This window comes from Phocoena sinus, chromosome 5 (assembly GCF_008692025.1).
Source record: "Phocoena sinus isolate mPhoSin1 chromosome 5, mPhoSin1.pri, whole genome shotgun sequence".
Taxonomy (NCBI): Eukaryota; Metazoa; Chordata; class Mammalia; order Artiodactyla; family Phocoenidae; genus Phocoena; species Phocoena sinus.
In genome coordinates this window covers 13,728,819-13,872,997 of record NC_045767.1, presented here as the reverse complement: position 1 = coordinate 13,872,997, position 144,179 = coordinate 13,728,819, and positions in this window count along the sequence as shown.

Genomic DNA, 144,179 nt, shown 5'->3' with positions numbered 1-144,179 from the left:
TTATTTGGTGCTGAGGTGACAGGGGACTTGCCTTTTGGGTCATGGAGCTGGAAATTGCCAATTACTAGCTGTTGGTGGCTCCTTTCTCTGCCATGTGGAGAAAGTCAACGTGAGAAGAATGAGGCCAACACATAAAAGTAGCCAAGAAGAAGTGAGTGGTATAATAGTCAGCATTCTTGGTTGTGAACATCAGAATCAATTCCAGATAGTCCAGCTAAATTAAACAAAAATGAATTTATTAAAAAATATTAGGTAGCTTGAGGAATTTCCAGGATTACTGGAAAACAGGCTTGATATTTCATTGCCATGTTCTTTGCAACCAGGAACAGTAGAGCTGAGAACAATGCCTAACTTCATTGAAAAATTATTCTAGCAGAAGCAACATTCCTACTACCTACTGCTACTTAACATGCCCCCAACCCTGAAACTGATACCAAAATCTGTGCCATTGATACCCCAGGAGAATAAGACAACTTGACCACTGATATTGTCAGAAAATCAATAATTTTCCCAGTGCAAGGCCAGCACTGCAAGTCTTGTATGGTTGTATCTGGCAAAGCATAGATCATATGATTTTGCTCTAGCTGCAAAGGAGTCTGGTAAATGTAATTTTTTATATTCTACTTTTGGAAGGCAGGATTCACAATGTGGAAAACTATAAAAATATAAGAATGGTTTTGGGCAGCAAGAAGTGATATATTTCCAACATAGGTTTGTGTCATGGAGAGGAGGACCTGTTGACCTCATGTGAATCCTTGGATCCAGCTGCGCCTAAGCCTACTCCTTGGACCTTCCTGTTTTATGAGAAGATGAGTTTCCTTCCTTTAGTTGAGATAGTTAGAGCTTTTTGGTCAATTCTATTTAGTGTTCTTATAAGTATGACTTCTTTTTCCTCTGATTCAAGCTCCATTATTACAATATCTTCTCAATTGGTGTTTTACTCTAGGCCTGCCCTCCATCCCTTCTGTTCATTTTCTTCTCTGGAGTTGGATAATCTTTTATCAGTGTAAGTCTATTTGTATCACTCTTCTGGTTAGAACTCTTACTGGCTTTCCATTACTTTAGTATAACAACCATAGTCCTAGCACAGTGTACAGCTCTCTATAATCTAGGCCCTGCCTACTTTAGTTTACCTTTTTGCTGCTTTCTCTGGTCAAGTCTTGGTAGACTTCATTTCACTCTCTAAACATATCACCTTTCCTTTTCACTTTTATCTGTGCCTTCAGACAGACTGTTTCTTGTCCTCCTTACTGAGGACTTAAGCCCAGGATACAGCCTCTCAGATAGCCCTGAGGGACTGTTCCAAAGAGGTAAGAAATGAACCAGGATATATAGGAGTTTTTGCAGAACAAACAAAAAACCAGGCAGTTGAACATCAAAAGATTACTGCTAATTAAAGAAAAACCAGATATCTCTAGTTAATTAATTTAGTGCTTTTCTATGTATGGGAAGATGCAAGAGTCTGGGCTTATTGAAACTATTCCTTTGATATGCACCTTAACTATCTCAGGCCAGTATCCTGTTTATCTCAGTCCTGAGTTCCCCTCAGGGTGCACCCTTGGGGGTGGTTGCAGTGGCTGAAGGCTTGATGGCTGCCACATCCTTTGTTTACTGCAATGGCAGGCAACATTCTTTGTCCACAAGTCCTTGACCTGCTTCTCGCTAGGGTTCTTGAGAGGATCAAATGATATGCTCTGTAGGGGGTCTTCTAGTGCAAAGGATCATTCAGCTACCTTTTGCATGTGTCACAGTGCTGGGCTCTTCCCTGAGGTGATGTCTTTGCTGCCCAAGGCAGGAGTGACTTAAACTCACCTCCCTCATCATGCCTCTTCTCCATTGTCAGAACTATCCCACCTGATGTATCTCAGCTGCTGCCATTCTTTCTCCTTCCCCGGAGGCACTGGAGCTACATTGTGCTTTAAAAGGATGGACCATAAAGCCTTTGTTAAGTTGCCCATATATCCTTTATGTCTGTACTTATCAGACTGTAAGCCCCTAGAGGAGCAGAGCCAAGTTGTTAACTCACATTCACGGTTCTAAATTCAGTGCAGTGAGCAGATCGGGTTTATCCTCATGACGATGATGAAGAGAAGCTGGAAGATTTTTCTTCCATTATATCGAATGCAATACTGAATTTTATAGGCTCCCTCTTAGAATTTTCTGGATGGTCTCCTTTTTTTCACTTGTATACCTTATTCCCCTGAAGTGAAATGCAGGATAAAGAGATAAATGGTCTGAAAACAAATGTACTGTAATACATTCACTTTGGCTACAAAAATAAAGCAACCCAAACCTAGTTTTTCTTGCAGTTTTAAAATCCAGATGGTAGTAAAATTTGACATTTCAATTCTGTTTGTGAAATTCATTTTGTTTTTAAATTGGGAAGAACCATAGAGCTAAAAATTGTCTGAAGTACTAGGAAGTCCTGGTGAGACCTCTTTAAGAGTGTTATTAATAAGGACTTGGTATTTTAAAGTGAATTTAGAGGCACTGTAGATAGAGACTGCAAATAACTGTAATGGATATGAATAAGGACCCTGATATTGAGAAGTAATGTGCTACCCCATACCTAATATGAAAAAAGTAGAGGACTGGCTTGGACAATGAAAGGAAAAGAGAAAGCTGGACAAAAATAGAGACTGTTTGGCAGCCAAATGTAGTTAATATTTTTAGAGTTCTAATGGTCTCATTACAAAAGGTAAGTTATCATTCTCAACAAGTCCTCATAAAGTTCTGAAATTTAGATCATGTAAGGTCTTTTTATAAATAAATATCTATACTATAAGAATACAGTTGAATCAATTAAACTCAAGATTTAGGGACCCAGAGTCCAGAGCATTCAAAACCAGGAAAATAAAAGGCTCCCTTAGAGAATACTCTATTGGCAAAAGGCTTATTTCTGACTGGGTCTGATCTAAATGTATTCCTGGAAGAAATCATAGAAACCAGTTAGCATCTGTATGTAATAAGCAGTGTGTCAGTTAAGTTTCTTTTGGTTGAAAGTGAAGAAAGCTTAACCTAAAAGATTTTAATCCAAAAGGAAATTTATTGGTTTTTATAATTGGCAAGTACAGTGGGGTGATTAACTGTTGCTTGACACAGATGCTCCAGAAATATCTCCAGGGCTGCGTCTTACCTCAACTTCTCTCTCTTCCACATATAGGCCTCATTCTTAGACAGAATCATCTGCTGGAGAGGAGAAGACCTATCATTCTCAACAGATGATCAAAGGCCCTGGGTCTGGTTCTCAATGCCTGAAGTAGGTCATGTGCTCATCCTTGAATCACTCACTTTGCATGAGAGAATTAAATCTGCTGATTAACTAAGTTCAGTCATGCCTTTAGATTTAAGAGTGGGGACAAGTCATTTAAACTACATGGCCTGAAATTGGTGGGAAGGCAGTTCTTTTAAGGAGATTCATGATGAATATAGGGGCCAACACAACAGATATCAGCTATAAGTAATATTTATTTAAGGTACTTGAAGTTTTAATGGAATATTTCCCAATATTGACTGTTTACTGTGTGCTGGGACATGCAAAGATAAATAAGAAAGGTCTTCTGCTTCAGATTTCTTATGGGGAAACCTGGTAAAGCATCTAATTCTTAAAACTGAGGCAGCTATGAGCGCTTTATGTTTCCTGGATCTCATATATTTAGTTACAAGAGTCTGGGTACCTAGCTGCTTTTATTATTGTAGAAAGATATATTAATGAGCTACTTTCTCCTCACTTTTCTCCAGGGAAACACACATTCTCTGGAGATGGAGAGAACAAATTTTTTCATATTCTCTCTTCTCCCTTTTACTAACCACATTCTATGTATAGACTAAACGGAGAAGGAGTTATTTCTGGCATTGGGCTGAAGGAAATTCCTCTGTGTGTGTGTTGCTGCTGTATACATAAACTGTATATTTTTGTGTGCAATGACAGTTATAGTTTCCTCCACTGGCTCTGGTTCAAGTTCTTTTCTCTCTGATGATTTCTTCTCTGTTTTCTTCCATGTCTCTTCTCCTCTTCCATAAATGCATAATGCATATGCGTGTGTGTTCATGTGTGTATACACAGTTGATATTGAAAATATTTAACAAATGATATGGCATATTCATCTACTAGTTAGAGTGGATGCCACCTATAAACAACCAGTACAATTGTAGTGGGACATAAAGGCTGTAAAGAGGCAGAAACCATGTCTTAGATGAGGAAGCAGAGATTCAGAGGTACAAAGAATAGGGTGAGGGAACCAATCAAGATTGAGAGAAGAGCAGAACTAGGTTGTTAGTGAGACTGAGAGGGAAGTGAAGAGAGTACTCAGTATCAGAGCTATCCCTAAGTTCGGGGGCTTTCCTTCCCCCGAGGGCTCTCTATACCATGGTTTCTCTGAGATTCCTGTTTCCCTTATTGCTCCATTGATTCTTCCACTAAACCACCCTCCTCCCTTTAAAATCTACCTTGAGGGACTCTGTTAGTATTATAGAAACTAAGGCTAGCTAACTAAAATGAATGGGATCATACTATATATAGTATTTTGTAAGTTGCTATAACAACTTTGTTTTTCTCTTATCAGTAACAGACATCTTTCATGTCAATAGATAATAGAACAATGCCATTGCTTTTGTGGCATGTGGTATTTGTGTTAGACACCTCCAGCTCTCATATCTCACATCCTCTCAGCCCCAGTTTTACTTCAGCCATTGCACAGGTGTTACCTTACACATACCTCCTTTACCTGCACCGTGTGTTTCTGTTTCTGCCCTGAGCTTCCCATACCCCATGGGGGAAATCTGCAGGGACCTATTTAGCAGTTGAGCATGGGCAGACTTGAAGTGTGAGGATGTTAATCCTCATAGGAAAAGCTTCACCAATGGGGGATGAGAACTGGTGGATAAATGTTCCCTGAGAATCAGGAACCTGATCTCGTAGAACGGCACAATCTATGTGATACCTTAGAGGCCTCCAGTTAGATCAAGCTCCAGTTTCCTGTATTTTCTGGTTTGATAATACACCTTTATTGGGTTTTCCTTCTTCCTTGTTCAGTTCCTCCTGGTCCCTCACATCCTTTCTTTGGGTTCACTTCTCAAAATAAACTACCTGAATGCAAATCCTTTTGGCCCCTGCTTCTGGCCAGAATTCAGTCTGAGACAGTTTTGCTTTGCCTAGATTCATTCTTATTTATTATTTCCTTAATAATGGACACTTAGATTATTTCCTTTTCTTCATTGTTATAAACAATATTGTGAGGAACATTCTTATCAATACATCTTTACATACTTGATGCTTATTTTCTTAGGAAAAAAATACTATAAGTGAAATTGTTGAATCTATTACTGATCAACAGACACATATATTTTAAAGGCTTTTGATACACACTGGAGCAAAAACATTTGTATTTAACAGTTTCATATGTTTGTCAAAAACAATTAGCCACTAACCTGAGGATATAATCTATCTACAAAAATTCACCTAAATGGCTGATTAGATGTTGAAGGCTGGCTGCCTTCCATAACTATAAGCTAGCAGCTCAATTGTGACTAAGGTGGAGAGCCTTGCTTCACTTGGTCCAAATAAAATTTACTGCTAAGTTCTCTGGGCTTAGCTTTACCCATCACATTTTGGGTCTTTTTAACACTCTGAAGTAAGAAGTGACAAGAGATTAAAAAGATTAAAATTTAATCAAGAGGCTCACTTTTAGTTATTATAAGATGACTATGCCAGTGATATTGCCGCTCAAGAAAGTTTACAAAGACACAAAGACCTTTAATCTCTAATGCTTAAGCTTTTAAGTTTACTACAGGAAAATTTTCCTTGAGAGAAAAATACGGACACCAACAATTTAGATATCTCTGTGTCAGTATCACTGAAAAAAGTCACAAGTAGCCCTAGGTCTTTCTTTCTTGAAGATGCTCTCAGAGTTGACTCAAGGTAAACCTCCTAAATTCTATGTCCTTGGTGAAGGTGTCTCTCACCTTCTGCTTTACAGCAGTGAAAATAAAGTAGAAGTTATCAAGTAAGCAAAGAAAATTGTGTAAGTTTTGATAGCATATCATATTAAATGCATTCTTATGATTATGTTACCTTGATTGCTTACATAGAAATCTTTATATTTTACAGTGCACATGGAGGTGACTTATAGTTGACAATAGACAGTGATTGTGGGTTCCACGAAGGAGTGCTCAGTAGGTTCTTGGTTAGAAGTATAGCTATTTCCATAGAAAAGAAAATCCTACTGATATTGTTTTGATTTACAGCACTTCTTCCACTATCTTGACTTGCAATAAAAATTTTGGGTATTAACTTCTTAGTTAAGAGTGAAAATATTTGTAATGACATTTTTCTATGGGAACATTAGAATCTATTTACTTTATGTTGATTTAAAATAACTTTTCCATTAACTTAACCCACATAAATGAAAGAATTGCTTGTCTCACAAATCTTTTCTCTCTTTGTATAAATTTATAGGACATGTGGTAAAATATATTAGTACACTTTAAAATTGCTTCTGAAAAGTACTCCTGTTGATTAAATTTGGACAGAAGAGGTGGAGCCAGAACTTAGAGGCTGATGGTTGGGAGTTTGAGGTAGGCTGTGTGGAGCCATTTGAAGCTTTTGAGAATTGAACTAATCAGAATAAATAAGGATTTTCAAAACTATAATCTAGTCAGGATGTACTTTTTTTTTTTTTTTTTTTTTTTGCGGTACACGGGCCTCTCACTGTTGTGACCTCTCCCGTTGCGGAGCACAGGCTCCGGATGCGCAGGCTCAGCAGCCATGGCTCACGGGCCCAGCCGCTCCACGGCATGTGGGATCTTCCCGGACCGGGAAACGAACCCGTGTCCCCTGCATCGGCAGGCGGACTCTCAACCACTGTGCCACCAGGGAAGCCCAGGATGTCCATTTTACATTGAAAGAAAATTGGGAGATCAGTTCAAAAACTGGTTCAGATGATGAAAACCTGGGCTCAATGTGCTGGCTCTAGAAACAAACATAAAGGGGATAAAGGAATAAAAGAGACATCTGAAAGGATGCAGCATACTGAATAACAGAGGGGCTGAGGAAAAAATGGTCAGAAGGACCATGACTTTGTGTTTGAGTGACTAAGGGCAAGGACTTTGGCTTTTCCACCACTATATATTCAGTGTCTAAATCAGTGCTTGGCATAGAGTAGATAAATATTTGCTAAGAGAGTGAAGGGCATTTATATCATCAAAAATGAGATGAAATTACCCATATGACCTTCTCAAATTAATTCCTCACTTGATATTTGTGAATCACCCACCTGGGACTCAGGGCAAATATTTACCAACCATATAATGTGAGCTTTTTCTCTTACCAGCAGACCTGATTTGTCAGATTTGTTTTGTAGCATGTACATCATGTTAGCTTTCCATCTTCCTCTAGGAGTGAATTTTAGTCTCTCCAAGGAATGATGCTTGTATGGCTCTTCCTTCATCTTTGGAGCAACAGAATGATTTGCTGGTAGACCTGGCTGCTTATTTACTTCCTCTATAAAGTCATGAAAAGAAATATGTTGCATTAGTATTTGCTTGCTTTGCATGGTGTATGGGAACTGGAAGGAAAGGATTGACTTGCATGGAGGAAGCCTAAGAGGCCAGAGTTTATGACCACAAAATCCCTCATTAAACAAGGATTATGGAATGGAAGGATGGTCTAGAAAGGTAAAGTCCCTGTCCTCAAGAAACTCAGGTAGAGGAGACCAAAATAGTATGGAGGAAAGAATCTAAACTGTAAATAAAGAAGTCTCAAGTGACAAGGGTCTCAAAGACCCTTTCTTGGGTCTTATTTTCTTCATATGTTAAAAAAGAGAGTCTTGGGTTAGGTACTGTAAGATATTTTCCTGCCCTAAAGTCTACTATTCTTTTTCTGACCTTTGGTGCATTGATGAAAATATAATTTATTTTTCACCAAGGCTTCTGTTCAGCTTCCTTCTGAATACTTACCCGGTGTTCCATGTTCCTTTAGCACTTTTTAAAGCCCTTACCAACATTCTGACTGTGTCTCTTAGCTTTTTATCATGGCAGCAGCTCCTCCTCATTTTGTTAAGACTTAATTACTTAGCCTATTTAAGTCAGACAACACAGCTGTTGTGTTTGGAACAGCTAGTTTGATAAGGTTGTAAAAGGCACCCAGAAATTTATTAGGAGCTGCCTCAGACACAAACCAGCTTGTCTGCCCTTAGCTAGTGTTTATAACCTACATATTTTTTTTTTTTTTTTTTTTTTTTTTTTTTGTGCGTTACGCGGGCCTCTCACTGTTGTGGCCTCTCCCGTTGCGGAGGACAGGCTCCGGACGCGCAGGCCCAGCGGCCATGGCTCGCGGGCCCAGCCGCTCCGCGGCACGTGGGATCTTCCCAGACCGGGGCACGAACCCGCGTCCCCTGCATCGGCAGGCGGACTCTCAACCACTGCGCCACCAGGGAAGCCCTATAACCTACATATTTACATTCCCACTGCATTTTGTCCTGAGCTACAATATTCCACTTAGGACTTGGTGGCTGTGATTGGCCATTTCAACTCTAGTCCATCTCTTGGAAGCAACTTTTTTACCTAATGCCACATGGACCCTGTCCTATCATACACATTAAAGAGTAAGCAGGTGTCTTGTTAGGTGGCATCTCCTACTTGCTGTAAGAGAAGGTCTGAGCTCTTTCTCATATTCTTGATTAAACAGATTTATTACCAGATCATTGTCTATTCTGTTTTTAAAAGGCTACTACATCATTTTTCCTCTCTGAGAAAACTCCTAACTAATTATGTATAGTATTGTTGACCTCAGATTTCTACGTATTTATTAAATTTGCAAGGTAGAGCTTAACAAGGATGGCAAAGATTTACACTGACAGTGTCGTACAGTCATCCCTCAGTGTCTGTGGGGAATTGATTCCAGGACACCCACAGATACCAAAATCTATGGATATTCAAGTCACTTATGTAAAATGGTGTAGTATTTGCATATAACTTAAACATATCCTCCTGTATATTTTAAATAATCTCTGGATTACTTATAACACCTAATACAATGTAAATGCTGTGTAAATAGTTGCTGGTACATGGAAACTCAAGTTTTGCTTTTTAGAACTTTCTGGAAATTTTTTGGACTATTTTTGATATATAGTTGGTTGAGTCCACAGATGCTGAACCAGTGGATATGGAGTGCCAACTGTACTGGTTATATATTATAGGTGAAGTTTGAACAGAGATGCAGGGTTTAAGTAGAACTTTCAACATTTGCCTACAAATGCAATGGTGTTGACTCTCTTAAAACAGGCATTTTTTAAAGAAATGAGTATAGCATATAAATGCTTAAAGGTACGAAGTACCCAAAGGGATGTATTACGCCTTTTTCTTTGGTTGTTGTTTTGGGTCCTTGGATCACTGTCTGGAATTAGCAGCTATCTCATCTGAGCATTTATAGAGTTCCAGTGGGGACTCTTGCTAATGAACCCTTCATTCACTTAAGGGACTAACTAAGACTTTCAATTTCAGAGCTTGTTTCTTAGGGGAACTCATTTACCCCTTGATAAATTTCACATAGGGAAGTGGAAACTTGGACAGTACTTATATTCCCACACATGGCATGAGCTTTTTAAATATCTAGACAAAAATAAGTCTTATTAAGACTGAATTAATTAAAGAATGCCTGCTTGGGTAACTTTATAGTCTAATAGATCCCACACAGTCCAGTTGTCTGTGATTGGGGTAGATTTCTTTACTGTCTAGTCTCATTCAAATTCACAAGCTGCTGAGGGCTCCCCTTTCATCCACTGCTCCTCTGGGTGTCATGCACTTATGAGTTTCCTAGGATGCCCCTTAAGAGGCAGTTCATATGGAATTCAGCATGGGCATGAATGGGTGTCCACCTGTTAGATGCTTCAAGGATGATGTGTAGGCCTTTTTCAATAATGTACTTTCACTCTAAAGCTCCTCAGTGTGGCTGATATACGGCTTTCATTAGAATGATATTAGTTAGTTGATGAGTATTGGCTCAACTTCCATGTGGTTCCCTGGTATTAGTTACCATGTGGTTCTTCCAGGTCCATTCCAGTTGTTTACAAAAAAAGTCACCCCCACCACTATTTTCCTCTGAATCCCAGCCCAAGGGATCCTGGAAGAAACAGAGATTAACTTGGGAGAGGCCAAGAGGATCATCTGCCATTCTCTAGTCTCTTTCCAATTTATTATTATGACAGGAACTCCTGCTCCCTTCATTATTGCTATAACTGTCCTAATTCCCTGTAAGGCAATGTGAGTGCCTGAGGTTGGTGAAGATAGGGTCCAAGAAAGTGCAGAAAAATAAAGCCATAAAGGTTAATATTTTAAGACACTACTTCACTACATATCTCAATATAGCATGCCTAGAAGAATTCCTTACCTTGAGGTTTTATGAAGATGCTGAAAGTAATTAATTGTTGGTGCAACTGAACCTAGATTGCTGAAAGACAATTGTAGAGGCTCTCTAGGTGTTCTGACATCCCTGAGAAGCTGGTGAGAACACAAGTTGTGTGACTTAGAGAAGAGTTTAGGTCAGGATCCTGTTCTTGCTCCATTAGCCTAGAGAATTCTCTTCTAGACTCTGAGTCTTTTATTACTGATTCCAGTCTGTACCTTCGCTCAAAGTCCAGTCTTTAGCACTGAGCCTTTATCAACTGGTTTCTATGGGATATTTTGCCTCTCTCTGTAGCGTCCTCTTAGAACTGGCAATGGATGTGCAACACCACAGTTCTCTTTCTAGTGGACTTGGTGTCTGTATTGGTGTCTGTATTGGTGTCTTGTCTTGGTGTCTGTATTGGTGTCTGTGTCTACCTTAACAGATGAATTCTTTTTGAGGGATCAGATCTTTTTGTCCTATTGTGTTGATGAGAGAAAAGTTTTAGAGCCTGTTTTTGGTAGCAGTCTCTCCTTTCTTGTAGTCCCCCGTGTGGGTGGTGCCATAAGACATTTTGAGTAACAACTTAAAAAATCTCCTGGACAACGATGGCTTGGCACGTTAGTGTTTTATCACTTCATTCCCAGTCTCTCATTACATTTACTTTGCAAAGTTTGGCCTCAGTTGGGGCTGAGAAGTTAGTTTTCTTGGCTGCTTCTTGATATTTTCACTTTAGATATTATTTCCTAGTATAAAAGATGAGCTTAGCTTTCACTCTTCTCCCCTGCACCTGTGATATATTTGCATATTTCCCATTCCCCCTTCCTTCTAATATAGATATATAGTTGTTTTAGTAGGATCAATATCCAATAGTTATGTGATAATGATTATGTAAAAGTTATTCCCATTTATCCGAGTCATGATAACATTTAATTCTCTACACAACTTTTTGGATTTTTTGGAATTAATAATTTCCTTGTTTACAAATTCATTGAATTTTTTCTGTGCTTATATTAGGGGTCAGTAAACTATAGCTCATGGACCAAATCCAACCTACTACCTGTTTTTATAAAAATTTTACTGAAATACAATCATGCCTATATGTTTACATGTTGTTTATGTCTGCTTTTACCCTACAACAGCAGAATTAAGTAGTGTAACAGAGACTGTATGACCTGGAAAGCCTAAAATATTTACTATCTGGCCCTTTATAGGAAAAGTTTGCCTGCATTCAGTTTATATAATTTAGCCTCAAACTCTGCAAATTTTCAGAGTATCTCCTCTAAATATATCCAGAAACATCAGGTATTCTATTAACTTCACTTCTTGGGGCAGTCTATTCTGGATCTGATTTGGTTTCTGATCTTTCAACCTGGACTGGTTACCCCTGGCCTGGTATGCAGGTGTTTAATCTGGTGTTACCCATTATCACCCATCTGGGGATACCCTTTGCTCTCTTCTGTGTCAGATCCTTTGTTAAAGAAGAGTCTTAAAAAATGTAAAATGTGACATAAAAAACAAAATGTGTGTGTGGGAGTAAGTAAAACTCTAGAGCTTTAGAATTTTAAATTGTTATCAACTTAAACTAGACTGTTATAAATAAGTTGTTATATGTAAGTCTCATGATAACCACCAAGCAAAACTTACAGTAGATGCACAAAAGATAATGAGAAGGAAATCTAAGCATGTCACTAAAGAAAGTCATCAAACCACAAAGAAAGAAAGGAAGAGAAGAAGAAAAGAACAGAGGAACTACAAACAGCCAGAAAACAATGAACAAAATGGCAATAAGTACATACCTTGCAACAATTACTTTAAATGTAAATGGAAAAGACACAGAATGGCTGAATGGATAAAAAACAAGACCCATCTATTATATATGCTGCCTACAAGAGACTCACTTCAGATGTAAGAACATACACAGACTGAAAGTGAAGAAATGGAAAAAAATATTCCATGCAAATGGAAACCAAAAGAAAGCTGGTGTAGCTATACTTATATCAGAAAAAAACAGACTTTGACACAAAGACCGTAATAAGAGACAAAGAAGGGCATTACCTATTGATAAAGGGTCAATGCACCAAGAAGATACAACATTTGTAAATATTTATGCACCCAACATAGAAGCACGTAAATATATAAAGCAAATGTTAACAGACCTGAAGGGAGAAATAACAATACAATAATAGTAGGGAGCTGTAAAACCCCACTTATATTAATGGATAGATCATCCTGACAGAAAATCAATAAGGAACCCTCAGCTTTAAATGACACATTAGACCAGATAGACTTACCAGATATATATAGGACATTCCACCCAAAAGCAACAGAATATACATTCTTCTCAAGTGCACAGGGAATATTCTCTAGGCTAAAGCATATTAGGTTGGCCAAAAAGTACATTTGGGTTTGTCCATAACATCAGGCAAACCCAAACAAACTTTTTGACCAACCCAATATATTAGGCCACAAAACAATTCTTTTTTAAAATTAATTAATTAATTTTTTGCTGTGTTGGGGCTTTGTTGCTGTGTGTGGGCTTTTCTCTAGTTTTCTCTTTTTCTCTAGGTAGGGGCCACTCTTCCTTGTGGTGCGTGGGCTTCTCATTGCAGTGGCTTCTCTTGTTGCAGAGCACAGGTTCTAGGAGCATGGGCTTCAGTAGTTGCAGCATTCTTCTCTTGTTGTGGAGCACGCGCTCTAGGTGCATGGGCTTCAGTAGTTGAAGCACGCGGGCTCAATAGTTGTGGCTTGCGGCTCTAGAGCGCAGGCTCAGTAGCTGTGGCACATGGGCTTAGTCACTCTGCAGCATGTCGGATCTTCCTGGACCAGTGCTCGAGCCCATGTCCCCTGCATTGGCAGGCGGAATCTTAACCACTGCACCACCAGGGAAGCCCCCACAAAACAATTCTTAACAAATTGAAGATTTTAAGCATATCAAGTCTTTTCCAACCACAATGGTATGAAATGAGAAATCAATTATAAGAATAAATCTGGAGGGCCCCCCTGGTGGCGCAGTGGTTGAGAGTCCACCTGCTGGTGCAGGGGACACGGGTTCGTGCCCCGGTCCGGGAAGATCCCACATGCCGCGGAGCGGCTGGGCCCGTGAGCCATGGCCGCTGAGCCTGCGCGTCCAGAGCCTGTGCTCTGCAATGGGAAGGGCCACAACAGTGAGAGGCCTGCGTACCGCAAAAAATTAGTTAAAAAAAAAAAAAAAAAAAAAAGAATAAATCTGGAAAATTCACAAATATGTGGATATTAAACAACATGCTCCTGAACAACCAGTGAATCAACAAAGAAATCAAAAGCAAAATAAAATATATTTTGATACAGAGCAGAAGCAAGAACTACAATCGTGCAGCCTGTGGAATGAAAACCACGTTCACAGAAAGATAGAAAAGATGAAAAGGCAGATGGCTAGGTACCCGATGAAGGAACAAGATAAAACCCCAGAAAAACAACTAAATGAAGTGGAGATAGGTAACCTTCCAGAAAAACAATTCAGAATAATGATAGTGAAGATGATCCAGAACCTCGGGTAAAAAAATGGACGGAATGATTGAGATGATGCAAGAAATGTTTAACAAAGACCTAGAAGAATTAAAGAACAAATAAACAGAGATGAACAATACAATAACTGAAATGATTCCTTCTACACTAGAAGGAATCAATAGCAGAATAACTGAGGCAGAAGAACGGAGAAGTGACCTGGAAGACAGAATGGTGGAATTCACTGCTGCAGAACAGAATAAAGAAAAAAGAATGAAAAGAAATGAAGACAGCCTAAGAGACCTCTGGGACAACATTAAATGCAACAACATTCGCATTATAGGGGTCCCAGAAGGAGAAGAGAGAGAGAAAGGACCTGAGAAAATATTTGAAGAGATTATAGTAGAAAACTTCCCTAACGTGGGAAAGGAAGTACCCACCCAAGTCCAGGAAGCACAGAGAGTCCCATACAGGATAAACCCAAGGAGAAACATGCCAATACACATAGTAATCAAATTGGCAAAAATTAATGACAAAGAAAAAATTATTGAAAGCAGCAAGGGTAAAATGACAAATAACATACAAGGGAACTCCCATAAGGTTAACAGCTGATTTCTCAGCAGAAACTCTACAAGCCAGAAGGGAGTGGCATGATATACTTAAAGTGATGAAAGGGAATAACTTACAACCAAGGTTACTCTACCTGGCAAGGATCTCATTCAGATTTGATGGAGAAATCAAAAGCTTTACAGACAAGCAAAAGCTAAGAGAATTCAGCACCACCAAACCAGCTCTACAACAAATGCTAAAGGAACTTCTCTAAGTGGGAAACACAAGAGAAGAAAAGGACCTACAAAAACAAACCCAAAACAATTAAGAAAATGGTAATAGTAACATTCATATCGATAATTACCTTAAACGGGAATGGATTAAATGCTCCAACCAAAAGACACAGGCTGCTGAATGGATACAAAAACAAGACCCATCTATATGCTGTCTACAAGAGACCCACTTCAGACCGAGGGACACATACAGGCTGAAAGTGAGGGGATAGAAAAAGATATTCCATGCAAATGGAAATCAAAGGAAAGCTGGAGTAGCAAGACTCATATCAGATAAAATAGACTTTAAAATAAAGAATGTTACAAGAGACAAGGAAGGACACTACATAATGATCAAGGGATCAATCCAAGTAGAAGATGTAACAATTATAAATATATATGCACCCAATATAGGAGCACCTCAATACATAAGGCAACTGCTAACAGCTATAAAAGAAGAAATCCACAGTAAAACAATAATAGTAGGGGACTTTAACACCTCACTTACACCAATGGACAGATCATCCAGACAGAAAATTAATAAGGAAACACAAGCTTTATATGACACAATAGACCAGATAGATTTAATTGATATTTTTAGGGCATTCCATCCGATTACAGCAGATTACACTTTCTTCTCAAGTGCACATAGAATATTCTCCAGGATAGATCACATCTTGGGTCACAAATCAACCCTTGGTAAATTTAAGTAAGAAGAACAAATGAAGCCCAAAATTAGTAGAAGCAAGGAAATAGCAAAGATCAGAGCAGAAATAAATGAAATAGAGACTAAAATGACAATAGGAAAGATCACTGAAACCAAGAACTGGTTCTATGAAAAGTTAACAAAAGTTTAAGAAAATTGAAATCATATCAAGCATCTTTTCCGACCACAATACTATGAGGTTAGAAATAAATTACAGGGGGAAAAAAACCTGTAAAAAACAGAAACACATGGAGGCTAAACAATATGTTACTAAATAACCAAGAGATCACTGAAAAAATTAAAGAGGAGACCAAAAAGTACCTAGAGACAAATGAAAATGAAAACATGACGATCCAAAACCTATGGGATACAGCAAAAGCAGTTCTAAGAGGGAAGTTTATAACAATACAATCCTACCTCAAGAAACAAGAAAAATCTCAAATAAACAATCTAACCTTACACCTAAAGGAACTACAGAAAGAAGAACAAACAAAACCCAAAGTTAGCAGAAGGAAAGAAATCACAAAGATCAGAGCAGAAATAAATGAAATAGAAACAAAGAAAACAATAACAAAGATCGATAAATCTAAGACCTGGTTCCTTGAGAAGATAAAATTGATAAACCTTTAGTCAGACTCATTAATAAAAAGAGGGAGAGGACTCAAATCAATAAAATTAGAAATGAAAAAGGAGAAGTTACAACAGACATCGAAGAAATACAAAGCATCCTAAGAGACTATTACAAGTAACACTATGCAAATAAAATGGACAACCTGGAAGAAATGGTCAAATTCTTAGAAAGGTATAACCTTCCAAGACTGAACCAGGAAGAAATAAAACATATGAACAGACCAACCACAAGTAATGAAATTAAAACTGTGATTAAAAATCTTCCAACAAACAAAAGTCCAGGACCAGATGGTTTCACAGGTGAATTCTATCAAACATTTAGAGAAGTTAAACAAAATTAACAAACATTTAGCTAGACTCATCAAGAAAAAAAGAGAGAGGAGTCAAATAAATAAAATCAGAAATGAAAGAAAAGTTACAACTGGTACCACAGAAATAAAATGATCATAAAAGATTACTGTGAACAATTATATGCCAATAAATTGGACAACCTAGAAAAAATGGATAAGTTCCTAGAAACATACAACCTTCCAAGAGTGAGTCATAAAGAAATAGAAAATATGAACAGACCAGTTACTAGTAAGGAGGTTGAATCTGTAATTTAAAAACTCCCTACAAACAAAAGTCTAGGACCAGGTGACTTCACTAGTGAAACTTATCAAATATTCAAAGAAGAATTAATACCAATCCTTCTCAAATGCTTTCAAAGCATAGAAGAGGAGGGAACACTTCCAAACACATTTTACAAAGCCAGCATTACCCTGATACCAAGACCACACAAGGATACCACAAGAAAATAAAATTACAGGCCATTATTCCTGATGAACCTAGATGCAAAAATCTTCAACAAAATATTAGCAAACCAAATTCAACAGTATATTAAAAGGATCATACACCATGATCAAGTGGGAGTTATTCCAGGTATGCAAGGATGGTTCAACACCGGCAAATCAATGAATGGATAACCACATTAAGAAAACAAATGATAAAAATCACATGATCATCTCAGATGCAGAAAAAGCATTTGAAAAAATTCAACATCCATTCATGACAAAAACAAAACAAAACAAAACAACTCTCAACGTAATGGATATAGAGGGAACATACCTCAACATAATAAAGACCATATATGACAAATCCATAGCTTACATCATGCTCAATGGTGAAAAGCTGAAAGCTTTTCCTCTAAGATTAGGAACAAGACAAGGATGCCCACTTCTGCTGCTTTTATTCAACATAGTATCAGAAGTCTTAGCCAGAGCAATTAGGCAAGAAAAAGAAATAAAAGGCATCCAAATTGGAAAGAAGTAAACCTGTCACTATTTGTAGATGACAAGATACTATATATAGAAAACCCTAAAGATGCCACCAAAAAACTGTTAGAACTAATAAATGAATTCAATAAAGTTGCAGGACACAAAATTAATATATACAAATCTATTGCATTTCTATACACTAACAATGAACTTTCGGAAAGAGAAATTAAGGAAACAATCCCATTTACCATTGCATCAAAAACATTAAAATACCTAGGAATAAACTTACCAAAGGAGGTAAAGACCTGTATTTGGAAAACTGTAAGACAGTGATAAAAGAAATTAAAGATGACACAAATGGATGGAAAGATATACCATGTTCATGGATTGGAAGAATTAGTATTATTAAAATGACCATTCTACCCAAGGCAATCTACAGATTCAATACAATCCCTATCAAAATACCAATGGCATTTTTCACAGAACTAGAACAAGTAATTTAAAAATTTGTATGGAAACAAAAAGACCCCAAATAGTCAAAACAGTCTTGAGAAAGAAGAACAGAGTTGGAGGAATCATGATTCCTGGCTTCAGAATATATTACAAAGCTACAGCCATCAAAACAGTATAGAGCTGGCATGAAAACAGACACATAGATCAGTGGAACAGAATAGAGAGCTCAGAAATAAACCCATACACTTATATTCAATTAATCTAAAACAAAGGAGGGAAGAAAATACAGTGGAGAAAAGACAGTCTTTTCAATAAGTGGTGCTGGAAAAACTGGACAGCTACATGTAAAAGAATGAAATTAGAACATTTTCTCACACCATGTATGAAAATAAACTCAGAATGGATCAAAGACCTAAATGTAAGACTGGATACCATAAAAGTCCTAGAAGAAAACATAGGCAGAACATTTTTTGACATAAACTGTAGCAATAAATCATTTGGATCTCTTTTGGCAAAGGAAACAAAAGCAAAAACTAATAAATGGGACCTAATTAAATTTAAAAGGTTTTCATCAACAAAATGAAAAGACAACCTACTGAATAGGAGAAAGTATTTGCAAATGATATGACCCATAAGGGGTTGACATCCAAAATATATAAACAGCTCATACAATGCAACATCAAAAAAACAACTCAATTTAAAAATGGGCAGGAGACCTGAATAGACAATTTTCCAAAGAAGACATACAGATGGCCAACAGGCACATGAAAAGATGTTCAATATCACTAATCACCAGAGAAAAACAAATCAAAAGCAAAATGAGATATCACCTCACACCTGTCAGAATGGCTGTCATCAAAAAGATGGCAAATAGTAATTGTTGGTGAGGATGTGGAGAAAAGAGAATGCCTGTACACTGTTGGAGGGGATGTAAATTGGTGCAGCCACTATGGAAAACAGTACAGAGATTCCTCAAAAAGTAAAATAGAACTATTATATGATCCAGCAATTGCATTCCTGGGTATATATCTGAAGAAAATGAAAACACTAGTTTGAAAATGCACCCCATGTTCATCGCATCACTCTTTACAATAGCCAAGATATGGAAACAACCTAAGTGTTCATTGTCAGATAAATGGATAAAGAAAATGTGATATATGTATATATATATATATAAAAACACACACACACACACAAAAAACACACACACATATACACACAATGGAATATTATTCAGCCATAAAAAGAATGAAATCTTGCCATTTGTGACAACATGGACCTTGAGGGCATTATGTTAAGTGAGATAAATCAGACAGAGAAAGACAAATACTGTATGATCTTACTTATATGTGGAATGTAAACAAACCAACAAGCAAGGAAAAACAGCAAGCTCAGAGAACAGATTGGTGGTTGCAGGGGCTGGAAGCGGGGGCTGAGAAAAATGGTGAAGGGAGTCAAAAGTTACAAACTTTCAGTTATAAAATAAATGTGTCATGGGGATGTAGTGTATAGCATCGTGACTATAGTCAATAATACTGTATTTCGTATTTGAAAGTTGCTAAGACAATAAATCTTAGAAGTACTCACAAGAAAAGAAATTCTGTAACTATATATGGTGACAGAATTTAACTAGATTTATTGTGGTGATCATTTAGCAATGTATAGAATATTGAATCACTATGTTGTACACCCGAAACTAATATACTGAATGTCAATTATACTTCAATAAAAAAATTAAAAAAGAAAGGATCTCATGTCTTATTTTTTCTAAAAGTATTCTTCGTTCTTTCACTTTAGTGGAATACAATCTCCTGCTTTCTGAAAAAGGGTGTGTGGGATAATTTTTTGAGCACTTGCATGCCGGAAGATGCTTTTTATATTATCTTCATTTGTGATTGTTTGGCTGGGTGTAAAATTCTAGATTGGGGATAGTTTTCTTTTGATTTTGAAGCCATCATTCCTTTATCTTCTAATTTCCAGTATCATTGAGATGTCTAAAGCCACTCTGATTCCATATTCTTTTTATGTGATTTAAGAAAAAAAATCTGTTCAAAGTTCATTTTCTCAGTGTTCTGACATTTCATAATGATGTGCCTTGATATGGATCTATTTTCATCAATTAGGCCAGGCAATTGTTTAGCCCTTTTAATCAGTAAATTCATGTTCTTCAGTGTGTGAAATGTTTTTGAATTATGTAGTTGATGTTTTACTCTGGCAACATACATGAAGGCAGAGCTTCTTAATCAGATGAATGTATACAATTACTTGGTAGAATTTTAGAGATATACATGCCCAGGCTCCAGCCCTAGAGTTTCTGGCCAATATATCTGGGTTATGGCTCTATATCTGGGGTATGACTCTCAGTATGTATATTTTGCAAAAGCTCTTGGGGTAATTCTGAGAAGCACCTCTGAAAAAGAGCCATTACTTTAGGGCAACAACTCTTATTAGAGTATGGTCTCAGGAGTGTGGCATCATGGAGTAAAATAGTATGGAAAAAATAGTCTTTGAAATAAAACTTGAGTTCAGTTACCGCTCCCAACCATCACATTTGGTTGCTGTGTGATCTTGGGCAAGTATTAAATGGGAATGATGATGATGATGAACTAGCTTGGGTTTTTGTGAGGTTAAATATAAAAATGCCCACCAAAGTGCCTGGCAACACAGTAAGTCCTAGATTTCCTCTTCCCAGCTGCTACATGTGATATGAAGAGAATAGGTCAGGGTTAGGATTGTTTTTTGACTTCAGGGGAGCATGTAAGCCATAGCCCATGCTGTATCAGAAGGACAGTGGGTATCAGGCAAAGGCTCTGGTTTGAGTCTTTCATACTTCTCATTCTCAAAGCACTCGGAAGCTTGGTTTATACTATATTGACTCGTGTGTTTAGATCTTATGTCACTCTCTAATTGCTCTTTAAATAGTTCTGATGGGCATTTTGCCTAGCCAGTCAGATGGCAAATTACACAAAGGTGATTACACTCTGAGTAATCCATAATGCCTGGTACAGGGTTCTGTGTATCAAAAATTTCTTTCTTGAAATGAGATCGCAGCCTAACATTTACCCACTTTTCTTATTGACTGAGGAGACAGAACATAAATAAAACAGAGCTTAGGAGTTTAGGAGAACATGATTACCAACTCAAATATCCGGCATGGTGTTTCTCAGCAGTTATCTGGATGACAACATAATGATACTGATTTATTGGTGCTTTGCTTTAAAAACCACTTAGGAAGATAATAGCAATAAGTTTTTTATCCGTAATTACTGTTGACTGGTTGGCTATTCATCCCTCTACTGTTCTGGGTGACGTTATTGGCATATGTAAAATTGCAATATGTAAAACATGTATGGTTTTCACTTTATTCATAAGATCCTTTAGGGCAAGGACCTTGCCTTAATAAATTTCATATTTCCAATGCCTAGAATAGTGTGTGATACATAATAAGCACTCAGCATAAATTCTGTTGATGAATCTTCATATATATACATAATGCTGAGTAAAGATGTAGGCCAGTAATTCTTTGGGATGCTGAGCATTTATTCATTTTCAAAATAGAACATTAGTTTTTCTCAGACTTCTGAGAATTTGTGGTCTTCTAGGCATTTAATCATAGATATCTGTAATCATCTTACATTACCAAAATTGTTATGAATTTGGGGTTTATGTTATTTGACTTTAGAGCATTTCTACTTTTTAATATACCAAATATTCACCAAATATCATCTGTTTTCAAGATTCTTTGAAATTCTACTGTAATGGTATATTTATTTAGATTTAAGGCCGACATTTGATAATTCAAGCAATTTACAAATACTTGTATTGATAAATATACTTTAATCAAGTATTATTACCGTGGACTATCAGAACTATATTACATCTTTAAAAATTATTTAGTTGCCAAATGATTTTCTTTGGTAGTAAAATTCATGTAATATAAAAGTCACATTTTAACCATTTTTAAGTGTACAATTCAATGACACTTAGGACACTCACAGGGTCATGCAACTATCACCCCTATGTAGCTCCAGACATTTTCATCACTCTAAAAGGAAATGGGAGATATTAAGCAGTCACTCCCATTCTACCCTCTCCACAGCCCCTAGCAACTAATCTGTTTTCTGCCTCCTCTATATATTTCATATAAATGGAATCGTGCAATATGTGGCCTTTAGTGACTGGTTTCTTTTATTAGCATAATATTTTCTAGGTTTATCAATGTTGTAACATGTATCAGTACTTCATTCCTTTTTAAGGTTGAATAATATTCCACTGTGTATATATACTACATTTTGTTTATCCATTCATCTGTTGATGGACATCGTGTTTTTCCCACCCTTTGGTGTGAAGAGTGCTGCCAAGAACATTCGTGTATGTGTCTATTTGAGTCCTTATTTTCGATACTTTCGGGTATATACCTAGGAGTGAAGTTGCTGGATCATATGGTAATTCTATGTCTGACTTATTGAGGAACTGCCAAAAGTATCACTGTTTTACATTGCCACCAGCAATGTATGAAAGTTCCAATTTCTCCATATCCTCATCAACACTTGTTATTTTGTTTTTTTTAAATATAGCCACCTTACAAGTGATTTTAAACTTTATCATAATTTCTTATCTTTCCATGGGGCATATTTGCAGCCCTCCATTGTGTATTATCTGGGGCAGCTTTGAGTTTTGGTCCATTGCTGGATTAAGGACACTTGTTCCTTGGGAAGAGGAAGTAGGGTGCTCTGTGTGATTTCCTGGTTAATGCTAACAGGGCTCTTTGACCCGTCAATACTGTGTTGTTTAGGTGCCTGAGAGTGTCAGACTTGGAGTGTTGCTGTTGATTGCTGTGGACAGTTTTTGTCTTTGTAGGGAAGATTTACAGGTTTATGGCTAGAGTGAGGACTGTTCTTGGAGCTATTTTTACCACATCCAGATAACTCTATTGCAACAAATATAGGATAAGTAATTGTTCTTACTATTTTGATGTCAGAAAGAGTACCTTAGTAATAATTTCAGTTTTCTGCTGAAAAGAAGCAGTGTCTTCCTCTGTTAGAAAATTATTTTAGACTGCAGGATGTTGGCAAGTTTAAGAGTTTTACTGCCTATTTTATGATAACATTTTCTCCTTTGCGAGACAAATTTACACAATAAGGTATATAAGTAGTTGTATAGAGCAGCAATGTTTAAATACATTGTTGTGTGCAGGTTTAACATCCTGACCTAAACTTTTGAAAGAATGTATAAAAGAAGTTGTTCAGTTTCACCTAGGGGTGATCAAGGCTACCATATTTATGCCACATTTTCAAATGCCATAGGCTGCTTTCAGAATCCAGAGGAGGCCTTTAAGTACAAAGATCCAGAGGTAAATATAGAAAGACAGTGGTCCATCCTTTCTATTACTTAACAGTCTCCCTCTGGATGTGAGTTAGGTGCTTGGGTCATGCAATTAAGAAAACCAAAGCACAAAAAAACAAAAAACAAAAAAACACCAAAGCACAACTTATTGATTGCTCAGGAATGTGGGTTAAGTATTAGGCTGCTACTAACTTTCTCATGCAGTTTCCCAAAGAACTCATTGGGTAGAAACAAAAATGTATGGAAATATTTTAACACTACCTGATATTATACTATTTGGAAGGAAATTTTAGCTTTGTTTGGAGGGAAATATTTATTACTAGTGTAAGCACCTCAAAAGATATGTCTTCAAAGTGCTAATAACTCACCTGGTTGGTACAGAAACCATTAGTTAAATAAGAAAATTAATGAAAGACCAGTAGAGATAAAAGGCAAAGAAAGCCTGTATCTCATAGTTTTTAGCATATAAACATAGGATTTTAGGAAGCACTATTGTACATGCTTAGTAGGCTTTCAAAAAGTGTTTGTAGAATTAATTTGAATAATGTAGGAAAGAGAAAATCTTATACACTGAACTAAAATATTTAACTTAATGAGCCAGCTAATCCAAAGAGGAATCTTCCTTTGTTGCTATATCCAAAGGAGCTCAATTTTTCTGTTTACCAATCATTCAACAATGTTTATTTAGTGCCTTCTACGTGCCAGGCACAGAGATGAAGCAAGGAGGTGAGACGATGAAAAGACAGGGAATGAGAGGAATGTAAACAAAGATGTGCAGTCATAGGAGTCTACAAAAGTCAGGAGCAGACAGGAGGAAGAAAGAGGAGGAAGACATCAACACTGACAAAGTAATGGTGGCATATTAGAGAAATTCACAAAGAAATGACTCACGCTCAGTTTTGAAGGTAAATGCTGGTTTATCAGAACGACAGTGCCCAAGGAAATTCTGAGTAGCCAGAACAGCATGGGCTAATGTGGAGGCATGAAACAATACAGTGTGCTCAGGAATTACAAATAACTTAATGGTGGTGGTTCTGAAAGTGTAAGGTTTGAGGAGGAATAGTGAAATATGAGGCTGGAAAGATATTCAAGGACTGGGTCTTGGAGGCTTTATATTCCAAGATAAAGGACATGGAATTTATCCAGCTGGTAGTGATGAGCCATTTAATTGCTTTAAACAGAGGACTGGCAGTTGAGACTTGGGATTCTTGCTGAGATTTTGTACAGAGCAGCGTCTCTATTAGGACCGCACACATTGCCATCTTCTGCAGTACTTAAAAAATATTCAGAGCCCTGAACTGCACCTTAGATCCACTGAATCAGAATTTCCGGGAGGGGGGAAACTTGGGAATGAGCATGTTCAACCAGATTCTAAAGGATTCCCTTCCACCCTGCAGTTTCAAGCTCAATGCTTCTCAAATTTGGATTGAGGGAGGGGGCAAGACTAAATGCAGGGAGATCATCTAGGAGGTGATGTGATTTTCCAGATGAGAACGTTTGAGCCAGCCACAATAGGGATAGAGGAGAAGATGATGAACTTGAGAGATACTTTGGAGATAAAATCAAATGCAGTTGGTAATTAGACTGAGTGAAAAGGAGGGTTTCAAGCCAGGTTTCTAGAATAATTGGGTCATGCACAAATAGCTATTATTAATGTTTTAATAAAATAATAATTTTCCTTTAAATATATGATTTAAAAATTTCATGCATCCTTAAATTTGATTTATTGGTTTTTTTTGGGGGGCAGTTCATTGTTGTCACTGAGTTTTGTGGTAAAAATAAATGGAAAAATACGTCAATTTATTGTTATCTGTTACAGTCAAATTGTCAGGAAAATACTTATTTAGTTGTAACTCTCCAAATACCTACTTGCCTCTGTGAATAAAACAAACACATTTAGTTCTGATATTTCTGAAGGTCATCATACAACCAAAGCCCTTGGAAGCCTGAGCCAGGAGCTGGAGACACAGTGAGGTTTGGTAGACTGATTTTTCAAGTTGGACAAAACCCAATAAAATTGTCAAGTATGTACATTTGTCTCTGTCACTGTCTCTTTTCTATCTCTTCCTTTCTGGTTCTGTCCTGAAGAAGAGATTCCTTGCATACTACTTGTGTCTATTGTTGTTGCTAACTCTTAACTAATGTACTGACAGATAAGAACCAAAGCTACAATTCTTTCAGGAGTGTGGTGGAGATTATAGTGCTCACTCACTCCCTTGCTTTCCTATACTTCCCAGCTACCTGTGCAGTTAGGTTGTCCATGTGAGTGATTTCTGTCCAGCAGAATGTGGGTGGAAATGATGTATTCCGCTTGTAGGCCTGCATGATCTGCATCTGTGAATCTAAAGCATCCTACACTGTCCATCTTCCATGCTCGCCTTGTCTCATCCCCAATCACCTTTAAGGGACTCCAGACATCTGCATCAGACCTTGTATGAGCAAGAAATACTTTTATTGTGTCAGGCTACTGAGATTCCAGTTTAGTCTGTAGCATAGCACTGTCTACTCTGATCCATGCATAGGTTATTTTAAATTTCATAGATGACTATTAAGGGTATTTAAGTCACAAATAAATTGAGCTAATGACAGAATGACAGGCACTGGGGTGACTCTTTTGGGACAAAAGGGGGCCCTTTTGGTACAGCCTTAAATCACATCACGAAATCTACCCTCCTTCAGCCTTAAGGATATTGTATTGACACCAGAATTTGTCTCTTACTTGTTTGGTCCTGCTCCCATCATGTTTTAAGTCTTTTGATTTGCAAAATGGGGTGATTATTACCCATGTAATAGGATTATTGAAAGGATTAAAGAGATGCCATATGTAAAATGTCTAGACTAGCACATAGCAGGTGCCAGAGCCATCCTGGGAGAGCATCAGAGATGCAATCCCATAATTAACTTCATAAATTTCTGATGTGATTCACAGATGGGTGTTATTTACATTAGTGGCATCTAGTATTTTTTAAATTCCTGTTTAAAAATGGAACTCTCCAAATTCCAATGTCATAGGGCTCTGACTGCCCTGCCCAAATTGATGCATAGAAAAGTGCCCAAATAAAGGATAACTATTGTATTTTTCTGTTGCTCTCTTCAAAAGGAGGTGAGGGCAACATTGCCATTGTGAGGACTGATTATTCTCCAGGCTTGGGCCAGAAAGGCTGAATCTCCATGGCTATGCTTGCTAACTAGGCAGTGCTGTACAACTGATTGAATTGATGCCAGTCTAACTGATTTGTTCTAAAGGCTAGAAAAACTTGATTGAGCCATGGGCATAATAACTACATGTTCTAATCTTGTTTATGCTCAACTTGTTTCTTTCTATAAACAATAGCAGGAAGAGCGTTAGACGGGGGTGTGGTGGTAGATTTCAAAAGACTTGAGATAGATCTCCATAGTTCCCAGTTTTACTACTGAGTTCCCAGCTTTACTACTGTGAGACAATGAAAACTTAACCTTTCCAGCTTCATTTTCTCACCTTTGAAATAAGAGCTTGGACTAGTGTATCTTTAAGGACCCCCTAGGATCTAAGGATCTTTTCTCTAATCTACTATAACCCAAACATAATTGAAGTTCCACATGGCTTAGTCTCTGTGCAAGGATAATTCAAAAAATGGTGTGGTACCCCAAAAGTCATTACAGCTCTTGAAGTATTTTTTAGTTTCTCAGTAAACTTCTAAAGTGGGGTGTGCATTTTTCTGGGAGGGTACCCTGTTTAAAAATATAGCTTTATTGAGATACAATTCACATTACCATACAATTCACCCATCTAAAGTGTACAATTTAATAGATTTTAGTATGCATTCTTAATATAGGAAGAGCATCTTAAAATATCTCTACTTCACTGTCATCCTCATTTCCTTCCCACATGGACATCAGGTGCTCCCCAAAGCTCTGAATCTCCGCCTGATACCTCACAATCCCGCAAACTCTCCCTGACACCCATTTCGCGATTCTCTGGTCTCCCTCCCTCCTTGTCCATTTTTGTACTGTCTCTCTATCTGTTCCTTATTCCGATTCTAAAGAACAAAGGGATGTCCAAAAGCAACTTGGACAGGTAAGAAAATTAATTTCCCCTTTAGCCATACAAGGGGGACATGAGGTATGGAGGGTAGACTGTGAAGTCTCACACTGAACTATTCTTTTCTCTTTTTTTTGGCCAGGCCTCACGGCTTGCAGGATCTCAGTTTCCTGGCCAAGGATTGAACCTGCGCCATGGCAGTGAAAGCCCAGAATCCTAACCACTAGACCACCAGGGAACTCCCATACTGAACTATTCTTATTCCTGTTGTACTATGGGCACAGTGTGACTTGTTCACCCACTTGTTTTTCCTCTCTGTACTTGCAGTCAGCTCTGCCCTTATGCATAACTAGAGTGCAGTGTTGTTTCTGAGGAAGACCTAGAGTTTAGGGGACAAACTGTTAAATTAATTTCTTGCAGATTGACACAAATTCCACTTGTCTCATTTGCTGTAACAACTGAAAAGCTGTACTCACATTGGTTACTTCTGCCTAATTAGGGGAGTGGAGCTCAATAGTATCTCTGGGATTGCGTGGGTATGTCCAGGCAGTGACGGGCCTGCCCTTGCCTGCAGTGGCAGGCCCTGCCTGTAAGCCCATACCATGCTTCTCAGCTCACTGGGAAGTCATCTCCATGCATTGTGAAAATTTCACTGTGACCCAGTTTATTCAGTGAGTTGTTTTACTGAATTTCATACTGATGAAACTCAATTAAAGAATAAAAATTTATTAAGCACCTATTGTGTTCAAAATATGCCCTAAGTATCCTGTGGTCCCTAGCCTCATGCAGTTTTAAAATGGAGAAGTATATATAAGCACATGGAACATTATCGTATTAGACCTAAAAAGACACATCTTTTTTAAGATTAAATTTTTAATTTATTTTTGGCTGCGTTGTGTCTTGGTTGCTGTGTGTGGGCTTTCTCTAGTTGTGGCGAGCAGGGGCTACTCTTCGTTGGGGTGTGTGGGCTTCTCATTGTGGTGGTTTCTCTTGTTGCAGAGCACAGGCTCTAGGCACGTGGGCTTCAGTAGTTGTGGCACGTGGGCTTCAGTAGTTGTGGCACGTGGGCTCAGTAGTTGTGGCTCGTGGGCTCTCTAGCGCAGGCTCAGTAGTTGTGGTGCACGGACTTAGTTGCTCTGTGGCATATGGGATCTTCCTGGACCAGGGATAGAACCCATGTCCCCTCCCCTGGCAGGCAGATTTTTAACCACTGCACCACCAGGGAAGTCCCAGCACTTGTCTTTTAGGACAACTTGAATTCTTCTTTTTTTTGGAATGGAAAATATCCTTTTAATAAGTTGATTAATAAATAATGCATTGTTTACTGTAAAATATTTTGTAACACATAGAATTGTGAAGGAGAAAGTATAAAGGATGAGAAATTCTGCTCCCTAGAAATAACTACTGTTAGAGTTTTGATGAACATTCTTTGAGCCATCTTGCTATGCATACACACACACATATTATACATACATAATTTTACATAAACAGATTTATAATATACTTGCTATTTGTAACCTGCCTTTTTTCGACTCAGAAGTATGTCAGGAAATGGCTTCTCTATCAATAAATGTAGACTGACATCATTATACTTAATTTAAAAATGTATTCAATTTTACCATCATAATTTATTTAATTAATCCCCTATTAATGAAAATTTAAATTATTTCCAATTCTTTAAAATATTACAAATAATCATTGCATATGTGTCCAATTATGCCCTTACATAAATTACCTGGAGGTAGAATTGCTGGGTCAAAGATATGAGCATAATGTCACACTTCCCTCAGAAACCAAACCTTTGATTCAGGTACTGTTAGCCCCTCAGATGGCACAAGTGTACAGCCTCTTGTGTGTCTCTGCCAAGGTCATTCTCTAGCCGTGGAGCCCTTCCACAGTCAGGGAGGCAGGAAGTGCCAGGAGTTAATATGACTCCTAACTAATAAATTATGAGAATTGCTGGATAAATGCCCCAGTTTCTTTGCCCTTTGGTGGGACTAGTCTGATATTGTTCTACACAGTCCTTGGAGGAATTCAGTCTGTTGCCTGTAATGATGTCTTTGCTCATGAACTCACTTGTTTGCTTTCCTCCCGTATTGCCCGACTTCCCCACTCCTTTACTCAGCTTCCTGGGATTTGTACTCAAATTCTAGTCTCAGGGTCTGCTTTTGGGGGAACCCAAATAAAGACATCCTTCATATTACAGATGAAAAGTATGGGCCCCCAAAGGTGCCCACATCTTAGTTCCTGGAACCTACGAAAATGTTACCTTACATGGCAACAGGGATTCTGCAGATTTAATCACATATTAAGAACCTTGAGATTGGAAGATTATCCTGGATTACATGAGTGGCCCCAATGTAATCATATGAATCCTTAAAAGTGACAGAGGGAGGCAGAAGAGGAGAGTCAGAAGGAAATGGGAAGAATAGTCAGAGAGATGCAGCATTATTGGCTTTGAAGATAGAAGAGGAGGGCCATGAGCCCAGAGTTGTGGGCGGCCTCTAGAAGCTGCAAAAGGCAAGGAAATGGATTCTCCCCTAGAGCCTCCAGAAAGGAACCAGCCTTGCTATCATCTTGATTTTAGTGGACCAAGGGGCAGACCAAGACTGTAAACGTCATGCAGGGTATGTAGTAGGGATGGAGTGTATGGTCAGGCCACTCAAGATGGCTGTTCTCTTGCTCTCTGTGCATCCCCTGCCTGACCAGTGCCTGCTTCACCTACACCCTACACACATGACTGACCTCCCTGTGTACTTGTCCCAGGCCCCAGCTAGTGATTGTTCTTATCAAAGGGGGTGGTGAGGGGTGTGCCCCTCTACTGGTTTCGCTGGTAACTAATGAGCCCACCTGATGTCCATTCACCTATAACTGGTAATCCCCAGCACTCGCCTCCCATTTTCTGCCTGCCATGCGCCTTACATGGTGGAGTGTTGCTCCAGGACCTTGCTTCAGAGGTGTAAGCTCCCCAACCATTAAACCATTGATCTCTCTGTTGCTGACTCTGGGCTCTTTCTCTGGTCTTGAAGCTGGACAAGCGCAGGGCTTGTAGACCTGTGAGGTGCAGCCCAACATAGCCCAGTAGGACCCATGTTAGACTTCTGACCTACAGAACTATAATATAATAAATTTGTGCCAAGTTTTGTAATCTGTTATGGCAGCAGTAGAAAACTAATAAAAAAAGTTAAACAATACAAGGCAACTCACGCCAGAAGCATCATATGGCAGTACTTATGATCCCAAAGGAAGAGCATGAACAATGGGACTTGGAGAAGCAGGAAATCATGAAATGCATTCCTTCCTCTTGAGTACAGTCACAGATTGCCTATGGGTGGGCTTCGGGTAGATGACTCAATGACCACTAACCATAGGCCTGTGCCCAGAAACTCTCCCAACAAGCTGAGGGTTTGTGTGAGTTTTAATTTACTTGAAAATTCTGTCAGGCTTTAAAAACTTTCGTGTGCATAAAAATTATCTGGGAAAATAAAAGTTAAAGAAAGATCATCTGGGGAATTTGTTAAAAATGCAGATTTTGGATCTTATGTGCCAGAGGTTCTGATTCAAAGGTTTGGATTAGAGCCTGGGGACTGACATTTAAAACTAGGTTATTCTGACACATGTTGCTTTAGGGATTCTCCTATTAAAAACCTTTGCTCCTTGGTGGCTGGGGATAGGGTCTTCACGGTGCCTGCTTTGTCAGGCAGGTTGTGGAGGCAACATCAGAAGAGAAGGGAATCACTGGAAATTATCTACTGTGGTAGCATGTGCAGAAATCCTAGTTTAGTTTCTGTTTGGGGGAGTCAGTCACAACAGTAATGAGAGTCAACTGAAGCCTGATTTTAACAGATGGAGGTGGCCTGTGTCACCAAAGACAGAGTATCTGGGCTCCTGGACCCCTGAGGATCGTTTGATCTTATGGTTGGTTTGCCTGCAGTAGCATTTCCTCATTTGGCTTGTAGTATATCATTTCCAGATGACCTTGGAGAGCCAGGGCAGTTCAGCTCTTACTCACTGGAGGAAGCACACTCAAACATTTGGAACATCCTAAGGATTACAGATGTGCCGAAGGGTGTCTTGGATCTCCTCCAATTAGGACCGTGGAGGTCACTCAGAAAGAATTCTTGCATTTGCCTCAAGCCTTTTTGAAGGAGGGTCTGTGTTTGTCTAGCTCCATGCAGCTCTCTGAAATGTCAGAAGATGAGAAATGCCTCTCAGCATGAAGGCTTCCAGACACATATGTGACAAGAAATTTGGCATCAGCTTTACAAGTGTCAGATGTCTAGGATAAAGCAATATGGGTATAGTATTTCTAGTGCTATTTTGGTGCCTTGTGCATGAGCCTGCAGCATTAGAAAAACTGCTTTTCAGCTTTGGGTGATAGCCTTACTGGCTCTTGGTGTGCATGTCTGAAAGTACAGTTGGGTCACAAACTAGTGATGGGCCACAGCACATCATCCACAGTCATGGTACCAAGCTTTGAGGAGTGCCTTTTGAGAGAAGTATGCATACCACAGCCTATGATGACTTGGGTGGTACAGCCAGAGCCCCTCATCAGATGGTGCCTTATAAGCATTAATCAACTTTTGCAACACCTACGTGAAGTCGGTAAACACTTATCCTCACTTTTCAGACAGGGAACTAAAGCATGGAGAGGTCTAACAGACAGGGTCACAGAGTTAGTTGGTTTCCTGACCTGTTGTTTAATGATAACAGGTGAATGAGTTCAGAACAAATTTATACTTTATATAATTCAGGGAATATGTCTCCTGGTGAGAGAGCATTTTTGGCAGTTGTGACTCCCTAAAAGACTTAAAGTTCTCAGTCTGGCTGTTCAATGGTTAGGAGCAAATGCCTGGGGCACTTGGCTTAACGACTGTCATGAGTGATGTGAAAAAATGTGTAAGAAAAAACAAAATATGGTAATGTAGTGAGGTTTTTACAGCAATAATATCCAAATAGGAATATTTTATGTCTAAGTGGTAACACAACCCTCTCTCCCAAGGTATTTGACAGTGTGTGGCTCCTCTTTTAATTTTATTTCTATTAATTTTTTTTAAAAGTCCAGTGATAAGCTGTGTACACCATAGTTTAAGAAGGTCAAAAAGAACTGAAAGTGGTGAGTCCCCCAAATGATTCAAATGTGGAAAAAGAAGACCTGTGAGAAAAAATGAAGGCATTGCTATTAACTTGTAGAAAGAAGGTTGATGGAAAATTATGTGATCTACGAATATATCACAGAGTATTATTTTGTAAAAGTCAAGTTAATTATCTATTGATGACAAAACTTGAAAAAAATGGTTTTATCCCAGAGCATGAAAGGTTTAAAGAGTCATAAGAAAGAATTTTCTGGTGTGGGACTTCCCTGGTGGCACAGTGGTTAAGAATCCACCTGCCAATGCAGGGAACACAGGTTCAATCCCTGGTCCGGGAAGATCCCACGTGCCGTGCAGCAACTAAGCCCGTGTGCCACAGCTACTGATCCTGCGCTCTAGAGCCTGTGAGCCACAACTACTGAGCCCGCACATCATAACTACTGAAGCCCGCGCACCCTAGAGCCTGCGCACCGCAATTTCTGAAGCCCGCGCGCCTGGAGCCCTTGCTCCGCGACAAGAGAAGCCACTGCAGTGAGAAGCCCTCACACCTCAACGAAGAGTAGCCCCTGCTCACCACAACTAGAGAAAGCCCACACGCAGCAACGAAGACCCAATGCAGACAAAAAAAAAAAAAAAAAAAAGAATTTTCTGTTGTGGAAGATGGTTAAAAACCAGAATAGGCTACCCAGAAAGGAACTGCCCTTTTCTTAAGGTCTCATATAAGTAGGTGACATCAGCAAGGCATGGCTAGTTAGCAGGGTTAATGGCTTCACATGGTGTCCTCTGTGCCCTAAGTGGGCTGCCTAGTAGTGATGGTAGTGGGATTTTATTTTTCTTTGAACTTTTTAGTTTGAAATAATTTTAGACTTATAGAAAAGTTGCAAAAGTAGTACATAGAGGTCCCATATATCTTTCACCAGCTTCTCCTAATGTTAACAGTTTACACAACTATAGTACAATTATCAAAACTAAGAAATTAATATCACTGCAAAACATGGATGGGGGCTTTTGAGGGGAGACAGAATAGGTAGGGCTATGGATAGCCACAGATCCCTCAGCAGAAGAGATTACTTTTATTTGTTTACTATGTTGCAATTCCACATGAGACTTTGTTTAATCAAGTGATCCTATTGCAAGAAATTTTAAAACCTTGGCTCTAGGAAGAGGGGTAGTTAGATTGACCTCTACTACTAAGATTTTGTGCTTTTGGTAATTATTTCACCTGTTAAATAATTACAGGGTAAATGGGTTTGGTAAAGACATTTATTAATATAACTCAGTGGTGCATATACTTTTTGTTGTTGTTTCTTGATCTCTTCAGGCTTGTCCTGCGTTAGGCAGAATCTTTACACTTGCTTTCTCCCCAGCACCAAAAATGATTCCTGGCCCATTGTCTATGCTTAATTAATATTTGCTCATTGAATCAAATTGGCATGCTCACCCTTTTCTCATTTTTTCATATGGCTTGCCCCTTATTCAAATATCTGGTCAGGCCGTACCTGACCGCCATAACTAAAATAACATTGATCTTTTCTCTCTCTCTCTCTTTCTGCTCTGTGCTATTTTTTCCTTTATTCAGAGTACTTTTCACTACCTGAAAAATAATTTGTTTGTTAAAAGTGTATGGTCTGTCTCCTACTAACAGTAAGCTCCTCGAGCACAGTGAGCTTGTCTTGCTTTTATTGACTCCCTATGCCTAGAATGGTATCTGGTAGTTGGGAGTTTATACGAAACACGTGTTAAAAGAGTGAATGAATGAATGCAGCCGTGGTCACTTGTACTTTGAAGATACAAATAGTCAACTTCAGAAATCTTCACTTAAGCATCATTGACTTTACAATTTGCATATCTGAAAACAATCAGTTTGGCTATTTTTTTCAGTCAGATCACTGTATTTATAAATTTCCTTATGCCTCTCACTGATGTTTGAAAATTATTTCTTATTTTAATCTCAAATAGTGCTATTGCAGTTGGTAACCCCATAGGCATATTTTTTGAAAGAAAAAAGATAAATTCTATGAAACCCTTTGAGCTCTAAAAAAGTTGACAACTACACTAAAGATAGTTGCATTGTCATTATTAATTAGTGTTATGCAAAAGCAAAAGAATCACATAGCCCTGTCAGTGTCACGGGAATCATACCACCCACCAGATTAGTAGGGACTCAGATCGCATTAAATGAATTAAAATTATTCAAAATATTATGCATGTGGGCATCCCATCACAAGACAACTGGGTCATTTCTTAGGTCCAGCATCATATGTACACAGAGAAAGATTCAAATGTTGTTATCTGCCTATATGGATGTGAGTGAAGCACCTCATGTATATCTGCTTTTTTTTTTTTAACATTCTTTGTGCCCAGAGGGGAAAAAAATCCTCATGGTGACTCAATTGTGCAAGGTTTTGGAGAGGGCAGTTTAGGGCAGCTCAGTCTAGAGCACTATGATTTCATCATGGCATTTATGATTTAAGAGCTGGATAGAGGCTTCCTATCCTATACTGAGTGTGGTAGGCAGAATAATGGTCTCCAAAGTTGTCATGTCTGAATCCTTGGAACCTGTGAATATGTTAGGTTACGTGGCAAAAGGGAATTAAGTTTCACAAAAAAATTAATATTGCTTATCAGTTGACCTTAAAATGGGGAGATTATCCTGAATTATTTGAGTGGGCCCAAGGTAATCACAGTGAGAGAGGCAGAAGAAGGTGTCAGAGTGTAGTGATATGAGAAAGGATGATCATTGCTGGCTTTGAAGTTGGAAGAGGGTCATGAGCCAAACTCTAGGGCAGCCTCTAAAAGCTAGAAAAGGCAAGAAAATGGATTCTCCCTTAGAGCCTCCAGAAAGGAATGCAGCTTTGGTCCGGTAACTCTATTTCTCACTTCCAGAACTGTAAGATAATAGATTTGTGTTATTTTAAGCCACCAAGTTTGTTGTCATTTGTTACAGTAGCAATAGGAAACTAATATACAAAGTCTCATTCATATCCCTGTAAGACCCTCCCACACAAAATTCTCATACACATTCCTGTAAGACCCACCACCAGACCTACCCAACTTTATTTGCCTCTCCTATATCATTTCTGCTTCCTGCTCTGTCTCACACCCTAGCTGTTAACCCATATGTGGGTTTCTATGATTGAGAAAGCATTTCTCCCTCTTGCTGGAATGAGTCTGTGTGAACATGGCTTATACTTCCCATGAACTACTAGATCAACCTTGATGGCCCCGAATCTTCAGGTGCCCAGATATTAAAAGATTTTAACCAAGATGAATTGAATTTTTGCCATGTGCCAGTACTGATATCATGAAGATGAGGAAGATTAAAAAGCTTATTTTTACGGACACACGTGTTGACTAGTTGAAGAGAGATACACAGAAGCATTTACAAAACAACATGCCATATTCTATAACTGAAATACGTTTAGAGTACTGAAAGAATGGAGGGAAATGAATGACTGACTGCTTAATGGGGTAGATACGAGGATCACAGATTGGATTTCGGTGAAACTTCTCAGATAAGGGATGTGTGGGCTCAGTCATGAACGATGAAGCAGCAAAAATATTCAAGGCCTCTGCTTCATTTATGGAATAGGCATATTCCATAAATATCAGAAAATTTTTAAGATTATTTTGCTTTACCTTTGGAAATAATAGTTGGCAAGATGTAACAAAAGTACAGAATAAAGATGACAACAGGACACACAGAGACAGATCTGGAGTCTGGCAATGCTCTCACTGGGCACCAGTATAGACTGGCCAATACAGCAGTCCCTGAATCATTGTGTATGCAGGCAGATCAAGATTAGCATGGGCAAATGAAGTGATTCCAACGACATTAACACACTGATAGCAGTTAAGTGCACTGCTTGTTCAACAGTTCTTCAGTAGACTACAAAATATTTATTTAAAGTAATGGGAAACTGAAAACATTTTTTTAATTGAAAATGATGTTTTATTTGAATAAAGCATAGAATAAATTTATACTATTATAATTTATGTCAATCCCTACATTATGCTTACATTTTATTTATTTATTTTCTTTACTACAAACTTTTACTATATGTGCTAATATGTGTTGTGAATGATCATAAGATACATTTAACATATAGTTTCCCAGACATAGTTTTCCCCAGGGCTCTTCCTTTGGGAAGCATCTCCTGGAAGTATGGTTGCTAACAACACACTTTTGGAAGAGTGAAATTAATCTCACTGTCAGGGGAGGTGTTTCAATTGATTGTTTTTACCCAAATGAAGGCTGTAGATTTTCCCCTGATGAGGTTATTTGGTTAGCCTTTACCAGCCTGCCATAATGATTTTTTTTATATGTATATATGTCAGTCCCAATCTCCCAATTCATACCCCCCCACCTTCCCCGCTTGGTGTCCATAGGTTTGTTCTCTACATCTGTGTCTCTATTTCTCCCTTGCAAACTGGTTCATCTGTACCATTTTTCTAGATTCCACATATATGTGTTAAAATACGATATTTGTTTTTCTCTTTCTGACTTACTTCACTCTGTATGACAGTCTCTATGTCCATCCACATCTCTACAAATGACCCAATTTCATTCCTTTTTATGGCTGAGTAATATTCCATTGTATGTATGTACCACATCTTCTTTATCCATTCATCTGTCAATGGGCATTTAGGTTGCTTCCATGTCCTGGCTATTGTAAATAGTGCTGCAATGAACATTGGGGTGCATGTGTCTTTTTGAATTATGGTTTTCTCTGTGTATATGTCCAGTAGTGAGATTGCTGGGTCATATGGTAATACTATTTTTAGTTTTTCAAGGATCCTCCATACTATTCTCTGTAGTGGCTATATCAATTTACATTCCCACCAACAGTGCCAGAAGGTTCTCTTTTTTCCACACCCTCTCCAGCATTTGTTGTTTGTAGAGTTTCTGATGATGCCCAGTCTAACTGGTGTGAGGTGATAACTCATTGTAGTTTTGATTTGCATTTCTCAAATGATTAGTGATGTTGAGCAGCTTTTCATGTGCTTCTTGGCTATCTGTATGTCTTCTTTGTAAAGATGTCTATTTAGGTCTACTGCCCAATTTTGGATTGGGTTGTTTGTTTTTTTAATATTGAGCTGCATGAGCTATTTATATATTTTGGAGATTAATCCTTTGTCAGTTGCTTCATTTGCGAATATTTTCTCCCATTCTAAGGGTTGGCTTTTCGTCTTGTTTATCGTTTCCTTTGCTGTGCAAGAGCTTTTAAGTTTCATTAGGTCCCATTTGTTTATTTATTATTTATTAATTAATTAATTTATTTTTACATCTTTATTGGAGTATAATTGCTTTACAATGGTGTGTTAGTCTCTGCTTTATAACAAAGTGAATCAGTTATACATATACATACGTTCCCATATCTTCCCGATTGCGTCTCCCTCCCTCCCTCCCACCCTCCCTATCCCACCCCTCCAGGTGGTCACAAAGCACCGAGCTAATCTCCCTGTGCTATGCAGCTGCTTCCCACTAGCTATCTACCTTACGTTTGATAGTGTATATATGTCCAAGCCTCTCTCTCGCCTTGTCACAGCTTACCCTTCCCCCTCCCCATATCCTCAAGTCCATTCTCTAGTCTGTGTCTTTATTCCTGTCTTACCCTAGGTTCTTCATGACATTTTTTTTCCCTTAAATTCCATATATATGTGTTAGCATACGGTATTTGTCTTTCTCTTTCTGACTTCACTCTGTATGAAACACTATAGGTCTATCCACCTCATTACAAATAGCTCAATTTCATTTCTTTTTATGGCTGAGTAATATTCCATTGTATATATGTGCCATATCTTCTTTCTCCATTCATCCGATGATGGACACTTAGGTTGTTTACATCTCTGGGCTATTGTAAATAGAGCTGCAATGAATATTGCGGTACAAACTCATTTTGGATTATGGTTTTCTCAGGGTATATGCCCAGTAGTGGGATTGCTGGGTCATATGGTAGTTCTATTTGTAGTATTTTAAGGAACCTCCATACTGTTCTCCACAGTGGTTGTATCAATTTACATTCCCACCAACAGTGCAGTAGGGTTCCCTTTTCTCCACACCCTCTCCAGCATTTATTGTTTCTAGATTTTTTGATGATGGCCATTCTGACTGGTGTGAGATGATATCTCATTGTAGTTTTGATTTGCATTTCTCTAATGATTAATGAAGTTGAGCATTCTTTCATGTGTTTGTTGGCCGTCTGTATATCTTCTTTGGAGAAATGTCTATTTAGGTCTTCTGCCCATTTTTGGATTGGGTTGTTTGTTTTTTGTTATTGAGCTGCATGAGCTGCTTATAAATTTTGGAGATTAATCCTTTGTCAGTTGCTTCATTTGCAAATATTTTCTCCCATTCTGAGGGCTGTCTTTTGGTCTTGTTTATGGTTTCCTTTGCTGTGCAAAAGCTTTGAAGTTTCATTAGGTCCCATTTGTTTATTTTTGTTTTTATTTCCATTTCTCTAGGAGCTGGGTCGGAAAGGATCTTGCTGTGATTTATGTCATAGAGTGTTCTGCCTATGTTTTCTTCTAAGAGTTTGATAGTTTCTGGCCTTACATTTAGGTCTTTAATCCATTTTGAGCTTAGTTTTGTGTATGGTGTTAGGGAGTGATCTAATCTTATACATTTACATGTACCTGTCCAGTTTTCCCAGCACAACTTATTGAAGAGGCTGTTCTTTCTCCACTGTACATTGCGGCCTCCTTTATCAAAGATAAGGTGACCATAGGTGCGTGGGTTTATCTCTGGGCTTTCTATCCTGTTCCATTGATCTATCTTTCTGTTTTTGTGCCAGTACCATACTGTCTTGATTACTGTAGCTTTGTAGTATAGTCTGAAGTCAGGGAGCCTGATCCCTCCAGCTCCGTTTTTCGTTCTCAATATTGCTTTGTCTATTCGGGGTCTTTTGTGTTTCCATACAAATTGTGAAATTTTTTGTTCTAGTTCTGTGAAAAATACCAGTGGTAGTTTGATAGGGATTGCATTGAATCTGTAGATTGCTTTGGGTAGTAGAATCATTTTCACAATGTTGATTCTTCCAATCCAAGAACAAGGTATATCTCTCCATCTATTTGTATCATCTTTAATTTCTTTCATCAGTGTCTTATAATTTTCTGCATACAGGTCTTTTGTCTCCTTAAGTAGGTTTATTCCTAGATATTTTATTCTTTTTGTTGCAGTGGTAAATGGGAGTGTTTTCTTGATTTCACTGTCAGATTTTTCATCATTAGTGTATAGGAATGCCAGAGGTTTCTGTGCATTAATTTTGTGTCCTGCTACTTTACCAAATTCATTGATAAGCTCTAATAGTTTTCTGGTAGCATTTTTAGGATTTCCTACATACAGTATCATGTCATCTGCAAACAGTGAGCTTTCCTTCTTCTTTTCCAATTTGGATTCTTTTTGATTGCTGTGGCTAAAACTTCCAAAACTATGTTGAATAAGAGTGGTGAGAGTGGGCAACCTTGTCTTGTTCCTGATCTTAGTGGAAATGCTTTCAGTGTTTCACCATTGAGGACGATGTTGGCTGTGAGTTTGTCATATATGGCCTTTATTATGTTGAGGAAAGTTCCCTCTATGCCTACTTTCTGGAGGGTTTTTATCATAAATGGGTGTTGAATTTTGTCAAAAGCTTTCTCTGCATCTATTGAGATGATCATATGGTTTTTCTCCTTCATTTTTTTAATATGGCTTATCACATTGATTGTTTTGTGTATATTGACGAATCCTTGCATTCCTGGAATAAACCCTACTTGATCATGGTGTATGATCCTTGTGATGTGCTATTGGATTCTGTTTGCTGGTATTTTGTTGAGGATTTTTGCATCTATGTTCATCAGTGATATTGGCCTGTAGTTTTCTTTCTTTGTGACATCCTTGTCTGGTTTTGGTATCAAGGTGATGGTGGCCTCGTAGAATGAGTTTGGGAGTGTTCCTCCCTCTGCTATATTTTGGAAGAGTTTGAGAAGGATAGGTGTTAGCTCTTCTCTAAATGTTTGATAGAATTCGCCTGTGAAGCCATCTGGTCCTGGGCTTTTGTTTGTTGGAAGATTTTTAATCACAGTCTCAATTTCAGTGCTTGTGATTGGACTGTTCATATTTTCTATTTCTTCCTGATTCAGTCTTGGAAGGTTTTGCATTTCTAAGAATTTGTCCATTTCTTCCAGGTTTTCCATTTTATTGGCATAGAGTTGCTTGTAGTAATCTCTCATGATCTTTTGTATTTCTGCAGTGTCAGTTGTTATTTCTCCTTTTTCATTTCGAATTCTATTGATTTGAGTCTTCTCCCTTTTTTTCTTGATGAATCTGGCTAATGGTTTATCAATTTTGTTTATCTTCTCAAAGAACCAGCTTTTAGTTTTATTGATCTTTGCTATCGTTTCCTTCATTTCTTTTTCATTTATTTCTGATCTGATTTTTATGATTTCTTTCCTTCTGCTAACTTTGGGGTTTTTTTGTTCTTCTTTCTCTAATTGCTTTAGGTGCAAGGTTGTTTATTCGAGATGTTTCCTGTTTCTTAAGGTAGGATTGTATTGCTATAAACTTCCCTCTTAGAACTGCTTTTGCTGCATCCCATAGATTTTGGGTCATCGTGTCTCCATTGTCATTTGTTTCTAGGTATTTTTTTATTTCCTCTTTGATTTCTTCAGTGATCACTTCGTTATTAAGTAGTGTATTGTTTAGCCTCCATATGTTTGTATTTTTTACAGATCTTTTCCCGTAATTGATATCTAGTCTCATAGCATTGTGGTCGGAAAAGATACTTGAAACAATTTCAATTTTCTTCAATTTACCAAGGCTTGACTTGTGACCCAAGATATGATTTATCCTAGAGAATGTTCCATGAGCACTTGAGAAAAATGTGTATTCTGCTGTTTTTGGGTGGAATGTCCTATAAATATCAATTAAGTCCATCTTGTTTAATGTATCATTTAAAGCTTGTGTTTCCTTATTTATTTTCATTTTGGATGATTGTCCATTGGTGAAAGTGGGGTGTTAACGTCCCCTACTATGAATGTGTTACTGTCGATTTCCCCTTTTATGGCTGTTAGTATTTGCCTTATGTATTGAGGTGCTCCTATGTTGGGTGCATAAATATTTACAATTGTTACATCTTCTTCTTGGATCGATCCCTTGGTCATTATACAGTGTCCTTCTTTGTCTCTTGTAATATTCTTTATTTTAAAGTCTATTTTGTCTGATATGAGAATTGCTACTCCAGCTTTCTTTTGGTTTCCATTTGCATGAAATATCTTTTTCCATGCCCTTACTTTCAGTCTGTATGTGTCTCTAGGTCTGAAGTGGGTCTCTTGTAGACAGCAAATATATGGGTCTTGTTTTTGTATCCATTCAGCCAATCTGTGTCTTTTGGTGGGAGTTCTAGTCCATTTACATTTAAGGTAATTATCGATATCCATGTTCTTATTACCATTTTCTTAATTGTTTTGGGTTCATTATTGTAGACCTTTTCCTTCTCTTGTGTTTCTTGCCTAGAGAAGTTCCTTTAGCAGTTGTTGTGAAGCTGGTTTGGTGGTGCTGAACTCTCTCAGCTTTTGCTTGTCTGTAAAGGTTTTAATTTCTCCATCAAATCTGAATGAGATCCTTGCTGGGTAGAGTAATCGTGGTTGCAGGTTTTTCTCCTTCATCACTTTCAATATGTCCTGCCAGTCCCTTCTGGCTTGCAGAGTTTCTGCTGAAAGATCAGCTGTTAACCTTATGGGGATTCCCTTGTGTGTTATTTGTTGTTTTTCCCTTGCTGCTTTTAATATGTTTTCTTTGTATTTAATTTTTGACAGTTTGATTAATATGTGTCTTGGCGTATTTCTCCTTGGATTTATCCTGTATGGGACTCTCTGTACTTCCTGGACTTGATTAACTATTTCCTTTCCCATATTAGGGAAGTTTTCAACTATAATCTCTTCAAATATTTTCTCAGTCCTTTTCTTTTTCTCTTCTTCTTCTGGAGCCCCTGTAATTCGAATGTAGGTGCGTTTAATGTTGTCCCAGAGGTCTCTGAGACTGTCTTCAGTTCTTTTCATTCTTTTTTCTTTATTCTGCTCTGCAGTAGTTATTTCCACTCTTTTATCTTCCAGGTCACTTATCCGTTCTTCTGCCTCAGTTATTCTGCTATAGATCCCATCTAGAGTATTTTTAATTTCATTTATTGTGTTGTTCATCGTTGTTTGTTTCATCTTTAGTTCTTCTAGGTCCTTGTTAAATGTTTCTTGCATTTTGTCCATTTTATTTCCAAGATTTTGGATCATCTTTACTATCATTATTCTGAATTCTTTTTCAGGTAGACTGCCTATTCCCTCTTCATTTGTTAGATCTGGTGGGTTTTTATCTTGCTCCTTCATCTGCTGTGTGTTTTTCTGTCTTCTCATTTTGCTTATCTTACTGTGTTTGGGGTCTCCTTTTTGCAGGCTGCAGGTTCGTAGTTTCCATTGTTTTTGGTGTCTGTCCCCAGTGGCTAAGGTTGGTTGAGTGGGTTGTGTAGGCTTCCTGGTGGAGGGGACTAGTGCCTGTGTTCTGGTGGATGAGGCTGGATCTTGTCTTTCTGGTGGGCATGTCCACATCTGGTGGTGTTTTGGGGTGTCTGTGGACTTATTATGATTTTAGGCAGCCTCTCTGCTAATGGGTGGGGTTGTGTTCCTGTCTTGCTAGTTGTTTGGTATAGGATGTCCAGCACTGTAGCTTGCTGGTTGTTGAGTGAAGCTGGGTGCTGGTGTTGAGATGAAGATCGCTGGGAGATTTTCGCTGTTTGATATTATGTGGAGCTGGGAGTGGACCAGTGTCCTGAAGTTGGCTCTCCCACCTCAGAGGCACAGCACTGACTCCTGGCTGCAGCACCAAGAGCTTTTCATCCACACAGCTCAGAATAAAAGGGAGAAAAAGTAGAAAGAAAGAATTAGTAGAAGTAGAAAGAAAGAAAGAGCGAAGGGAGGGAGGGAGAGAGGAAGGAAGGAAGGAAAAAAAGAAAGAAGATACAGTAAAATAAAGTAAGATAAAATAAAGTTATTAAAATAAAATAATTATTACGGAAAAAAGAAAAAAATTAAAAACAAAAAACAAAAAAACCGGTGGATAGAACCCTAGGACAAATGCTGGAAGCAAAGTTATACAGACAAAATCTCACACAGAAGCATACACATACACACTCACAAAAAGAGGAAAAGGGGAAAAAATCATAAATCTTGCTCTCAAAGTCCACCTCCTCAATTTGGGATGATTCGTTGTCTATTCAGGTGTTCTACCGTTGCAGGGTATATCAAGTTGATTGTGGAGCTTTAATCTGCTGCTTCTGAGGCTGCTGGGAGAGATTTCCCTTTCTCTTCTTTGTTCTCACAGCTCCCAGGGGCTCAGCTTTGGATTTGGCTCCGCCTCTGCGTGTAGGTCGCCAGAGGGCGTCTGTTCTTCGCTCAGACAGGACGGGGTTAAAGGAGCCGCTGATTCGGGGGCTCTGGCTCACTCAGGCTGGGGGTGGGGGGGGGAGGGAGGGGCATGGAGTGCGTGGCGGGCCTGCAGCGGCAGAGGCCAATGGGACGTTGCACCAGCCTGAGGCGTGCCATGCGTTTTCCCGGGGGAGTTGTCCCTGGATCCCGGGACCCTGGCAGTGGCGGGCTGCACAGGCTCCTCGGAAGGGGGGTGTGGATAGTAACTTGTGTTCGCACACAGGCTTCTTGGTGGCGGCAGCAGCAGCCTTAGCGTCTCATGCCCGTCACTGGGGTCCGCGCTTTTAGCCTTGGCTCGCGCCCGTCTCTGGAGCTCCTTTAAGCAGTGCTCTTAATCCCCTCTTCTCGCGCACCAGGAAACAAAGAGGGAAGAAAAAGTCTCTTGACTCTTCGTCAGGTCCAGACTTTTCCTTGGACTCCGTCCCGGCTAGCCGTGGTGCACTAACCCCCGGCAGGCTGTGTTCACGCCGCCAGCCCCAGTCCTCACCTGGCGCTCGACCGAAGCTCACCTGGCGCTCGACCGAAGCCCGAGCCTCAGCTCCCAGCCCCGCCTGACCCAGCGGGTGAGCAGACAAGCCTCTCGGGCTGGTGAGTGCTGGTCGGCCCTGACCCTCTGTGCGGCATTCTCTCTGCTTTGCCCTCCGCACCCCTGTTGCTCTGCTCTCTTCCGCGGCTCCGAATCTTTCCCCCTCTGCCACTTGCAGTCTCCACCCGCGAAGGGGCTTCCTAGTGTGTGGAAATCTTTCCTCCTTCACAGTTCCCTCCCACTGGTGCAGGTCTCGTCCGTATCCTTTTGTCTCTGTTTATTCTTTTTTCTTTTGCCTTACCCAGGTATGTGGGGTTTTCTTGCCTTTTGGGAGGTCTGAGGTCTTCTGCCAGCATTCAGTAGGTGTTCTGTAGGAGTTGTTCTACGTGTAGATGTATTTCTGGTGTATCTGTGGGGAGGAAGATGATCTCCGCGTCTTACTCTTCTGCCATCTTCCCAGAAGCCTGCTTATTTTTGTTTTTATTTCCATTTCTCTAGGAGGTGGGTCAAAAAAGATCTTGCTGTGATTTATGTCAAAGAGTGATCTTCCTATGTTTTCCTCTAAGAGTTTTATAGTGTCTGGTCTTACATTTAGGTCTTTAATCCATTTTGAGTTTTTGTGTGTGGAGTTAGGGAGTGTTCTAATTTCATACTTTTACATGTAGCTGTCCAGTTTTCCCAGCACCACCTGTTGAAGAGACTGTCTTTTCTCCATTGTGTATCCTTGTCTCCTTTGTCTTAGATTAGTTGACAAAGGAGTGTGTGTGTTTATCTCTGGGCTTTCTAACCTGTTCCATTGATCTATATTTCTGTTTTTGTGCCAGTACTATATTGTCTTGATTACTGTATCTTTGAAGTATAGTATGAAGTCAGGGAATCTGATTCCTCCAGCTCCGTTTTTTTTCCCTCAAGATTGCTTTGGATATTCGGGGTCTTTTGTTTCTCCGTACAAATTTTAAGATTTTTTGTTCTAGTTCTGTAAACAATGTCATTGGTAATTTGACGGGGATTGCGTTGAATCTGTAGATTGCTTTGGGTAGTATAGTTATTCTCACATGATATATCTTCCAATCCAAGAACATGGTATATCTCTCCATCTGTGTGTGTCATCTTTGACTTCTTTCATCAGTGTCGTACAGTTTTCTGAGTACAGGTCTTTTACCTCCTTAGGTAGGTTTATTTCCAGGTATTTTATTTCTTTTAGTTGCAGTTGTATATGGGAGTGTTTCCTTAATTTCCCTTTCAGATTTTTCATCATTAGTGTATAGGAATGCAAGAGATTTCTGTGCATTAATTTTGTATCCTGCTACTTTGCCAAATTCATTGATTAGCTCTAGTAGTTTTCTAGTGGCATCTTTAGGATTATTTATATATAGTATCATGTCACCTGTGAACAGTGGCAGTTTTACTTCTTCTTTTCCAATTTGTATTCCTTTTATTTCTTTTTCTTCTCTGATTGCCATGGCTAGGACTTCCAAAACTATGTTGAATAATAGTCTTGAGAGTGAACAGCTTTGTCTTATTCCTGATCTTAGAGGAAATGCTTTCAGTTTTTCACCATTGAGAATGATGTTGGCTGTGGGTTTGTCATATATGGCCTTTATTATGTTAAGGCAGGTTCCCTCTATGCCCACTTTGTGGAGAATTTTTATCATAAATGGGTGTTGAATTTTGTCAAAAGCTTTTTCTGCATCTATTGAGATGATCATATGGTTTTTATTGTTCAATTTGTCAATATGGTGTATCACATTGATTGATTTGCATTATTGAAGAATCCTTGCATCCCTGGGATAAATCCCACTTGATCATGGTGTATGATCTTTTTAATGTGTTGTTGGATTCTGTTTGCTGGTATTTTGTTGAGGTTTTTTGCATCTGTATTCATCAGTGATATTGGTCTGTAATTTTCTTTTTTTTGGTAGTATCTTTGCCTGGTTTGGTATCAGGGTGATGGTGGCCACGTAGAATGAGTTTGGGAGTGTTCCTTCCTCTGCAATTTTTTGGAAGAGTTTGAGAAGGATAGGTGTTAGTTCTTCTCTAAATGTTTGATACACATCACCTGTGAAGCCATCTGATTCTTGACTTCTGTTTGTTGGAAGATTTTTAATCACAGTTTCAATTTCATTACTTGTGATTGATTGCTCTGTTCATATTTTCTATTTCTTCCTGGTTCAGTCTTGGAAGGTAATACCTTTCTAAGAAGTTTTCCATTTCTTCCAGGTTGTCCATTTTATTGGCATATAGTTGCTTGTAGTAGTCTCTTATGAGGCTTTGTATTTCTGTGGTGTCTGTTGTAACTTCTCCTTTTTCATTTCTAATTTTATTGATTTGAGTCCTCTCCCTCTTTTTCTTGATGAGTCTGGCTAAAGGTTTATCAATTTTATTTATCTTCTCAAAGAACCAGGTCTTAGTTTTATTGATTTTGCTATTGTTTTTTTTGTTTCTATTTCATTTATTTCTGCTCGATCTTTATGATTTCTTTCCTTCCTGGTTTTGTTTGTTCTTCTTTCTATAGTTCCTTTAGGTGTAAGTTTAAATTGTTTACTTGAGATTTTTCTTGTTTCTTGAGGTAGGATTGTATTGCTATAAACTTCCCTCTTAGAACGGCTTTTGCTGTATCCCATAGGCTTTGGATCATCGTGTTTTCATTGTCCTTTGTCTCTAGGTATATTTTGATTTCCTCTTTGATTTTTTCAGTGATCTCTTGGTTATTTAGTAACGTTTTGTTTAGCCTCCATGTGTTTGTGTTCTTTACATTTTTTTTCCTGTAATTTATTTCTAACCTCATAGCATTGTGGTCGGAAAAGATGCTTGGTATGATTTCAATTTTCTTAAATTTACCAAGGCTTGGTCTGTGACCCAAGATGTGATCTGTCTTGGAGAATGTTCTGTGTGCACTTGAGAAGAAAGTGTAATCTGCCGTTATCGGATGGAATGTCCTATAAATATCAATTAAATCTATCTGGTCTGTTGTGTCATTTAAAGCTTGTGTTTCCTTATTAATTTTCTGTCTGGATGAGCTGTCCATTGGTGTAAGTGAGGTGTAAAAGTCCCCTACTATTATTGTCTTACTGTTGATCTCTTCTTTTATAGCTGTTAGCATTTGCCTTATGTATTGAGGTGCTCCTATGCTGGGTGCATATATAATTGTTATATCTTCTTCTTGGATTGATCCCTTGATCATTATGTAGTGTCCTTCCTTGTCTCTTGTAACATTCTTTATTTTAAAGTCTATTTTATCTGATATGAGTATTGGTACTCCAGTATTCTTTCGATTTCCATTTGCATGGAATATCTTTTTCCTTCCCCTCACTTTCAGTCTGTATGTGTCCCTCGGTCTGAAGTGGGTCTCTTGTAGACAGCATATATACAGGTCTTGTTTTTGTATCCATTCAGTGAGCCTGTGTCTTTTGGTTGGAGCGTTTAATCCATTCACACTTAAGATGATTGTTGGTATGTATGTTCCTATTACCACTTTCTTAATAGTTTTTGGTTTTGGGTTTGTTTTTATAGGTCCTTTTCTTCTCTTGCGTTTCCCACTTAGAGAATTTCCTTTAGCATTTGTTGTAGTGCTGGTTTGGTGGTGGTGAATTCTCTTAACTTTTGCTTGTCTGTAAAGCTTTTGATTTCTCCATCAAATCTGAATGAGATCCCTTTTGGGTAGAGTAATCTTGGTTGTAGGTTCTTCCCTTTCATCACTTTAAATATATCATGGCACTCCCTTCTGGCTTGTAGAGTTTCTACTGAGAAATCAGCTGTTAACCTTATGGGAGTTCCTTTGTATGTTATTTTTCATTTTTCCCTTGTTACTCTTAATAATATTTCTTTGTCTTTAATTTTTGTCAGTTTGATTACTATGTGTCTCAGATTGTTTCTCCTTGGGTTTATCCTGCTTGCAACTCTCTGTGCTTCCTGGACTTGGGTGGTTATTTCCTTTCCCATGTTAGGGAAGTTTTCAACTATAGTCTCTTCAAATGTTTTGTCGGGTCCTTTCTCTCTCTCTTCTCCTTCTGGGACCCCTATAATGTGAATGTTGATGCATTTAATATTGTCCCAGATGTCTCTTAAGCTGTCTTCATTTCTTTTCATTCTTTTTTCTTTATTCTGTTCCACGGCAGTGAATTCCACCATTCTGTCACTTATCTTATCACTTATCTATTCCACCAGGTCACTTATCTATTCTTCTGCTCAGTTATTCTGCTATTGATTCCTTCTAGTGTATTTTTCATCTCAATTATTGTATTGTTCATCTCTGTTTGTTGTTTCTTTAATTCTTCTAGATCTCTGTTAAACATTTCTTGCATCTTCTCAATCTTTGCCAGCATTCTATTTCCGAGGTCCTGGATCATCTTCACTATCATTATTCTGAATTATTTTTCTGGAAGGTTGTGTATCTCCACTTCATTTTGTTGTTTTTCTAGGCTTTTATCTTGTTCCTTCATCTGGTACATATCCTCTGCCTTTCCATTTTGTCTTTTTCTGTGAATGTGGTTTTCGTTCCATGCGCTGCAGGATTACAGTTCTTCTTGCTTCTGCTGTCTGCCCTCTGGTGGATGAGGCTATCTAAGTGGGTTGTGCAAGCTTCCTGATGGAGGGACTGGTGGTAGGTAGAGCTGGGTGTTGCTCTGGCAGGCAGAGTTCAGTAAACTTTAATCTGCTTGTCTGATGATGGGTGGGGCTGAGTTCCATCCTTGTTGGTTGTTTGGCCTGAGGCAACGCAGCACTGGAGCCTACAGGCTCTTTGGTTGCACTAATGGAGGACTCCTTGAGGATGCACACTAAGGAGTACTTCCCAGAACTTCTGCTGCCAGTCTCCTTGTCCCTGCAGTGAGCCACAGACACCACCCGCCTCTGCAGGAGAGCCTCCAACACTAGCAGGTGAGTCTGGTTCAGTCTCCAGTGGGGTCACTGCTCCTTTCCCTGGGTCCTGATGTGCACACTACTTTGTGTGTGCCCTCCAAGAACAGAGTCTCTGTTTCCCCCAGTCCTGTTGAATTCCTGCAAACAAATCCCGCTAACCTTCAAAGTCTGATTCTCTGCGGATTCCTCCTCCCATTGCTGGATGCCCAGGTTGGGAAGCCTGATGTGGGGCTCAGAATCTTCACTCCAGTGGGTGGACTTTTGTGGTATGATTGTTCTCCAGTTTGTGAGTCACCCACCCAGAGGTTATGGGATTTGATTTTATTGTAATTGTGCCCCTTCTACCATCTCATTGTGGCTTCTCCTTTGTCTTTGGATGTGGGGTATCTTTTTTGGTGAGCTCCAGTGTCTTCCTGTTGATGATTGTTCAGCAGTTATTTGTGATTCTGGGGCTCTCGCAAGAGGGAGTGAGCGCACGTCCTTCTACTCTGCAACCTTCTCAAAAACATTTCTTATTCATATTATAAAAATATATTTCTCGTGCCTTCAACTAATAGTTCTGTGTTTATGATTCTCAAATATATCTATCTCTAGTCATTAGTTCTCACTTTTACTCTAGTCCCAGATTGAAAACCCTTACAGGACATTTCTAATTAGAAATTCTCTCATTACATCAGTGTTTACATAACTAAAACCAAATTAATATTATCCAGGAGCCCCAGTAATCTTTCCCCAAATCTCAATTTCTGTTATGGATATCACTAATATTATAGTCCCCAGGATTTTCTAAATCAAGAATAAGTTATAGCAGAAAGAATTCTGGAATAGTTGTTCAAGATTTGGGGGTTTAGTTTAGATTCTGCTGCTCACACATACATACTTTTGGTTAATTCACATAACCTTCAGGATCTTTCCTCATGGGCAAAATGAAGGGCCTGGGCTGGAAGCTAGGTGGTTCACTCGTTTATTTAACAAATATATTTTCAGCATCTACAATGTGTCGGTCAGTCATTAAGAGACTGGTGTGGGAGTATGACGGTGACTGAGCTGGGCCCAAATCCCGACATCACAGACCTATTCTCCAAAAAGCTCTTGCATCAATCTTTCACTAAGTCCATTGATTCCATCCTCAGAGTATCTCTGGTTGGGCTCTTGCTTCTGTCTCCTGCTGCTGTCATTTTATTCAAAGCAGGCCCTCTCTGCCTCGAGCTGGGGTGCCTGCCAGAGACTCCTCCATGTCTCTCTCCATTCTCCCCATACTAAGCCATGCTGCACAGTGCTTACACTTATAAGAGTCACACTCTTAACAGGTGACTCTCCTCCTTAAGAATCTAATGCTTCCTATTGCCTCTTATAAACAATGTCTCATTTTTTAGATGATTGTCAAGGGTCTTCCTGTAGATTGTTCTTTCTTCACGTCTAACTTTATTGTCCAACATGAAACCCATCTTTTGTCAGGCCAGTGTCCTCATTCTTCCCCAAACAAGGCTCAGATCTACATCTCAGCACTTGGTGAGTCTCCCTCCTGAGACACTTCCTTTTCCTATCTCACCTCCTGACTAACCACACTCCCTCAAGTCTCAGTGAAAGGTGCAAGTTGTCTCAGAAGCCTTCCCCAGAACCCACAGGCCACCATCCCCACTCTCTCATTTATTTTCCAAGACCCTTAGAGTATATTTTTTATATTTTGGACATTTAGCTACAGAATATTATAGCATCCTTATTTGTTAAATATGTAGGTCTTATAACTTGAATATGTTTGGGAGCTCTTTAAGCACAGGGACAGTCAGATGTGTTTTTTTTGTGGCCCAGCCCAGTTCAGGAACATAAGAGTCAAGGTTAAGACTGTGAACTCATAAATCTGGCTGCCTGAGTTCTTAACATGGCTTCATGTTTTCCTGGCTGTGTGACCACAGGTGATTTACTTATCCTCTCTGAGCTTTCTGTTTTCTTATTTGCAAAATTGGGACAACCATATTACCTGCCCAAGTTACTCAGCAGTTAATGTGAGTAAAGGGTTTAGAACAGATCTTGGAATATATTGAATGCTCAAGATGTGTTAGCTTAGTTTCATTGGATTATTGTTAGAATTAAACAGAATAATTCATGTAAAATCCTTAGCATAGTGCCCGGCTTTTAGTAAGTATTCAATAAATATTAACTATTGTTATCATTATTCTATTTAGTGGGAGAGGAGGCTTTGTGGAAAAAAAATGGCCAAATCATAATTGTTGTCAAATATTTAAAATTTATGAGTTAGCATGATAATGATCTCTATTTTTTAAAGATGAGGAAACTGAGGTTTAGAGAGGTTAAGTAATTTGACGAGGTCACACACCTGGAAAGTGATGGAGCAGATTAAACAACCAGGAAGGCCAACTGCAGAATCTGCACCTTTTAAACCATTATTCTTATGCCTCTGATTCTGGACTTGGCAACGTAGGGGAAATTTTGATCTGGTAGTGAAAATAAACATAGAATTTGGGTTTTCACAGTCCTGTTTCCCATCCTGGCTTTACCACTTACCTGGGCAAGATATTTAATCCTTCAGAGGTTATGTTTCCTTATCTGTAAGATGGGGACAGTAATACCTCCTTCATATGATTGTAGTGGGAATTAAAGAGGTAACATAAGTAAAGCTTCCAGCACAAGGCCTGGCCTTTAGTAGGTATTCAGTACGTTTTGGACTCCTTTTTCTCCCTTTTGAAAATTTGAGCTAAAGGTTATACTTTTTAGTGCCTTTAATTAGTCTGTGATATGAACTAAAATGCAGCATAGCAACCAGATAAGCAGTCTGTAAGACTCAGCATTCTGTTGCCCTGACTTTGTGTTATAAATAACCAGACATGGCTGGTATTCATGACATGTGAACACCTGGCACAACTTATTCATGACCACTGTCCATGCAGCATTCCTAACTAGATGGAGTTCTTTCTACAAGTTGTGGCATGTTCCAGCAGGGAAAGCCTTTTGCCAAGCAGGTGGGGGTGAGTAAAGAATTTGAGATTGCAAATATATTCTGAGTTGGGAATGCTCGGTTGTGCATGTGAAGGGCAGAGAATGCCGGGACTTTGAACAAGCATTTCAGTGAGTCTTTTGAAGGTCATATCCCTCTTTGATGAGTATGTCACGGGAATTTTCCAAGGATTGTTTTACCTTAGTCTTTGACTGAGTTGGTGGTGACACAATCTGTGGTTGAAAATAGCATGAATCACTAGGTTAGAGAGAACATTAATGTCCCAAAATGTTAATAAAGCCAGCTACTAGGAATTCATAGGTAGGAATTCCCTTCCCAAACTTGATTCCTAAGTAGGCACAAGTTATATGATATGTTTCAACAGCCAGTAAGAGAAAACATCAGCCTCTTGCATATGTTGTAACCTTCAAGTAGGCAGTACAGAGGCTACACTTTCCTTTTCTTCCTTTTAAAAATTTAATGAAGACGTGTTATCTTACACAGAGTCGATGATCCCCTGTGAGTTCACTGCTCCCTCTAAGGGACAACTGCTGGCCGGTACAGTCAGCAAAGACAATCAGCACCTTGGGTTTCCATGTGCTTTCCTGTTCTGTTTCCCATCTGAGCTCTCATTTCAAAGGTCCTTCATAATAGAAGTCTATCCCATTTCATGGGATTAATTTAGGCATTAAATTATTTCCTAAATATATCCTGCATAATAATTTGCATCAACATATTTGAAATATTTCACATCTGTGATAGAATGAAAGCAGTTGATCATTAAGAATAAAACACTCAAAATATCTACATACAAAAAATGTGATTTTGTCAGAGAGACTAGCTTAAGCAAGTAGTGCTCTGAATGTAGATTGTCTGGGTTCAAATTCTGGCTCTGCCACTTATTAGTTGTGTTGTCTTAAGCAGGCACTTAACCTGTCTGAGCCTCATAGGGCTGTCATGAGGATAAAATGAGACAATATGTGTAAAACCGTAACACAGTGCCTCTCAATAAGTGTCAGCTATTTTTATTATTGTTAATATCAGTATTACAATGGTCTACAAGGTTGGACTCTCCAAGAGGGAAATGAGATGGTACTTAAGAAGCCCCTGGGACTTCCCTGGTGGCACAGTGGTTAAGAATCCACCTGCCAATGCAGGGGACACGGGTTTGAGCCCTGGTTCGGGAAGATCCCACATGCTGCGGAGCAAATAAGCCTGTGCACCACAACTACTGAGCCTGCACTGTAGAGCCCGTGAGCCACAACTACTGAGCCCATGCACCACAACTACTGAAGCCCACATGCCTAGAGCCCATGCTCTGCAGCAAGAGAAGCCACCGCAATGAGAAGCCTGCGCACCACAACGAAGAGTAGCCCTCACTTGAACGAAGACCCAACGCAGCTAAAAATAAAAGTAAATAAATAAATTTATTTAAAAAAAAAAAAAGAAGCTCTGGGCTTCCCTGTTGGCACAGTGGTTGAGAGTCCACCTGCCGATGCAGGGGACACGGGTTCGTGCCCCAGTCCGGGAAGATCCCACATGCCGTGGAGTGGCTGGGCCCGTGAGCCATGGCCGCTGAGCCTGCGCGTCCAGAGCCTGTGCTCCGCAACGGGAGAGGCCACAACAGTGAGAGGCCTGTGTACCGCAAAGAAAAAAAAAAAAAAAAAAGAAGCTCTGTACTTGAAACTAAGCATATTCTTCTGAAGAAACTTGCTTATCTGTAAAGAAAATGGTTGGATGAAAAAGACTGGGATTCTTTTTCTGTCCTTTGAATGGCTAGGAGAATGACAAGGGGAAAAAGGAGTAGGAGAAGTTGGTTGATGGTATTGTCATCTCTATTAGTCTCTCAACTCTTATCCAGTAAAAAGATGACATCATAAAAGAGAAATTCAGGTTAGATTTGCTCAAGCACCTGCTTCTTCACAAAGTCTCTGAGGATTCCATCTATCTGTCCATCCATGCATGCATGCATCCATCTAAATATTTGTTGATCATCTACTATATTTCAGGGACCTAGCATTTTGCTGAGGCTACAAGGAGAAACAAAACCGAGTTCCATCCCTTAAGACATTTACAGACTGGTAGGGGAGACAGATATGAAAACAAATGTTTTTAAGGCATTTACAGACTAATAGGGGACAGGGATATGAAAACAGCAAATGACTTAAAAGAAAATAATAATAGAGGAACATACAAAATACCAAGGAAACTCAAAGGAAGGTATTGTCTTTATTTGGCTTTTACTGAATTCTAAGCAGTTTGTAAATGTCAGTGCATCATTGTAGTAATAACAATGAGAAAAAAAAAGAGATACTTCCACCTGAAATGTACATATCTATTGTATGACATATTCTGACTTCAGAAATAAGAATGGGGGCTTCCCTGGTGGCACATTGGTTAAGAATCCGCCTGCCAATGCAGGGGACACAGGTTCAAGCTTTGGTTTGGGAAGATCCCACGTTCTGCAGAGCAACTAAGCCCGTGTGTCACAACTACTGAGCCCGTGTGCTGCAACTACTGAAGCCCACATGCCTAGAGCCTGTGTTCCACAACAAGAGAAGCCACGGCAATGAGAAGCCTGCGCGCCACAACGAAGAGTAGCCCCCGCTCTCCACAACCAGAGAAAAGCCTGCGCGCAGCAACGAAGTCCCAACTCAGCCGAAAATAAAATAAATAAAATAAATTTTAAAAATTTAGTTAAAAAAAAGAAAGAAAGAAGAATGGGTAAAAACTCTGTACCTTGCCCTTAAGAGAATACAGAAATTGGAAGACAGGATTCTTAAGGAGTCTCTCAGAGCACCCCTCCAATGTGCCTGTCTATGGAGAGGTGTGTAAAGATTTAGGAAAGGTCTTGCTGGGATTTAGCCTCCTGAAGTATCAAAAATGGCACCTCCTGATGGCTGAGGACTCAAAAGGTATCACAGAGGAGGGTGTAATTGAGCACAAAGCTGAGAGTAGGTAGCATCTTGAGTGATGGGCCAGAATTCTCCAACATTCCTAGCTGTAGTGAGTGTTCCATGCTAGAAGCTGAAAGGAGCAGCTTAGACCTCGTCGTAGGCCCTTCCCTCTCTTCTCCAAACAAGGGTCCCCCAACCCCAGTTCAGGAAGTTAGTGTCTCAGAACGGATTAATTGATTTAGAGCCTTTCCTTGTGAAGAGGCTTGGAAGAGCCATGGGTCCAAAGTCTTTGAGATAAACCAACGCTGGAGTCCTGCTAGGAGGTCATGGATGCCTGAAGGTCATGTCTGATTACTTTTGTAAAAACACATCCCTGTTGACTTCAAAATAAATAAAAACTTCAAAGGTGGTAATCCAACAGTTGTGTAGTTGGCTGTGTCCTTATGAACTGTGGACAGACACTGAAACAGGCAGGAGTCAGGCAACTTTCTAGACCACAGATTAAACCTATGAGTGTGCTGCTAATTTCAGTGTGATTATGGTACCAATAAAAAGCTCTCAAGTCTTCTGAAGCATGAGAGGCACCATGACTTACTGGATAAAATAGGAGCTTTGCACAGCTACTGGCTAGTCTTTTATATAGACAAATTAACTTTCGGTAAATAAATTCTATGAGCCTATAAAAATAGTGAGAACATTTACTTTAGTGGTTGTTGTGAATATTAAACTATCTGATATGGCCCAGAATAATGCCTGGCAAAAAAAAAAAAAAGGATTTACTTTTAGATTTCCCTTGCTGGATGTGGCAGCCAGTCATTAAATAATTCTCCAGTGATTCATTCTCAAGGTATAACAATAGTGAATGTTTATTGAGTGTTTACCATGTGCCAGATATTATACTGGCTGCTTTACAATCTTATCTCATTCACTACTTTTTATAAGGCTTTTTGAGATAACAGTATTATCCCTATTTTATAGATAAGGAAACTGAGCCTCAGACAGGTTTAGTAGTTTACCCAAGTTCACAGAGTTACCTAAGTATTAGAGCTAGGATTCTCTCCTAGGAGGTCTGACTCTGGAGCACATGTGTCTAGCCACAATATTATGACATACATGGACTTGGTAAGTGAGGACACGTAGAGCTGTGGCATTCTCTCCTGCACTGTGAGTACCACTGCGGTCTGTGATCAAGAGAGCCCGGAAGGAAACACGCTACCATTCTGGGGTCTGGTGGGTTACAGGTTTGTGAACATTAGGCACAGAATCCTAGACAAAGACTTAGGATTTCCATAGACTGGCAAGGAAGGGACTGTATTCTGTGGTTTGAAGTATAGAGTAAGGGTCATAGGAGGACTGTCCATGATCACACAAGTGGCAGCTACCCTGTAACTATAATAGAAAGGCTGGGGGAGGGTGGCGGTGTTGAGGTCCTTCACTATTTAAATCTATGAGGGAACGGAGAGATACTATCATCAATGATATCTCATGTGTACCCACAGGCTGATGAAATTTAGATTGTATGGTTTTTATTACTCTAATTTTTTTTAACAGTATGAAGGTTCTCTCCTTCTGGCTATACAGATGGACTGGTGAGAATGTTGGGTCTGGGAACTCAAGGAGGCTGTTTCACTCTCTCTGTGTAGTCTGAAGTTGCCACAGTGGCCTCAAAGCGGTTGCTTTGGTTGAAACAACTTTCTCAAAATTTTCTTATGACTTTGTAGTCCCAGTCTTTAGTTTGAGAAAGAGACTCTGTATGTTTCTTTTCCTGAACTAGAGATTATCATAGCAGTGTTCAGTGATACCAAGGATGTACCTGATCAGACAGATATTAATATTGCCCAATATTGGGTAGGATATGAAGGAAGTAGGAGCCACAATCTTGTCCTCAAGGATATTTTAATTTTCATTAAAGGGAAAACCAGAACACCACTAGCAAAGATTAATTGCTGTTTTAAGGATTAAGATCGCAAAGTGGAGTTAATTGAAATACTTTATGAGGAAACTCATGAAATTTTACTGGCAAAATTATTTCAACATTTACAGGTCTGAACACTTGACATTTGGTTGTGAGCCTAACTGAATGGTTATGAACAGAGAATGCTGATTAATAACTATTTCTCCAAAGAGGTTGAAATGTTTGGGAGGGATGAAACAAGGGCTCTTTCAAAATTGAGCACATTTACTAATAGACTAGGTGAGGGAATAAATAATATTTACAAGTAGTAATTGAAACCCATTCATGATAGTGAAGAGCAAATGGTGCTGGGTTGCCTCTGTGTCACTTCAGGGAAGTCATTTGGTATCTTCGGACTCAAGTAAGAAAATTTTTAAAAATTATTGAAAGATTATTATTTTCCATGCATTTGCCAAGAGATTTACATATGTCACGTCATTTGGTTCTTACTATAATCCTATGAGGTAGATACTATTATAATATGCATTTTGAAATGAAAGTTCAGAGAGGTAAGAAAACTTGCCCAAGTTTGCACAGCTACTAATTGACAAACCCAGAGTTCAAACCCTTGAGTCTCTGACTCCAAAGCTATTTTTGACCACTCCTCCCATATATTTTATGAGGATGTTGGTTGGGAGTAATATAGGATTATTGTATGCAGCAAACCTCAGTGATAGGGTTCCAAAATCATGAATATTGAGGATTTGATGTGACTTGCCTGGAAGTGACTCAGCTGTTTCTTTGGTCATCATTAGCTGCCTTGCAAACAGTCCACAGGTGCAGGTGTTAAAGCTGATACTTGGGTTTAGCCAGATGTGGTGGACAGAGGAGACTCTCAGCTCCAGAAGTGGGATCTGGTGAGAGACTATGGCAGTGCAGTGATGGACTATTTAGCCAAGCGTCTTTTCTCCTGTGTGCTGTGGTCTCTTCAACACAGATGGATTAACTCTTTGGCCAGAAGTACTTTTTAGCCTCCAGTATTTCTTAACTCAGTAGAGTATTTCATGAGCTTCAGAGTTAGAGGCATAATCAACATGTCTCAAAATCAATTCCCTCCTTCAGAGGCTATGGACTGGTTTGTTTACTTCTGGATTCTGTGGATTAAGTACTGTAACAAATAATTCCAAAAAAAAATTTTTTTTTAATTCTGTGCTTTTCTCTCTCTCTTTGCCCTTCTAATTCTTCTGTCATACCCTCTAATGTACTCCTTTCTCCTCCTTGTTCTGGCCTTCTTTCCTGGTGACCCCTGAGAAATGGTGTTGAGTGATTTTGTCAGCACCATCTCATAACCCAGAGCCCTGTACTGAGCTGATTTCCTCACAGCTTCTTGAGTGGAGACGTGCTGGAAATGCTAAATATACTGTGCTGGTGTTTGACCAGGCTTCCGATCTACATACTTGAAACCAGCAGTCCCTGGGCACTTGTGGTTCACGCTGGTATTCAGGCCTGAATACAAATCAGACCTCCATGTTCTTCAAGAAGTGTCGGCATTCATGAAAGTTGAATATAAGTGAGCGACTCTTATTTTTATAATTCATTTAAATAATATAATTTATTATCATAAATTTACATGTTGCTTTACTGCAAATTAAGCCATACCAGGCTTAGCTCCAAGCACAAAGTATATCCCTTGTGACTAGTATCCTTTTCATAGAGACTCTTAGGAGGGACATAGATTGTATTTTATATTTTAAGAAGTCATTTATTTTCAGAGAATTCAAGGACTCAACCACTGTGATTATTTGTCCAGTCTTCCCAAGATCCCACAAAGCAGGCAATGTTGGGCTGGATGGAATAATGCACTTCATTTATTTATTCACTGCATATTTATTGAATGCCTCCCTGTTCCAGACCCTGCTGTGTGTTAGAGCTGTGGGGAGAGTGGAAATGGACTGGGATTACTGCCTTGAATGTAGAATGTGTCACTTGACTCCACACCAGAGAACCCAGGTGGTCAGAAGTAAAACCGCTTAGCAGTGGACACAAGGGAAAACGTCTTCTCATGAAGTGGCTGATTTGACATCGAAGAGAGATTTATGACTGAAGCAAAACAGAGCCTGCTGACACTCCTGGCTGCTTTAGGGCTGCCTACGTATGTTGCTTGCCCAGGGCAACCTCCTACCTCTTAGAACTGGGGGTTCTTTCAGGTACCACCACCTCCAGGGCCACAAGAGGGTGCTTTCCTCCTTTCAGGTTATGCCTTTTTGAAATGCAGCTCTTCAGACTTCCTAGAGGTAAGTTTCCTGGGTCTTGGGAAATTCAGTATATTCAGCTGTGGGTCAACAGACTTGATTTGAGGGGAGAGAGAAGTGTAGGTTTGGAAGTATATGTTTGTTTATCTAATGTCTGTTTCCTCCACTGAGCTGTAAGCTCTGAGGACCAGGTCTTGTCTTTTTGCTCATCCCTCTTTTCCTGTGTCTGCCTTAAATTCTGGCACATACAAGGCCCTTAATAAATATTTGTGAGTTTAAAAACCTGATCTTCACTTCAAGTCCTAGCTCAAAGGTTCTTAACTTTTCTGCCTATTAGAATCACCCATGGTCAGCTGGCCCTGGAATTCTCATTCAGTAGTCTGGGGTAGGGCTGGGAATGTGATTCCAGAAAACTCTTGTGTTATTCTGATTTGAGGACTGCTCTCCAGTTGTTCCTGCCCTGTACATAGCTATTTCGTCTTGTTGCTCTGGACTTTGGGGCCTGTGGGTCCTCAGCTGCTTGAGTCTGGGCAACACATTCCTTTTTCTTGAGCATGTCACCGAGATCCCTTCAATCTGACCAAGCCTCCCTCTCCCTCTCATCTTCCTGTTCCTCTTTTCATGAACATCTCTTCCTGTCATCCCATCCTATAGGAGAGGGAGATGTTCCCAGAGATGCCTTCATCTGCCGTTCCAGGGAGGACACCTGGGAAGATACAACATAACAAGATCTTGGTTACCACTCACAGGGGGTCAGCCTCTTCTGAAGTCTGGTGTTCAGAGCCATCATTGATGGATGCCACCTACTTCAGTTACAGTTAAATAGATACTTACATACACACTGATGCTGGAATAGAGACCACTCTAAAGTTAATGAGAGCCCTTTGCTTAGAACAGAGGCTTTTAACATGGTCTCCTGAGAAAATCTGTTTTCTATGTTTTTGAGAAGGAAATACATATGTATCACGTCGACTTTGGAGGAGAATAACTTTTTTTTTAACTGGAAAAATTTATTTGAAAAATATATGGCAGAAAAACAATTAACCTTCTTAATATAAAATAAGAAATTATGCATCAATTTAAAAAACCAATTTTTATACATATTTAATAATGTTGAACCTCATTCATAATTAATGAAACAGTTAAATGAGATGTTATTTTCACCCATTGGGTTGACAAAAATTAATAGTAATAATAATTGTAAAAAATTATCATGCTTCCTATGTCCTATTGTGGAGGAAAATAACTTTTGATAAAGATGAGTCCTTTGGTCATATGGTTTGGCATTGCTAGAGTAGTACAGGTAGTACAAAGAGCTTGGGCCTTGGAGGCAGATGACCCTGTACAAACCCCCTAACCTTAGTGTGCACCTCATTTGGTGTGTTTGTGACAAAATCAATTAACCTCTTTGAGTCTTAATTTCCTCATCTACAAGGCTGGAGAATAATGTTGACTTTGTAAACGTTCAGAACAAGCCTCCTCCGGGATTTCCCTGGTGGTCCAGTGATTAGGAATCTGTCTTGCAATGCAGGGGATGCAGGTTCCATCCCTGCTCAGGGAACTAAGATCCCACATACCGCAGGGCAACTAAGCCTGCGGGCCACAACTAAAGAGCCCGAGTGCTGCAACTACAGAGCCCATGCGCTCTGAAGCCCACGCACCACAGCTAGAAAGAAGCCTGTGTACCGCAATGGAAGATCCCACGTGCTGCAACTAAGACCCGACGCAGCCAATAAATAAATAAATAAAAACAAGACTCCCCCAAATGTTCCACTTTTGCATGAGGATTATTTTGAGTTAAGGGCAATTGAGGCTGTAGGTTCAAGAGAAACTACTGCCCCTCCCTTAACTACCTAGAAGAATTTAAATTGGGGATTTATCCCAGAAAAGAGTTATTACTGAATATAAATGTTTTCTAAGTGGACCCATCTATAGGCAGAACGAACATCTAATTACCAAATTCAGGCCCCTATCCCATTCTTTAGCTCAGGATGGCATGTGTACCTCATTTAACCTTTCTGTCTCTGACCCTCTCATGTACACAGGATTCCTGTACATACAAAATTAAATTTGATTTTCTCCTGTTAATTGGTCTCATGTCAATTTAATTATTAGACCAGCCAAAAGAACCTAGAAGGGTAGAGAAAAATTTTTTTCTTTATCAACAACTTCAGAGAGTTATGAAATAACACAGCTCTGTGCACAATTTCTTTTAGTTAGTTATAAAGTCCTCAGCTTATATTCAAATGTCACTATAAGAAATAGAGTTTGACACTTGTATTTGAAATTCTATTTTAAGGATGTTGTAGAGGAAGTTGTTTTGTCCATCATGCAGTGTTCCTCTCCATTGAAGAAATTCTCATTTGGTCTTAATACCAAGAACAGTTTCACTTCTCCTGCTCTGCTTTAATCTTATGGATTTGATGATTTGTATAACTGAATGGTTTTGAGTCTTTGAACTAGCTGCTAGAAAGCCTAGAGCCAAATGTGTGGTCCATCAGTTTCAAGTGTGGACACATCATTATGGTGTGCAGTTTTGGCCTCATACCTGGCTCCATTTTTACACTGTTATTGTTTTGTTCTGTTTTTTAGATTTGCTCTCACTTTTCATTTATGTTATTGTGTTTTTTTTTTTTTTACTGTACTGCTCTTGAGAATGGTTTTATAGAAAATACTTATTGACACAGCAATATATCCAAAATATATTAAGTACAAAAATCAAGTTTAACATGGTATATGAGATACAATACTTTATAAAATGGAATTTAAATATATGTGTATTATATTCTGGAAGGTTATTGGCATAATTTTTAACAAGGGTTAGAGTTAAGGGAAGAATTATTAATGAGTTTTTTTCATTATGATTACCTATAATTTTTTTTTAACATCTTTATTGGAGTATAATTGCTTTACAATGGTGGGTTAGTTTCTGCTTTATAACAAAGTGAGTCAGCTATACATATACATATATCCCCATATCTCCTCCCTCTTGCACCTCCCTCCCACCCTCCCTATCCCACCCCTCTAGGTGGTCACAAAGCACCAAGCTGATCTCCCTGTGCTATGGGGCTGCTTCCCACTAGCTATCTATTTTACATTTGGTAGTGTATATATGTCCATGCCATTCTCTCACTTCGTCCCAGCTTACCCTTCCCCCTCCCTGTTTCCTCAGGTCCATTCTCTACATCTGCGTCTTTATTCCTGTCCAGCCCCCAGGTTGTTCAGACGATTTTTTTTTTTTTTTAGATTCCATATATATGTGTTAGCATACGGTATTTGTTTTGCTCTTTCTGACTTACTTCACTCCATATGACAGACTCTAGGTCCATCCAGGTCACTACAAATAACTCAATTTCGTTTCTTCTTATGGCTGAGTAATATTCCATTGTATATATGTGCCACATATTCTTTATCCATTCAACTGTCGATGGCCACTTAGGTTGCTTCCATGTTCTGGCTATTGTAAATAGAGCTGCAATGAACATTGTGGTACATAACTCTTTTTGAATTATGGTTTTCTCAGGGTATATGCCCAGTAGTGGGATTGCTGGGTCGTATGGTAGTTCTATTTTTAGTTTTTTAAGGAACCTCCCTACTGTTCTCCATAGTGGCTGCATCAATTTCAACAGTGCAAGAGAGTTCCTTTTTCTCCACACCCTCTCCACCATTTATTGTTTGTAGATTTTTAATGATGGCCATTCTGACTGCTATGAGGTGATACCTCATTGTAGTTTTGATTTGCATTTCTCTAATGATTAGTGATGTTGAGCATCCTTTCATGTGTTTGTTGACAATCCATATATCTTCTTTGGAGAAATGTCTATTTAGGTCTTCTGCACGTTTTTGGATTGGGTTGTTTGTGTTTTTGATATTGAGCTGCATGAGCTGCTTATAAATTTTGGAGATTAATCCTTTTTCAGTTGCTTCATTTGCAAATATTTTCTCTCATTCTGAGAGTTGTCTTTTCATCTTGTTTATGTTTTCCTTTGCTGTGCAAAAAGCTATTAAGTTTCATTAGGTCCCATTTGTTTATTTTTGTTTTTATTTCCATTTCTCAAGGAGGTGGGTCAAAAAGGATCTTGCTGTGATTTATGTCAAAGAGTGTTCTACCTATGTTTTCCTCTAAGAGTTTTATAGTGTCTGGCCTTATATTTAGGTCTTTAATCCATTTGGAGTTTATTTTTTTGGTATGGTGTTAGAGACTGTTCTAATTTTATTCTTTTACATGTAGCTGTCCAGTTTTCCCAGCACCATTTATTGAAGAGGCTGTCTTTTCTCCATTGTATATTCTTGCTTCCTTTATCAAACATAAGGTGACCATATGTGCGTGGGTTTATCTCTGGGCTTTGTATCCTGTTCCATTGATCTGTATTTCTGTTTTCGTGCCAGTACAATAATGTCTTGATTACTGTAGCTTTGTAGTATAGGCTGAAGTCCGGGAGCCTGATTCCTCCAGCTCTGTTTTTCTTTCTCAAGATTGCTTTGGCTATTTGGGGTCTTTTGTGTTTCCATACAAATTTTGAAATTGCTTCTTCTGGTTCTGTGAAAAATGCCATTGATAGCTTGATAGAGATTGCATTGAATCTGTAGAGTGCTTTGGGTAGTACAGTCATTTTCACAATGTTGATTCTTTCAATCCAAGAAAATGGTATATGTCTCCATCTATTTGTATCATCTTTAATTTGTTTCATAAGTGTCTTATAGTTTTCTGCATACAGGTCTTTTGTCTCCTTAGGTAGGTTTATACCTAGGTATTTTATTCTTTTTGTTGCAATGGTAAATGGGAGTGTTTTCTTGATTTCACTTTCAGATTTTTCATCATTAGTGTATAGGAATGCCAGAGATTTCTGTGCATTAATTTTGTATCCTGCTACTTTACCAAATTCATTGATTAGTAGTTTTCTGGTAGCATCTTTAGGATTCTCTATGTATAGTATCATGTCATCTGCAAACAGTGACAGCTTTCCTTCTTCTTTTCAGATTTGGATTCCTTTTATTTCTTTTTCTTCTCTGATTGCTGTGGCTAAAACTTCCAAAACTATGTTGAATAATAGTGGTGAGAGTGGACAACCTTGTCTTGTTCCTGATCTTAGAGGAAATGGTTTCAGATTTTCACCATTGAGAACGATGTTGGCTGTGGGTTTGTCATATATGGCCTTTATTATGTTGACGTAAGTTCCCTCTGTGCCTACTTTCTGTTGGGTTTTTATCATAAATCGGTGTTGAATTTTGTTGAAAGCTTTTTCTGCATCTATTGAGATAATCATATGGTTTTTCTCCTTCAGTTTGTTAATATGATTTATCACATTGATTGATTTGCGTATGTTGAAGAATTCTTGCATTCCTGGGATAAACTCCACTTGATCATGGTGTATGATCCTTTTAATGTGCTGTTGGATTCTGTTTGCTAGTATTTTGTTGAGGATTTTTGCATCTATGTTCATCAGTGATATTGGCCTGTAGTTTTCTTTCTTTGTGACATCTTTGTCTGGTTTTGGTATCAGGGTGATGGTGGCCTCATAGAGTGAGTTTGGGAGTGTTCCTCCCTCTGCTATATTTTGGAAACTTTGAGAAGGATAGTTGTTAGCTCTTCTCTAAATATCTGATAGAATTTGCCTGTGAAGTCATCTGGTCCTGGGCTTTTGTTTGTTGGAAGATATTTAATCACAGTCTCAATATCAGTGTTTGTGACTGTCATGTTTATATTTTCTGTTTCTTCCTGGTTCAGTCTCAGAAGGTTATGCTTTTCTAAGAATTTGTGCATTTCTTCCAGGCTGTCCATTTTATTGGCATATAGTTGTTTGTAATAATCGCTCATGATCCTTTGTATTTCTGCAGTGTCAGTTGTAACTTCTCCTTTATCATTTCTAATTCTATTGATTTGAGTCTTCTCCCTTTTTTTCTTGATGAGTCTGGCTGATGGTTTATCAATTTTGTTTATCTTCTCAAAGAACTAGCTTTTAGTTTTATTGATGTTTGCTATTGTTTCCTTCATTTCTTTTTCATTTATTTCTGATCTGATCTTTATGATTTCTTTCCTTCTGCTAATGTTGGGGGTTTTTTGTTCTTCTTTCTCTAATTGCTTTAGGTGCAAGGGTAGGTTGTTTATTCGAGATGTTTCTTGTTTCTTGAGGTAGGATTGTATTAGTATAAACTTCCCTCTGAGAACTGCTTTTGCTGCATTCCATAGGTTTTGGGTCATTGTGTTTTCATTGTCATTTGTTTCTAGGTATTTTTTGATGTCCTCTTTGATTTCCTCAGTGATCTCTTGGTTATTTAGCAGTGTATTGTTTAGCTTCCATGTGTGTTGTTTTTGTTTTGTTTCGTTTGCGATACATGGGCCTCTCACTGTTGTGGCCTCTCCTGTTGCGGAGCACAGGCTCTGGACGCATAGGCTCAGTGGCCATGGCTCACGGGCCTGGCCACTCCGCGGCATGTGGGATCTTCCCAGACCGGGGCATGAACCCGTGTCCCCTGCATAGGCAGGTGGACTCTCAACCACTGCCCGACCAGGGAAGCCCATGTGTTTGTATTTTTTACAGATATTTTCCTGTAACTGATATCTAGTCTCATAGTGTTGTAGTCAGAAAAGATACTTGATAAGATTTCATTTTCTGAAATTTACCAAGGCTTGATTTGTGACCAAAGATGTGATCTATCCTGGAGAATGTTCCATGAGCACTTGAGAAGAAAGTGTATTCTGTTGCTTTTGGATGGAATGTCCTATAAAATAAATTAAGTCCATCTTGTTTAATGTATTATTTAAAACTTGTGTTTCCTTTTTTATTTTCATTTTGGATGACCTGTCCATTGGTGAAAGTGGGGTGTTAAAGTCCCCTCCTATTATTGTGTTACTGTCGGTTTCCCCTTTTATGGCTGTCAGCATTTGCCTTATGTATTGAGGTGCTCCTATGTTGGGTGCATAAGTATTTACAACTGTTATATCTTCTACTTGGATTGATCTCTTGATCATTATGCAGAGTCCTTCTTTGTGTCTTGTTATAGTCTTTACTTTAAAGTCTATTTTGTCTGATATGAGAATTGCTACTCCAGCTTTCTTTTGATTTCCATTTGCATGGAATATCATTTTCCTTCCCCTCACTTTCAGTCTGTATGTGTCCCTAGGTCTGAAGTAGGTCCCTTGTAGACAGCATATATACAGGTCTTGTTTTTGTATCCGTTCAGGCAGTCTGTGTCTTTTGGTTGGAGCATTTAATCCACTTACACTTAAGGTAGTTATCGATATGTATGTTCCTATTACCATTTTCTTAATTGTTTTGGGTTTGTTATTGTAGGTCTTTTCCTTCTTTTGTGTTTCCTGCATAGAGAAGTTCCTTTAGCATTTGTTGTAAAGCTGGTTTAGTGGTGCTGAATGCTTTTAGCTTTTGCTTGTCTGTAAAGGTTTTAATGTCTCTGTTGAATCTGAATGAGATCTTTGCTGGGTACAGGAATCTTGGTTTTAGGTTTTCCCCTTTCATCACTTTAAATATGTCCTGCCACTGCCTTCTGGCTTGCAGAGTTTCTGCTGAAAGATCAGCTGTTAACCTTATGGGGATTCCCTTGTATGTTATTTGTTGTTTTTCCGTTTCTGCCTTTAATATTTTTTCTTTGTATTTAGTTTTTGATAGTTTGATTAATACGTGTCTTGATGTGTTTCTCCTTGGATTTATCCTGTATGGGGCTCTCTGTGCTTCCTGAACTTGACTGCCTATTTCCTTTCCCATATTATGGAAGTTTTCAACTATAATCTCTTCAGATATTTCCTCAGTTCCTTTCTTTTTCTCTTCTTCTTCTGGGACTCCTATAATACAAATGTTGATGCGTTCTTTGTTGTCCCAGAGGTCTCTGAGACTGTCCTCAATTCTTTTCATTTCTTTTTCTTTATTCTGCTCTGTGGTAGTTATTTCCACTATTTTATCTTCCAGGTCACTTATCTATTCTTCTGTCTCAGTTATTTTGCTATTGATTCCTTGTAGAGAATTTTAAATTTCATTTATTGTGTTGTTTGTCATTGTTTGTTTGCTCTTTAGTTCTTCTAGGTCCTTGTTAAACATCTCCTGTATTTTCTCCATTGTATTTCCAAGATTTTGGATCATCCTTACTATCATTACTCTGAATTCTTTTTCTGTAGACTGCCTATTTTGTCTTCATTTGTTTGGTCTGGTGGGTTTTAACCTTGCTCCTTTATCTGCTGTGTGTTTCTCTGTCTTCTCATTTTGCTTAACTGACTGTGTTTGGGGTCTCCTTTTCACAGACTGCAGGTTTGTAGTTCCAGTTGTTTTTGGTGTCTGCCCCAGTGGGTAAGGTTGGTTCAGTGGGTTGTGTAGGCTTCCTGGTAGAGGTGACTAGTGCCTGTGTTCTGGTGGATGAGGCTGGATCTTGTCTTTCTGGTGGGCAGGACCACATCCGGTAGTGTGTTTTGGGATGTCTGTGACCTTATTATGATTTTAGGCAGCCTCTCTGCTAATGGGTGGGGTTGTGTTCCTGTCTTGCTAGTTGTTTGGCATAGGGTGTCCCACACTGTAGCTTGCTGGTCGTTGAGTGGAGCTGGGTCTTAGCGTTGAGATGGAGATCTCTGGGAGAGCTCTTGCCATTTGATATTATTTGGAGTTGGGAGGTCTCTGGTGGACCAATGTCCTGAACTTGGCTTTCCCACCTCAGAGTCACAGGCCTGACACCTGGCCGGAGCACCAAGACCCTGTCAGCCACACAGCTCAGAAGAAAAGGGAGAAAAAAAGAAAGAAAAAAGAAAACAAAATGAAGTTCTTAAAATAAAAAGTTATTTATTAAAAAGTAATAAAAAAGAAGGAAGAGAGCAACCAAACCAAAAAACAAATCCACCAATGATAACAAGTGCTGAAAACTATACTAAAAAAACAAAACAAAACAAAAACAGACAGAACTCTAGGACAAATGGTAAAAGCAAAGCTATACAGACAAAATCACACAAAGAATCATACCCATACACACTCACAAAAAGAGAAAAAGGAAAAAATATATATATTAAAAAAAAAGGAAGAGAGCAACCAAATCAATAAACAAATCTCCAATGATAATAAACTCTAAATACTAAACTAAGAAAAACATAAAACCAGAAACAAATTAGATGCAGAAAGCAATCCCCAAGTCTACAGTTGCTCCCAAAGTCCACCACCTCAATTTTGGGATGATCGTTGTCTATTCAGGTATTCCACAGGTGCAGGGTACATCAAGTTGATTGTGGAGCTTTAATCTGCTGCTCCTGAGGCTGCTGGGAGAGATTTCCCTTTCTCTACTGTGTTTGCACAGCTCCCGGGGTTCAGCTTTGGATGTGGCCCTCCCTCTGCGTGTAGGTTGCCTGAGGGTGTCTGTTCTTCACTCAGACAGAACGGGGTTAAAGGAGCAGCTGATTTGGCGGCTCTGGCTCACTCAGGCCCAGGGGAGGGAGGGGTACGGATGCGGAGTGAGCCTGTGGCGGCAGAGGCCGGCCTGACGTTTGCAACAGCCTGAGGCGCGCCGTGTGTTCTCCCGGGGAGGTTGTCCCTGGATCCCGGGACCCTGGCAGTGGCGGGCTGCACAGGCTTCCCAGAAGGGAGGTGTGGAGAGTGACCTGTGCTCGCACATAGGCTTCTTGGTGGCGGCAGCAGCAGCTTTAGTGTTTCATGCCCGTCTTTGGTGTCTACGCTGATAGCTGCAGCTCACACGCGTCTCTGAAGCTCATTTAGGTCGTGCTCTGAATCCCCTCTCCTCGTGCACCTGAAACAATGGTCTCCTGCCTCTTGGGCAGGTCCAGAATTTTTCCCGGCCTCCCTCCCGACTAGCTGTGGTGCACTAACCCCCTGCAGGCTGTGTTCATGCTGCCAACCCCAGTCCTCTCCCTGGGATCCGGCTGAAGCCCGAGCCTCAGCTCCCAGCCCCGCCTGCCCTGGCAGTCACGCAGACAAGACTCTCAGGCTGGTGAGTGCCGGTCGGCACCGATCCTCTGTGCGGGAGTCTCTCCGCTTTGCCCTCCGCACCGCTGCTGCTGCACTGTCCTCCGTGGCTCCCAAGCTTCCCCCGCCTCCACACCCCGTCTCTAACAGTGAAGGGGCTTCCTAGTGTGTGGAAACTTTTCCTCTTTCACAGCTCCCTCCCAGAGGTGCAGGTCCCATCCCTATTCTTTTGTCTCTTTTTCTTTTTTCTTTTGCCCTACCCAGGTACGTGGGGAGTTTCTTGCTTTTTGGGAAGTCCGAGGTCTTTTGTCAGCATTCGGTAGGTGTTCTGAAGGAGTTGTTCCACATGTAGATGTATCTCTGATGTATTTGTGGGGAAGAACGTGATCTCCACGTCTTACTCCTCCAGTATCCTGAAGGCCTCTCCTGTTATTGTGTTTTAAGTACTCCTCTAAGCTGCTTTTTTAGCCTTTCTGAAATGAGACAGGATAAAAAAACATCGTCACTAAATAAAGAAGCAAACACATTTGAAGCAGTTTTCACAGTGCCTGGCCAATAGTAGGTACCTAACATAAAAGTTAGTTTTATATATCCTTGTAAACAGTCTAATTATCCTTTGTGGATCCAAGTTGGTCCCTTGTGGAATATATTAGAAAGGGCATGGAAAAGTGATTTTTACCATAGACAAGTTTCCCAAACTGGAAAGATGTTACTGCATTGGGTAGGAGTAGGTATAACTCTAAAGCAAGCTGAGAACCCAAATGGTCCAATCTCTGCGTGGAATTCCCTATAAGTAAGCCCAGCCTAGACCAAAAATAATTTAAAAGTGATTTCAATCTTTACTTAGGTCTTTCAAAGGACATGAAAGGGAACTTGCTCTTATCTGTCAGCCACATATCATAAAATCTTGCTTCTTTTCCTTTCCAATTCTCTTTCACTTGCTACCTCTCAACATATCCACTTACAACTAGATGTGCTCCCTCTAACAACCACCTCCCAGCTCTTTATCATGTAGACTGACCAAGCCTCTCTGATTGGAGTTTCCCTTTTTTCTCATGCCTCTCTGGACTTCTTTCCCGCTACTCATTCTCTGATTCTATATCATAAAAGATTTATGAACTAGGCTGACAAAGACAATTCTTCTGCTTGCAGGTGGGTTGGGGAATTCTTACAGGTTGATAAATCTCCTCTGTCATCTAGGAAATAAAGGGTGATTAATGTGTGGTAGAAGAGGAGAGAACTTTGGAATGTAGCTGTAGCTCAGGAATATACTCAGGCATGTTGGGGCAAAGGTCAGGACTTGGTTCTTCTGGTCCTGCCTTTACCAAGGCTTCCCTTGCCCCATGATAAGGGACTTTATGACATCTGTAACTTGGGTGTAGAGTCATGATGCCCTTATGTTGAATGGAATGGAAGGTATTGGTGCAGAGTAAGGGGATAATGACGGGGCAAACGATCTGTCCTATTCTTGGTTTCCTGTGGACTGTGGGCTTGCCTCCCTCTCCGTGGAGTAAGCAGAAAGGACACAGTCTTAGATTCATTGTACCCAATTTGCTAATGGAAAATGGAGGCATCCATACACTATTTTCCTGTGCTGATAAATCCAGTAAATAGTATGTCAATTTACTGTAAACCTATATGCTTATGTATCTGTTACGCCAACTTCAGGGTACCTAATCCAGACTCTGACGTAAGATCACAGTAGAAGAGAACCAGAGCGAGAGCTAGGCCAAGTCAGAAAATTGAGCCACAGAAATATTGACGCAGTACCATGGGGTTAATTAATTAATATGATCATTTTGAATTGAACTGATGTTTTTTCCCCTCACATTCTTTTCTTCAATTAATATTTATTGAATGCCAACTTGCCAATTGTTCTAAGTGCTGAGAACATTAATGATGATAGGGCACTGGCTCCTACTCTCCAGGGGCTATAGTATAGCTAGGGAGACCGATGTAAGAAGGATAATCAGAAACAAGGTGTTCAGTGCCGTAATTGAGGTATAAACAGAATGTCTTGGGAACCCAGGAGAGGGAGAGACTAACTTGAGAGAATCAGAGAGGAGGGAACACCAGAATTGGGATGTAAGGATAAGGAGGTATTTGCTCGTTTGCTGGGATTATATTTACCTGATTTTAGTTAATACCTTATTAATATTAGAAAACATTGTCTGGCTAAATATGGTCTTAGCATTTGGTCTTTTGGTTTTGCAGTTAGTGATAGACCGGAGTAGAATCCCTGGAATGTTCTTCTGAGCTAAAGAATTTAAAATATGTCATACATAGTCAGAGACAAACCACATCCTTGGGGCTTAGCAGATAAATGCTCTGGGACTTTGTTAATGAGGATTATGGGAGACTTTCACTTGGGCCACCCAGTATTTACTTCCTGTGGCACACCGTGTAAAATATATGCTGACCGGGAAAGATGGCCATTCGGAAGTGTGAACGTGGAGCTCCAGGCTGGGGTCAAATGGACAGAAGTTGCTGTTTCCGGTGATGTTGGGAACAATGTGGCCTCAGCACATACAGTGGGGATTCCCTTCAAGCAGGAGTAAGGTTGTTGGATCCCAGCTTGAAACTGGAGGTCTTGGTGCTTGCTTCAGAATCAACACCAGGAAGGGCAGCACGGTGGCCCTCTCTCTCTGTGGCGTTCCTTAGCACTGCAACACATTTCTTTCCATTCTTTAGAAATAAATTCTGATTTAGAGCTTTATATTTCTTTAGTGTTTGTTATAAAAGTGACCATTAAATACGGAGTTTTAGTGACTAAAACAGTTGGAGACCACAACCAGGCTGACAGCTTGAGGAGAGAGTTTATTTTCAATATATATATTTTTTCTCCAGCCTGGCTTTAGCTTTAAATTAGATTGTAATAATCATAACAAAGCTTCCCCCTGCCCTTACCTGAAAGCACACTGCAGACCTGATCTCTTTCTGGGACTTTATTTATCCCACACTATTTTAGAGCTTTCATCTTCGAGGTTGCACGGCATTTTATGGGTCTCCTTCTTCTATAGCATTTCAGAGACCAGTTCAAAACAATATGAATTCTCTAGGGTGCTAGAAAGATCTTTAGGAAAAGCGGGTTCTCCCCCCCACCAACCACCACCCCCATTGTCTGCACTGATGTGACTCTCATTGTGTTAATACTGGAATATGCAGTAAAGTAGGTTAGTTAAGGTATTAGTTCTGGAGCCTTATTATCTGGGTATATTTCCCAGCCTAACCATTTACTCACTGAGTGACCTTAGACCCCTTACTAAACATGTCAGTGCTGCAATTTTCACAGCTGTGAAGAGAGAACAGTGATAGTACCAACCTCAGAGGAGGGTTGGGAGGATTTATTGAGTTAGAGTACTTAAAGCACTTAGAACAGTTCTCTGCAGCAACAAGGGCTTAACAAATGTTAGCTGTTGTTATTAGCTCAGAAGCTCATGAAGTTACCTATAATGGATGAAACCGAATGGTCTAGTGGTCATCAAATAATTCCACTTTGGTTGGTCTGCACATACGTGCTTGCTCCTGGGATGGTTAGGAGATTTTGAACTCTAAACACTATACTCAATTGCTAGCTACTTAGAATTATAATTTCCTAGGGACGGTAGGAGGCAGAGTGGCTTAGAGCATTGAGTTTGTTCAATTTGAGCTCTTAAGAGCATTGGGGTTGGAGTCAGACAGCCTAATCAAATGCCAGTTCTATTATTTATGTAGCCTTTTAGTGGTTTGGTTCCCTTATCTGTACCATGGAGATCATTTCTCACAAGACTGTTGTAAGGACAATGAATATGAATGTTTGGGACACATACCAAATATTCACAACAGTTGTCGAGGGGGAGGAGAGGAGGGATTGATTGATTGTGGGTCAGGTTTTTTATGATTAGTTCCCTGGTAACGAGTGATTGGAGATGGGGATTTGCTCAGGGCAGCAGGCATCCGACGGCAAAGGGGAAACATTCAGCCCTTTTAAACTTCAAGAATGCTGAGAGAAATGACAAAACTCAGAAGGGCAAATGGCGATTTGTTGCTGTCAGTATTACAAGTGTGAGTGTGGACACTTTAGTTCAGATGAATCATTCTGGATGTGTCCCTGTCTCATCCAGGAATTCCACTTGCATAAGATGGGGTGACATCAGCAGAGAAAAGAAGGTAAAGGACCCAGTCTTCCTTCTTACTCCTGGAAATAGTGATGGTGGCTGTGCTGTCCTGGGGTTTATTCACTCTTACAAAATTCTCAAACTGTAGTGGGTGTAAAACTCAAGTATGGAACTTGTTTAAAGGACATCTTCCAAAGTCTCACCTACAGAAATTCAATAGGTTGTCAATGTCGCCTGGGAATCAGCTTATTTTGTTTCTCTAGGTGCTTCTGATGCAGGTGGTTAGACTAGACTTTGAGAAAGATGACTCTAGTGAGACTGGGCAGAGTAAACTCCCCTGCAGAAGGCAGCCGCCCTGTCCATTGAGATTTTCCCCAGCGTGACGGTTTGCTTTTGGAAAGGCAGAAACAAAAAAATCCACTTCTGCTTTATTTTGATCCAAAGCACTACTTAATAACCTATGTTATTTGTTAATTGTTTCTCACAACACTGCATGGATGACAGTATTAATTGCATTTGACACAAGAGGAATCAGGGACACAAGGAAGATTTCTTTAGGGGTGCAGTGTGGTTTGGTGCAAACATGAAGTATGGGCAAACATTACACAGGTCCTTCAATTTGTCCCCAGCCATCTGGGTATTGCTAAACACATCTGTTCCTTCTCCTGCAGAGGATGCTCCAGTGCTGCCACACGATTTAAATTATGTCGAGAGAGGGTTCCATTTGTCCACTTCTCTGGTGCATAGGGGTGGCTCCCGGGAGCCTTGGTTCGCCGGGATTGGCGTTCATTCAGCGCCTGGGTACTTAACTCTGAATTTTGATTTGGGCATTTGCCAGGCACAATATTCTGCCAGGGCCTTCCCAGTCTGTTCTCTGCTATTTTGCTCCTGAAGATTTACAGCTAATGAAGGGATAAAGAAAGGTCACGGCAAGAGGCGGTAGCATGTGGTGGTGACTCATGGTCTGGGCCTGGTGAGGAGCCAGTTTGGGTGGAACACTCTACTAGCTGCTGAGCTTGTTTTCATGTGGCTCTCTGCCACGGCCCTGCAGGAAGCAGTTTCTCGCCTGTTGCTGGTCAGAGGGAAGGCCTGGTCATTCTCCCCATCCCTGCTGTTATGGTCTCAGCTCAGGCCAATGAAGCCTGGTGGCCATTTGACAAAAAATCCCATGGAATAGGAGCTCAGGAGCCAGTGGGATGGGTCAGGTCTGAGAGATCAGCCACAGACACCAGCTAGGGACACATTGACAGAAGGGGCTGAATGAAGTCGGGAGATGCTTGTACTGGCAGGCAGCATTTCTCAACCTTGGCATTATTGACATTTTGGACCAGATAATTCTCTGTTGCGGGGAGGAGAACTGTGCTGTGCGTTTTAAGACGATTAGCACCACCCCTGGCTTCTACCCACTAGATGTCAGCAGCACGCCCCATGCCTCCCCTTTGCTCCCAGTTAATGCAACCAATAAAGTCTCTAGACGTTGCCAAGTGTCCCCTGGAGGCAAAATAACCCCAGATTGAGAACCACTGAAGTATGGCTGAATCCCAGGCATGTGGCCATTTAAAAAGATCCATCTATCATCCTGTTCTCCTCATCCTTTTTCATCATCATCCCTAAAATTTATTGAGCACTTACCATGTGACTGGTACTCTGTTTTGCATTCATTATCTCATTTAATCCACACAACATCCTAGGATGAAGAGACTCTTATTGTTCCCATTTTATGGATAAGAAAACTGAAGTTTATAAAAGTAACTTGCCCAAGGTCGCACAGCTGGTATTTGGGGCTCAGTCACAGGTGTAGATGCCTCTTCTTCACCCTGTTGCCATATGTAATGGTGCCATAATATGGGAGTCTGTGAGAAATGCTGAGAGGCAGGGGAAAAGCTGGCATGCAGCATAATAAGAGGGCTGCTGGCTGCAGGCGGGGCCTCTACTTCAGGACTGGGATTCAGGATTTTAACGATAAACTCTGTGGAGATAATTAAGGGCTTAGATAAGCTTGAATACTAGGTAGGTGATTCAGATAGAGATCCAGCTACAGGTTTGGTCATGGGTAAACCTCTACCCATGCCCAGCTGTTGTCTCCTGTCTGTTCATGACACCTGATACCTGAGATATGACACCTGATGGGAGCCCAAATGTGCCTTTTTCATTTCAAATACTGTTCATTGGACTGTGGTCTCCCACCCTAACCCTGATTCCTTCCTTCGGGATCAGTACTTCTGCCTGAATCCCTGCTTCTTCTGCTTACCCCCAGCTGCCTTGTGCTCAGGGCATGTCTGTTGAAGTGACTGGACAACACGATGTTGCCTGTCACCTCTGGCCCACTAAAGATTCTGTGACGTGGCAACTGAGGCTGGTGTGATCTCTGGTCTATGTAAAATACTTGTAGTTTGTGGGAACTGATGATTCTGAATTGAAAGCCAGTAGTCAGAGCCAACCCTGGCAAGGTTTGTTGGGGCAACAATTGTACTTTTAAAGGAAGGGTCAGGGCTTCTGGTGTTGTGGTTTCCTTAATATTAAGGGCATCAGCTGGAGGTGAGGAAGATGTTACTTGAAACCCAAGTGAGCCTCTCCAATGGTCCTGTTAAGTATATTTTACCATTAATGAAGCAGAAGAGATTTTGGAGCACACAGCTGTTTTGTAGTCTGCTTGACACCTAGAACCAAATGGCCTTTGATATTATCAGACAGCTCTTGCTTCAGTTACATGGACTTCTCCTCTATCCACACCCAATTAGTTAGCACGTAAACTCACGTGTGATGTGAAAGCTGCAAGTACCTTTGCAGAGGGAAAATTCCAACTGAGTTGCAGAGGGCTTACTTGGGACCAGCAATAGTTTGGGGGCTTCTGCTGCTCAAGTGCCTGGTGTTTACCAATGTCCTGCTGAGCTTCGTCAATGTATTAAAGTGTATCTTGCACAGTCACCACACAGGCTTCAGCATTCCTGTAAGACCGTGAAATCAGCTCTGCGATTGCCCTGTATTCTGAATTCCCTTTGCCCTTCCCTGGTGGTCTTGCCCTTTCTAGAGGGTACTGTAGTGGATACTTGCTGGTTCAATGAGGTGTCATTTGAGGGATCTCCATAGTACAGCAAGGCTGCTCATTGGAAATTTTTTGCTTTTGCTCACTCTCTCGTTACCTTTGACATATATTTTATATAATAGAAAAATAATACAATTTTATCGACAACAAATTAGAAAATACAAATAAACAACAAAGAAAAGGAAAATAAAAATTAACTTATAATCTTATAATCTTATAACTCAGATATAGCCACTGTTAACAGTTTGGTTATGCCCTTGTGTTTCTGTTTTGCTTTTTACAAAAGGAGGAGTTTGAAGAAATTGCCATAAGACATGTGGCATATTCTTAGTAGAATATTCAAAATGATGCTTAAATAAATCTTTTGATTTCTTGGCAAATGGGTCCTGATAGTCTTCGAAGATATACATGATTTTAGAAACCTAATAAGAAATGCCATATATTTTTCTCCTTGCTGATAAAGGGCATATCTACAAGAGACAGTGTCTGTGCACGTGTGTGTGTATGTGTGCATGTGTGTGTGTGTGTGTGTGTGTATGTAAATGGAATGTCTATGGCTCCTGAAAAAGAAATTCTGTTGCTGGATTTGCTGACTCACTGCCAAGCCCTGCTGTAGGCAGGGAACAGATTCTGAGTTATTCAAGCCAAACATTTGGCCCTCGTGGATTACTGGCCACTGTGACAGACTTCTCCTCACACCTCACCTCCTCACGTCTTCCTCCTTGGCACCTGGGCGTATCTGGCATTTTGTTCATTTTGCCTCCTCATCTCCTGCTATTTCTTTCCGTTACTCTTTAGCATTTCTCAAATTCCTATCAGTACCACCCCAACTCCCTAATGCACAATGTTAGAAATACCCAGACACTTCCTTCCTGAGGTCACTGCAGGAATTTGCTGTCTCTCTTTCTAGGACCTTGTTTATGCATGCTGTGTCTTTTCCGGGCTCCTAATGCAATGAGGGGAGGGTGACTTACCCTCATTTGTTTGCAGTCACTCATGGAGTGGCTCCCTGTTTTCTTTCCTAGCCCAAAATAAGATCAGGGCGTTCAACTGAACTCAAGTTTTGTCACACCCTGAGGTGGACAGGCTTGGTGACATGAGGGAGAGGAACTCTACGACTTCATTTGATGATTCCATGCCATACTGGGTAAAAGATAATTTTGTACAGACTGGCATGACCAGTAATGCTGTCACTGAGAGGATGCATCCTAGGATCATAATTTTAAAAAGTTAAAAAAAGAAGTGTTTAGCTCTAGTTGGCAAAGGAACTAGACACGGAACGATACTGTAGCTTGCTTGCCTTAAAGGATCGCGAGGTATGAAGGAGACTGGAATGGCAAGGGCTTTATATGAAGAACTTGTTTCCCAGCTCTGTGGTGTTTTCCCCCCTCCCACAGTCAGTTTTTTGGTTTGCTGTTTGATAAGTTTGGAAAGGATCCTCAGCTAAAATGAGGCTAACGATAATTGCTTTCTAAATCCCAATAGTTGTCATTCTACACACTGATCATATACTCACTCATTTATACCTTACAAAACCTCCATGGAAGGATTAATCACCCATCTTATACAGATGTGGAAACAGAGTATAGACTTTAAGAAACCTATCCAAGGTCACACAGCTGGTCAACCACAGAACCAGAATTCAGACCAGGAGTCTGGCTTCAGAGACTACACTCTGTTCTGCCTCCCTCTTGCAATAAATCAGGTGATAGGACTCTGAGTTCCAGTCAGAGCCTTGCTGTGTTATCTCAGGCAAGTCAGTCACCTCTCTGGGCCTCAGTTTCTTCATTTAGCTAAAAAATTCTGATTCTATGGATAGATTTATGCCCTTCCCCTCCCCACCCCTGTAATTCTTAGATGCAGCTAGAGAAAGAAATGCAATTCTCCTCAGAAGAAATCTGGACTTGGTTTTGCATCTAGCTCTTCTTTTGGTCTTGATTCCATTTCCCCTGTAGGAGAGAATTGCTGTTCTACAGGAGGGTCTCTGTTATAAGCAGAGACAATTCCCTTGGGACAGCTAATCTCATTGGGCCAATCCTACTTAGTTACAAAGAAAGGTTCATTATAATTTGCACAAGAAAAGATTTGAGAGAGGGCAATCCAGAGAAATGGAAACAGTTCTTCAGTTAGGAAGTGCACTATTCCATGTTTCCGAGAAAATTTTTTAATCCACAGACCCAGGACAAGTTTAAAAGGAGAGACAAGATGGTTCTGAGGATGAAGCATGAAACTGGCTGAGGGAAATGCCTTTTTCCTGCTAATTTGCCACTTGTTACCCGTAAAACATTTGGCCATTTTAGACTTCTGTTTCTTTGGTGAGGTTGCTATGGTAAGACCTGAAGAGTCACCTGTACAGCTCTCTGCAAATACTGACTTCTGATGATCTCGTTCAATCTCAGGAAGTGAGAGCATCCTGAGGAAGTTAGGAAGTTCTCAGCATCTCATCTGTCTGTAAGTGTGCCAGGGGTCCTGCAGCCCTGGCTCCTACTGGTTGAGCAACACTTTCGGACCCACGTGGTAATCTGAGCCAGTTCCAGCAGTGTGGGGATCTGGGTGTGCAGAGAGCCTGCTCCAGGTAGGAAGGCTGCTGTTGACTGAAGCAACACAGATCCTCTCCACGGTCCTTGTCCTGTCTGATTATGGGCTCAACTGAGATTGAGCTCTTTGTGACAATGGCGAAAGCAAACATGGCGAATGGGAAAAACCTGTTGACTTTGTGCTGACTCATCATAATCAACAAAATAGCTTACTTCGTGACATACTGCATGGGGGACTATGCATATATTTGTAAAACTCTTTCTGCTTCAGCTGTTACAGTAAACTTGGGACTGACTCTCTAACTCTTTAACTCCCAGAACAAAATCCATCCTCCTTCCCCTTTTCCCATGAATAGGTAAACATTACCTATAGTCATGGTCTAGTTGTTAGAAAAAAAATATTTAAGCCTGAATTTCTTCTCTCATTCTTTTACAGTGTCTTTGTTTTCTAGCTTTTGTTCCATGTACTCAATACACGACCCACTCTTGTCTTTGCTTCTGACCTTTATGAGAATGTCTCAAGACTCAACTTCCATTAGGTGAGATCATCATTCCAAAAATGTCTAGGCAATGTGCCTAGGAGGAGAGCAAATCTTTGCCCTGACATCAGAGAAGCTGAACACAGATATTGTGCTGAGGTGGAGCGGCAGGGGATTATGCCAGAAGGGAAGATTGGAGTCAGATTGAGCTAAGTCCCCTATGTCACATTGAGGAGGTTAGATTTTAAGCTGTGAACAGCAGGAAACTCACAAAAGCTTTAGGCAGATAATACAGACACACACACACACACACACACACACACATACACACACCCCACATGGATTCAAGACTTGTTTAATTAGGTTTAGTTTATAGTTCAGCACAAACATTTGATAAGCACCAATTTTATTAGGCTCTGCAGTAGGTGCTTGGGGTACAAAGATGGGTAAAACATCATTCTTTCTTTCAATAAGGAGTCAGAACTACATCATGACATAGAACTATGTAAGAAGAGTTCAGATTAAATGCTTAGTCTTCATGCTAACAGAAGTTTTTTAGGCAGGAGAAGGACAATTTTTAAAATTTAAATAAAAATAGCTCTGATATTGGTATGCAGAGAGCATAGAACTGGCAAAGTATTAACTGTAGATATCTATTCAGTGTTGGTTGTCTTCATTGTTATGATATCTCCTGCCAATTTTGGTCCTTTTGACTTATGAAACCTAGAATTCCACACTTTGGGAAATCCTACCCAATGGATTTCTTTCTAGGATTCAGTAGGTAACAACCACTTGGACAGAAAAAACAAAATGATGATACCAAGGGAAGAAGTCAATTGGTGCGTGGCCAGATTTGCTTTATATACCACAAGTTCTTGCCTGTTTCCAAATGTTCTGGGTAGATGCAGACTATTTGGAGATGGTCCAGCTGAGACTTCTCATGAATAAAAAATGTTGCTATAATTAAAATCTTTCAGGCCCAAGTTACCTTTTTCCAATAATTCACTTGTGATTTATGCTTAGAGACATACATAATATCAAATTACTTAAGTGGGGAGGAGGGGGGAGGGAAAGAAAACTAAGCTCTGTTGTAAGGATCAGTTATCAGAATATTGCTGACTTCATAAACCACTCAGGCTTTTTTCCCAGGCAACACTTGATGTATTTATAGCCTTGTAATTTGGTTACCTATCACTTAGCTTATATGTGAGTCACCCATGAAATATATGCACAGAGACCAGATGTACTAATTACAAAGGTAGAGTGCAGGTGGGAGAGCCCTGTTAAGACCACTGTTTAACAACAGTGGCAAATTGTGGGGAAAGGATCATTTATCATTAAATGACATTAAGACTCAATGGCAGAGCTTTTGAGTCTGGATTTAGAGAGCTATTCAGCTTTGCTCCCGTCAAGCTGGGCTTCCTATCTTGGAGTCACAGTTTTCCAGTTTGATGTGGTACGCTTGCTATATGGAGCAGCAGGGAGAGGATAGTGGCGGGAGGATGGTAAGGGAGATTACAGGAGAGGGAATAAATAGCTATTTGAGCACAGTCATTTGTGGTAACTCACTTTTGCTTCAGAAGTGACATTCTGACATAACTATCAGAAATTACTTTTTATTTATTTATTTTTAAACCTCCAGATTCTTCTTTTCCTGGAATGATTTTCCATTCCAGACTTTACCTGGTGAAATCTTATCCATCTCTCAAAATCCATTTCAAGAGTGACTTCCTCCACGGAAACGCAGGTCTTACATTTTCTTTCAAGCCTACACTAGCATATTACATTCAAACTGAAGGTATTATATTTAGGAGTAAGAAAACTTGAAGTTGAAAGTGAACACCTTGTCTGGTATCACACAAAGGTATATTTAAGGTTACTTCATTGGTTATTTCTAAAGTTTTCTTCTCTGACTTGTAAAATTGTGGTTTCCACCTAGCATTAAGAGGAATGAATTAGTTACATTCAGGACAGATGGCATACTTTCCTCTCCCTGTGCTTGTCCTTACACAGAAAGAAAAAGAGCCAGATGCTGGGGAATTTTCTTAAGCAAATGTATGTATTCAAGAGCCAGCTAGACCTGGAAAATTAATTCACCCAGCTCTGAATTTGTATGCAGTGTTTTATCTCTCGACCTAGCTGTCTGAATGGTCCATTTCAGCTGTGGAGACCTACCTTCAAAATGTTTTGGTAGCAGAGGAACTCAAAGCCAGATTAATTATTAAATTACAAACAGTGAGCCACAGTATTTAAAATCAAGTTCAACACAAAATAATGTTTTCATGCTGTTAAAAGACTCACTCCAAGCCTCCTTTTGAAGGTGGAGTTGCAGCTAAATACACCTAACAGATACAGAGGGAAAATTTTCCCTCGGTGTTTGGATACTCTTGTGGAGCTAGAGTCTTAACTGGGCGCGGGAGAGGTGAAGTCCCTGTAGCCAGTGCTGAGCGTGGTTACTGGCAAGTCTCGGTAGCAGTGATTCAGAGGGTGCTGGTGATCCCTAGGAGAGATCTGGAATTACGCCAATGCCCAATGTAGGGCTTTTGGATTGGAAAGATTCAGCTACATCCACTCAAACAAATCATCCATTGTACTCTAGTCCACCTGAATTCCTTCACTGTACACACAAAGACTTCATCGGAGACTTAATGGCTGAAACCTGAGATGTCATTCATTCATTCATTCAAGAAAGAGTTGTTGAATGCATATTATATTCTGGGTACTGTGTGAGGTGGAAAGAAATAAATAGGATCTTTTCCTATCACCCTCCTATCCTATCCAGGCTGGTGTGGGATAAGTTGTTCTTGGTGAGCTTATAGGATGTCCTAGAGATTAGTAGCTTTTTCTAAACTGCACATGTATCATTTTAAAAACAGTTTAAAAAAAATGTAAGTAAACCATGAACATGGTTTAAGCTTAAAAAAATGGAACAGTGTGGAAGAGTTAATACTGAGAAGTATCATTATTCCATCCCACTCCTCACTTCTCAGGAGTCCGCACCTTTAACTATTTCTACTTTATTTCGTTTTCTGTTACTCCCAGATCTCCAAAAGCACACTTACTATGTGTTTCTTGATTCATTTGCTGCAGGCATCTTGTAATGATATCCTGCTATGGCAGGTGAGAATTTCATTCATTCATCACCCCCATCTCTCTTCCTTTTTGTGATGTAATTATATCACTATTTTTAGTTCTTCTAAACGTTACTTTTTTAACTCAAGGTAATGTACTTAAATCTTTTTCTTGGTCAATCAGCTACTGACTTAATTTCTTGACCATTTACTTTCTAAGATGAGGATATTGATATCCATACCTCCCTGCCTTTTTAAAAATACCTTCTTGGAACTTCCCTGGTGGTCCAGTGGCTAAGACTCTGCGCTCCCAATGCAGGGGGCCTGGGTTCGATCCCTGGTCAGGGAACTAGATCCCACATGCATGTCGTAAACTAAGAGTTTGCATGCTGCAACTAAAGATCCTGCGTGCTGCAACGAAGATCCCGCATGTGGCAACAAAGATCCCACATGCTGCAATTAAGACCCGGTGTAGCCAAATAAATAAATGAATAAATATTTTAAAAAATAAAAAATGAAAATACATCCTTTACCCTCTCGCTCCTCTCAGCTGTAATTTTGCTTTCAGAGTGTCAAGGTTGATAATATTTACACTCTGTTCTATAAGATAATTATTCTCAAAAGTCATTTAAAGTGATCCATTTAAGATTTTCTGAGGATTTATGTTAAGCTCAGTTGATCATTATTTCTGAAAAAGGCCCCTCTTTGAAAATTGGGACAGTATTCTGGCCTCCCTCCTACAAAATATGGTTCCTTAAAGGTTCTGAGCTCAAACCTAGAAGTCCTTTTACTATCTTTTATTACAATATGTCTAGCTTAGAGTTTTGAGTTGAAGTTAACTCTATGATTTTTCAATATCTCCTCACCCAATCTTCCTATTTCCTACTGAAGTTTTTGTCTGGCCTTTCTACACTTGAAGCCATCTTTAATGGGGATGAGACCACAGCCACCTGATGTTACCATCTTCTAATCATCTGTTGACACTGCAGCATATTCCTGGGGCTAGGCCTTCCTTTCCTTATTCTTCTTGTCTAAACAGAACTGTAGCCATCCCTCATCCCACACTGCAGTTCTTTCCTGGTGAAAGTGAAGGCTCAGGCCAATTGTGTGCCAGTAATGAGAAACTTGGGTTACCTTACTGGATTCATACTATGACAATAATAACACTATTTTTAAAAACACTTTTTGATATACAAAGTACTTTTCCTATATTATCTCATTTAAACCTCACACCAGGGACTTCCCTGGTGGTCCAGTGGGTAAGACTCCACGTTCCCAATGCAGGGAACCTGGGTTTGATCCCTGGTCAGGGAACCAGATTCCTCATGCATGCTGCAACTAAGAGTTCACATGCCACAATTAAGAAGCCTGCATGCCACAACTAAGCAGTCCTCATGTCGCAACTAAGAGTCTGCATCCCACAACTAAGCCCTCATGCCACAACTAAAGATCCTGCCTGCTGCAACTAAGACCCGGCACAGTCAAAATAAATAAATATTAAATAAATAAATAAACCTCATGCCAACTTGAATTCAGAGAGGTCCAATAGCTTGATTAAAGTCACAACTAATATATGATAAAGCCAACCCAGTTTCTCAGATCCAGGACCCTCTCCCTTCCACATGCACCACATGCTGCTGCTGGTGCAAGTTCTCACCATTGGGAAATTGTTATAAGTAAACTAAATCCCTCTTGCTATAATATAAACCAATTTCTTCCCCCCCCAAGCCCTAACTTTATTGAGATATAATGGACAAATAATATTAAGTTTAAGGTGTACAACATGCTGGTTTGATACACTTATATATTGCAAACTGATTACTGCCATAGCATTAGCTATTAGCTAACACCTCCACCTCGTCACATAATTACCATTTCTTTTATGTAGTGATAATATTTAAGATCTACTGTCTTAGCAACTTTCAAATACATAATACAATATTATTAGCTGTAATCACCGTGCTGTACATTAGATCCCCAGAACTTGTTACTCTTATAACTGGAAGTTTGTACCCTTTGACCATTATCTGCCCATTTCCCCCACCACCCAGCCATAGGAAACCACCTCTCTATTCTGTTTCTCTGATGAACTGATTTCTTTTTATTCTAACCTCAACGAACTTATAAAAAGTGATAATCACCCCTAAATTAAAAGATAATATTCTATAATACCTGATTATTATACTGCGTGACAGCCTCATACAGTATTAAAGTCACAGGAACCTGAGGGAAACATTGAAAGAGACTGACAGGTTTCAGACAAAGCTTAAATCACGTGATCACAGGCCTCATTTTAAAGCTGTGTGTGTGTGTGTGTGTGTATGTGTGTGTATGTGTGTGTGTATGTGTGTGTGTATGTGTGTGTGTGTATGTGTGTGTGTGTGTGTATGTGTGTGTGTGTGTCTGACATGATAGCCCCTTGCTTGTTCTTTCTTCTACTTCTATCCAATATGCTGAAACATTTTCAACCTAAAATATAAAACTACGGTGATGGATGTAAAATTGAAAATCCAGGTGTTCACGGGTTTCATAAGCTCCTGGAGGAAATACTTTCTATTTCTGTTCTGCTCATGTATCAACCGCACAGCACCTTCTCTCAACCCTGTCTTCAGCGATGTGTCTTTCTTGGGCTGAGGAATGAGGATCAGGTCTGTGGCTCTAAAATGGACTGGGACTCTGGTCTGACTTAGATGAAGGTGCGGGATTCAGTATTGGAGTCGTGGTCAGGACTCAGGCTAAGTGGTTACAGAGGAAAGGCTGACAGGTAGAAAGAGGCTAAGGCATGTCCTAGAACAGGTAGGCTTGGGAAGCAAGGAGATCCTCAACCTGAAGGTAGAAGAAAAGTCCTGATCTAATAGTTTCAAAAACTGACTGAAATAAATCAGTCCCTTTTTATCAGGAGTCAGCCTAAATTTACACCTATATAGTCACCCCTAAAGAAGACCATTTTTGCTCTTGAAGGGCTGGGGTTTTTAGCTGATTTGTTTATGCAGGAAGAGAGATGGCTCTTTTATGCAGACTTCTTTGACATCTCAGCTATTGTGCCTCCTTTTCGAGTTCAGTTTTTCATTCCACCTTAACTTAGAGCAAATAGATTACTCAATATCCTCGTGCTTCTTTTCATTGTAGTTTCCTCCTCAGGGATTTTGTGTCCCTGGGCTGGAAGGGAATTGGGCAGAGCCCCAAGGCTTGTCTTTAACAAGCTTGAATCTTCTCCACAGAGGAAAATATGACCTCCCTTGATGCTCATGTTTTGGGGGGCCTGAATCAACATGTTTTAGGTTGTACCTGGCTTAGTGGGATGCAGAAATAAGACTTGACCTGTTTTATTGAGAATTAGAATGTTTTTCAGATAACGTCTGATGAAGAAAACACTCAAAATATGCATACTCATGTAGAAATTATTTCATACCAAATGTTAATTGATGGATTCATTCATTCCATTCAACTAATATTTACTGAATGCCTAATACTAGGCACTGAGACAATAAGAAAGGATAAGATATTGTCTTTCTCAAAGAGCAAGCCCGTAGCAGCTGTGGAGGCAGTAAATTACCTATAGAAAGTATGATTAGTACTATAGCCATTTTGCTTTGCATTAGAGAGTTTCAGTATAGCTCTGCAGCCAAAGGTCTTTATATCCAATATTGTCCTCTAAATAGGATTTTAAAAGAATGACCAATCTGATAAGTTTGCTAAGTGTAGGTTTGTTCATTTAGGTGGACCATTTCACAGCATGTGATTATTTTGATCTACCACTAAGTGTCCTACATCTCAAAAGAGACTACAATGGGTTGGCCTGTGTTTCCCACACTGGTAGCTTAGAAGTACTACAGATATTGTACATTGTTAAATTTGAAGTGTCAAAGAGAAATTTTTCAGTCTAGAATTTAATCAACCAATCTTTATTTCTGCTGGAAGAGCTAAGTATATATTATACTGTATACTTTTAGATCCCCCCTTTCTGAAAACAAAACTAAACTAAACCCTACTTTTTATTAATTAGCATGATAATCTTTCCAAAGGTGAATAGGAAATTGTGTTAGATTAGTTCCTATTTAATGTAGTTTTCTGAATGAATATTTATTTTGCAATGTGAGATCTGCCTGGTTCTTATTATCGATAGAAACCCAAGTGAGAATTTAAAGTGTGTGTGTGTGTGTGTGTGTGTGTGTGTGTGTGTGTGTGTGTGATGGTAATGGTGGAGGCACCCATTACTTTGCGATACATCAGTATAACTCCTTATTCTTATTACCCACTTGGTTCCTCTTACAGTATGAATACAAGGAAAAAACATTTATATATTACTTAAAACATTCTACTAGAAGAAAGGGGACAAATAAGCCTACTTCAATCACTAGCTTTGCAGAGGGGAATGAGCAGAAGATATATTTAATCTTTCATCAAAGACTTTTTTTGAAATTACTAATATATAGTTCCACTCAGAACAGTGCTAAATGAGTTATTAGGACGTTTAAACAAGATCATCATTGTTTTTATTAGCAACATTATTCCTTACTCCTTTTGTTAGAAAGACACCCTGCAGTATGTGCAGATCTCTTTAATTGCAACGCTTTTACATTTTCCCTCAAATGTATTTGACTTATTTTATAAATATTTCAAGTACATAATTGCTATTTTGCTTTAACAAAAATCACAAATGTATTTAGATAATCTAAGGGGTTAGAATCCATTTGCTCCTGTGAAATTGATAGGAGAGGTAAGTATGATTTGTTGACTTTATGGACTACGATCCTGAAGGAAGGTCTCTCACCCCCATGACCCTCTGTTGTACATTTTCAGAATGAACACCTAAGGAATGCAGTGAAAGCTGTGGCATCAGATAGACTTGGGCTCCAAGCTCAGTTCTTTTACTTAATAATTGGATGACCTTGGGCAAGTTCTTTATCTTTTCTTTTTCAGGCTCTGTAATGTTTTGTAGAAATTACTGAATATAATAATATCAAGCTTGCCAGACTAATATTCAGATAAATAGATAGTATTAGGCACCTAACAGAGGGCCAGGCAAATAGTAAATACTCAGTACATGTAAATTGCTTTCCCTGTTGGCTGTTTTTGATTGATAGAAGAGGCTTGCTAAGGAGAGTCTTGAGGTTCTGATCCCAATCAGCAGAGATTCATCTGCCTTTTTAAAATTATTGGGGCTAAGAACCTCTGATTTAACCCAGGACCATCCCTTCCCTTCTGTATGCTGTGCTGAGAAGCGTATCTTTATCCTCATCCATCCTCATCATTGTGGTTCAACAATGATCACAATAGCAAATGTGAAGATATAGTGGTCATCTGGAATGGAGAAAAGTGGAGCAAATGTAGAATCCAGGGCTTGGCTAAGGGTCCTGGGAAGTTTGGATGAGGTGGACCATCTGGGAATCCAGAAAAGCAGATGTCTTTGCAAGGATGTGCTAGTTGGGGATGGAGGGGACAGAGGCAGGGAGGCAAGCAGAGGTATGGTCCTTCTTATTGGGGCAGAGGCAGATATGTGCACCTTCAAAGAATCCATCCCTCAGGGCTTCCCTGGTGGCGCAGTGGTTGAGAGTCCGCCTGCCGATGCAGGGGACACGGGTTCGTGCCCCGGTCTGGGAGGATCCCACATGCCGCGGAGCGGCTGGGCCCGTGGGCCATGGCTGCTGAGCCTGCGCGTCCGGAGCCTGTGCTCCGCAACGGGAGGGGCCCCCACAGTGAGAGGCCCGCATACCTCAAAAAAAAAAAAAAAAAAAAAAGAATCCATCCCTCAGCCAGTGACTGTTATTTGCTCCTAGAAAATATCTGGGAAATTATCCGTGTTCTTGTCACTTAACCTTGTAGCTCTGTGTCCACACAATGCTCACTGACACTTTGAAATGAAACTGGTTGCTTCAGTGCATGGCATAGTCAAGTGACTTCCCATACGGACACATCTTTCTTAAGGCCTTGTGCTGGAGAAGATAAGCTGCAGACACGAGCTCATGCGGTTTTCATGTGCTGCTATCCTGCTGCAGGCCCAGGAGTAGCCATGCCTTGAATGCACAGCCTTGAAAATGTGGGATGTACAGTGCTTTTTCTGGTATTGCTGCCCATAGAATGAGTAAATTTATTCTGTTTTGTTGTTATTTGTCCCATATACTACTTCCCTGGGCCAATTTTCAATGCACCCTAGAGGTGTGATGGAAACTGAAGCAGCAAGGCCAAATCTCCACTGACCACCAGTCATTTGGAGACCTGGAGAGACCAAAGGCTGACCTGGGGATTTCTACCCACTCTGGACTGAGCTTATAGGATCGCCAGACCTTCCTGGGAGTGGAAACCTTTACTGCGCCTCTCACAGAGCCCCGGGCAACATCTTAACCACAAAATTATTGCTCAATAAATACTTTTTGGAATAAAAGTTTCTTTGAGACAGGATCTTTTCATATTTGCCACTTACACTTGTCAGCTATGCTTTTCATTTGTCATCATTGCCAATATCATCCTTGTAATTGTAATCAGTAAGAAATATCTATCAAATACTATGCAAGGTATGTTGGAAAGGAAAATCTAATGCACAATCTAAGCAGAATTTTGGGGGAGCAGGGATCGAATCTTAACTGACTTTTCATCCCTAGAGTCTAGCACAGTGCCTGTCACAAGTAGAGGCATGGCAGGTTGTTGAATTCTACCTGGAAGAGTGAATGTATAATGAGAACAGATTGGTGAAAAGGCTGTGATAGCTGAAGAGTAAGCTTTTCCATTCCTATCTTTCTTTCTTTTTATCAAACCACCTCCCACCCCACACCTGAAAGAACTCTGTTTCTATTTAGTTTGGGAAAGGAGTGCATATTGTATCTCAGTGCTCTTACTTAGATCTGTTAAGGTGAGCACAGAATGTAGTGCTGCTGTAACATTAGGATCTTGGCTGCCTTGAAATTTACAGAGAAGAAAATTTTTGAATACTAGAAATAGATCGATATCCTGCTCCTGTTCTTTCTGTGTGCCCAGAACACCCTCTAAAGTCAGCAGGAGCTGGAGATGCGTGGGGGAACCGTGGAATGGGGGCTTTTGTCTGTTAATTTGAGCTTCATTCTGTCATTTCAATCTGTAAGGTGATTCTGAAAAGTGAATGCATTTATGAGGTTATTAATAACTATATTTCTCCCCTAATCATTATGATTAAGTCGCTGGTACTGCTAGGTGCCTGCAGCTTCCATCACAAAGCCCTGAACAATTTTGCTTTACCATTTGACTTCACTGAGATCCTCTGACTGACTGCCAGAGGAGTTGCTGCTGATTTTTTTTCCTTCTTCTGTCTGTCGATTTAAATTCATACTGAAAACAGAGTAAAGTTTAAAATAATATTCTAAATCATAAAACTCATTCTTCAGTTGTGGAACAATAAGTCAGCTTTCCTTTTATTAGACTATTCCCATAGAACGTTTTATGGTCAAAATGTCACAGCTGTTTTTTTCCACATTTTCTCTTCTTCCAGCCTGAGTGTCTCATGATCCAATCATTCAGTGCAGTCTGCAATTCCTGATACTTTATTCCCCCCATTGTATCTACTGCAACAACGTCCCACATCGCCACAGATTAACTGCCCCCCACCTCCCAACAATATTCTGGTGTACACTTGGCAGCACCACAGAGCAGATCAGAGTACAGGCCATGGAGATAGACTGCCTAGTTTTGAGGCCCAGCCCTACCATTTACTAGCTCTGTGACACTGACAAATGAAAAACCTCACCAAGCCTTTCTTTCTTCGTCTGAAAATTAGAATTATACCTACCTCCTGGATTGGTGATGAAGATGAAAACTTTCCTGGCACATTAAAAGCACTCATTGGAAGGTAGTTTTATTATCATGTGAAAGAGAAAAGCAGTCCTCAACTTCCAGGGGACAGACACTGAGTCTTGGTGCTTTCCTGTTGAATATAAACAATTTCACAAAACATCAAAGCAGACAAGGCCACTCTGTGACCATGGAAGATTAAGGAAACAAACAAACAAGACCACTGTGTAACCATGTTTGAACACAGACAAAATATGGACATTGTCCAATTCACAAGCATGACAAAACATTTCTTTATTCTGGCTAATATGAGTGACTATGGATTCTTTAGCAATTACAGCCTTAGCCTGGCTCTAGTCTTCCTTCTTTTTAGATAAGATTTATTATGATAGTCATAGAAGTACTCCCACTTTCTGATAGCATCCAATCCAGAGCAAAGCCTGCTTCCTTAATCCCTCCCCCAGATCATCTAACAGAGCCCAAATTCTATAAGTCCTTTTTAACACTTTCTCATGAGATGCCCTGTGGTTCCTCACTGTGTGTGTTTTTCCTTGCTGCAGCATGCCATAATCCCAACATAATCAACTATAACTGTATTTCTGGCGGTCTCTGGCTGGAGGGCATTGACATTATTCCTTTTGATAACCACAGGTCACAGTATTTAAGCACGTACAGCATAAAGCAATGAAAAGGACACTTAGAGACCTTGTACAAGTTATTTAATATCGCTGCTAGTTTTCTCATTTGTTAAAATTTGGGAATTGGGCTCATGAATTCTACAGTCCTTTTCAGCACCGGCATGCTATTGGATCTATGTCAGATACTTACCAGCATTAGGAGTGCCATGGAACAAAAATAATTAACATGGGAATATTCTCAAACTTCCTATCTTTCCTAGGCTGCCAAAGAGAATCCTGTAATTACCCACCTAATTTCTCCCCTCCTTCCACCTCTTTATGAAAAAGCTTTGTCTTTAGGGGAGATAAGCTAATATGCTAAGAGTAGAGGGAGCAGAAAATGGAAAGAAAACCACAGAGGCTGGGGATGGCGGAGGAAGTTTTCTGGGGATCACAGAGGGCGGTGGAGAGAATTAAACATCAGAAAGAAGTAGGTGAGAGAAAGCATGGAAAAAAGGAAAGTACTGTGCAGATCACATATGTGGATATTCTTTATTGCCTTTAAAAATGAAGCAAGTAAATAATAGGATGGCTTATTCAATAATTTGGGTTGTTGAATTGTACTTTCTGAAGGGAGTGCTCATCAAAAACTTAACCATGTGGGCCTCTGAGTTTTTTAGGATTTCAGTACCACCTTTCTTACATAGTCAGAGAACTGACCACCAAAGACAAGGCCTCTTTCTCCTGGAGGGCTTGCCATTTTATAGTTAGTAAAGGAAAGAATAAGCTTTTTTTCCTAAACATTTCCAGCAGGTCCCAGGATTTAGCCACACACCAGCTGCTCCTTTATCTGCAATTGGAAGGACTCATAGAGGCCTGCTCTTGCGTGGGTGATGGTGAGAATATGCTTAAATGGAGCTGGTCGGAAGGGGCAGAAATCAGTGTCATTGGTTGAAAGTGAGGCAATTAGTTATTTCCCTGGCAAGGGGTTCATGAGGCTTAGTTAATTAGAATTTGCATGGAAATTAATTTTAATTTGCATGGAAACCCAAAGAAGCTAATCTTTGTCAGATCCAAGTAGTAGGGTAACCAGCCATTCTGTTTGCCCATGAATGTGGGGATGTGTAACTTCCAGTGCTAAAATCAGGACATTCCTTGGCAAACTGTGATCACCCTAGTTAGTATTCCTCTTCCTTCATAGCCTCAACTTTTCTTCCTCTCTTCATTCTGTTGTAGGATGAATGCTTCTTTCTAACATGTTCCTTGTATACCAGATCTCTGCCAAATAATGTAGTCCCAGAACTGGAAGGGATCCTCAGATGTCATGAAGTCATCCTTTGCCTCCCAGCAGATTTCATTTAGATGGTCCGTTCAGTTTGTCTTTTCCCAGTGACAGGCTGCGCAGGGGCATCCACAGATAATGAACAATGCTATTCCTATCATTTTAAAATCCTTACTATTTGCTATTTGAATTTCTTACATCTTATCCAATTTTTTTTTTCCTCTTAAAAGTTATTATGGGATTGGAAGAGAGGTGTGGCTGCCCAGGTTTATGCAGGGGAAGTGTGAGGGTGTCCTAGAGTTTAGAATTGCAGAACTCTTATTATTTAGTATCAACCATGATTTTGGGGAATACAATACTGCTTTGTATTGGGACATTTAAATAAAAATTTCCAGGAAGAGAGGCCTAAACTGAGAGTTCAGTGTTTAGGGGATTCCTCCAAATTGCTATTAGAACTAAAAGGAGACTGGCTTGCCTAGTCTTAAACGAGAGAATTGCTGACATTTCAAATCCTGCTGGTTTTACTTAGGTTTGGCTGAATTTCAGTCTTTGGCTGGTTAATTCTTTATATTGGGTTTTCTCTTATATCTTATCAGATATATGTATAAGTCTCAATAACTCAAGTTGCAGGAAGTAGAGTCCATTTTATTTTGTAAATATACTGCCCTTTTCTACCTCATCCAGAGTAGACAACATGTCTAATCTCAGTTAAAACTGCTATCAAGTTCCAGTCAGCTTGGGTGAACTTTAGAGAACTGGTTCAAATACTCTATAGAGAACTCTATTTGTCAAATTCTAGATCCCAAACTTTGGCTCAGTTTAAGACATATATATATATATATATATATATATATATATATATATATATATATAGTTGTTGTTATTGGTATGTAAATTATTTTGTCCCAAAGGTATAACCAGTATGTGTTCACTATAGTAAAATTTGTAAAATATAGAAAAATAATAGGAAAAAGAGAAAAATTACCCTGATTCTACCCAGAGACAATGACTGATTTGGTGGGTATTTCCTTCTATTCTTTCTTTCTTACAAAGCTTTGCTTGTTTCACATATTACAATATTGCACCCTACTTTTTTTATGTGAATTATAACATAAGCATTTTTCCATTTTACCATGAACTCTTTTTAATAACATTTTTGATGGTTGCATAACACGCCATGGAGTGCAATGGCATTTCAGAAAGGACATAACTTGGTGGAGGAGACTGCAACATACACATAGAGTCAGCTTTGATTATGTTCCCAAATTAGTAAGGCAGGGATGTAATATCTTATGGATATCAAGTTGTCCTCAAAGGGTGGGAGCAGTTGTAGTATATCTCAGCATAGCTTTTCTTGCTCTACACTGAACCAGACGAGGCACATGACTTCAGCAGATACTGTCCATAGTAGGTCTCTGGATCTGGAAGGCTTCACAACCCTTTCACCACTCTTTTGTATTCTTGGAAGAATTTACACCAACAAACTATACACTTCTGTTGAAGATAATTATTATAACACTGAACTTTCGTGGAACCAAACTCAGCAAGCATAAGTGATGTTCCTGCCTTGGAAGATGTGTCAGTTCTCAGTTTATTGCCTCACAGTTACAAATTTGCCTTTCATTGCCTGCTCTTAGAGAATGGATGTAGGCCCTTTAAGTAATTTTTCTTTGCCACATGGTGCCATGTTAAGCTTTGTTAGTAGACAGTGCTTGAGAGACATTGCAGGGGGAAAGAATTTTGCTTTCTAGTCTGGCCTCTGCTCCCTAGGCAGGCTCCTGGAGTGCATGTGGCTTTTCCAGCACCTGGCTCTGACCAGCACCTACCACGCATGGTAGCCAGCCATACCCAGTGACCAGCAGGTTACTCTTTCATCTCTTCCTGGGTGGTTTTGTAGTGGAATGCCTCTAGTGAGACATCTCCCTATGAACAGCTTTCCCAATACCCTAGAGAATGGATTACCAGCAAGTTCCAGAAGCAGATTTCCAGCATGTTTGGTCAGCATGGCACCATAACTGTTTCTCTGCCATTCATTGTGTGTCTGTGCTCTCTCCAGTGAAGTCCGGATTTCAGTCCTGTTTGAGGAGAGGCTGGGGTCATTCCTTGGGTACTGTATCTCATCCCTGGGGGTAGTAGCTGCTCCTTAATTCCATATCCTTTAGAGTTCCCTTTAGTTCTTAGTAGCCAATTCCTTTTTACTCCAATCTCCTGATATAGTTAGTAGTTCTTTATATTAAACATTCCTGTTCAAATCACTATGTTTCTTCTTTCTCCTTATTAGACCCAGACTTTTAAAGGGGAAGAAGCAGTATGAGAGCCCAGGTGTCTCTGTCTCTACCTTTCTAGAATGATGGAAAGGCCATTTCCCTCATTAGTCTACTCCTTGACTCTTAGCCTTCCTGAGCCCCAGATTCCTCATCTGTAAAATAGTGTTAATAATATTACCTGTCTCATAGGGATTTCATGAGGGTTAAAAGAGATAATACATATAAATTATTCGAAACATTGCCTGGCATATAGTAAGCACTCAATATATGTGATTTGTCATTATAGTTTAATCTGGGTAAATCTGTCATTGAGTTTGACTGGAGGACAACAAGTACAAACTCAATTACTGATGAAGGCATATACCACAGTTTACTTAACCATTCCCATATGGTAGACATTTGGTTGTTTTTACCATTTTACTATAATAAACAATGCCTTCATGAACATCTTTGTGTATAAAACCCATTTACCCTGGGATTTTCTTTCTTTATGAGGGGCCTGGACCAATAAAGGAAGTAAAATTAGAAAGTATAGAAATAATCGTGTTGAGGATCTCAGTGACTCTGAGATATCACCAGCTTCTCAAGAACCTCTTTCTGATTCTGCTCCTTAACATGTGACAAAACTAGGATTTTCTTTTTGAGGAAATACCAATATCTAATACACAATAAATCATCTTATCATAGTTCTTAAAATGATTTTTGGTTCTAAGTTAGGTACCTTGGAGGTGCCCATTCTCAGTCAATCAAATTAATGAATATTTATTAAAATGCCAAATGGTTTAAAAATTAAACAATTTGGGGATAGAATTTCAGGAATGACTTAATATTATGTGACCCTGGGAAATTTATTTTAACCTTTATGAGTCCTAGAAAAACTTTTTTGGCTTTCCTGAGATACAGTTTCCTCACAAGTAAAACGGAGATAATCTCATATTAATCTGTTAATTAATTCGGTTATTCAACAATTATCTATTGAGTTTTTTTCTATGTGCCAGATACCTAGTAGGTCCTTGGGGTGCATCAGTAAAAAATAAATACCATTCTGCACTAAAAGAAACTAGGGGTCGTTGGAGAAATGGCCAATGGCTGATTCCAAGGTGGGGGCATGGCCTGGAACATCTTCTTATGTTAGAAAATAAGGAAATACTCAGTGGATAATGGGGACATTTCAGAAGGACACAGGGGCTCCCACTGGCCAAATCAGGGACAATCTTAGCATTAAAAAAAGAAGAAGAATGGATTACAACTCATTGAATAAATCGTGAATCCATGAATCCATGTATCTAAATAAATAAAAGGGAAAGCTTGTCTTTCCTGTAGAATGCCAACTAATAAATGTAGCATGAGTAATGTAAACAGAGACTTGCCATTTGGCAGCCTGCACAGATGTGTTTGAGTTTGGCTGAAATGGGCAATCAGCTAAGGCTGAAGGGTAAAGATTCACAAGGAACAGGGTATTTTGATATAATATAGGAATAGCTCTCCATAAAATATTAATCAATTACAAAGGAAAAAAATGGTGAATTTCAGTGGAGAAACCTGGCAGATATCAACATGACTATGTGACCAAGGTTAACATCACCCATGTTGTATGGATTGATGTTATGTACCTTTTAATGTGATACACTGAGAAGAGCGTGGCATTGTTTCTGTGGAATTCTTTCTAAGAATGAACTTCCGGAGCCAGATCATGAGGAAACAGATGTTCCATGTTGGAGGTTGCTGTGGTCTGAATGTTTGTGTTCCTCCAAAATTCAGATGCTGGAATCTCAACGCCTAATGTGATATTGTTAGGAGGTGGGACCTTTGGGAGGTGCTCATGTCATAAAGGTGAAATCCTCCTGAATGGGATTAGTGCCTTAAAAGAGAGGCTCCAGAGAGATTCCCTAGCCCCCTTCCACCATATGAGGACACAGTGAGAAGGTGTGAACTATGAACCAGGAGAGGCCCTCACCAAAACATGACCATCCTGGTGCCTTGAGCTTGGACTTTCCAGTCTCCAGAACGGTGAGAAATAAATGTTTGCTGTTTTTAAGGTACCCATTCAGTGGTATTTTGTTATAGCAGCCTGAATGGACTAAGACAGAGGTCATCCTCCAAAATGCAACACATCTTACAGAGTGTCTAGTACATGAAAAATGGGGAAAGACTGAGGAATTTTTCCAGATCAAAGAATCTAAAGAGTCATAACAGCTAAGCACAACATGTGTTCTTTTATTAAAAAATATTTATTTATTTATTTGTTTGTTTGTTTATTTATTTATTTATGGCTGCCTTGGGTCTTTGTTGCTGTGCCTGAGCTATCTCTAGTTGCGGCGAGCGGGGTCTATTCTTTGCTGCGGTGAGTGGGGGCTATTCTTCGTTGCAGTGCGCGGGCTTCTCATTCCAGTGGCTTCTCTTGCTGTGGAGCAGGGGCTCTAGGCACGTGGGCTTCAGTAGTTGTGGCATGCAGCTTCAGTAGTTGTGGCTCGCAGGCTCTAGAGAGGAGGCTCAGAGGTTGTGGCGCACGGGCTTAGTTGCGCCATGCATGTGGCATCTTCCCCAACCAGGGCTCAAACCCGTGTCCCCTGCATTGGCGGGCAGGTTCTTAACCACTGTGCCACCAGGGATGTCCTAACATGTGTTCTTGAGAGGATCCCACTTTGGATATATTGAGTTTGAGATACTTGTAAGACTTCCTAATGAAGATATCAAAAAGGCAGGTAGACACAGAATCTGGAGTTCAAGAAGAGATCTAGGCTGGAGATATAAATTTGGGAGTTGGTGGCAAGCATATAGTATTTAAAATCAGTAGGGGGTGAAATCATCAAGGGAGGGAATATAGACTGAGTAGAAAGAGGACATTCTCAGGACTGCTTGGCAGGGATTTTTCAGCCTAGGTAATCTCACTGAAAAATGTCTCAGAAATTTCCAACTACAATCTGCCTTCAGTATTTGAGAGTTCCACATTCATAGATTCAAATATTTGGAAAAAAATTCTAGAAAGTTCCAAAAAGCAAAACTTGAATTTGCTGCACACTGGCAACTATTTACATAGCATTTACATTGTATTTACAACTATTTACATAGCATTTACATTGTATTAGGTATTATAAGTATTCTAGAGAAAGTATACAGGAGGATGTGCATAGGTTATATGTGTGCCATTTTATATAAGGGACTTGAGCATGTGTGGATTTTGATATCTGGGGGAGTGGTTTACTCAGGGACAACTGTATGTAAAAATCCATGCCCCAGATCCCAACATTCTTTGTCCTCAAAGAGCTAGCAGTTTGACACATGAAAATAGGATGAATAACATAAAAAACAGTTAATACTATAAGCATTAAGTTTACACTGTATTTACTGTGTGTCAGGCACAATGCTCAGTGCTTTATATGGATTATCACATTTAATCTTCACCTTAACCATATAAGAGAGGTAATATCATTCTATTGTTTTCATATGAGGAAACTGAGTCTTAGAGGATATAGATAATTTGTTCAAGATCTCACAGCTAGTAAAGAGTGAGGCTGAGGTTCACACCCTAGTGCTCTATCTGCATCGCCTTTCATTTTAGTGGCTGTTGTATCCTGCCTAAAGTCCAGGACAAGGGCAAAAAAGCCTATAATGGTGCTCTAGATTCCTCTTGACAGGCTAAAACAGCCAAACCAATACACACACACACACGCACGCGCGCACACACACACACACACACACATACACAATTTGTAGCTGAAAATTTAAAGGATGGGAGAAAATTTTATTCCTCAGAATGACTGCCCCTCACTTCCTGGGGGTGCCACCCTTTGGAGAGGGGCCCCAGAAACTCTGGTGTGATGGAGGGTGTGCTACAGGGCAGTAAACCCAAGTTTCCAAGGACCACGGTCCAACCATAGGCAGTGGAGAGGATATTCTGGCTCCAAAGAGAACCAACTTCTCCTGGATTCTGAAACCAACCCTGTTTTTAAGAATATATCTTTCCTGAAATTTCCTTCTTTTGGCTTGCTGTTATTTGCAACTTTTACAAGCTACTGAACCACATCACTGGTGTGAACAGTTTCAAAGCTTACATATTTCTTCTTGTAATCACTTTAGTCGATCTTGTAACTATAAAGAGTGAGATGGTAAATCCTGAGTCCCCATTCTGAGTCAGAATTTATGACAAGAACAACATGCTTGTGCCCAAACAGAACCATGCATGTATGGTAATATGGCACTTGAAATTTATGTACTTCCTTTTATCCAGGGAACAGAAAGTGCTTCGATAAAATGCATTAAGAGCCAACTGTCTTCAGCAGGCGATGAGAACAGTTCAAAATAGGACTGCTGAGGGAATCATTTAATTTCTGCAAGGCCAGGGTTCATGCTAAACAAGCATGTTTCCCAATGTTTTACGGAAGTGGTTCTAGGAGACCACTGCCATTTCAACCCCTGCTCAGCAGTGATGAATTTAATTGCATCTTTGCCCACCAGTTGTGTAACTGAAGACATCCCTTCAGCACTGTTTGGTGCTGGTTGCCGTACAGGACAAGCTCTTGGTATTTGCTGAGGAGATTACGAGCAGAATGGATCCTAGTCATTCCTTTCTACCGACTAGTTAGTTCTTCTCCTTAGCAAGGGCAACTTTCTGATTTTCTTTGCTCGTTTTAAAAACTAGTCCTGTAAATAAGGCCCCTTTAATTTGCAACCCCACTATAAAAAAAAATGGCTTCTATATATTGCATACTTTAAGATGGCCATGGTGCAATAGGTCCTTGTATCCGTTACCTATTGCTGCAGCCTGACAAATTACCCAAAATGGAGTGCCTTAAAACATTCGTTATCTCCCAGTTTCTGTGGATCAGGAGTCCTGGTGTGGCTTGACTGGGTCCTCAGCTTTAGGGTCTCTCACAAAGCTGAAGTCAAGGTGTTACCCAGGGCTGTGCTCAAATCAAGGCTTGACGAGGGGAGAATTACTTTCATTCGTGTGGGTTTTGGCAGGATTCAGTTCCTCGTGGGCTGTTGGACTAAGGCCTTAGTTCCTCACAAGCTCTTGATCGAAGGTTTACCTCAGTCCCTCTACACATGAGCGTCTCACAGGCGAGGGGTTGAGGAAGGTGCCAGCAAGAGAGAGTGCTAGCAAGATGGAAGTCAGCCCTCTGTAACCTAATCACAGAAGTGACATCCCATCACCTCTTATTCTAGTAGTTCTGTTAAGCTACCAATTCATGCTTGAGAATGGGGGATTACACAGGGCATTAAAACCTGAGGGGTGAGGGTCATTGCAAGCCGTTTGAGAAGGCTGAGTACCGCAGTCCTTCACATACCTTGTCTCACTTTATCCTCGTAAGAATTCTCCAGTGCATTGCTGGTTCCTCCATTTTATAGAAGAGGCATCAAGTTCTCAGTCTCTCCTGCTTGCACCTACTGACATTGAGATTCATCTTTAGTGACTCATAGTGTTTACTCATGTATGCATTTATTTCATGAATATGTAGAATTAAAAGATATTAGGTGTGCTACTGTGCTAGGTGCTGGTGAGTCTGTATTCTTGGTAGAATATAGGTGTGTACAAGCATTCTAATAGTTCTTAAACAACTGTTCCTTAAGGAGAGGAACTGTTCATAGTGTATGTCATAGTGCCTAATATATTGAGTTATAGCAGTAGTAGATATTCATAAGAATTATTAATCTATGAAAAGTTTTTTTCAAATATATAACTGGGAGCACTTTTCTGGTTTTTGAGTGTCTAGGACCCAATCACTCCTATTTCAGAGTTGAAACACAGATGAGTAGTGGTTATGATATGAACAACGCCCCAGAAACTGAAATGGAGAATTTCATTCCAGGGCTTATTTATAGCCAACCTCAAGGTACAAACTACGTGGGAAAAACCGGCATGTAACTTGAGTTAGCTCCACATTAAATGCGTTAGTATCCACCCCAAGGCTCGTCACTGTATCGCTGGTGAGATAAAGTACAGAAATCATTTTATAAATTGAAAAATGTCTATAAACATAAGAGATTAATCTTTAAAATTGTTAGTGCTCCTGCTACCTTAACTCAGGGAGCCTACAATGTGCCAAGCACTGTGTGAATTGCCTCTTAGAATGTTACTCATTTAATCCTCGTCACCACTACTGTGAAAAACAAAGTCAGAGCTGGCGGTCACTGGTAGTACAAAAGGGGTTCGGCTCTGGGGTGTGTGAGTCTTTGGTGACCCGAGAGGAAGAGCTACAAGTGAAACCATCCGTATTGACATAGTGAAATCCTAGAGTTTATGGAAGTGGGGTTGGGCCCCATCACCATGCCCCACACAAAAACAGATCAGTGCAAGCATGCTTTTCCTTTTTAGAAAGATACAATGCCTTCTGAGACAACGGAAGATACTCTGGGATTTGAAAGTCAGTGAGAGGAATTACTGGTGTAGAGTATTTCTTGACTAACAAAAAGGTAGGAGTTCTTCGGGGAGCCATCGTTTGGCAGACTAGATGTAGCGTAGAGACAGTGATATGGTCATCTTCAATCTATGCAGTTATGCTGAGGCTAAAAGCAAAGACAAGCCCAGTTTAATAAAACTCAACAGCAGGCATCTAGAGAATCAATAAACGTTGGTTGATGCCCACAGGGCAACTTGAAAGCAAAGTTATGCCAACTGGAAGACCTTTTGTAGATAGTTATTTTTGAACAACAATCTAAGATGTGTAAAAGCAGAAATAGAAATGACTGATGGCAGGAACCCTGACTTGTGCCTTGAAATCATTAGTATGCTGTGGTTGATTTGCAGCTTTTTATGATGTGGTCAAGAGGTCCCCATGATTCAGTACCTCTTTTTCCCACCACCTGCCTCTCTTAGAAAGAAACAATGCTAAAATATTCTGTAGAACCAGTATTCTGAGTAGCAGCCTCTATAGCAACAGAGCAGGTAGGAGGTAGCTGCTATAGTTTCTTTTACTTTTTTCCTCCGAATATCCAGATTTCTAAGTGTCAAAAAAAGCACAAACACCAAAAACCTCATTAGAATTTTGGATTAAAGAAAGCTATCTGTCTTGTCTCATTTTTGATATGCTAGTTGATAATCGGGCTACAGCTGAGTCTAAAAATAACATACAGTACATTAAAATATTATTCTTTGGCTATATTTCCAAAGTGGTATTCTGGGACTTCTGTGCATTAATCCTGTAACAATAACAGGATTTGCGCTCTTAACTCCCCTGGTGTAGCTTTGAAAATCTAGCCTAAAGCAGCTAATGTTGCTGTTTAAATCATCCTCTCACTATCCTTAGGGAAAGGTGGAGGTTAAAAAAATGACAACCCAACTGCTCAAATGACCTATACCTGGGAGAATAAGAGAAACAACGTATTTCTTCTCAGGAACTGGACTGATATTTCCAAGGTGGACATATGACGTTTCCCAGTGGCAAGAGAGATGGTGTGGTCGCTGAATAACTGGAACTGAACTGAGGTGCAGGTGTGTGAGCCTGTGTGTGTATGTGTGTGTGTGTGTGTGTGTGTGTGTGTGTAGGGAAGGAAGGGGAAGGAAGCTGTCATTACTGTGTATGTTTCTGGTAAACATTCTTTTTTCCCTACAGAAATTTGGGCGTATCCCATAAATTAGGTACTGTTAATCGTGTCAGGTAAAAAAAAAAATGCATATCCTAAAATTTGCACACAGCTCTAAATTGAAGCTCTAACTGGCTCTAAATTGAAGTGGCAGGAGTTTTTCAATGATACCATTAATCGCATTTTATTAATTGAGAAGAAGAGCTTTTGTGTAGCCATGGTTGTATGGGCTAGATTTAACCAGTGTAGGTACCACTAATAGGCTGGCACTGCTTTTGGCCTGCAATGCCTTTGAAATTCTAAAATGGAAAAGGAGGCCAACACACTGAGCAATTATTTCAGAACAGATTGCCCGTTAACATTTCATAATATCACTGAAATACATCCTTTCTGGGACAGAGACTTGCTTTGGCTATGAACATCCAAGAGGTGGCAGCACCCCATGTGCTGTTGGCCGTTGCATCCCTCCAGACAGAGCTCACCGCAGAGGTCTCATGATTGCGTCACCTGAAAGCCAGTTTGCAGGGTTGGGGTGAGGGGAGGATGGAGGGGATATATAGCATTTTGCGTCTCAGTTCTTCCGGAGAGTTGAGGAAACAGCTGCACAGATTGTTTTAAATGGATTTGAAAACGTTTTCCTTTTCTTTCTTTCTTTTTTTTTTTTTTTTTTTGTCCTGAAATCTTTGGCCCTATGTGATATCTTTCTATGAAGACCACATGGGTGCACTTAAGGGTTTCCTGGTTTGCTCCCTGAAGGAGGAAGAGTTTTAATTGTCAGGGATCCCCTGAGACCTCATTTTCAATTGCCTGTACTTGTCTTCATAAACACAGGAAGGTGGGATTAAGACAGATCATCAACAGTCATTCTTTGGAGCATGTGTTTGTGCACGGCATTTAACACAGCATTGAGAGTGTGACACTGTCCCCGGCTAGAACACTTCTCTTCCTCCCCAACTGTTCTCCCAGCCACCTCCCTCATCTCGTGCTAAAAATACTCCACGGAACAAATAGCTATCAAGATAGCATGAAAACCTGCACAAATGAGTAACAATGTAGCCTGACACGCTAAGGGTCAAATGCCTGGGATGAAAAGCAGCAGGTGACATGGGTAAGAGAGCATCAGGGCTGGTCTAGGCTGGCCAATGTCCAGGTATCTGTAGAACCTGGCCCTTTGCATGTGTATTAGTTTGAGGGCAAGAGCTGGGATGCACTGGGGGCACTTTGCTGATGGGATTTGTTGGCAGGAGACAGGAGACAGGACTCTTATGGGAAACTAGTCTTCAGGAGGCCACAGGGAAGATGAAACTGGGGAGTCCAGCACAGCTCAGCCATAGGAGTTCCTATCCCCACTCTTTCTATCATAGGGACTTGGCTTCTGTGTTCACCACAACTGGAGCCACCGACTTGGCCTAGCTTTCAGCTTTCAGCTCTGTGCATCTTTTCAGTAGCTCATTCCTTAGTTTAGCACTCTCACACCCTCTGTCCCATAGCTTTCCTACATGGCATGTGTTCTCCGTATACATATTTTCAGCTTCTGTTCCCACTGACAACTCAATGACCATCTTCCCTGTATTTCCCAATCATTTCCAAAAGGAGAAAGGTAGGGAGTGGGGGAGAGAGAAAGAGGGAGAGAGAGAAGGAGGGAGAAAGAGAATCTCATTGGCTTAATTACATAGTCCCTGTCTAGATTGAGCTTTGGAGGCCTAACCACCTCCCAGCAAATGGGCCAGACTATGATTGGCAGTCCTTGAGTCACCTTTATTAAAGACTTAAAGACGTGCTCTGGGTGCTCCCCAGCCTGGACAGTGGGCACAGGTGTTCCTTTCAGGAGGGCTGTGGATGTGAAAGGCGCTGACTGATATTTTGCCCCTTTCTCCACACAAAGGAAGGAGCAGCATTGTTCACTCAGGCTCAGTAATGCTGGATGTCCTGGTGTCAGGGTACCGCTGCCCTGGTGGGTTGCTCAAACTCTAGTAAAAGATGAACTCTTCACCTCTTTTCTTCTTTGCAGGAGTTCAGTCATGCAGCTTGAAGAATGATCTTAAGGGTGGTACGTTACACTCAACCTTCGATGATTTCAGAGACTTGGAGAAAGGGGATCAGGACCTATATTTGAACCATGATGTCATGGTTATGTACAGCACAGGTTTGTTTGGGTCAGGCTGGGGGAGGGGAGTGGTTGGATTAGGTACCAGTCTCCTTGTTATAATCAAGTTTTCCTTACTAAGGTCTGACGTATTTTAATCCAAAGACCTCGAATGCCGCCTCTAGGTGCCATAACATATGCAGCAACGAGCAACTTACCTGTTGCCCATTGAGTTGGCAGCATCCCTGATTGTTACAGCCAAGCCATCTGGAGCAGGGATGAGGGGTGGGCACACAGGATAGGATGGCCAGACAGCTGCTGCAGTTTATTGGCCTCTAGTCCTTCACTGTTACACTGAGGGCATGAGCCGAAATGAGGCAGACCCCATGAAGCAGCTTGTTTGCTTTTGGTTACTTCCATTTGAGCCACCAAGAACTTGAGGAGCTCTTTCTTCTTCTGCTGTGTGCCTTGAGAGCCTCAAGGTCCCCTCCGTCTCTTCCAGTTGTAGTCAGTCTCAGCTCTAAGTATTGATGGGAGTATATTAACTACATCACTAATTAGGTTGAAGTTCCTTGAAAGGAAGACGGGACCTCTATACTTGTAAAAGCATCTCCTGTAATGTTAAACATAGTCTTATACAAGGAATGGGCACTTAATAGATACTTGTTAAGTTGTTTTGACTCAATCTCAATTCCATGTTCAGCTCACGAGATTTCTTATTAGGTTCCAAGGGGTCTAGATCCTTTCCAGTTATTCGTTCGGGAACCTGAAGGTACAGATTCATTTTGACCAATGTTCCAATTTCCACCTTCCTTGATCACTTCAGGAAGAAGAGCACCCTAGATACTGAGTTTTCCAGCACTCAGAGTGCTAGGCCTCCAATGGGGTTAAAAATGTCCCGGAGTCTTCAGCTTTTGACTTATTCCTTTTTCATTTTCCTCTTAGTTAACTTCCTCTTTCACCGAACAATTCTCCTCTCCTAGTAAGATAGGTGAAGTTATGCTGTGGTAAGGATAGCTTCCAAAACTCAGGAAAGATTCTGCCTGTCAGAGTGACTCTGGGACCTAATGGCAGATAGTCTGTCATCCCAGACTGTCTGCTGGGGAATCACTACAGCAGGGGGAGCGAGAATGGGTAATTGTGCACTAGCTCTTAACTAAGTCTCCCATCCAAAGGTGACACACTTTACATCTGATCGTATTTCCTTGGCCAAAGTATGTCACGTGGCCATGCTTATCTTCAAGGGGTTGGAGAAGTGCAATCCTTCCTTGTCCCTGCAAGAGAAGAGAACCAGAAATACTGGCGACCTCCACAATGACCTTCACACCTCTTCAGAGAGCTTGGAAGTTACCGCCTTACAGTTCATTCTTTAGCGAGGCATGGAACCCTTGAGAATAAGTAGAAACGCTTTGTTTTTTGGGTTTCACAGGAATTAAAAATCAAAATAAACCCATAATAAAGGTGATTTATATCAATAATTTTTAAATATTTATTATGTAAGTATCAGGATTTTGGGGGGGTCAAATCAATGATCAGAAGTAATCAGTGCAATCCCTTTTGAATGCCATCTGTAAATAGAGGTTTGAGGTATGCAATCCTATGTGTTTATAGTTGCCAGGCCTGTTTTTGTTTCTGATGCTTCTATACCTCACAGTCACTTGAAGGCCCAACAGCTCAAAGACTCCTCCACAGAGCACAATCACTTTGAACTCATGGGCCGTGAAGATCCACTCTTTAGTTCTGCCCTGTGCCTGATTCGACTCTGCTGGTTGCAAAGCAAGACCCCGGGTTTTTCAAAAGCAGGCAGGGAGCTGACCTACTCACTTAGTTGTCCTATGTTCCTCACTCACTCAATAATTCCCCTCCCTCCGAAGAATTAATTCTAACCGTTAAGTACAATAAGTTTATTCACCAATGTAATGAGTTTGCTATTCAACTCTCTTTTAATCCAAGTCAATGGACTATTACTATGACATGCCAGATAGAAGCCAACCATGGTGTGATTGAAAGAGTCTTTGTATTAGAGTCTGAAGATTGTCAGTCCCAGTTCTGTCACGTTCTAGCTGTGTTACCTTGGAAAAGTCACTTTGCCTCTCTGAACCTTCATTGGTGAGATTAGGATAGTTATATTTACCTTCCAGGATGGAGTTTCCTCTCTATAAAATGTAAATTATATCTACCTCTCAGTGTTGTGGGGATTTAAATTATTTTGACAAAGATAATTTCTGGGAAATATATATGTATAAGTATGTATATCCCAAGCTGGAAACTTCTTCCCTCCTTTTTTGCTTGCTAATTAAGAGTCATAAATAAAATGCTGACGAGCTGCAGTCTGCCGTCTGTGCTGTAGCTGGAGGGCTGTTTTGACTTTGCCTGACAAATGGCTAACCAGCCGCTCCCACCATGCCCAACTCAAGTGTTCAGCACTGAGAAATCCAGCTACTGCCAAAAGCATCTTATAAACTTGTCACTGTTTACTTACTTGGTGACAGTGTTTTTGTTCACTGATCATCCCTGAGATTTCACCCATCAGGGTGTGTCTGTTTCCCTCAAAATGCCATTTAAACACAATCATTTCCCAAACCACATGAAAATAGCAAAGATCCCTATATGAGACTTGGTGCCTTTGCAATTCATCCCCATTGCAATGCAGTTGGGGTGGCATGTTATCTTCACAAAGCAGTAGCCGGATATGCATGGGACTTTATTAAATGGGCAGAAACTTCAAAGCTGCTTCAGTATACTACTAGCCAAGACTTCCAGGTAACCAGTTGAGTGATAAGCTTCTACCAGCTTGGGAGAATGATTGCTAGATTTTCAGGAATTTTGCAAGGTGGTTGATGTCATGTTGGTAAATTGAAAGCAGCCGTGGTGGGAGTGTTTACACCATGAAAATTGGCAAACACTTACAAAATCAGGCTTTTTCTCCCAGAGAGCTGGTCGCTAAACATTTATAAGCTCAGTATACAGTATAACCAAGTCTTTGTGCACCTGGGTCAAACCCAGATGTAACCAAGGATGGGAAAAGGGACATGGCAAATCCGAAATATGAATGAAACCGTGGTGCTGAGGTAAGGGAGAAAGGGAGCTAACTTTCATTGAGCCCATGCTGTGTGCCAGGGTCTACTGTAACCTAGATTGGGATGGATACATATCAGGAGGCATTTAGCACATTAAAGAGGTGGACCTGCCAAAAGTGTGTTCAGATGAAGAATAGAGAGATTTCCAGAGCCTGACTCAAACCTGGTCGTGAGAGAGGAGGGACAACGTGAAGTATAGCATTGTGCTTTTCACTCGGGTTTCTATCCAGGCCCAGGCTGAGACTGGTGGAGGCTGGGTCAGGGAAAGGCTTGAAGTAAAATCTGAAAAGGCTGCTTCAGCAATACTCTGTAGTAGCAGGCAGCATGTTTGGATTTGCCATCATGTTTGTTCCAGGACCTCACCTGCAGCAGTGTGGAGACAGCAGAGGCTTAGCTAACCCCCTGGAGCTTAGTGAGGTGGGCTCACTGGTGAGCACTTTTTCAAGAAGACTTTGCAGAGTGCCATGGTGCTATATGAGCAGATAGGGAGGGGCAAGGGCCAGTAGAATTTATTTATGTGACCCTCGTATGTACCTTAGCTGATAAGGCAAGGGGGAAACTGGTGACATTTGTATTTTCTCCATGTGTTCTCACAACAACTGTATGAGAAAGGCATTATTATATGCATCTTATAGATGAAGAAACTAAGGATCAGAGAGCTTGAGCAACTTGCCTGATATGATGCAGAAAGTAAGTGGAAGAGCTGAGATCCAAACATGGGATTGTCTGACTTCAAATACTCCTGGGGCCTCTACGACCTCCTTTTACCCTGTGTCTCTGCATATTCTTCTGTCCTTTCCTTCTTTCTGGTCTTGGGGAAAGAATTGTCTCTCCTCTCTCTAAGGTCAACATTTTCACTTGTGTCCACGAATTATGCACCCTCCCAGTTCCTGCTCTAGAGTCTTTATAAAGCACCCCCTTGCTCTGTGATGCATCTTTGATCTGTCCCTCACCACAGACTTCTTTCCATCTGTCACCTGAAGTGAGTGGCTGTATAGGTTCCTTTCTCAGTCTTCTCTCCCTTAGCCTTTCAGCAGCTTTGAACACAGTCCAGATTCTTCTTTATTCTTGAAACTCTCCACATGCAGCTTCTATGACTTGTTTGTCCCTCTCTGGTTACTCCTCTGGCCACTTTTGGCTCTCCTCCCTTTTTTCTAATCCTTGAACTGTAGGCGTTACTCCAAGAGTCTGGTGCTGATTCTCTTCCTCTTCTTCAGTCTTTCCCCTTTGAGGTTCCCTTTGGCCTCAGCTCTCTATGCAGACAATCCCAAACCAATAATGCACAGGTCTGATGGGGAAACGAATGGAATTAACTTGACTGGGTCTCTAGGGCCAAGAGCAGTCTCTGGCATAGAGTGAGCACTCAATAAACAAATGGATTTCAGATGAAGAGAACATTGTGAACAGGGCTTGAGCATATGTGTATTGATTTATTTGAAGGTTACCCCCTTCAGGCTCTGAATTCATCAAAGTCAGGAACTGTGCCTTTTCCCCATTTTTGATTCCCTGATCCAGCATAACACATAATAGCTGTTCAATAAATGTCTGTTGACTGAATGAATGAGTCCAAGCTTGCTGATAACTCAGTGCAGAACTGTGGCAGTTCTTATACAGGAATTTAGACTTTATTCTGTGTGCAGTGGGCTTGGAGCCATCCAAGGCTTTTTCTCATTTGAGTAACTCATTCGGAGCCGAGCTCCAGGATGACTCATCTGGCTGCAGTCAGTGTTCAAAACCTTGCACCATCTTCTTCCCTTGCCTATTTCCTTCCCTATTCTATCTCTAATCAGTGGTCCAATCTTGTTGATTTTACTTCAACATATGGCTTTATGGCTTGTATCTCTGTTTTTGTTTCTATTCTCATGGCCACCTCCCAAGGTCAGCCCTAATTACCTCTTGTCTGGGCGTCAGTGCCGGTGTCACTCCCACTCCAATCACTGCTCTGTATGCCATAGGCTTCCGCTATGCTACTAATGGCTGGCTTCGTGTTTGAAAAAAAAGAAAAAAGAACAAAGCCAAATTGGTTCTGGAAAAGCAAGGATAAAGAGGGCTGATATAACTCCATTTTCTGCCTTTAATCCTGTCGGCCCTTTAAATCTGCTTGCTGCTCTGGGTTTTACCCTTGAGTTGCCTGAGTGGGTTTATCCCTTCATTGTTTCTTATAACAAAGACTGGGATCCCATCCCCACAGTAGAGCCAAGTTGTAGGAGAAAGAGAGTAGACCATTTGAAAGGTTGTGCTTAACTGTGATGTGGAAGAAAGCAAGGGAAATGGAAGAACAATCCTTTAGGAAAGAGAGGACAAGGGAAAGGGAAAGGTAAGAGATGGGGAGAAGGTCTTTGAGATAATATTTCTAGATGAAGGGAAGGAAAAAGAGGGAGAGAAGACAAGAGCTGAGGTTCTGCCATTTTTTTCATAGCTAATTTTGGGGAAACAGGCCCTTTCTGAAAATGCTTTCTTAGAACCTTGTGGATCCAGAATTTATCCTGATAAAACAGTGAGCTAATGGACTTTAGGGGACCTCTTTGGGGACACCTACACTTAAAACATTTAGGTCAGTGTTATGCCAAGTGTGACCTGCTTTCTGCAAGGAGTTAAGTCCAAAAATGACAAGTAAGTACTTAGAAACTTTTCAGTCGTTGTGCACTGCCACCGTGATGGGCTGGAGGTGGGTGATACCGGCTGGAGAGAGCCGATTGTGGGCGTTTCTTCCCACCTCTGTGGCTCAGTGACTTCAAGTCGGTAGCTTGAAATCAGTCATGGCCGGAGGTATTTTCATCTTGCAAATGGGCAAGTGGTACAAATCAGGGCTCCTCCTACATCCCACCCCACCACCCTGGGTGCTGTTCATTGCCAGCCCACCACTGCCTGGCTGCCGTATCCGCACACCTGATCAGGGGACACTGTTGAATAGAATGTTGTTAAATTTACACAGTGAGTTGCTTGTGGCTGCTACTGCCTATTCAGCAAGCACAGTAAGATGGTGTATCTGTCAGCCAAGGAATGGGGGGATGGTGGTTCTTCACCATAGGGAATTTGAAATGCACTGCCTTAGATCATCCTCAGCTTGTTCAAGCATTCCAACAGAGGTCTGCGTGATAACCAAATGGAAGAGCCCACAGGTTTGGAAACCTGCTACTCCAGGTTTCAAGCCCTCTAAGATAGTTAGGATCCAAGGGAGCGTAGGGGAGGGGTGGCAGATCCTGCCAGGGCAGAGAAGTTATACGTGAAATAGATGGAGGTGTGTGTAATTAGTCTACTAGGGCCGCCAGAACAAAATACCACAGCCTGGGTAGCTTAAACAACAGAAGTGTGTTCTCTCACAAGTCCTGGAGGCTGGAAGTCCAAGATAAAAGTGTTGACAGGTTTGGTTTCTCCTGAGGCCTCTCCCCTTAGCTTGCAGATTGCTGCCTTTTTGTCATGTCCTCACATGGTCTTTCCTCTGTGCTTGAGCATCTCTGGTGTCTCTTTCTTATAAGGACATTGGATTAAGGTCCCACCCGTATGACCTTATTTAACCTGAATTACTTCTTTTAGCGCCCTACCTCTAAATATACTGACACTGGAGGTTAGAGGTTCAGCTCATGAGTTTCAGGGGACACACTTCAGTCTGTAATAGTGTGTCACTGTTGACTGTGGGCCCATGCCGCATTCCAGTCGAGCACCGTGTAATGGCACAGAACTGTGGAGACCTCATACCCACTCCGGGGATACCTTCTCACTCCTCCTGGATGCCGCTTCCACTTCCCAGCAATCTCCAACCTCACCAAGGGCTACCCCTCTCTCAGTTCCCACCTCAAGTCCCATGCCTCCAATCTAGTCTTCTCTGACTCCTGCTTGGAGAGAAGTCTCCCTCACCTGACTCACCCTAGCACTTTTGCTCTGTATTGTTAAGTTGGTAATGAATCTCATCAAGATTTGCAATGCCTTTCCTGATATCATTACACGTATCATTACACGCAATCAATACATTGCATGTATTTAGGGCTTGTCTACCCAGCTGGATTGTGGGTACCTTGAGAAACGGACATCTTACTCTTCTTGAGACCCAACCTCCTCCATTGAGTGATTAATTAGCTGCGTGCCTTGTATAGAGTAAGAAGTCAATAAATGTCACAGAGTTGATGTACCTCTTCCTGAAACAGTTAAGGTTATTATATGCTCAGAGGTGTATGTGGAATCAAACTCATAGTGGTAAGTACTGAGGCTTTTTCCCCTTTATTGTGGATGGCAAGCCAGAATTTTCTAGTAAATGACCATTCGTGGATGCTATTGTCCCAGTGAGTTTTTATGACTTTTCACTCTGACTCTGGTATAGAAGAGACCTGGATTTGAGTTCTGGTTTTCCCAGTTACTGCTGTCTGGCCTTGAGGAAGTTATCTAAACTCTGTAGGGCTCAGTTCCTTCATCTGAAAAATAGGAGTAATAATAATACCTTATTTCACAGAGTGGTGGCACAGGATTAAAATAGGAATAGTAGCACTAAGTGGGTAGTCGATGTTCAGCACTAATGTTACTCTGGTACACAGAGGTTAAAAAAAAGAAAAACAAAAAAACGTAGAACTCTTAACCATACATATCAGCCTCCATTCTTCAGAACCAGGAGTAACTTGAAAAGAAAAGCACTTGCACACCATCAGAGGATCAGCCGTGCAAATAGCCCATTTAGTGCCCGATGCCAAGTGCTCCTGGATTAAGAATACTGTGAAGAATCCAGAAGGAACACTTTCCTATCCGTGAGGAGGTGGCTTCTAAACAACCCTTGGCCTCACATTGTCGTCAACCCCCTTCCCAAGTCCCACTTCTCTTTGTAAAGCATAAAACATTTTTACCTCTAAAACCCTGTATGTGTATGGAGTTTTGTCATTCTGGAGGCGGTCAGGTTGCATGGGAAGTACAACCTCATTAACTGGAAATAAATCAGCATGACATTTGTCCTGAAGTTAAGGATCAAATAAAGTTAAACCATATTCAGTGTTTTCTCAGAGATATTCAAGAAAAACAACTTTAGTGGAAGAAGAGAAAAACTATTCAGGGACACACACACAAAAAAACCCCATAGTCTCACTAGAACTTCTAAATGCTCCAGAGCAAGCTTAGGCAGAGATGCTTCTGCAGGGAGAGCAAGAGGGAGGTGAGTGGGAAGACAGTGCAATCCTGTGCTTCTCTAGGGCTGCCGGTGCGAAGCAGAGGCCTCCAAAAAGGCTCAAAGTGGCTCGTCAGCTTTTCAGTATGTCTAACAAGTTAGACATACATCCCAAAATGTATATTGTGATGTTAAAGCCCATTTATATACGCTATAAAGTTTCCCCCGTGTGTCCTGCAGGCACATGCATGGCTGGGAAGTGTCTATGTGTTGATTCCTTTGAGAATTATATGGAGCTGACACGGCCGAAACCCACAATGACCCAGACGAGGACAGAAGTTTGTCCTGAAAGAGTGGCTTCCACCCCTATGTGTAAGTAATTAATATTAATCCCCACTGAGCAGAGTGGTACAAAATTATTAAGGCTGCTTCCTGAAGAAACTTCTAATGCAGTGTGTAATGAAAATGTCAGGTGCAATGAGTTATTAGGTGCTGCCCCGCTGTTGTGAAGTGCCAGGTATTTCTCTACCTGTTATCCAAGCATCTGGGTCTTGTGGGGAAGGCAGTTCCAGCCTGAGGAGAGCATCAGCAGTTATTTGGGCTGAGAGGATCATAAAGTGACGACAGTGAAGCCAGGAGGAAGTGCCTGAGGAAACGGTGGGATGTCTGTGGTTGAGGTGACGTGAAGAGGAGAGTATGGTGAAGGAGGACCCTGCCTGAGTAATGTCATGACCAAAATCATCTGGCCCTGTGGATTTAAAAATTGTTCTCAGGGCAGCTCAGGAATTCACATGGGATCATTGCAGAAAGAAATATGTTTTTGGTTATTTCTGTAGTCATTCTAGAAATACAAGCTCAGTGTTTGGCATTTATTTACGTTTATTATTTATTTTGGACCTCATAGACATTTGCGTCTCTCCGACCTGTGTGATGCTTATCTCAACCAGATTCTTGGAGTCTCTCTGGCTTCTCCTCTTCCCTCAGTCATGTCCAGTCATTGTCAAATGGCTCTGCCCAAGTTAAATCTTTCTTAGTCTCCATTTCCTTGGGTTCTACCTTTGTTGTGTCCCTCATAGTCTGTCCCACTTTCTCTTTGCAGCTCTCCTTGCCTGTACTTTGTCTTGTCTGGGCTCTCTACCTCCTACCTGGACCTCTCTGGTCTCCCTCCTCCCATCTTTTCCCCTTTGACCTTCCTACCCAGAGCACAGCAGGAGGACAGCTAACACCATTTGCTAGGTGCTTTTCCTGTGCCAAGCCCTGGGCTGTGGATGTTACGTATGTTATTTCTAATGTTTCAGTAACCCTGGCAATGGTATTATTACTTCCATTGTTCAGCTTGGGAGGCTCCAAAAAGGTCCTAATGTGCTCACACCAGCTCTGAGGGATAGCTAGAATTATAACCTAGGGCTGATGGACCCCACAGTTCATGCTATACCCTACTCGTGCTGCTTTCTCTGCTCAGAAGTCTTCAGTGGCTCCCATTGCCTAATTAGTAAATCAAGTCCAGGCTCTCTCTCTCTCTCTTTTTCTTTTTTCTTTCAAAGTCCAGGCTCTTTTATCTCAGCATTCAGGGCTCTCTAAAATCTAGTTTACTATGTTTGTCGGCTCTCCCATCAACTCCTGTCACACACTCTACAATTTAGCCAAAAAAACCAAACAGCCAAACAAACAAAAAGCCTATTTTTATTTATACCCATACTTTCTTTCCTAAGTGCTTTTATACATGCTTTTTCTTCTGCCTGCTGCAGAGACTCTGTCATTCCTTCCTCTGTATAAGTAAATGTTGCCCAAGAAAACATTGAACAGAGTTGGGCTAGAGATCCATTTATTTTCTGGTTCACAAAGGGTATGTTGGATCTTTATTAAATAGTCTAAAATGTTCTTTCAATAATGTTTTTCTTTAATATCTTTTTAAAAGACATTTAAAGTGAATCAGAAAGCAATTAAATGATTAATTGCTGCAGCCGGATTCTGCTGCCCTCAGCCTCTGTGGATGCTATCTGACCGATTAACCTCTGTTTCTGAGCTCTGTCTGATTGAAGAAGGCAATGACGGAAAACGCTTGGCCTATCACATGACTGATCTCTGCTGTCATGAGCCATCGTTTTCTAACTGCAAGCTTTCATTTTCAAAGTCCTGGCATGATTTCAGGAGCTGTAAACCCTCATGTGAGTAAGTGAGCAGTGAGAACTGGCAGTTTTTCAATCTCAAGTCTCTTCAGCTTTAAACCTACATTTAGCTGTGATTTTTTTTTCCACCTTAAGTTGTGCATTCTTTTTGGTGTGTACCTTTTTGATAAATAAAATAGGGTGGAGGTGAATTTGACTAAAACAAATATGAGTTGGTCCAATTAGGGCTGACCCTAGAAAAAAGTCACAGGTGCCCCAACGTTAATTCCATAGTCAGAGCAGGAGGTGAGAGAGGAATAGTGAGTATATGGGGTTCCCAGTTTCTCTTCTACAGTGACGGACACAGGGTAGAGAGCACTGAAAATGAACCTGAAAATTATGAACCCATTGGTGGAGATGACCCACATGCCAGTTTGAACAGGTGTTGCTTTTGATGTCTTGGGGAAAGTCAAGGAGTATCTTCTCCAAGGTCTAACTCTGAATGGAAGAGCTTTGTGAGATATCAGGGAAGGATATGTCATTGGAAAGATTCCTTTCCTAGTTACAATGTTTAAGTAATTGGGGTTCAATTTAATACAGAATTAATTGTCCTTAGTGTATTCTTAGCTGGACAATTCGATTAATATTATTTACATTAATTTAAGGGATGGGTAATCTGAAAACAAAAATGTGTATATACTATGAAGGACTTCCTCAAAGATTTGTTCCTGCCTGATGGTTTTATTTTGAAATTTGTACACCAAGTCTTTTGTTATCCTCTTTTTATTTTATTTCTTAGCTTTTAAAACAAATTAGCAAGAGGAGGAAAGAGGAGGGGGAGAAACTGTGCAAAACACAAGAATGTTACAGTCGGCAATGTGATGAAAGCTTGTAATTTCATACTGAGGTTTTGATTGTGCATCTATTTTTTGTTGTTGCTGTTTTCTTCTCCTTTGTCTTCATACCTAGCAAATAATTACTGACCAGCAAATGTGCTTATGGTACCATCTTAGGAAATTTGATATAAGGAATTCTATAAGGAAAAAAACATTACCAGTATACGGAGCTCATTTAGAAGACAGTTACAGACAGCCGCAGAAATAATAGTAGCTTACATTTACGGAGCACTCACAATTTGCCAAGCACTCTTCTAAGTGCTTCATGTAGTATTAGCTCATTTAATCCTCTCAACAACTGTGTGAGATCGGTACTATTATCCCTATTTTATAAGTGAGAAAACTGAAGCACAAGGAGATTAAATTATTCATCTACAGTCACATAGATGACCGGAACCATCATTTGAACCCAGCCAGTGTGAATCCAGAATAAAAACATAAAACAAGTATAACCAGAATGAAACTAATATTGTTCTTTTTAGATTTCCTAAACTTACTATCACCACCAGTGAATTCTGCGTGGTGATTAATATTGAACTTATAAGAATAGAAGAGGAATTGTTTAGTGTAGAGAGATGGTGAAAGAGAGTGAAAAAATGAAGATGCTGGCAAAAGCACCTGCAGTGGGTTCCGAGATAAGGATTCTAGGAGGTAGGTGTGGCAATACCTTCTGTTGTGTGTTCAGCTGGGCCTCAGTCTAGACTGGTGGGCAGCGCTGCATAGTGGGTCAAGGAATGTGGCTGCTGACCGATTTTTGTCACTCACTGCACTGCTTTCCTGCTCCTCAAGCTGAGATAGATAATACCGACAGCTCACTTTGAGTTCCCATCCATCTGAAGCACTTCTAGATTTGCAGTTCACGTTACCTTCTGCAGAGCCAGAATGTGTCCTCTTTTTTTTCAGATCTCTTACCACCTCAGAACATTCAGGACAGGCCCACCATCTTTTATCTAAACCCGAGGGACCAGGTATGTTTAGAAATTCAAAATTTTATAGATTTTAGAAAGGTAAAATGGTATGTATCTCATACATTGTATAATACTTCCAGTGGGGTCTGGATCAACACCCCATAAGTAAATATTATCATATTTCCACCACAAAAATGTATGTATCATCACGCTAAGTGAGACAAAGTATGACTGTCCTCAGCTACATGTTAAGAAGGTCAGATTTTGCCACCAAACGAATTTTTGTGCCAAATTTATGGGAAAAAACTTTTGGTTGCAGGGCTTTTGGGATTTTGGAATTGAGGATGGGGAATGTGAATTGTATCATCACCAATTCCTTCCACTCTAATCAGAGGGATGTGCGTGAAGGTGCTGACAAAGCTATTCCTACATTTTCTCCACTGGCCAGGAAGGGGTCTGATGTGGGCTGAGCCTGAAGGACCTCAGTCCCATCTTCTCGTTCCACGTTTTAGTTGGGAAAGCAGGCAGTCAGGAAATAGAGTCAATCCCTACACACTCCACATTCCCTGCGGGTCTGGTGGACAAAGAGTAATAAAGAAAATACAAACTCAGGAAAGACAAAATTCAGTTCTTTTTTTTTTTCTTTCATTTGAAAGACTTATTTACACTACTTAGAAAAACCTCTCCCCTTCTCTTGGGAGTCACTTAACTTAGCTTGGAGGACCACAGATTAAAGTACAATATAGTGAGTATTATTAAAAACAACCTGTAAAAACGCATTATCCTGAAGATTTAGCAGCTAATTTTCTGTTGCCTCTACTTCTTACATCATTTTTTTTTCCTCTCAGTGTATAACCTTCTTTAAATTTTATGTCCTGTTCTCAGATTCCTCCTGGGTTTAATGACTAATCTCTATTTGTGTTGCTCTGGTGAAGCCTATAGAAGGAAAATCATAAATTAATGGCATATGTTTGTAGCTATAAACAGGGGACAGACTCAGAAATATACAAACATGCCAAGTACCCTATTTCCTATAGCTGCAATGTTCAACACCCAATTAACCTTAGATTTACAAGTCTAATCAAACGGCCCAGTCCGTTTCCGTTGAAAAGCTGTGCACTGTGTATAACCTTTCACCTGACCTAAATCTCTAGTAAACCCTGGAAAGCAAACTCCTTTGTGGAGCTAATCACTCTGTTGGATAAAGCCAGTGTCCCCTTTGAAGGCCCTGAGTTACCGTTTCCTGCATTGCAAGACGTAGTTTGCAAAGGGATGGCCTGTGGTACTTTATGTAGGGGGACAGTCCTGACTGCTGACCCAGGCTGTGTTCTGTGACAGTAGGACTGTGCTGAGTCACTTACACTTTGCCCCCAGGTCTTCTTTAAAAATACAGTATGATTTTGGAAGATAATAATACCAAATATTTATTTACCACCTCTCTGGGTCAGCCAGGCATTCTTTTAAGCTCTCTCCACCTATGAACTCATTTAATCCTTTTCACAAGCAAAGAGTCAGGAACCATTACGATCTTTGTCTTATGATGAAAAAGTGGAGGTACAGAGGGGTTAAGTCAATTGCCCAAAGAGCCTCAGCTAGTGAACGGAGGGACCGGGGCTCTGGACCCTGGCAGTCTTTCTCCAGAGTTGGCCCACATGCCCACTGTCATGCTGCTTTCATGGATACTGCAGGGCCGGTGGCAAAACGTGGAGTTTACCACTTGAGCTGCATTAGAATGTGCCCTAACCCAGTGTTTTTTCAACCTTGAGGCACTGCAGAACCCGTAGGGGTGATGGGACTGAGAGGCAAAGGGGGCTCAGGATTTCACACCCACATCAGCCAGAGCAAGTCAGTTTTAAATGTTACTTTCTAGCCCTAAGATTTTATTTGAATAAGGGGGTCTGTAGCTCATGAAAACTTGAAAGACAGCTCTAAACAGTTGAGCCAGTTAGCTCACACAGGGGTGATACCAATGGCAAAACGAACTGGGATGTAGAAACATGGATCCCAGTGCTGTATGATGCTGTGTAATACTCTTTCTGACTACAGTCGGCCCTCCATATCTGTGGGTACTGCATCCACGGATTCAATCAACCATGGATAGTAAATATTCAGAAAAAAATAAAATCCTAGAAAGTTCCAAAAAGCAAAACTTGAATTTGCTGTGTACCAGCAACTATTTACATAGCTTTTACATTGTATTTACAACAATTTACATAGCATTCACATTGTATTAGTTATTATAAGTAACCTAGAGATTATTTAAAGTACGCGGGAGGATGTGTGTAGGTTATATGCAAATACTATGCCTCATTTTTATATGAGGAACTTGAGCCTCCAGGATTTTAGTATCTGTGAGGGCCCTGGAACTGACCACTGTATTGACAAAGGATATATTTAGATGCAAATACATGTGGACTTTGGAGATTACATTTCAGGGTGAACTAGAGTCTGCTGCCTGGCCAAGACTAGACGGAACGCTGATAAAGAGGAAGGTGGAAGATACCATCCTAATCTAGGGTAGAGGAAGGAGTGATGAGAAAAGAAAGCTTGGTGTGGAAGAAAAGGCTTGTGATTAAGGAAAGTGGTGAACAGAGCTTAGGGCAGGTAGTGAGGTGAGCAGTCACACCCTGTGAATTAGATTGCTGAAAGTAGGGCTGAGGAAAGTAGAAGAGAAACCAATTGAGTGAGGCAAGATCAGAGAACCAGAATGGAAACTTTACATGGAAAATGGCCAGAGCTCAGAAGACCCAGGAAGACACTCTCGAGGCTTTATGTGGATAAAGTCCAGAGGAACAAAAAGCTAGTATGCATTTCTTAAAAATAAAGTTTATGAGGTTAGTAGATCTGACAAAGCATTTTACCAGGTACTTCACCGTGCCCTCAACTAGGTGGATTCAAAACTGGTTGAGTGACCTTTCTCCAGAGGTGCTGCCTAGTGGAGTGCTGTCAGCCTGCAGGGCAGGTGTGGCCCTGTTCTTTATTTTATAAAGCAAATGCTCTGACTAGTCTCTGACACTATATGTCACTAAATGATGTGTGATCTCTTTTATCCTGTGTGTCCATTTCATCATTATTTAATTGGTTGTTAACGTGGGATTCCTGAGTGAGCCTAAGAGGGCCCATGAATCCTCTAAAATTATTATAATACTTACATTTCTGTCTCCCTTGCTAGACAATGAGCAACCTGAGGAGACAGGGCAAGTTGTAACTGGAAAAAGAAAAGCAGTGTATGTATTAATCTATAATTGAGCTATAATTCACTCATTATTCATTCACCCTTTTCTTGAGTATCTCTAACATGCTTGCAGTTGGCTACTGGGCACGCAGGAAAGAGGGATTCAAATAAATGAACAAAGAGCAAAATAATAATCTTTTTCATGTGGTGTTTGATGTAGCCTGGAGACTTGGGATTATCTTCCTGGAGAGGAAACTTTACTGCAGCTGTTTTCGGAGGGATACATGGGAATCATTTGGGTTGGTAGTCCAGCAGGAGATAAGGCGAAGGGCATTCCAGGAAGAGAGGTGAGAAATAGCATGCCGTATGTGGCAAAATGCAAGTTGTTTGGGATGGCAGTGGCAAAGGGCACATGTAGGGGCTGAGACAGACCGGGCTGGGTGGTGACAGAACTTTTTTTTTTTTTTTTTTTTTTTTTTGGCGGTACGCGGGCCTCTCACTGCTGTGGCCTCTCCCGTTGCGGAGCACAGGCTCCAGACGCGCAGGCTCAGCGGCCATGGCTCACGGGCGCAGCCACTCCGCGGCATGTGGGATCTTCCCGGACTGGGGCACGGACCCGTGTCTGCTGCATCGGCAGGCGGACTCTCAACCACTGCGCCACCAGGGAAGCCCGGTGACAGAACTTTTATACCATACTAAGAATTTATATTTTATCCCCAAGGTCATGGGAGACATTAGAAGATTGAAAGGGCATGATATGATTAACTTTTTATTTTGGAAGAATTATATTAGTGGTAATGTGAAGGATGCAATAAGGGGCAAGACTGAGGCCAGGGAAAAGTTTTAGAAAACTGCTACAATAATTGAAGTTAACAACACTGCCATGCCGTTACTTACTACTCTTATTACTACCACTGCCATTGGTGCTGTTTCCCTACCTACTGCTATTACCACTGCCGCTACTCCCACAGGAATAGTAAGGATGATGGGGAGAAGGTGTGAGAAGCTGAAGAAGAGTCTGAGATGTGTAAGTGTGATGCTGTGATATATAATAAGATATATATATTCTGTTTTTGTCCTGTTTCTGACTCAGAGCTCCTAAAACCCTTGGAATTTCCTAAGTGATGAGAGCAATAAAAGTGTCTTGTTATGTTAATGAGTGACTTTTAGAAAGTAACCTGAGGAGGGGGGGGCTGCTTGCTAGGAGAACAAATCGTGTGATTAGAGGGTTGGAACTTTCAGTCCCACCTCCAACCCCTCAGCCTCTAAGGAGGGGAGAGAGGGTCGAAGATTGAGTTCAGTCACCAATGACCAATGATTTAATCAATCATGGCTCTGTAATGAAACCTCCATGAAACCCCAAAAGGATTGGGTTGGGAGAGCTTCAGGTTAATGAACATCTGGAGGTTCAGGGAGAGTGGTGCTCTCAGAGAGCCAGGAAGCTCTGTGTCCTTTCCCCATACCTTGCCATATGGGTCTCTTTTGTCTGACATTCTTGAGTTATACCCTTTTATAATAAACTGATACTCTATTTTCTCTGAGATAGGTGAGCCTTTCTAGCAAATTAATTGAACTCAAGGAGGGGGATGTTGGAACCTCTGATCTGTAGCTGATGGGTAAGAAGCACAGGTGACAACTTGGACTTGCGATTAGCCTCTGAAGTTTGGAGCAGGGGGCAGTCTTACTGTAGCACTGAGTCCTTAGCTTGTGGGATCTGAGGCTACATCCAGGTAGATAGTGTCAGAATTGAGTTGAATTGTAAGACACCCAGCTGGTGCCACAGAGTTGCATGGTGTGGGGAAAAAAACCACACATTGGGGTTGGGTGCAGAAGCAGAGTAAGGAAGGTAGAGGAAAATCAGGAGATGAGGACCTCCTAGAAACCAAGGAGAAGATGGTGAGCACTAACAGGTGGTGGGGAGAGGCAAAGGAAGAAAAGAGCTCAAAATGTGTTTGTATTGAGAATGAAGTAGTTTGCTCTCCAAATGCCTCATTAACTTACTGTGAGTTTTTAAAAATAATTAATTTGTTTATTTATTTATTTTTGGCTGCTTTGGGTCTTCATTGCTGCATGCCAGCTTTCTCTAGTTGCAGCGAGTGGGGGCTACTCTTTGTTGCCGTGCGCGGGCTTCTCATTGTGGTGGCTTCTCTTGTTGCGGAGCACGGGCTCTAGGTGCACAGGCTTCAGTAGTTGCAGCACACGGGCTCAGTAGTTGTGGTGCACAGGCTTAGTTGCTCCACGGCATGTGGGATCTTCCCGGACCAGGGCTCAAATCCGTGTCCCCTGCATTGGCAGGCGGACTCCCAACCACTGCACCACCAGGGAACTCCCTTACTGTGATTTAATTACGTTACACTAGTAGAAGGCAGAGGGTGAAAGGGTTTATACCTGTTCCTGAGACTTATTTCAATTCTTTGAGTGTTTGAGAAGTACCAGTACTTCGACCCTTGGCCAGTGACATGGGTCAATGACAGGTACCTGTTGTTGAGAATGATGCCCTTGGAGACTTCACCACAGAGAAAAACTGGCTTGTTTAAATCTGTTCTCAGATAATAAAGCACAAGCAAAGATACAACTTGCAGAAATACTACATCATGATCAAAATGTGTACTAATTCACATCTGATAGTCTCAGATAGCCTTTGTATTTTTAAGTTAGGAGAAATGAGGAAGTAAAAACAAAACTTGCCTTTCAGTTCTCCCCACGTATTTTTAAAATTGTATCCTCCTTGGTTCCTCTACAACAGCCCAGCAGTCCAGTTGTGTATGTTCAGTGGCAGGTGAGGTGACCCACTTATCTCAGGATTGGCTGCCCCTTACCCTTCTATATTTTCCAGGTGTACATGGGGAGAGATGCTGCACTGGCACTCCAACCTCTCACCCGATTTGAAGTGTCAAAGCATCTTAGAAATCAGGTCTCAGTGTTAAAAACTCTCAGGTGAACTCTGATGGGTTTTAGTGGCAGTCAGTACCTTAGAATGCTGATGAGGAACAACCACTTGACCCATCCATGGTAAAAACCTTCTTTAAACCCACAAGCAGAACTGTTTTGAATTATAAATAAGAAGATTAATTAGTTTTTGCTATGTGCCTATTATTTGTTAGAGACACAAGGATTTGTACATATCTTTTTAGCCTCTCCCTATCTTCTTGCAGCTATTTAAAGTATTTTCTTATTTTTTAGTTTAATTTTATTTTTGAAAAATTTTTATTTATTTATTGGCTTCATTGGGTCTTAGTTGCGGCACGCGGGATCTTTTGTTGCAGCGTGCAGGCTTCTCTCTGGTTGTGGTGCGAGGGCTCAATTGCCCCGCGGCATGTGGATCTTAGTTCCCTGATCAGGGATTGAACCAGCGTCCGCTGCATTGCAAGATGGATTCTTGCCGCTGGACTACTAGGGAAATCCCTATTTACAGTATTTTACAAAGGAGAAGTTCCAAGGAGGAGCTGTGCCAAAGGGTATGCACAAAATTCAGATATCTCTTACTGTAAAGTCCAGGGGCTCTCCTGGCATTTACAAAGACCTAGATAACAAATGTATTCTCCTTGTTTCCTGTAACGGTTATCAAGAAAACAATCCCAGCATCAGTGGAATCTTCCTCAATGACCTCTGAAGGGTCATTTGTCAGTTGAGAGTAAGGCACATGCTTGAAGAAGTCTCAAGTAATTCTCGTTTGCACTACTTATCTTTAGTAAATCTGGGATTGACCCTAGATGAAGATAGGACTATGCTGGCTGGGCTCCCAGCTGACATAGCAACTTGCCAGCCATGTGAGTGAGCCAACTCAGAGATGGGTCCTCGGGCCCAGGAGAGTCACCCCAGCTGACAGCTGACACCACTGGAGCAGAGATGACAGGTCCCCACTGAGCCCTGTCCAAATTGCAGATTCTGAGCAAATTAAATGGAAAAGTTTAGTCATACAAAAAATAGCAATGTATAATGAACCTCCATGTGCCCATTACGCAGCTTCATAATTTATCTACTCAGGTCTAATTTTCTTCCATCTATGTTCCTACCCACCTTCCTCCATCCCACCCCATTTTATTTTTAACCAAATTCTCAGACCATCTTTTTGATATCATATTCTCTTGGTGATCTCACCTGGACTCATAGCTTTAAATTTCCTTCATATGCTGAAGACTCAAATTTATTACCTGCACTATATCATTGTGGCTCAAAGCATGGGTCGTGATACTTACGTGCCTGGATTAAAATCATGGCTCTTCCACAAATTACCTTTGTGACCTCAGTTACTTAATTGCTGTGTGCCTCAGTTTTCCAGTCCGTGAAATAAGAGATGATGGAACCAAGCAGAACCCTGCAGGCTCCTCCATTTCCCCTGCCTCTTGTTTGTAGAAAAGCTGAAGTCTCCCAGGCTTCCCTGAGTCACAAAAGAGCAGGCTCAAGCAGCTAAGGATTAGAACAATAGAATCACATTCAGAATCTGTCTGATGCACATTCCCGAGTTGCTTTACAGATACTATAACTGCCACCAGAGGGAAAAAGCTAACGCATGATGACAGGACTGCAGCCATGACACAAGCTGCTACATCTTGAGCAGTACTAAATCTATGGCTAGCACAATTCCAAGAACTGGCCTTAAGAGAATGGGATTAACACTGTAGCTCATAATCATCTGTATCTGCAGGCATCAGAATAACTGTAGCTTGTTCTGCCCATATATGTAAACGGGAGCAACTGTCAGCAAAGAGATGCCACAGACCCATGTCAACATCTTCCACTCTAAGAACATGGCACTCTGTGTCAGCATGAAGAAGTTACAGAAGGCAGACCTTCATCCATGATCCCGTAGAAGTGGAATGATATTCTGAGAAGTGGGGATTTGTAAGCAGCTTTTAGCAGGAGAGAGCTCTCTACAGGAGGCCCCTTTTGTCTGTCACTAACCTTAAACCAGGCACCTCCATGCTCTACTCATCTCTGGCCCTGCACACATTTCAAATCTTTTGATCACACAATACCTTGCCTAACCTATTGGTTCTTTCTGTAGATCAAAGTAGAAATGAAGAATCAATAATTAACAGATGACCAGATCTCTTCCCTAGCTTCCGCGTCCATAATCTCTGGAACAAACTGTGTGAACAAGATAGCATCTAAAGAAAGATCACAAGGAGTCAATGAACCTGCACTCAGTGGGGGATGGAGATGACTCTGACCTCCTATCTCAGTGATTAACTGAGATTACTTCCCATTAAAAACTTTCATGGCTGAGCAGAATCTTTGGAGGTGGTTTTGGGGGCACAGTGAGTCCACCATCTCCCCAGATTTCTGGCATTCTGATTAAAAGTAACTTTCCTTTCTACCAACAACTGTGTCTCAGGTATTGATTTTTGAGTGGTGAGCAGCCAGACCTGAGTTCAGTAACAAGGATAATATTTCCTACTACCTCTTGGGGTTGTTGTGAGGATTAAATGAGTTAGCATATGTAAAATGCTTATAACAGTGTGTGTACATATACACCTATTGGCTTTATTATTGTATCTCCAGGCCAGACCTCTTACCTGAACTCCAGGCTTATACCTCCAGTTGCTTACTTGGCATCCTCACTTAGATGTCAAATAGACATCACAAGTTTATTATTCTAAAACCAAATTCCTGATCTACCCCTGCAAACATCACACAACCCCTCCCTCAGTCTTCCTCATCTCATTTAATGGCATCTCCATCCTTCCATTTGCTTAGCCTCGAATGCCATGATCACATCCTTGACTACTCTCTTGTTTTCATATCTTATATCATATCCTGTTGGCTCTGCTTTCAAAATATATCCAGTGTGCTTCACCATTATTACTCGTGTAGAAACCTCCATCCTCTCTCACCTGCCGTATTACAATAGCTTTCTAACTGATCTTCCTGCTTCCACTCTTCCTGCCCCAAACCTCACCCAACAGTCTACTCTCAATACAACAACCAGAGTGGTCTTTTAAAAAAACTTAAGTCAGGAGCTACAATTCTGCTGCCTGTGGAAGGAAAACCACATTCACAGAAAGATAGACAAAATAAAAAGTCAGAGGACTCCGTACCAGATGAAGGAACAAGATAAAACCCCAGAAAAACAATGAAATGAAGTGAAGATAGGAAACCTTCCAGAAAAAGAATTCAGAATAATGATAGTGAAGATGATCCAGGACCTCGGAAAAAGAATGGAGGCAAAGATCGAGAAGATGCAAGAAATGTTTAACAAAGACTTAGAAGAATTAAAGAACAAACACCTAGAAGAATTAAAGATCAAACAAACAGAGATGAACAATACAATAACTGAAATGAAAACTACACTAGAAGGAATCAATAGCAGAATAACTGAGGCAGAAGAACGGATAAGTGACCTGGAAGACAGAATGGTGGGATTCACTGCTGTGGGACAGAATAAAGAAAAAAGAATTAAAAGAAATGAAGACAGCCCAAGACACCTTTGGGATAACATTAAATGCAACAACATTCACATTATAGGTGTCCCAGAAGGAGAAGAGAGAGAAAAAGGACCTGAGAAAATATTTGAAGGGATTATAGTCAACAACTTCTCTAACATGGGAAAGGAAATAGCCACCCAAGTCCAGGAAGTGCAGAGTCCCAGGCAGGATAAACCCAAGGAGAAACACACTGAGACACATAGTAATCAAACTGACAAAAATTAAAGACAAAGAAAAATTATTGAAAGCAACAGGAAAAAGCTACAAATAACATACAAGGGAACTCCCATAAGGTTAACAGCTGATTTCTCAGCAGAAACTCTACAAGCCAGAAGGAAGTGGCACGATATATTTAAAGTGATGAAAGGGAAGAACCTACAACCAAGATTACTCTACCCGACAAAGATCTCATTCGGATTCGATGGAGAAATCAAAAGCTTTACAGACAAGCAAAAGCTAAGAGAATTCAGCACCACCAAACCAGCACTACAACAAATGCTAAAGGAAATTCTCTAACTGGGAAACATGGGAGAAGAAAAGGCCCTACAAAAACAAACCCATAACAGTTAAGAAAATGGTAATAGGAACATGCATATCAATAATTACCTTAAACAGGAATGGATTAAATGCTCCAACCAAAAGACACAGGCTCGCTGAATGGATATAAAAACAAGACCCATATATATGCTGTCTACAAGAGACCCACTTCAAACCTAGGGACACATACAGACTGAAAGTGAGGGGATGGAAAAAGATATTCCATGCAAATGGAAATCAAAAGAAAGCTGGAGTAGCAATACTCATATCAGATAAAATAGACTTTAAAATAAAGAATGTTACAAGAGACAAGGAAGGACACTACATAATGATCAAGGGATCAATCCAAGAAGAAGATATAACAATTGTATATGCACCCAGCATAGGAGCACCTCAATACGTAAGGCAAATGCTAACAGCTATAAAAGAAGAGATCAACAGTAAGGCAATAATAGTAGGGGACTTTTACACCTCACTTACACCAATGGACAGATCATCCAGACTGAAAATTATTGAGGAAACACAAGCTTTAAATGACATAATAGACCAGATAGATTTAATTGATATTTATAGGACATTCCATCCAATAACAGCAGATTATGCTTTCTTCTCAAGTGCACACAAAACATTCTCCAGGATAGATCACATCTTGGGTCACAAATCAAGCCTGTGCAAATTGAAATCATATCAAGCATCTTTTTTGACCACAATGCTATGAGGTTAGAAATAAATTACAGAGGAAAGAAACACATAAATATCGCAAACACATGGAGGCTAAACAATACATTACTAAATAACCAAGAGGTCACTGAAAAAAATCAAAGAGGAAATCAAAAAATACCTAGAGACAAATGACAATGAAAACACGATGATCCAAAGCCTATGGGATACAGCAAAAGCAGTTCTAAGAGGGAAGTTTATAGCATACAATCCTACCTCAAGAAACAAGAAAAATCTTAAATAAACAATCTAACCTTACACCTAAAGGAACTAGAGAAAGAAGAACAAACAAAACCCAAAGTTAGCAGAAGGAAAGAAATCATAAAGATCAGAACAGAAATAAATGAAATAGAAACAAAGAAATCAATAGCATAGATCAATAAAACTAAAAGCTGGTTCTTTGAAAAGATAAACAAAATTCCAGACTCATCAAGAAAAAGAGGGAGAGGATTCAAATCAGTGAAATTAGAAATGAAAGAGGAGAAGTTACAATGGACACCGCAGAAATACAAAGCATCGTAAGAGACTATTACAAGTAACACTGTGCAAATAAAATGGACAACCTGGAAGAAATGGACAAATTCATAGAAAGGTATAACCTCCCAAGACTGAACCAGGAAGAAACAGAAAATATGAACAGACCAATCACAAATAATGAAATTGAAACTGTGATTAAAAATCTTCCAACAAATAAAAGTCCAGGACCAGATGGCTTCACACGTGAATTCTATCAAACATTTAGAGAAAAGCTAACATCCATCTTTCTCAAACTCTTCCAAAAAATTGCAGAGGAAGGAACACTCCCAAACTCATTCTACGTGGCCACCATCACCCTGATACCAAAACCAGGCAAAGATAGTACGAAAAAAGAAAATTACAGACCAATATCACTGATGAATATATATGCAAAAGTCCTCAACAAAATACTAGCAAACAGAATCCAACAACACAGTAAAAGGATCATACACCATGATGAGGTGGGATTTATCCCAGGGATGCAAGGATTCTTCAATATACACAAATCAATCAATGTGATACACCATATTAACAAATTGAAGAAGAAAAACCATATGATTATCTCAATGGATGCAGAGAAACTTTTGACAAAATTCAACACCCATTTTGATAAAAGCTCTCCCGAAAGTGGGCATAGAGGGAACCTACCTCAACATAATAAAGGCCATATATGACAAACCCACAGCAAACATCATTCTTAATGGTGAAAAACTGAAAGCATTTCCTCTAAGATCAGGAACAAGACAAGGATGTCCACTCTCACCACTATTATTCAACATAGTTTTGGAAGTCCTAGCCACGGCAGTCAGAGAAGGAAAGTAAATAAAAGGAATCCAAATTGGAAACGAAGAAGTAAAAATGCCACTGTTTGCAGATGACATGATATTATACACAGAGAATCCTAAAGATGCCACCAGAAAACTACTGGAACTAATCAATGAATTTGGTAAAGTTGCAGGATACAAAATTAGTGCACGAAAATGTCTTGCATTCCTATACACTAACAACAAAAGATCAGAAAGAGAAATTAAGGAAATAATCCTACTCACCATTGCAATAAAAAAGAATACAATACCCAGGAATAAACCTACCTAAGGGGGTAAAAGATCTGTACTCAGAAAACTATAAGACACTGATGAAAGTAATTAAAGATGACACAAACAGATGGAGAGATATACCATGTTCTTTGATTGGAAGAATCAATATTGTGAAGATGACTATACTACCCAAAGCAATCTACAGATTCAACACAATCCCTTTCAAATTACCAGTGGCATTTTTTACAGAACTAGAACAAAAAATCTTAAAATTTGTATGGAGACACAAAGGACCCCGAAGAGCCAAAGCAATCTTGAGGGAAAAAAGTGGAGCTGAAGGAATCAGACTCCCTGACTTCATACTATACTACAAAGCTACAGTAATCAAGACAATATGGTACTGGAAGAAAAACAGAAATATAGATCAATGGAACAGGACAGAAAGCCCAGATGTAAACCCACATGCCTATGGTCAACTAATCTATGACAAAGGAGGCAAGGATATACAATGGAGAAAAGACAGTCCCTTCAATAAGTGGTGCTGGGAAAACTGGACAGCTACATGTAAAAGAATGAAATTAGAACACTCCCTAACTCCATACACAAAAATAAACTCAAAATGGATTAGAGACCTAAATGTAAGACCGGACACTATAAATCTCTTATAGGAAAACATAGGAAGAACACTCTTTGACATAAATCACGGCAAGATCTCTTTTGGTCCACCTCCTAGAGTAATGGAAATAAAAACAAAAATAAACAAATGGGACCTAATGAAACTTAAAAGCTTTTGCAAAGCAAAGGAAACTACAAACAAGAGGAAAAGACAACCCTCAGAATAGGAGAAAATATTTGCAAACAAATCAACAGACAAAGCATTAATCTCCAAAATATATAAACAGCTCATGCATCTCAATATTAAAAAAAACAAACAACCCAATCAAAAAATGGGCAGAAGACCTAAATAGACATTTCTCCAAAGAAGATATACAGATGGCCAAGAGGCACATGAAAAGCTGCTCAACATCACTAATTATTAGAGAAATGCAAATCAAAACTACAATGAGGTATCACCTCACACCAGTTAGAATGGGCATCATCAGAAAATCTACAAACAACAAATGCTGGAGAGGGTGTGGAGAAAAGGGAACCCTCTTGCACTGTTGGTGGGAATATAAATTGATACAGTCACTATGGAGAACACTGTGGAGGTTCCTTAAAAACCTTTAAATAGAATTACCATATGACCCAGCAATCCCAGTACTGGGCATATACCCAGAGAAAACCATAATTCAAAAAGACACATGCACCCCAATGTTCATTGCAGCACTATTTACAATAGCCAGGTCATGGAAGCAACCCAAATGCCCACTGACAGATGAATGGATAAAGAAGATGTGGTACATATATACAACGGACTATTACTCAACCATAAAAAGGAATGAAATTGGTTCATTTGTAGATACGTGGATGGATATAGAGACTGTCTACATCCATCTGTCACTCATACAGAGTGAAGTAAGTCAGAAAGAGAAAAACAAATATCATATATTAATGCATATATGTGGAACCTAGAAAAATGGTACAGATGAACTCGTTTGCAGGGCAGAAATAGAGACACAGATGTAGAGAACAAACGTATGGACACCAAGGGGGGAAAGTTGGGGGTGGTGTTGGTGGTGGTGGTGGGATGAATTGGGAGATGGGGATTGACATGTATACACTAATATGTATAAAAGAGATAACTAATAAGAACCTGCTACATAAAAAATAAAATTCAAAAAAATAAAAAAAAGTTGCTATAAACATTAAAAAAACTTAAGTCAGATCATGTCATTCTTTTGCTCAGAAGTCTCCAGTGCCTTCTGATATGATTCAAATTGAAAGCCAAAATCCTTACTACCCTCTCTGATCCCATCTCTGTCTATACTCACTCATTTTTCTCCAGACTCACTGGCCTCTTTTCTGTTCCTTGAACATGCCAGGAGGGCTCCCACCATAGGTCTTCAGCTGTCCCTCTTCTTGAAATTCTCTTTGCTTGGATATTCACAGCTAACTCCCTCACCTTCTTCAGTACTGGTTTAAATGGTACCTTCTCATTTAATGAACAACCTTCTCAATCGGCTTCAGTCCTGGCCAACCATCCCACTCCCACCTTCAACACTCTCAGTCGTTCTTACTTTGCTCTACTTTTTCTTTGGTATTTGTCACCTTCTAAAATACTTTATAATATACTCATTATTGTGTTTATCATTTATGCTTTGTCTCCTTCTATGAAAACGTACACATCATGAGGTCTTCTGTATCTGTTCGCTGTTGAATCCCAAACTCTTAGGACAGTGCCTGCCACAACGTAGACACCAGATAGATAGATAAGATACATAGGTGGGTAGGTAGATAGATAGATCCGTGTTTTATTTTATTTTTTTAAAATTTTTTGTAAAAGTTTATATTTACTTATTTTGGCTGTGTTAGGTCCTAGTTGGGGCAGATGGGATCATCTAGTTTCAACATGTGGACTTCTTAGTTGTGGCATGTGGACTTCCTAGTTGCAGCATGCAGACGCTTAGTTGTGGCATGCATGCGGGATCTAGTTCCCTGACCAGGGATTGAACTTGGACCCCCTGAATTGGGAGCACATAGTCTTACCCACTGGATCTCCAGGGAAGTCCCAGATCTGTGTTTTAGAAAGAACACTCAGGAAGCAATATAAAGGATAGTTCCCAGGCAAGAAAGAAAGGAAACTCTTAAGATCCGTGCGATAATCCTTGCAAGAAATGTTGATGAGAAACTGAACTAGAAAAGAGGCAAGAAGGGAGATGAGTAAGTATTTGTTGGTAGAACCAATAGAAATGGATGGCAGTCTTTTATGGGGGCAGAGGGAGAGCAACAGTGGTGAGTGGTGACTTTCAGATAATTTTCCCTTTGCCGTTCATTATTTTTGACTGAGACCTCGCTGTAATAAAAGACAGATTAACAAGAGAAAACCAAACAGAAGTTTAATAACATGTATACCTCGTGTATACATGGGAGATGCCCAGGAAAACCTAGTAAAACTTTCTGAAATGGTCCAGGTCACCACCTGATATACCATTTTCAGCTAAAGACAAAAAAAAAAAAAAACTGTTAGGGGGTGGGGAGGTCAGTAATGGGAGTTTATCAGGAAAAGTAAGATAAACAAGGGTAAGGTTGTTATACAGAGTCAAGTGTCCTTCTCCATTGATAAGTGTTTCTTGTGACCTAGAGTCATCCTTTTCTTCCTGGTACAGAGAGGGAGATAACCTTACAAATGGAGATTTCCCTTACAAATGTAAATTTCCCTTACAAAAGAGTAAATTTTACTCCATGTTTAGAAATTCTCCTGTGTACACTTTTAGTTTCTAAAAACTAATCAGCTCAAAATAATCCTTAAGCCAAAGAGGAATATTTTGGGGTGGCATATTCTGCTACACTTCAATTGCCACCTCATTTTTAATTTTTTTTTCTGCTACCTGCAGTGGTGAACTAATAGCAGGACTTTGACAAATAGTTGTGATTGGCTGACAGGCTGAAACATATTTTAAAAATGAAAAAAGCAGGAATTCCCTGGTGGTCCAATGGTTAGGACTTGGTGCTTTCACTGCCAGGGCCCGGGTTCCTTCCCTGCTTGGGGAACTAAGATTCCACAGCCATGCTGCAAGGCCAATAATAAATAAACTTTAAAAAATAAAAATGAAAAAGTTTAGCTAATCATCTAACCCCCCCAGTATTTGCCAGAATTACAGCTATATTACCGAATCCAAGCTCAGTCTGCTTGCTGCATAACAGGCCAATAATCCAGAGGTGAAGTGTTGAGGCAAGGGATAGCGACTTTATTTGGAAAGCCAGACATCCGAGAAGATGGTGGACTAATGTCCCGGAGTACCATCTTATCAGGGTCTGGAAGCCAGTTTCTTTTATAGAACAGAGAGGGGGAGGAGGTGAGGAAGTAAAGTAAAAAGGCCCATAAGTCTTGCAAAGGGGGAGGGGGTGTGTTAATTTCTTCTTTTCTGCAGCTCGTTCACAGGTGGGGAGGGTCAGATTGTCTTCATATGAGCCGAACAAAGGCACTTTAGTTTAACATTCAGGCAGAGGGGCAGGGTTCCCTGAGGCAGGCTGTTATGTATGCTTACAGCTATTATAATCCTTTTAGTGATTATAATAACAAAAGCAATGAAAAGCAAAGGTTAAAGTAAAAGAAACAGATCCAACATGGAGTCAGATTTTGCTCTTCCCTGTTACACTATGACACACTGCTAGATGGCCCCCTTCTTCAGAGTGATAGGGTTTTAGCTGGATACATGGTCACTTAGCTAGAAACCATATTTCCTAGGAAATATAGCTAGAAACTATATTTCCTAGTTTTAGCTGGATACATGGTCACTTAGCTAGAAACTATATTTCCTTGCAGTTGGCTGAGACCAAGTCACTGAAGTCATGCCAAGTGATGAGAGTGGAAGTGATGTGTGCCATTTCCAGAACTTGGCCTTAAAATAGTAAGTCAATGCTCCCATTTGGTCTGGCCTCTGGTCCCTGAAGTGAAACAGAACTATTTTATGACTCAAATATGACCATGAAGATTAAGTGAAATACCCTATACAGGTGGAGAAATTTTCCCTTCTTCCCTTCTAGGTTCTGGTCTAATAATTAAATTGATATAAGACAGATTAACAGGAGAAGAACAAAAAAAAGTTTGATAACATGTATACTTCCTGTAAACACGGGAGATGACCAGGAAAACTGAATAAGCCTCTGAAATGGCTGAAGTCATCACCTTAAATACCATCTCTTCAGCTAAAGACAAAAGATTTGGGGAGTGGGAAATCAGTTATGGGAGGTTACTAGGACAAGCACAGTAAAAAAACAAAGGTAAGGTTGTTATGCAGATTTAAGTCCTTGCCTTCTCTATTGATAAGAGTTTCTTATGATTAGAGTCATCCTTCTCTTCCTGGTACAGAGAGGTAGACACTCTTACAAATGGAGATTCCCCTTGTAAATGTAAATTTTTTTTTTAGAAAAGGCTAACATCTCCTCAATTTTCAGAGCTTCTCTCTGTGGCTTTTTAAAAATAACCAGCTTAAAATAATCAATATGCCAATAAGTCATATTTTGGAGTGGCAAAATCTACTCTCCTTCAGCCCTATAAGATGATGGAGAAATAAGATAAAAGGAACCTGAGTCCTTGAATGACCTGGTGGAACAGAGATGCTCTGCCAGTTACTTGGGAGAGAAATAAATGTCTATTTTCTTTAAACTTCTGTATTTTGGGAGCTGTTTGTTACAAAAACTTAGCCTTAATCCTGACTAATACAGTAGGTAAACTCAGTTGATGTCTTTGTTCCTTAGTGTCCCCCATTATTCAAAGGAAAGATGGGTACATAGAATTGAGAAGTTCTTGAAACACTAGTAAAATAATTCTCCCAATTCTGCTCCTCATGTTGGTGAATGCTTGTTATCTGAATGTGATAAAGAATTATAGAATCATAAAATGGAAGCAGAGTTAGAATCAGGGCACTCAAGGTGGCTTAATACTTTGGTAAATACTATGGTATTCATAGTGGGTTAGTAATGTGGCACATCAACAGATATTCTTAATTTTCTCCCATAGTATCTAGTTCTTTTCTTACAGTTTCAATTCATTTTTCTTTTTAGTCTTTTTAGACGTTCTTTTTAAAATAGGCTATTCCAGATTATTTTACTACCTTAACTATTTGGGGGTGCTAATCCTCCATAACTTTTGTGTGTGTTCACTCTCTCTCAAGGTAGATTGTTTCTGTATATGCTCTGTATATGCTTTGTGAACTCATCTTCAGTTGGAATCGTTTTTTTCTATAAGGTCTTATGTGCCGTAGAGAATGGTTTAGATTTGCTTTTGTCACATGCTAGTCTGGGACCAGTTTTTATGTTCATTTTCTCAATGTAAATGAGAACTCCTAAACTGGACATGGCACAGAACTGTGTTTTTTATTTTTCATCCAAATACTCTGGGAAGAGTCACCCTCCCTTGTGTCTTTGTCACTTCCCTTTCACTCTGGGCATTAAACTTTGTGAGTACCAGCTTTATTTAAGGATTTTGAAACCGTGCACCTCATATTGGGACTTGAACCCATGTCCCAGGACTCGAACCCAGCCTAAACCCAGATTGGGACTGGAACCCATGCGTCCAGGACTCAAACCCAGCCAAAACCCACAGTCTTCCAACTGAAATCACACACGTGGTTTCAGGACTTATGAAGCTCAAGTTCTTGATGTCTCATCACAGAAAGAATTCAGTGCGAGACAAAGTGATAGGTAAGAAGTGGGTTTATTTAGAGAGAAACACACTCCACAGGCAGAGCGTGGGCCATCCCAGAAGGCGAGAGCAGCCTTGAGAGAAACATACTCCACAGAGTGTGGGCCATCTCAGAAGGTGAGAAAGGCCCCAGGGTATGGGGTTGTCAGTTTTTATAGGGGTGGGTAATTTCATAGGCTAATGAGTGGGAGGAGTATTCCAGCTATTTCAGGAAGGGGCGGGGATTTCCAGGAATTGGGCCAATGCCCACTTTCTGATCCTTATGGTCAGTCTTGGAATTGTCATGGCACCTGTGGTTGTGTCATTTAGCTAGCTGATGTGTTATATACTGAGGCTCAAGGTCTGGTGGAAGTTGACTTCTCCGCCATCTTGGACCCATTTGGTTCTAATCAGTTTATGTCATGTCCTTGGGCTTTGTCATTCTTTCAAAGGTTGTGCCCTGCCCCCTTCCCTCCTGTTTCAATTTCAGTTCTAGCTTCCTATCTCATATGAGCCCAAGGCCATATCTCTTGACACCCATCACAACTAATACCATAGCACTTAATGGACTAAGGTCTCTCATTTTTAGTCCAGTCCTCTCCCTGGGCCACTGTTACTACTTCAATTTTATGTTTCTTTTTCATTTATGTTGCCTGGGGTATCCTTTCGTTGAATCTCAACTATGTTAAAAACATTGCTTGTTAAATTATGTCAGTCATTTTTAGTCTGTAAGATAAAGGGGTTCTGCATTAGCTTAGTTGGCCACATGCCGGCATGAGATGCCTTTAAGTACTTTTTAGTATTTATTTAGCAGAAAGGCTGAGGTCTTTTTGTTTGTCATTTTGTTCACTGGTTTATCCCCAGCACCACAAACAGAACACAGCATATAGGGATCACCCAGCATACCTGTATTGAATGAATGAATGCTGCATGACAGGATTCAGCCTCTCCTGGACATTCTAGCTCTGGATCCAAATATGCAAACCCCACCTTACAAAACAAGAGTCTGGTAGTCATCCCAATCTCATCTAGTTAGAACACAACTGAGGGCTTGTCAGCCATGACTTTGTCATAGCCTTTGTGAGTTTCTTTCTCTCACCCCAAGCAGCATTTAAGGCATTCCTTTCAACCACATTCAGTATATTCCCTGAAAGGAGGCCTGGTAACTATAATTTTCAATACTCTTGGGTTATATTTTCAGTGGAATTTGAGCTCCCAGTCATGTTATAGTTCCTGGTAAAGGGCCTCACCTGGCTGGCCTGTTGCTTGTTCATCTCAGAATGGAAGAGGCCAAAGTCCTTCTATACCTTTGTCCATACACAGTTTCAGGAAAAGAGGATTAACTTGTGGTCAGCAGAGTTAGTACTTCCACTGTGATTGTGAGAGCTGAATCAAAAAACTTTTCACCAGGCAATTAGGGGCTTTCTGAAAGCCTTGAAATGAAAAATGGATCAGACTGGTCCCTAAGACTTCCTGCAACTAGAGTATTGCAACCACCCAGGTGCTGAAGGTGTCATAGTTGTCTTACTCCCTCCTATATGAGGGCCTTTCACCTCTAATGATCCAAAGTACTGTGTAAAATATTTAAGCCAACAAGAACATGTTTTATTGTGTTTTACATTTTATAAAGTTTTCTGTACCGTTAACAGTGAGGCAATCTTAGATTTGTATTGGCTCTGCCACTTACTAGCTTTATGCCTTTGGCAGGTCGACCTCTTGGAATCTGTTTTTTTCATCACAAAGTGAGGTTAACAATACTCATTTTATGAGGGTAGTTATGAAGATTAAATAACATAATGATTGTGAAACACTTAGCACAGTGCCTTGCACAAATAGACAATACATTTTTTAAAATAAGTAAATTTATTTATTTATTTATTTTTGGCTGCATTGGGTCTTCATTGCTGCCTGCAGGCTTTCTCTAGTTGCGGCGAGCAGGGGCTACTCTTCGTTGAGGTGTGCGGGCTTCTCATTGTGGTGGCTTCTCTTGTTGCGGAGCACGGGCTCTAGGCACGCAGGCTTCAGTAGTTGTGGTGCGCGGGCTCAGTAGTTACGACTCGTGGCCTCTAGAGCACAGGCTCAGTAGTTGTGGCACACAGGCTTAGTTGCTCCACGGCATGTGGGATCTTCCTGGACCAGGGCTCGAACCCATGTCCCCTGCTGTGGCAGGTGGATTCTTAACCACTGTGTCACCAGGGAAGCCCAATACATTTTAGGTACCTTTATTCCTGTCTTCTTCCCTATCCAGGCTCAATATAGAGACAAATACTGCATAGAACTCCTTTTTAAACCTGTGAAACTCACTTCTCAAGGACCACAGACTTGAACGTGAAAGTTGCCTGTACACTGAAGTGTTGTAAATCAAATCCTATTTTAAGTATACAGAGGAGCTTTTTGACAGAGTCTCTATTCCCTAAGAGTTACTGTGGGTTTGGCATCCTGTTTAATGTGACTGGGGCCAGAGGAACTGAACTACGATGACATGCAGATGCATCACTGTTCTATGGAAATAGTGTCTGACTCAAGATGGGGTTAAGGAGAAAGGCGTGATAGTTCCTGTTGAGAGGGATGGGAATGCTGATCCACTGAGCTTGCTGGTGAGGATGGAGAGTAAGAGATAAGGAGGTTAGTAACAGAGATAAGGAGGTCAGGGGGAAGAAACTCTGGATCAGCTGAGAACCTACTGGAAGAACATTAAAAATAGACAAGGGAAAAAAAACCAAAACAGACAAGAGAAAGAAAAGAGAAAACACCCAGGATAATAGCTGTCATCATGGAAACTCCCATTTCTTAAGCACCTGTTATGTGACATGCCCAGGCCTGGATGCTTTATCAACATTTAACTTAACCGCTCACTCTCCAATGAATTGGGCATTCTTATCCCCATTATTGATGGGAGAACTGAAGCTTCAGAATATTGCAGTCACTTGGCTATTAAGTGGTGGGGTCAGAATTGGGATCCAGACACCAGTACCCATTTTCTTTCCATGAGGTCTAGATGCCCAGGACCATGACTGAGCCTTGTCATAGGGTCCCCGAAAGCTGGTGAATGTTTTTTACATAAGGCTGAGAAAGGAAGAATTAAAGTTGTGGAGAAATAACAATGGGCACCCTTCCTCAAACAGGGTGCAAAGATTGGTAGCCGACTTGCATCAGACTCTTGGATGTGATCTTAAATGTGGAGCTTGGCAGAGAGAGGAGACTGGGAATGGTTCGCTCTTTGAAAGAGAAATAAAACCCTTCTCTTTGATCCCTCCAAATGTTGACAGAAGAAAATTACCCAAAGCACACAGTAGCAGGAACCCACCTGAGAGCTGTCATTTTATCACAGGGGCTTACTATAAAGGAATCTTGAAGAAAATGTAAATAACATCCTTTCTCCAATTTATCTTTTCTATAAATCTGACTTTTCATATCTTAGACTTTTTGACAGTAAATTGAAACCATAAAGAATAGATTTTAAAATATTTACCAAATGTCCTATTTATTTTGAACAATATTCAACACCATGAAACTACAGTGTTGGGAAGATCTTTGGACACCTCCTCAACATTTGTCATAATGACTTGATTTGTAACTGAAAATAAAGTCTTAATTAAAAAACAATTTTTGGGGGGCTTCCCTGGTGGCGCAGTGGTTGCGAGTCCGCCTGCTGATGCAGGGGACGCGGGTTCGTGCCCCGGTCAGGGAAGATCCCACGTGCCGCGGAGCGGCTGGGCTCGTGAGCCATGGCCGCTGAGCCTGCGTGTCTGGAGCCTGTGCTCCGCAACAGGAGAGGCCACAACAGTGAGGGGCCCATGTACCGCAAAAAAAAAAAAAAAAAAAGAATTTTTTTTGGAACATCACTTTTATTTTCGAAACTTAAAGTAAATTGCCAATCTGAATTCAGCAGTTTTTACCCTAGCAGGCCTGGAAACAATGTGATATATAGTTAATCCCAAAGAATGCCACCCAGTGGTAACAGTGGTACTGGGTTTATGATTATGGTTTCATTCGTTTTGTGCTGAAGGGCACGACCATTTACAGAGCTATCCTATAAAACATGTCGTGTACTAGTCACCTCATGTTATCAGCATCCTCCTGGAGGAATAGTGGATTTTTTTCCAGTTCATGCTGTGCAGTCGCTTCGTCATGCGTGTGAACTTTGCAGGATGTCAAGTGCTCCATTAAAAATGAATGGAGTATTTGAGGGGCTCCTGCAAACCCTCTAATGATCTTCCCCTTTGAACAGACAGCATTTTATTGTGTAACTTACAAAACAACACAGAGCCTGGCATAAAGAAAGCGGAAACCTGGCATTAAACCAAGAAAAAACCTGGACCTCAGTCTAAGACCTTGGGAACCATTTAAGTGTTGCAACAGAATCGTTTCTTTGAGTTACATGGGAACACTGACAGACTAGGAAATCCTTTACAATGTGGAGTTTGGTGCTAAGTCTTATTCTCAGGTGGAACCCAAGCGAAGATCATTGTACTCACTGTTGGGCCATATCGTCTGTTTCCTCAATAGCACTGTGATCCCCCCTGGTCAGTCACAGTGTGGGAAAACCCCTCCTTCAGCAGCTGCTGTTATCCCCAGTGTTATCGATATCACCACTACTTGACGTTGTTGTGTTTGTTTCTTTTCAGCTGAGCTTTCATAGTACTCCAAAAAGTAGAGACTCAGCGTTAGAAGGTTCCCTAGAGAGCTTAAACCTCTTTTCTTTTTCTTTTTCTTTTTTTCAGCTTCACAGGTGTACAACTGACAAATAAAATTCTAAGCTATTTGAAGTGTACGTCGTGATGGTTTGATATACATAGACATCGTGAAGGGATTCCCACCATTGAGTTAATTAGCACATACATCACCTTACGTATTCATCTTTTTTTTTTTTTGGTGAGAATATTTAAGTTTACTTTCTTAGCAAATAAAATACAGTATATTAGCAACTTTAATCACCACGTTTTATATTAGATCCTCAGACCTTATTCATCTTATAGCTGAAAGTTTATACCCTTTTGCCAACCTCTCCCTGTTTCAAACATACCCACCCACCCAAGCCACTTTTCTGGCAACCACTTTTATACTCTCTGTTTCTATGAGTTTGACTTTTTTTTTTCTTAAGATGTCATGCATAAGTGATACCAGGCAGTATTTGCCTTTTTCTGTCTGACTTATTTCACTTAGTATAAGTGAAAGCATATTTCACTTTTCACCTCAAAGTCCGTCCACGTTGTCACAATGGCAGTTTTTCTTCTTTCTCATGGCTGAATCATATTCCATTGTATATATACCACATCTTCTTTATGGATTTATCCATTGATGGCCACATAGGTTGTTTCCATGTCTTGGCTATTGTGAATAATGCTGCCATCAACATAGGGATGCATATAGCTTTTCAAATTAGTGTTTTTATTTTCTTTGGCTATATACCCAGACGTAGGATTGCTGGATCGTGTGGTAGTTGTATTTTTAATTTTTAGAGAAACCTTTGTACTGTTTTCCATAGCGGATGCACCCATTTACATCCCCACCAACAGTGCACAAGTGTTCCCTTTCTCCACATCCTTGCCAATATTTGTCATTTCTTGTCTTTTTGTTAATAGCCATTCTAACAGATTTGAAGTGATACCCCTCATTGTAGTTTTGACTTGCATTGCCCTGACGATTAGTGATGTTGAATACTCTTCATGTACTTGTTTGCCATTTTTATGTCTTCTGTGGAAAAATATCTATCCAGATCCTCTGCTCATTTTAAAATTGGACTTTTTTTTTCTATTGGGTTGTATGAGTTCTTTATATATTTTGGATATTAACCCCTTATCAGGTAAGTGATTTGCAAATATTTTCTCCCTTTCAGTGGGTTGCCCTTTAGTTTTATTGATTTCCTTTGCTGTGCAGAAGCTTTTTACTTTGATGTAGTCCTTCTTGTTTATTTTTGCTTTTGTTGCCTTTAATTTTGGTGTCAAATCCACAAAATCATTGCCGAGACCCATGTGAAGGAGTTAAAACCCCTTTCGATAGCCCTCTTCCAGTTGCCTGTGCTGACAGCAGCCTCAACCTACACCTGAGTGAATTCGTCTTCGTGGCCTCTTCTGGCTTTTCTGAGGCTATGAAAGGGGCAGGACCATCTATGATTAGCATAGAGATGTTAATGATTTATTAAACATCTGATTCTTAGACGGTATCCCCAGGGTAAAGATAGCCTGGGGCTTACTGATTTTCATGGCTTTCTGGTTATTTGGAAGAGGGCCTTTTTTGACATTATGTGGGTTTTGTAATTTCTATTTAAGGGTGTATCTTACATCTGGGTATATTATTGTTGTTGTTTTCATTTTAGACAGCAAGTAATATGAGCAAACAACATTGCTTTCATGCTGTAAAATTGTTAGTTTATTAAAACTAACATCTGACACTTAGCTTTGAATTATTTATGTTTTTTCATAAAGTGCTGACAATTATAACAGGACCAGGACCACAGTCTGGTTCAGGAAGGTGATTGACTCTTCTGCTTTTCTTGCCCTTAGGGAAGTTGCAGACAGCATTACCTTTATCATGACTTGTCACTTTCTATATACTGACTACTTACAGGTGCATTACAACTACGGGAGGGAGAAAGGGAAGCAATACACCTCTTTCCTTGTGCCTTGGGATCAAAGTGTTCCTAAATTCTGATAAAGGCTTACCTGTCAGAAGAGGCAGAATGTCAAGGGCCCATCCCAAAATATTGAATCATTCCATGGCTCCTTGGTGAGATTAAGAGACCAGTCCCCAAACTTCACAATATAACTGATTATACTTGGTCCACATCAGACTCAACTTGTATCTTGGCTTATCAATCTTGTGTTCCTCATTCAATCACTGGTACCTTCAGGTTATTTTCTGGCTCCTCCCTTGTCTGTCCCATTTTAGCTTGACATCACAGGTACTCTGTTCCTACTCTGCTTCATCCACCCAGCCTCAGGACCACCTGTTACCTTCCTGGACCACTGACTTTCTCCTGAAAGAGAGGACACAAGTGACCCCTGATCCTTCTTGTTCTCCATTGTCCACATATTGTCACCCCCAAACTTGATCCAAGCTGAGTGCTTGGACACTGCTTGGAATGAATGGCCCCTAACCAGAAGGGAGATTTAGAAACAAATACAGCTCTCCAGTGAAAGCTGAGGAATGGGATTGTATTTGGGGCCCACCTACCTTTCTGTCTCCTCCATCACTGTGATCCAGAAGTCTGCTTCTGCCAGCCCTGCTTCAGCCCCCTTCACAACTGCAAGGAAAAAAAAATCTATGGAGGGGAAAGAACATCCCAGCTATGGGACATAGCCTGAAGATAGGCATAGAAGTGAAACCAAGAAGGTATGTTTGGTGAACTGGTTTGACCAGAGTTCACGTTGAAAGTTGGAGAGTTTCAAGTAGGAGGAAGATAAGTGAGGTAAGAATATTAAAGACCATTATTAAAGAATTTGGAATTTGATAGTTAAAAATCATTAGCAATATTTTTATGATATTACTGATTTTTAGGATAATCATTTATTGAGTAAAAGGGTGTAAAAAGCTCCCACTATGATGGCAGAGTGTTTATTTCCCTTGAAGTTCTCTCAATTATTGCTTTATTCATTTTGAGACTGTGTTATTCATTGCAATACAACTTGAGAACTGTTCTCTCTTTCTTGTAAGTTGACTTTTATCATTATATAGTGATCTCTTACCTGAAATGATGAATTTTAAATGATGAATTTAAATCTACTTTGTATGATATGAATACTGTAACACCAATTTTTTCTTTCTTTGTTTTTTTTTGGTTAGTGTTTGCCCCTGAGTAAAATATTCTCTTTGCTTTTGGAATATCTTAGAGTTTTTTCTCCTGCTTTTCCAACCTATCTTCACTGTGTCTTTCTCTTTTTCCTTTTTTTCCCCCTCCTCCTTCTGATTACACTGAAACTCAGGCCTTGTGTGTTTGTGTACCTGGATGCACATGCTAACGTGTATGTGTTGCTACTTACCTTTATCGTAGGAGAGTTTATCTCATGGCTTTAGCTGTGACCCTATCTTTGAAGCTAGATTTCACACCTTCTCTCCAGTCTCATATTTCTAACTGCCTTTCAGCCTATCGCCATTCTCTTCCCTTCAAAAATGAAACTCTTGCCCTGTATCATCCACCCCATTCTCTTTTTTCTTGGGCTTGGAGCCTTGGAATCATCTTCTTTTCTCCTTCATTCTCTATATTATGCTGTCATAAATCCCTTGACCCTGGCTGGAATGCTAACAGAATCTCAACAGTAAGTTCACTGGGAAGGAGCAAAGCCAGAATTCGGGCAGACGGGTAACTAATAGCAGCCACCTTACAGATTATCTTCGGTAATTCTCTCTCTTACTCTCAGTTTTTACTCCTTTGAAGCCCTGGATTACAATAACTATCCTGGAAAGTTTTCCAGTGCAAGATTCCAAAATTCTTAATCAGGGTCTTTTTGGTAAAAATGACATTCAGTGAAAATCTCTGGCAACATTTTCCCTGATTGGAAAAGGAATTGAGAATCAGATGAAGATTCTGGGAAGCCATGACTTCAAAATGTGTAAAGCATGTGTTGATAGCTTGTGAAAAGGGATGGTAGGAAGTGCCTGTCCCAGTGAGGATAACTTTTTTCCTAATTAGAATATTGTTTCCAAGTTCTCCCTGAACCCCACGATGAACTTTAAAAAAGAAAAATTCTTCCTAGAAGATTTTCCATTATTTTTTCTCTTTTCTGTATGAGCAGCATGGATGAAAGAGTTCTGTGATTGAGTTGAGGTTCACATATAACTATTGTGCCATGACAGCAGGTATTGAGCATCACTATTTGTTGCCATATAAGGAAGCTAGTGGGTTTGCAGTTTTAAATGTTATTGTTTTTCTCTAGAGTAATATCCCTGCAGTCCCCTTGGCTATCTCTCTCAAGTGATATAAAATGCCCTGACTTGTGTGAGAAGTCTCTAACCTTTAGAAATCCTCACCTAGCTTTCTTTTACTGGAGAATTGGTTTTCATTCTGAGAAAATGCTCCTTCCTTTTACTCAACAGTGAACTGAGAGCCCTTAAATAGAATGAAGGGAGATGGGAGAGGGGCAGGTTGAATTTGCCACTCTGTCCCCCCAGGAGAATGAGGAATCTAGTTCTCTGGAATCTAGAGTTTCGAGTGTCTGTTTGAAAGGAAAAAAGGTATTCCTTGGTTATTGTGACCTATTTAAACATTCTGTGGAAGTTGCAATCATTTGAGGTTTTCTAAGAAAGGAAAAAGAAAGTCTAAATATAATCCTAAAAGGCAGTTAACCTGATAACAAAGCACACCCAGTTGCAGAGATTTTCTCTGGAAATTGGCAAAATAGGCAAAAATCCTCCCTGGCTATTACTGACTGTACCTGCTGCTACACTTTATTTCATGCTGTCTCTTCCTGGCAACACTATTGGTCCTCTTCCATGTGGGCTTCCCCAAACTTCATGCCCAGGGGCACATACATCCTACTCCTCCCATCTGGAAAGCTCTGCTCACTTCTCCCCAAGCTCTCCTCCCACCTGCCCTCAAAAAGCAGCTTGAGAACACTTCACAGAGATACCCTGAATGCCGGCTCTTCCATTATGCCCTTAGTTCTTTCTCCCAGCCTCCCAACTCTTAAAGCCTGTTAGCAGTGTTTCGCATCCATTGTGCTCTAACGTGGGACGGCAGAGAACGCAGG